Source organism: Neltuma alba, unplaced genomic scaffold (assembly GCF_004799145.2).
Source record: "Neltuma alba isolate B1F8T4 unplaced genomic scaffold, ASM479914v2 tig00011015_pilon, whole genome shotgun sequence".
Classification (NCBI taxonomy): Eukaryota; Viridiplantae; Streptophyta; class Magnoliopsida; order Fabales; family Fabaceae; genus Neltuma; species Neltuma alba.
This window is the reverse complement of record NW_021635768.1, coordinates 47314-191492: the sequence shown is the minus strand read 5'-3', so window position 1 is coordinate 191492 and position 144179 is coordinate 47314. Positions and strand designations below refer to the sequence as shown.

General features: G+C 32.9%; 7 protein-coding genes across 8 annotated transcripts; 2 read left to right on the top strand and 5 right to left on the bottom strand.

Moving 5' to 3' along the window:
* Positions 1-10080: 10080 nt before the first annotated feature.
* Positions 10081-14533, top strand: LOC114760745 (cytokinin hydroxylase-like). The gene is made up of 5 exons (XM_028950038.1): positions 10081-10416; positions 10501-10727; positions 10860-11101; positions 11198-11609; positions 13942-14533. The coding sequence occupies exons 1-5, from the start codon at positions 10128-10130 to the stop codon at positions 14359-14361; spliced, it is 1590 nt and encodes a 529-aa protein (XP_028805871.1). The 5' UTR covers positions 10081-10127; the 3' UTR covers positions 14362-14533.
* Positions 14534-36379: 21846 nt separating this feature from the next.
* Positions 36380-72211, bottom strand: LOC114760739 (LOB domain-containing protein 41). The gene is made up of 4 exons (XM_028950032.1): positions 72183-72211; positions 71525-71731; positions 37554-37711; positions 36380-37439 (listed from the first exon to the last, which is right to left on the bottom strand). The coding sequence occupies exons 1-4, from the start codon at positions 72209-72211 to the stop codon at positions 36706-36708; spliced, it is 1128 nt and encodes a 375-aa protein (XP_028805865.1). The 3' UTR covers positions 36380-36705.
* A 1800-nt stretch (positions 72212-74011) lies between these two features.
* Positions 74012-75399, top strand: LOC114760736 (uncharacterized). Its single transcript, XM_028950029.1, has 4 exons — positions 74012-74472; positions 74619-74722; positions 74819-74990; positions 75086-75399. The coding sequence occupies exons 1-4, from the start codon at positions 74305-74307 to the stop codon at positions 75314-75316; spliced, it is 675 nt and encodes a 224-aa protein (XP_028805862.1). The 5' UTR covers positions 74012-74304; the 3' UTR covers positions 75317-75399.
* A 177-nt stretch (positions 75400-75576) lies between these two features.
* LOC114760737 (30S ribosomal protein 3, chloroplastic) lies at positions 75577-78434 on the bottom strand. Its single transcript, XM_028950030.1, has 3 exons — positions 78108-78434; positions 77431-77720; positions 75577-75832 (listed from the first exon to the last, which is right to left on the bottom strand). Exons 1-2 carry the CDS (start codon positions 78363-78365, stop codon positions 77439-77441), a joined length of 540 nt encoding a protein of 179 aa, XP_028805863.1. The 5' UTR covers positions 78366-78434; the 3' UTR covers positions 75577-75832; positions 77431-77438.
* A 630-nt stretch (positions 78435-79064) lies between these two features.
* LOC114760735 (NADPH-dependent diflavin oxidoreductase 1) lies at positions 79065-86728 on the bottom strand. Of its 2 annotated transcripts, XM_028950028.1 has the most exons (13): positions 86300-86374; positions 85349-85427; positions 85017-85094; positions 84779-84883; positions 84458-84549; positions 84058-84242; positions 83172-83269; positions 82523-82597; positions 82198-82308; positions 81541-81663; positions 80860-80979; positions 79800-80016; positions 79065-79683 (listed from the first exon to the last, which is right to left on the bottom strand). In XM_028950028.1, exons 2-13 carry the CDS (start codon positions 85358-85360, stop codon positions 79154-79156), a joined length of 1746 nt encoding a protein of 581 aa, XP_028805861.1. In that variant the 5' UTR covers positions 85361-85427; positions 86300-86374; the 3' UTR covers positions 79065-79153. The 2 variants fall into 2 exon arrangements, with proteins under 2 accessions (XP_028805861.1, XP_028805860.1); XM_028950027.1 differs by lacking the exon at positions 85349-85427 and having other exon boundaries at positions 86300-86728.
* Positions 86729-88312: 1584 nt separating this feature from the next.
* Positions 88313-128488, bottom strand: LOC114760738 (protein SWEETIE). The gene is made up of 48 exons (XM_028950031.1): positions 128181-128488; positions 127348-127555; positions 125465-125571; positions 124100-124336; positions 123911-124000; positions 123730-123836; positions 122860-122914; positions 122171-122275; positions 120513-120602; positions 120323-120403; positions 120117-120185; positions 118117-118242; positions 117273-117376; positions 116637-116769; positions 114937-115043; positions 114171-114281; positions 113860-114027; positions 113366-113452; positions 112084-112177; positions 111430-111498; positions 111212-111334; positions 111062-111127; positions 110841-110945; positions 110487-110575; positions 109869-110025; positions 109371-109520; positions 107518-107567; positions 107288-107387; positions 107149-107205; positions 106997-107064; positions 101228-101321; positions 100808-101013; positions 95475-95616; positions 95231-95299; positions 94260-94316; positions 93952-94038; positions 93609-93737; positions 93275-93478; positions 92677-93138; positions 91913-91978; positions 91477-91574; positions 91234-91333; positions 90916-91060; positions 90305-90612; positions 90096-90230; positions 89798-89965; positions 89588-89713; positions 88313-89351 (listed from the first exon to the last, which is right to left on the bottom strand). The coding sequence occupies exons 1-48, from the start codon at positions 128355-128357 to the stop codon at positions 88554-88556; spliced, it is 6684 nt and encodes a 2227-aa protein (XP_028805864.1). The 5' UTR covers positions 128358-128488; the 3' UTR covers positions 88313-88553.
* A 6806-nt stretch (positions 128489-135294) lies between these two features.
* LOC114760747 (probable carboxylesterase 17) lies at positions 135295-136718 on the bottom strand. The gene has a single exon (XM_028950040.1). It carries the CDS (start codon positions 136522-136524, stop codon positions 135523-135525), a length of 1002 nt encoding a protein of 333 aa, XP_028805873.1. The 5' UTR covers positions 136525-136718; the 3' UTR covers positions 135295-135522.
* Between the last annotated feature and the right edge of the window lie 7461 nt (positions 136719-144179).

The window sequence follows — 144179 nt, the reverse complement described above, 5'->3', positions numbered from 1 at the left end:
ACAAGAAGCTCTCTTTATGCCAAGAATACTATGCATTTTAATCATCACCACAATTTTTTTCCCTATTCCCAAAACCCTTTCCGCCAATGATGACATTTTATAAAGCTTGACTTTGAACTCAGAATAAGTATATGTACACAACAACACAATGATCTTGCCTTTATTAATTTCCCACTACTTTTTCCAAAAAAAAATTAACAATCTTAAGTTAATATTAATTGAAACAGAACAGATTTCACAGTAATCACGGATGATAATTTTGGGGTACCGACATGCCAAATCATCGCAGTGAATTAGGGCATGCGTTTCGATCCATATAGAATAGAATTAAGCTAGCTTAGAACATATATATATTCCCAGCCTAATAGGTTAAAGTGGTTTGGATTAATTCTTGGATTGGATTCTAAATCACCTTTCTTTTCTTTTTATAGCATGACCATCAAATAGCGTGATTAGTTCTTAAGACAAAGGGATCTTAATTTTGTTATGCTTTCGGTTGGATTCCATGCGGTAAAGTTCTCATTAGTTAATCCACTTTGGAATATAAGCCTATTAAAATATATGACAATATAACTAATGTTCAACTATTTTGGCGCTTCTTTCCTTGAGTAAGATCTCGAGTTTGACTTAATATTGTGTACAACCAATGTTTAAAAGGTCGGATTAGATAGACCAACAAATTGACTCTGTAACCTAACAATCATTTTAATAAAAATAATTATACACATACATAATAATATATAATAAATAAATTCATAATAAATCTAATTGTCAACATATAATAACCACCAATTTTTTAAATAAATTTTTAATTTTTCAGCATTTTTTCATTAAGCCTAGAACCATTTTTGGCTTTTTAAGAATTGTTCTGGCTCTCAATCCAAATCCAGGTTTTATATCAATGACGGCTCAACTCCAATTCAATCCAACCCAAGTTACCCAACTCAACCATAAAAACAACTTTTTAATCTAAACTGAGCCGCTAGCAAATCTACTCAATACTCTGCCTAGTTAAACCATTTGGTGATTCACTTCGATTCTTTAAAATCTGACTCGATTTAAGCTAGTCGTCAGGGCTAAAATAGCTTCTGAAAAACTGATAGACGCTACAGTAGGGGAAAAAACCACAATTACGCACAAAGAATCTGCCCATTCAAAACTTGGCGTTTATATGTAATTACTTATATATAAAGGCCGTTTGGTGTGCATGTATGTGATGGTTGGAATGCTTTTTATGAGAGAATTCTTGAAGGTTGACTCTTCTCCATGCTCTACATTCTAATTCAATGAAAGGCCTTTCAAAAGTTTAAAGTTAATTCCTTTTTCTATATTTTTATATATTAAGAGTCAGCATTCTCTCTTCAAAGTTTGTACTCTGCGTCTTGTATTCTGCTATGTGGAAAATTAATTATCATAATATTAAAGAAGTCGTCTTTTACGGGACAAAAGTTTACTAATATCTATCGTAATCTTTCACTTTAACTGAAATATTCAGTCTTTGGCAGAAAAATCAGCACTTGAATTTCTTTTGTAATTTAATATTTAACAACTAATGATGCTTTCAATTGGAGATGTCCCTCGGTGCATTTTCTATGTTCAAAGAATCTTTAAGGGAATCGGAACATGAAAGAGAAAATAAATGAACCATAATGAAATTAATTTTTTTGGGTCCAAAACTAAATGTGAAATCCAGAGGGGGGGAGAGTTGTATGTTAAAATTTCTTCGATTATTCCTTAAACAAGTGATTACAGATTTAACGTCTAACATTTCTATGTGAACTAAGCATAGCGAGGAGGTTTACATATTTCAAAAGAAAAAAAAATATGTAAAAGAATATAAGTTCCTTGTGAAAGATGTTCATTGTTCATATATATATATATATATATATATATCAAAAGAAAAAAATATGCAAAAGAATATAAGTGGAACGACAAGAAGTATCACTTAAAATAAAAGCTATTGGAAAACTGAAGCCCAATGAGGGAGAGGAGAGAGGAGATAGAAGGGGGAGGGGGCAGTGGAAAGAGGAAGAAATTACAGCAGCAAAAAGAGTCATAGATGTAAAATGGTTAATAACTTTTTAAATGGGGGCAAAGTTGCCATTAAAAAGTTACATTGTCAATCATAAGCGGCACTCCTCATGATTCTCATTACAATAACCTCTATACTTTTTTTTTGGCCAAAACCTCTATTTTTTATTTAAAACATTAATCTTTTCATAGAGTATTCCCTTCTAATTATAAAACTTTTTAACTAATTAACCGAATTTTTCTAGTTAATAAATTTTAATTGAGAGTAATTTTAATATTTTATAAGAAATAATTAAATTCAAGTAATTTTATTAATTTATGTGAAATTCTTATTAGATGCTTATAATAAGTATAGAAGGAAATATAAATTATTTACCAAATTTCATATAGAAAAAAAATACATGAAGCCCATACTTAGTTATACGTATAAAGAACCAAAATTTCAATGGGTTGCTGGCCCAAAAAAAAAGGGGTTATTGTGTTAGTGGTGAGATCATGATTCCGTTAAATTGATATCACATTTTTTCAATCGCTATCATAATTTAACTTTCCGCCTCACCAAACACAAAGATTTGCTGATTTCTTTTTTCTTAACAAAAGGATTCTCTGGTACCTGCGGAGGCATATTTCTTAAGACAAAGGAAGAATAAAACAAATATAATTAATAATTTAATCATCATAATGCATGCACATCTGAAACTGATATGAAACAATGCACATATATATATATATATATAGAGAGAGAGAGAGAGAGAGAGAGATCAGAAAGCCAAAAAAAAAAAAAAGATCTCTCTTCTTCCTAGATAACTACCCACTTTGTGTACATATTGTTTGATTAATTAATGAGTCAATTTCACAATTAGGAATAATCAAAGGCATATGGAGTCCAAAGGGAATTCACCATTATCTAAATATGTGGTCCTTTGACGGAAAGATATGGCCAAAAGAATATCACAGTTTTACATACTATTCAGTCTTTGAATCCTATAATAATAATAACAATAGCTAGCTTTCAATCAAAATCCTAAGGCCTCTTTTACTTCTTGCGTCCCCTCCAGAATTTTAATTTCAAATTGACACTTGTGTTGTGCACAGTTACACAAAATGTGGCTGCATTATCTTCGATTTTAAATCGCAAACATATATTGAATAATTCAGCTTGAGTATTATTCCATTTGCTTGGCCAAACAAGAAATTCCATTTTGCTATCTATATAGTTGTAGTTTGTTCATATTATGTAGCTTTAGGGGCATATTTGTGTCCCTCTCAAAAGCATTCTCTTTTGAAAACCAATAAAGGGCTTTGATGCTTTGAGTGGTATGAATGTGTGTGTGTGTGTGTGTGTGGGAACTTCTGTAGGATTTCACATTTTAATCAATCAATTAATGTCAGTATTTTAAAAAAATGGAAAAATTAGTACCCAAAAAAAAAAAACAACTCGATCGAGAGACTTTCTCTAATCCAAGAGTTATAATGAAGTTTTACACTGTTTCTTTTATTTTACATCAGAATCCTATGACCCTCCTCATAAACTAGTACTATTTTCGAATTTTAATATAAGAGTTAGTTGACTAATTTGAGTAAAATAAACATATTAGTTAAGTTAGTTATTTATAATAAATAGGTGTTGTCTTTTCTAAAGCACCTTTATCAATCAAGTGTATTAGGTAGAACTATTATTCGATAAAACATTTAACATGTGTAACTACTGCAAGGATTACCTTAAAAAAATGGATAATTATGATAAACAAAATGAATTGCAGTTTTATATTTAGAATCAAATTAAATGTCAAATTAACTCTTATATTAAGAATTGAAGGCGGTAGTATATTATCTTAGCCGGCATGACATACATAGCTATTTACTCCTTCCCATCCTAAATGCGTATTAGTAGTTATGTTTAGATACCAATTTGAATTTGGTCATCATCCCATTAATGAAAACCCCCTCTTATATATATAAATATATATATATATATATATATAAGATATTTATGAAGTGGATAAATGGATTCAAATCTTATATTTATTATCAAACAATGCTACAACTAACTCTAATATTTAGAATCCGAGATGATAATATTATTTTTATTATATGTTCTTTAGTTTTATTAAAATTAGGGATTTTTTTTATCATTAATTTCATTGACATATCACATCCAGTATATTTATTAACAGCTTTTGCAAAGTTAAATATGTGAAATTCGCAATATTTTAAAAGAAAATACGACAACTTAAATTAAAACTACATGCCCCAAAAACGAAACTCATTAAATTTGTATTATTTCAGCCCTAGAATTAAATTTAGGTTTAGAAACGAAAAATGCAATATACATATATTCAAAATTATTAATGAAGTCCATATGAAAGGTAAGATTATTATTCAACAGCTGGAGATGTTCAATATACTCTTCTTTGTCACCATTTATCATTAATATTCTAATATCCTTGCAGTCATTTCCCATAATCGTAAGGCAATATGTGTGTGTATGTGTGTACATATAAATAAATAATAAAAGAAATAAATAAACAATAAACTTAATACATAATCTGTTGGCTAGAAAAAATTAATACGAAATCATTCCTTTTACATTCGATCTCATATTCTTCATCACAAATATTTCAACTTAAAATAATACTGCTCTGATTCTTAATATAAGACATATTTAACTAATTTGATTAGATTAAGAATGTCAGGTAAGTTAGTTAATTATAAAAAATATGATATGTTTTTCCTAAAACATCACAATTATCTTTCTTAATATCCTCTCTCCTTCTTCTATTTGATTATGGTTTAGAGAGATGCATAAGGGTAATTTTAAAAAAATTGATAAATATGAGAAGTAAGTCTTATATTTAGGATTAAAATCAACTCAATAATTAGGTCATATATTAAGAATGAGAGGAGTAAATATTAGAGTCTCCCTCGCTGCTTTTTTTGAGTCAACGTCGCTATTAGTCATATTAAGTGCTGCGCTAGTTCATAGCTAGCTAGACGGCTATAAAATATATATTCAATTCATTGGAGAATTTTGTTGTTCTTAGATGGAGTAGGCCGGCACAAAAATCCTCTTCCAATAAGACAAACAAACCGAAATATACACAGCAAATCGGTAATAATTTCTAAATATTTAATCATGTTAGTTAATACTCTTGGATAGGAAGAAAAGTTGGGGGAAAAGAAAATAAGGTGAGAGGAAATAGAGAGAAAGAAAAACTGGAGAGAAAATATTATCATTCATCTTGTTTGGATAGATGAGAAAAAATATGGAGAAAAGAAAATGAGCAAATATCTAAATAATTAAAATGTTCTTATCAAAATATATTATATTTAAAATTAAATTAAATTAAATATTGCAATAGGAAAATATATTAATATTAGCATCATCATATAATTTAAAATCAAGTTATCTGGTTTATATATTTTCAAATTATTATATTTTAAAACAAAATTATTTTAAAATTTTCTTAGGATTAAAAATAAAAAATGAATAATTTTTAAAATATAATAAAAAAATAAATATGGAGAGGAAGAACTCCAAAAAGTTGAGAAGATGAGTAGCCACAGAAATCTAGTTTTTCTTTCCAAATTTCTACATGTATGGAAAGAAAATAAAGTATGACACCCACCTTATTTTCTACCTTACTTTTTCTTCCACCCACATTTTTTTTATTATCCAAGTGTGGAAAAAAACTTATTTCTTCTCCTATTTTTTTCTTTAGTTTTCTCTCCTCCCTAATTTTCTCTCCATCCAAGCAAGGTGTGAAGACAGCCCCAGTACACCCAAAAAAAAAAAAAGACAGCGCCCCCATATATGCAGAAACTAGAGATTATATATACTCCTCCGATCCTTAACATAAGACCTATTTAATTAATTTGATTAGATTAAGAAAGTTAAGTAAGTTAGTTAATTATAAGAAAAGTGACATATTTTTCTTAAAACACCATGATCATCTTTCTTAATACTCCGTCTCTCTCTTCTACTTCGATTATGGTTAAAGAAGTATCCATAGGGGTAATTTAGACAAAATTGATAAATATGATAAATGGATCTTATATTTAGGATCAAAACCAACTCAAGAATTGAGTTTTATATTAAGGACCAGAGGAGTATATATACACACACACTATATTATCATAGAGGGAAAATTTCACCAAATGAACCTAAAAATTACTAAATTTCAAATGAAAAATTTCTACAAAATACATTGTCATTTACAAGTCAAGTGTAATCAAAACCTGTTAAAGTATAAGAAAAAAGCCTAATTTGAAATTTAGTGATTTTCAAATTTCTTTGGAGAGATTATGTTATATATATATATATATATATATATATATATGCGCATCACACTCCAGAAGAAAAACAACTAAACATACTTTTAATATATAATTACATGTAATATATTATATAAGATTAATTAGTTAATAATATGATTTTTTGTAGAGCTTCTAAATTTTACGTTTTATATTAATGCTTGCAATGGTTATATTATTGATGATATTAAAAGCATACATGCAAGTGATGAGTTGGAAAGGGATATAACGAAGTGTAGAAATTACTGTTCTTTACGTGATATGCACTAATTTATTTCTAGCCTATTAAGAGTAGCGTTACGTGCAATTAATTAAAATTATATATATATTTCCCACTCAACTGAAGTATAAATGTATGAAATTTGATGACGTATTTGCTGTTTAATTTAATTATTCGTCCTTTCCTCCCTTTTTTCAGTTCTTCTCTTTGGCTTTTATGCCTCTTCCTAGGTCAGAAACTATACGCGCTGTACAGCAAACACATACGCGTGTGTGTGTATTGTATTATTAATAGCTATTAACTTGTTAACGTCAATCTTGCATGTCTTGTTTTTATGTTAACAAATAATGAGGTACTAATTGAGGTTTGCTTCTGCTAATGATGCTAAGTTTCTTCGGTGTTGTCTTCCACTCGTCGGAGTTGCTGACCGGAGAAGATATTTTGTTATATGTATTCCTTTCCAGTCTGTTCTTACATAACTGATAACTGACAACCACACTGACTCACTTTTCGTGCCTAGAAAAAGTCAGAGCTTAATAAATAATCAATCTCATTACTGAGCTCCCTGACACTGAGAGCCTCTCTCTCTTCTCTCTCTCTAACAAAACCTGCAAGTTATGGTGGCGGGTGCTGGTGGTGGTGAGTGGCAAGTTTATGTGATTGGGTGCAAATGACGGCAGAACACACTCTTCTATATGGAGAACAGCAAGGCTCGCCTATAACTCCATCGAACAACTTTCATTGCTGCAAATCTAGATTTAATGGAAGACTGTGGTAAAGATTGTAGATGATCACCTATTAACCTATAAATCTCATGTACACTAGTTGAGTCATAAGTTTTTAAAAGAACGATAGTATTATTTTTAGTTTCTAAAATTTGGTGTTATTTTAGATTTAGTTCCTAAAGTTTGAAATCAGAATTTTGGTCCATGAAATTTGATCTTATATTGATTTTGATTCCTGAAATTTCAAGCTAATATTTTGCGTCCTCAAATCTGACTTCATTTTAGTCGAGTTTAAGATTTTTGGTCTCTAAAACAATGACCAAAACTAAGACGAGGTAATTAAATTTCAAGAATCAAAACCATTTGTTTAAGAACTAAAATTAAAAGGAGGAAGATGTATAAGTTATCACATACTATGTCATGTCCTTAATATAAAAGCTAATTGATTAATTTTGAGTACATTAAAATTTTTTTTTTAAGTTAGTTATTTGTAATAAATATGAATTATCTTTTCTAAAATACTTTTACTAATCATAAGTCTTAGCTAGAACTATATGTGATAGAACATTTAATATGTACAAGTACTACAAAGACTACTTTGAAAAAATGGATAAATATAAAAGACAAAGTGGATTGAAATTTTATATTGTACCAAATTGAATTTCAAACAAGCTCTTATTCTAATTTCTAAGGATTAGAGCTAGTATTAACTTATATTTCTAAAGGATTTGCAAATTTCAAAAGTTGGCTTGACTTGTAAATTTTGTGTAAAGATTTGTAAAGAACCGTGATATTAAGGATTAATATTTTGGTAAAAATATTACAAAAATAAAAATAACTTGTTTGTTTTGGTCAAAATGGTATTTTGATTTTTTTTTTTTACTGATGACTCGACATTTGTTTATAATTCGTTGAACTGGATTGGTAATAATTTCAATAGGATACTTATTTATAATTTTCAAGATATTTTCCGTAATTTTTTCTACCAACTAGTAGTGCCAAAATAATGGGTACATTCATTTTTAATTTCTTAGGGACACCATACTGTGCCAACCTTCACTTTAGGTTCAGTGCACCTCTCGAAAAAGAATTTATGAACAAAATTAGACTTTAACTTTTCATTTCATGAGAGTTGTTCCATGTTCAATGCATATTGAAATTTAAAAAACTTTTTTTTTTTTTTGGCAATTGGCTCGCTTCCAATGAATCTCAAATGCTAAAATGATGCAATACGTTCCCCTTAATTGTTTAGAAACGAAACATTACCTGAGGACTTCATGTTGGCAAAAAAGTCGTCTCTCATGTTTGGCGTGTTACATTAGATGTCAACGCATAAGTCAATCAAAGACTTGTGGTGGGTTATCCACGTTGATCATGGAAATCACTCTGGGTGCCCATCACTGCCATTAACTGTTTATATTTAAGATTTTCAATAAATAATTTTTACATAACAATCATTTAAAAAAAACTAACAATAAAAAACTAAATATGATATATTACATGTGACGATATATTAAATCTAGTTGGTCCAGATTTTAGTGCTCATCATCATTAGATGAACATTAACGAGTCATATCGTTATCAATGGGACCAATCCTTATGGTATGTGCTTTATGCTCTTGTTTACCATCCTAGTCACCCCTATTAATTCACAAGTGTTAACCTACAAAAAATTTTGAAAAGTTGTGATACATAAAAAGGACAAGAAGAACACCGAATGCTTAGATTGACTAGCTGTGGGGTCGTTCTAACTTAACCAAGATCAGGAGTTCAATCCCGTTTGGGAATGCAAAAGCGTGGAATGGTAGGCAAGCCATCTATTAGGGGATCCTTCATGGGTGCCACTCTAAATTAGTCTAAACCTGTTGAAAAGCCTGAAAAATGATATTGGCCTGGGATACCGGGAGAGATTAACTAAAAAAAAAAAGACAAGAAGATCTCGTGTACGGTCCCTACAAAAAATTTCTTTGAATACTTTTGTATGAATTTTAATGCTTTTGGGTATGAATACTGCACATTTAATGAGGATCTCAATTGCTGACTTCGCTATTAATATTGAATATTCATATTCATTGTCCTGCGCTCCCCGAAATTAAGATTTTGGGATTTGACTTTAATTTAGTTTCCTTTCTTAATTCCACAAGAAACAACCTCACTAATCCCGAAATTAATCCCTAATTCATGAAAACCACGCGGCTTTCCTTGCAGGTCATCATCCCCACTTGTCAATTGTAGATTTTTTTTTTTAACTGTTGGTTCGCTTCTATAGCTTAAAATTCATGATAATGTTTGAATGAAAACTAAACTATATAATTTTAAAAATAATTTTACGATACATAACATAAATGTGTAAAAAAAATATTATCAAACTCATGAAAATTTCAGCATTTCAATTTTTCCCATATTTGATGCTTTTTCAGTTCTTAATATAAAACCTATTTAGTTAATTTGATTAAACTGAAAAATTAGGTAAGTTAGTTAATTATAAGAAACATGATATGTTTTTCCTAAAACACTATAATTATTTTTTTTTAATATCCTTCCTCCCTCATTTACTTGATTATAGTTGAGAGAGTATTTATAGAAATAATTTTAAAAAATTAATAAATATAAAAAATATATCTTATATTTAGAATTAAAATTAATTTAATAATTATCTTCTATATTAAAGAGCCAGGTACGATTTTCGTTTCCGTTTCGAAGTCGGGGTCTTCCCCTCCCCGCCTATATATGTAAATATAAACCAAAGCCATCTCTCCGTGGTTCGATCAACTTCCTCCATAACCATAAAGCCGACAGGGAGTTACAGAGCTCAGAGGCTAAATTCAGATTCTGCCATGGTTATGGTGGTCGCCTTCGCCGTCGTGACGGTTATAGTGATCTTCGTGACTCTGTTTCTCAGAGTTGCGTATGATACTCTGTTATGCTACTTCGTCTCGCCGATACGTATCGAACGCATCATGGCAAAGCAAGGCGTGCGTGGTCCCAAACGCCGCCTTCTCACCGGCAACATCCCCGAAATGCACTCTCTTCACTCCTCCGCCACCTCTAAACCCATGAAATCAATCACGCACGACATTGTCGGCCGCCTCGTCCCGCATTTCGCCGCCTGGTACCCCCAATACGGTATCAAACCGAATCACCCTTTCTTCTTCTTCTGATACACATGTCTTCTTAAAGCTTAACACTTTGGACTGTTTGATTCATCAGGACAGAGGTTTCTGTACTGGAACGGGATAGAACCCAGGTTGTGTTTGACGGAGATGGAGCTGATCAAGGAGTTCTTGGCGAAATACAACTCTGTTTCGGGGAGGTCATGGCAACAAAGACAAGGTTCGAAGCATTTCATAGGGGAAGGATTGTTAATGGCGAATGGAGGAGAATGGTACCATCAACGTCACATCGTTGCCCCTGCATTTACAGGAGAAAGACTTAAGGTATAAATACTGATTCACTGTGCTCTGTTTCTTCTTTTTCTTTTTCTTTTTCTTTTTGTTTTGGAATTTGTGTGAAGACGGCGATGGTTCTCTCTGTGTGATCTGGTCACAAATGGTTGGTTGCTTAAACAGGAGTATGCCGGGCATATGGTAGAATGCACTAAAGAGATGCTCCAATCACTACGAAATGCATTCGAATCAGGGCACACTGAGATAGAGATAAGCGACTATATGACTCGACTCGCTGCCGATATAATCTCAAGAACTGAGTTCGGTACGAGTTACGAGAAGGGAAAGCAATTATTCCATCTTCTCACTAATCTCCAGACCCATTGCGCCCAAGCAAGTCGCCGTCTCTGGTTTCCCGGAAGCCGGTGAGCCGTTGATTCTCGGAAATTCCATACTTTTCCGGTACCCCCATGAAAGAATATAATCTTGAAATGAGATGATCCTGCGTTTTTTTTTCACAGGTATTTTCCGACCAGGTATAACAGAGAGACGAAGTCGATGAAGAAGAAGGTGGATAAGTTGTTGATGGAGATAATAGAGAGCAGGATGGACTGTGTGGAGATTGGAAGAACGAACTCGTATGGGAATGATTTGTTGGGGATACTGTTGAATGAGATGATGATGAAGGACAAGGAGAAGAAGAAGAAGAAGAATAGAGGGAATAGTAATGGGTTTAGCTTGAATCTGCAGCTGATTAAGGATGAATGTAAGACATTCTTCTTCGCCGGCCACGAGACGACGGCGTTGTTGCTGACTTGGACGGTGATGCTGCTCGCCAGCAACCCGTCGTGGCAAGACAAGGTTAGAGCGGAGGTTAAGGAAGTCTGTAATGGCGGAATTCCCTCTCATGAACATCTCTCCAAGCTCAATCTGGTAATTACTCCACATTGCTTTAGTCTTCAATATTTATTGATTCATGTTCCTTTGAAATTTTTCAAGTGTTACTTGCTTCTGTTGTGTTATGAATGAATTTTATTTTATTTTATTTTTTTAATGTTTAAGAAATAGATTAAAAAAACAAGATATTAGTAGTATTTTGTATAAACCTTCAGGGCGTTTAAAAGCTTCACAATACCGGTTGGATGAAATCAAAATTTTATAAAAGGCAAAATATACTTTTAAGCCTTTAATTTTAGATAAGGTTTGAATTTACTCTTTTAACTTTAAAATTTTTTTTTAATTTTTTAACCTAAAATTATTGACAAAAATTGATAATATTAAGTTCTTGAGTGTTGATAAAACATTCTCAAATATTAACATATTAAGTTTAAATATCAAAACAATTATGATTATTAAAAAAATCATCATTTAAGACTAATAATTCTAGGATAAAAAACTAGAAATATGTTTTTTAAAGTTAGGAAGCCAAAATGAAACATTGTATAAAGATAAAGAACTAGGTGTATACTTTAACTTTTTATAAATGATTATGGTATATTGCGTCATTTAAAATATTGGTGAAAAATACGTGTTTTTAGAAATTTTGTTGGCAAAAAAAAAAAAAAGCTTAAATTTAAGTACAGAATACCAGTTTCACTGATTTTCCCTTTAAATAATTTGTTTTGGCAGTCCACATAATAAATTGATTTATCATCAAATGTAATAAAAAGTTTTAAAATTTTATTTTTTGAACAAATGTACCATATATTTAGGTGTTTTTGGAGGGGACCAACTCTTTTTTTCTTTGTTTTTAATAAAAAGCCTGAGATTTGGTCTTTTGAATCGACTATTGGGACGGCGGCAGATTAGAAAAGAGAGGGGGGAAAAAAAAAGTAAGGAAGAAAGATCACTGAGGAAATTTAGGAGAGAATGGAACTTATTTTGGTGAGTGGGTCTTTATTTGCCTTTTTGCATTTTTTTAATGGAACTTTGGAATTTGACTCTTTTATTATGATAGAGAAAAATCAGGAAAAAAACAAAGATAAGAGAGGAGTTTAATTACGTACAGCCATTCTTCTCTGCCTCTATATTTTTGTTAATCTTCCCATTCAGGTAGTAATTCAAGGTGCACGAACTTTACATAAGTGGAAAAAAGCTACACAGTTAATTATTAGATCCAGCCAATTTTACATTAAAAAATTTTACAAAATTGTCTAAAAAAATTATAAATTTTAAAAATTCAAGTATAATTATCTGAAATTCACATGATTCACATAATATTTAAAAACGAAAAAAAAGTGTAAGGTTGAGGGCTTTGGGAATGGAATTTACCGTATTTTATGGTTTCGCGGGCAAAACATGATGAAATCTAGAGACGCCAGGCTCCTAGTTGAACAATTTAATTCAAAAGAAGATAACGTAGGCATAATGAAAGAGAAAAAAAAAAAAAAGGAAAAAGGAGAAAAAAAAAGATAGAATGATTTATAGATTATACATAATAAGCACCCGTGCGCCTGTGGATTGGGTGTGTTTGGTTTCAGGAATAATTTTTTTTGGTACAAGTTTCAGGAATAATTAAAAACGAGAATAGGGGATCTTTAAGGAGGAGCGGTCAAAAGTTGATCAACACTATTCACGTTTATTCTGTACACGAGGGCTTGTCTTCCTTTTTTTTTTTGGGAGATAAAATAGGGGGGGGGAACCCCAAAGGGAAGTTTCTGGGCCCTACATCCCCATGGTTCGTGGCCACCCACTTTCCAAGATTTAATTTTTATTTCTTTAATTTTTTATTTTATATTTTTGACAAAATATTTGTTAAGTACAAATTCATTGGTAGTTCAAATTTATTTGCCAAATTTGTCCAAAACTATTATACTACCCCTCCGGTCCTTAATATATGACCCAATTCTTGAATTGGTTTTGATCCTAAATATAAGATCTATTTCTTATATTTATCAATTTTTTCTAAATTACTCATATAGATACTCCCTCAATTATAATCAAGTAGAAGAGGGAGGGGAAGTATTAAGAAAGATGATTATGGTGTTTTAGGAAAAATGTGTCTATTTTCTTATAATTAATTAACTTACCTAACTTCCTTAATCTAATCAAATTAGTTAAATGGGTCTTATATTAAAGACCGGAGGAGTACTTAATAAGCTCTTTCGAATAAATTAAAATAAGTGTTTTAATGCTGTACAAAATAAAATTCTTTTCGATCACATGCATAAAATCACCTCTCTACAAATTTCTCTCAGTTTCTTTATTTAATAATTCTTTATTATTTATTTATTTATTTATTTATTTTTATTGGTGATTTTTGCAGTTACATATGGTAATAAATGAAACAATAAGGCTATATCCTCCGGCAATGGTACTTCCAAGAATGGCCTTTGAAGACATAAGGCTTGGTGACCTTCTAATTCCAAAGGGAGTATCTGTTTGGGTACCGGTTTTAGCTATCCATCATAGTAAAAAGCTATGGGGCGAGGATGCGGATGAGTTCAACCCGAACCGATTCGCTTCAAAGTCGTTCTCGTCGGGTCGGTTCCTGCCATTTGCCGTCGGACCCAGGAACTGTATCGGGCAAGCTTTTGCTCTAATGGAAGCTAAGATCATACTGGCAATGTTCATCTCGAAATTCAGATTCACTATTTCTGAGAAATATCGTCATGCTCCTGAGGTTGTTCTTACCATCAAGCCCAGATATGGAGTTCAAGTTTGTTTGGAGCCCCTGGATAACTAATCCCGCATAAGGACATATGCTTCGTTGTCCAAACCGGAATAGTGGAGGAGAGTGAGGAATTGGGAGAGTTCTCTTTTTATGCAAAGGGAAATATATAATATTATATTTTTATCTGGTTTTATTAGGAAAAAAAATAAGTTGACTCGCTCGGATCAAGTCAATTTTACCCTTTTTCTAATTATTGTACATGAGAGAGGATTTGTTTTGAACCGTGACAAGTATTTCTTAACTTTTTCAAATTAAAGGAGTGTTTGGGTGAAAATTTAAAAGTAATTTTACATAAATAAACATGTGAAAAGAGTTGTATTTTGATTTACATAAAAATATTTTTAAAAAATGCTTTTTGTATAAACCAAACACCCCTTAACCCTAAAGTCTATGTTTTGCTGAGTTAATAAAAATATTACTCATAAATATTCGAGAATTAATTGTTCAGTAATTCGTAAAATCTAAAAAAAGTACGAGGTCTTTTTTAGGTATCGGTGCTTTCTGAAAACATATAATATTGAATTCAGGAACTACTGAATAATTGATTCTTCAGACAGATATTTATGGGCAATCTTTTCTAAATAAAATCAAATATATATAACTTAAAAATAGAAGGAAAAATGACCCCAAAAAAAGATCATGAAAATCACAAAATTCCAAAAAACATATTCTTAGAAAAATATGTTGTAATCTGCAAGTTAAAAATTGTCAAGACCTGTCAAAGTGTTGTAACAAATTCTGATTTGAAATTTAGTAACTTTTAAGTTTTTATTTGTCATTTGTTCAAAATAGAATTTTCAAGGGCTGCACTATTTCTGCACAAATTTCTAGATTTTTTTTTTAAGGAATGTTGGTATTGGTAAACTTTTATTATTAATTTTTTGGTTGAAGTAGTGCAATGAAAATATGGGGATCAAATAATAATAATAATAATAATAATAATAATAATAATAATAATAAATGCAGAAGGATTAAAATGAACAAAACGAAGGAACCAAATCACATTTATGCTTGTGAGAATGCATAATGAATATGGCGTCTGTGGCAATTAGGTAAAATTGGAAGTCAATGGAACGCACAGATATAAAGTTTGTCACACACTGCTGCTGTTCTGATAAGTTTGATGCTAATCTATACACATCCACTTGGTTATGATTGATGATGCTTAAAGAGAGATTTTAAAAAAATATCTATAAATGACTCTCACGTGATGGGATTAATTGTTCTTATCTAATAATGATAAAAATGAATACTATATCCAGCATTTAGTATAGGAGTTGGTTTGACTTTTAATGTGGTCTTAAATATAAGATCTCAATATATTTTGTTTCTCATATTTATCTTTTTTTTTCAAAATAGTCCTTATAATAGTTGTACATGTTAAAAGTTTCATGATAGTTCTGATTAATACATATAATTAGTAATGGTATTCTTGGAAAGACAACACATATTTATTATAAATAACTAACTTAACAAACTTTGTTAATCTACTTAAATTAGTTAACTAACTCTTATATTAAAGAGCGGAGGTAGTATTATATATATTGTACTATCTTCTGTCAAGAGTATGAACACTGTGGATTTATTTCATATTACAAAAATTTTAAATTAATTTTAACAATGATTATTAAATAAAAATAATATTTAAATATTCATGTCATTTATTAAATTATATTTAATAATTATTATTATAAAATATGATTATGGAAATGTAAACATCTTTATAAAATTCATATTGCAAATAAATTTCTCAAAGTCACTTATATATAATATTAACAATTGATCAATTTTGTCACAGAAAAAAAAAATGATCCATTTCACCCGAATTTAACCCCCGCACTGATGCCCCCGCTTGCTGTAAAAAACTTCCACACGAGTTTGCAAATACTTCCATTAAAGTTTCCACCTTGGGGCCCTGGGCCTTAATTTCATAAATGGGGTTCTTAAATTACAGGTGATTTTGGTAATTGTCTCTAATAAACACTAATATTTTTTTTCATAATAAATAGTATTTCACTTTTTGTACAACACCACCCCTTTTCCCCATCTTTTTCATCTTTTCATCTTTTTCATTTTTCATCTACCACAAAATGCACTAATTATTATTTTATTCAAATATTTTGTAGTACCTTTTCTAGCTCTTGACAAGAATGTTGTGGGGTTGTTAATTATAGTTGAGTTTTATTAAGTGTCATTACTTCACATAATAAATTCGTTACTTTTTTTAACTTTTCAATTGAATTAGTGTTTATTTTTTAATTTATTTAAATCTTGTTGTGATTTACTATCTATGATTCTAATTATAAGACTTCATTTATAGTCTATAAACGAGGTCTTATAATTAGGACCGGAGATAGTAGTTGCTAAGAATTTCCACAAATAGGTTAAGAAAACATTAATTGGTAGAATAGAGGCATGTGTTTGCATATGTTCATTAAATTGCTTTAGGATATGTGATTAGATAAATCACATTAATATGTGGCTGTTAAAAATTTTCGCCAATACACTAGTATGCCATCCTTTGTACCAAAACTAATTTCACCAATAGGCTCATATTGAAATAAATCAAACTTTGAGTAGAATAGTAAAATATGTTTGCAAATTTTTAGAAAATGTGATCATTGTGACGTATAATTAAGTTTGTTTCGCATAAATGAATAGATCATTGATAGTTTGCTACAAGTTATATAATTTTTACATCTAGAATCATATTTTTCGATTTTGCTTAGCCCACAAAAATTCTTAGGGTGAAACTTCTATCCATATCCAAAATGGAATTTTGAAAAGTAGCATGTGAAGACAAAAGTGAAAGATTAATTAATAATTCAACTAGCTAGCGGAGGCATAAAATAGTCGAACACGACATGAATTCTAGGACTAGGTTTTGACATTTGTAAAAATGATCATATCAATTAGTGTTCATAGACATGACAATATTTTCAGACGCAAAAAAGTCTAGTGAGATCCCCCTTTTTCATTGATAGATAAATGACAAGGCTAGAGTTTTATAAGATGAAGCTACTGCAAAAGAAACATTTTATGATGATTATAATGAGCTTTTACGACGATTTTGAGTGTGATACCTGTGTTATCAACATAAAAAAGTAGAAGATTCCATGATGGTATATGAACCACCATGCTATGTGACTTTTTATAGTGGTTATATAAATAACCACTGTGAAAAGTTTATTTATGATTTACTGAATTCTTCTCCTCTTGCTTCGCTCGAGACCTAAAGCCCTTCACTACCAATAGAACACTAAAGCCTTCAATCACCAAATTGAAACCACTAAGATTTGATGAAGGTACAATCGAACACCAAAATCTGATAAAACTAGTAAATTTCAGGCTATCAAACTCATATCTACAAAATAAGGGGAACAAAAATTAGATCTATTCAAGATTTCATATATCAAAGTATGTTTAAGCAAGGAGACTAACAAAAAATAGATATATTCAAACTTAGAACAAACATTATGCTTTTAATCAAAGAAAACACTACCCACATCTTTTTAATGGAAAGAATGGAGGAAAAAAGGTAAAAAAAAAAACTCACAATTAAGGAGGAAGAAGATGACACGGCAGTGATGGACGAAAATGGCGGAGATGAAAAAAGCAATGGGAAAATGCCGGCAAAGGTAAAAAAGGGGAGAAAATTGAGTAGGGATATAGTGAGAGACCATGTGCTTTGACTATAAAAAGTGGAAAAACTATCATGTGATAGAAAGGATTTGAAAATTCTAATAAACTTTCTAAAGTGATTTTTTAAAACAAAAAACAAATGTAAAAAAGACTTTTCATGGTAGTTTTTTGAATAATACCAACAAAATATTTTTTACAGTGGTTTTCTGGATAACCATCGTGAAAAATAACATACTTTCATATAATTTCAAAAATGCCACTATCATTTTTTTAACAGTGTTTTGCTTGATAACTGCCATAAATTAGTGTCATGAAAACTCTTTTTAGTAGCAGCGTGATAAAGATGGACAAAAGCTTCATATTTGTGACTATATCACGTCTAACTAAGAAGATACATTTAAGGATTTTGCAGACAACTAATGATGTTCAAGATTTAAATTATTAACAAAGCAAGTACACTCAAAAACTTAAGAGAAGGAAATAAGCTTGATTGGTTCAAACAATCATAAGGAATGAAACGACAGAAAATGTAATCTAATAAAACTTGATTACAGAGCATTTGTTTGGTATACTATTAAGAAATCAAGAAACAAACTTCGTCTATTTTGTTTAGAAAAATTAACTAAATGTGAAATGGTACTTTTAACCCTGTGAAGGCAGAAAATAAAGGATATAAATCATGTTCAATTATTGATTTATCGAGGATATAGATGTCCAGAAATTGATTCATGGAGGCTTGAATTTGGATTACACATGCAACGCTTCAACCACAACATTTGTAAACTTGCCAAATAATATACCATGCAGCCAATAAAAGCTTGTGACATCCCAATCACGCACACATTGAGGCTTAGGAACTCTATCCCAAAGACAAATAGTCCTTGTAAGATAAAACAACATGTAATAACAATTTAGTGTTAAGAAAGTTCTCAAGAGGGGCCGGCCCATATCACTTGTAACATCATAGGCTTCTAAACCTTAGTAATTAGGGAATTAATTTGGGTTAATTGATATTTAGGATGATTTTTTTGGGCAGATTGAGGTTCATGGATGGATGAATATTGATTGAGGCACAGTACAAGAACAATTAGGAATAATTTTCGAATAAGATGCATAGGATTGAAATGAGAAGATGTTGGGGTTCTGTTTATATTCGTCCGCGGACATGACCAGGGAGGGAATTTGGTGCTTATAAGCTTAATTGATAATTAGAAGTGAGAATTGGGATTTGGGATTTTGGACCTGTTTAGAATGACTTACAAGTAATTTTTCAATCGTAATTTATAAAATACCAGATAAATCTGTGAGAAGAATTTTATCTCAGCTTACATGAAACATACTTATAAGTCATTTTAAATGCCATGCCAAACAAGCTTTTTACGTAATTGAGTCTTCTGCCCATTTTTGCTGATGAATATTGTGCATGAACTATATGCAGATTTATATAGATTGTAGCTTAAACACGGGGTTCCACAAATTGCTATTAATTGTATAAACTTTAAGGAAAGGTAACCTCGTTGGATTCATTTACGTACATTTGTATAGTGTTTGAATTGCTTCGTTATATAACAACAAGTCTTATTCTATTAGGTAGAGTCAGTTATATGGATTGCATGACGTTATTGTGCTCTATTAACAACTAAATCTTTAGATAGGCTGTTAACCAAAAAGTTTTGTTCAATGACCTTATTGAGTGTTCTCTTTAGTTTTCCTTCACTCCATTTAAAAAAACTCCAAATCGTCTAATCCACCCTCCTCATCGGCGTCTCCAATCGTATTATCTGCATATGCACAAACCACCTCAAATGATAGTCAACTATTTTCTTTTCGATTGGCACTACACCTACTCTTGCTTTGATATTATCATTTTAAATCTCATCTTTTTTTTTTTATGACCATGCATTCATCTTAACATCCTCATTTTTGCTACCTGAACTTTATACTCTTGTTTTTCCCTCAGAGCCCAACATTCTCTACCCGAATCTTGCGAAATTTACACTTTGTGTGATAGTTTAAAAAAGGGATAAATTAATACGTACAATCAAAATTTGATCCGAATACTGGTAAGCGCTTGAAGATTTCTGATATATTGTATATGGTTGATATATTAGCTTTCTGACTCTCGTGTTTAATTATTATGATCATGTCAAAAGAAAGCTTTCTTAAGCTCGCCTACGGCTAAGAATATTATTGATTATTATTGATTGTGTAAAGAAATGAATGATAATTAAGCTTATTTAAGTAAAGAATCAAATCAGTGCTCGTATATCAACTTTCCACGAAGACAAAACAAACCCAAGTTGTGCGTGTGATAAACTGAGGTAGGGTCAGTTATGTACCCATTTAGGAACTTTTAATTAAAGTGTGATTTCGATCTCAGCCACCACCTTATCATCTTCATCCACCAGTTTTCTATTCATCATTCTCCTGCTTCTCCCACTACTCTCATTTTTATCATTTTTTTTTTTGGTGGGGGGGGGGGGGAGAGCCATCATTGCTTTCATGTTTCCTTCTGCCGATTGAGACTGTTTACAATCACATCTAACGCAATTAATTAAATTGTGGAAGATAATGTAATGAAGCATGCGGGAAAATGGATCTTTACAAGCTAAGCTAAGTAGATGAGTTTTACTTTTTCTCTGTACTTTGATTATATATACTACTGGTCCTTAATATAAGAGCTAGATAACTACTATGAGGAGGTTAAAAAAATTAGTTAAGTTAGTTATCTGTAACAAATGTGGGTTGACTTCCATTACAATCAATATGGATATTTTAGAGAAAACACTATAACTTTAAGAGTCAGTAGATTGAGATCTTATATCTGGGACAAAATATAATTTCCAACTAACTCTTATATTAAAAACGAAGATAATATATATTAGCTCAAGATAGCTATGGAGTGAGAGGAAGATAGAGAACAGAACAATCCAGACTATTATAATTAAGTTGGCAAAAACACTCAAAGTGATTGGGTAAAAACAGAGTGCTAAAAGGCTTCTGAATATCTAAAAACGGCTAAACTTTTGCTGAAACGCTGCTGATAATTAAGTCTGATGATTAAAAATCAATAAGAAGACAATATTTATCTTTTTTAAAAATATAAATTTGATTGAAAGTTATTAAATTGACGACATGATAGGATCCATTTTGAAGATTGTAATATAAATGGAGGGGTTTGATTTCATTTGAGAACAATACAAAGTCATAAAAAATGACACAATAACAGAGTACTAAAAGTTGATTATCAGATGATTAAATTAAGAATTAAAATATCTTACGAGGTAGGCGGTTGCCCACCAAGGTCTATCACCACACAATTTTCTGTTTAAAATAGTTAATTTGGCCGCTCGCGGATATTATCATTTAAATAAGGAAGATTAGCATATCATAAAATGATTAGATTTGATTGATGTGAAACCTTTTGGACCACTTCCTTTTTAGTTTTTATTCTTCCACGCATGGCTTTTCAGTGACTCAAAACGAGACTTTCAAATCTTTATTTAATTTTTTCGATTGTCTCATGATTTGTAAGAATATTTTGAAATTTGAAATTTACAAATTTTTTTTCTTTGCACAAATCTTGAAGGGAGAATTACGGTGGTATCTCAAGAAAAAAAATTGTCAGTAAGTCCCAATAATAAATGAACAGTTGTTATTTTCTACCTTAAAACTTGTCAATGCAAGTTGCTCTATTATGATTAAGACTTTTTAGTAATTATATTTCTTTCTTGAGACTTTGTGGCAACTTTTCCAATCTTGAAATACTATGGTTTGAAAAAAAAAGTTATGATTTACTTCAAGCTCTATAAAATATATATGAACACTATATTGTAAAAATATGAAGATATATTTTGAAAGGCTTAGCCTAACTGAAATTTTAATTTGGATTTAATTTTAAATTAAAATAAGTCCATCTGCTCTATTAACTTAGTCTAAATATTTAGGTAATCAAAAAAATAATTATCTCCTGATTTTCCTCTCAAGAAGTTAGTTTTTTCCTTAATTTTTTGAGTAAATAAGCTGGAAACCAATCATCCACTTGATGAGCAATAGGTAGTAATTGACTAAGAATACAAAACAAATGTTGCTAACCGTGCTACGGGAGAACTTGGCTATATCTAAGTCCTCTCCATAAGAGTGCTTGAACAAAACCTGTTAATTTGTATTCACAACTAACCTAGTAGAGTCAATGACATCCTTAAAGCGATGATTGTTATCACACCCTTTAGTGAGAAAATTAATGGTCTCAATACAATTAGAGTGAAGCGTTATGTTCCTATTCTTCTCTTATAAACCATTTATTTGCTACCCGGAAAAAATGTTAATGCAATAAAAACCTAACTATTCTCTTTTGTTTTTCTACACATATTGGAAGTAATTATGTTTAAGACATTATGGAGCACTAAATGTGTATATCTCTTCCTATGAAGATTCGAATTTTAATTCACAAAGCTATAAGAGATTAGACCCAAACCCCCATTGTTTCACTCTCCTCTTTTTATTGACTTAGGCTATATAGTATTTTAATTTGTTGATTTCTGTATCCTATGTTTAGATACAAAATCTTATTTGCTACCCAGAAAAAATGTTAATACAATAAAAACCTAACTATTCTCTCTCTCTCTGTTTTTTTTTTTTTTGCTATACACATATTGAAAGCTATCATATTCGAATTATTATTAGACACTAAATTTGTACATCTCTCCAAGCAAAGATTCAAGCTTTAATTCACCACATTATGAAAAATTAGACCCCATCCTTGTTGGTTAACTCTTCTCTTCTTATTGACTTAGGCTATATAGTATTTTAATTTGCTGATTTCTGTATCCTACGTTTAGATACAAGATCTTATTGATTGGGTGTATGTCTATGGTAAGTTAAATATCCAAAAAGACAGTGAGAATTATCATATATACCTCATGGTAATAATTTTCTCCCCTTTTCCAATAGTAACGTATAATAATTTAGATTTATAATTATAATTGTATGTCAACATTGAAAGTGAAAATTATTCTCACATTTTAACAAATTTTGAGAATCATCAAAATTATTAGAATATATATGATAAAAATTTCAACGCCAAATTAAATTGTTAAGCTCTTTTTGAAAGAGCTAAAATGTATTATACTTTCACCTTAACATGCCCAATGTGAAAGAATCTCCTAATCTCCATATATTAAATTATTGGGAGGAGGTAAGACGATAAGCCTCTTGTTCATAAATATTGAGTGGGTTATTTAATTAATTAATGTGATATTTTTATGGTCAAATTGCTATGAAACGTCAAATCATGCTCCACCATTCATATATATCAAACCCTCCACCATGACCCATCTCTTCCCTACCACTCTCTCATCACCACAAAGCCTTACATGAAAATTACAAAATAATAATAATAATGAAACACTCTGAACTAACCATCAATTGCCTCACAGTTCAAAAGGGACTCACGAGGCCAATATATTATTTATTATTTATTGTACATCTTTTACATATATTTATATATATATATATATATCAAAGTCTTTAATTTGGTCCTTTTTCCCATGCCACGATCGACACTTGCTTGTGTGATTGATCAGTGGAAGGCCATTATTATTTAATGAATACCTTCTTTGCTACCACTTTGTCTCTTTCAACACAGTCCCTACCTTAAACATTCTTTTGGGGAATTATTGAGTGATTTAAATTATGATTTCACTTTGGTTTTAAGCTTCGAAATGGAAACAGGGAATAATATATTTACTAATGGTCATGTGCTGTCTGACTTCTATTTTGACCTCTTTCTCAAATATAATGGAGTGCTGAACTAGCAACAAATCAAACAATTTATTGCCATACATTGATCCATTAGAAAGAGTTGGATGAAAGTATGGGAGAAAATTTCAGTTAACGCCCACTAATGAGATCTTATTTCTAATAAGAACCTAAAGATTCTAAAATTGTATATATTGCAGTATTAAAGGACCAAAGTGAAAGTATGTTTTGGGAATTAAATGACCGAAATACCCTTCATTCATTCTTTTTTCACAAGGGAACATAAATACTTTAACAATTAATAATATTAAAATAACAAGTGCTCATATGAAAATTTACAAGTTCTAATTTACATTATAACAGCTAATGTAAAAAAAATTTACAAGTACTTATAGGTCAATTTATAAGTATGCACAAAGAAATTTAACAACTAATAGTAGTAACATAACCAGCGTCTATGCGAAATTTACAAGTCTTAATCTACAACATAGCTTATACGAAAACTTACAAGCGTTACGGTTGAATTTATAAATGCACGTAGATATGCATTTTAACAACTAACATCAACAAAATAACACTTGTTCATATGAAGGAGAGGCATTTTAGTCATTCACCATCAAAACATAATTTCACTTTAGTCATTTAGTACTGTAATGTAATTTCAAAACCTTGTAATCCCTATTAGAAATGAAATCACATCAGCGGGATTAACTAAAATTCTCCCTGAAAGTTTTGTTTTTAATCATCGTCACAGCATTGGATTAATATATCATATCTCTCTCTCTTGAAAAGACATTCAACCTCTGGTCCTGTGTTTGGTTTTACTCTCTCTCTCTCTCTCTCTCTCTCACTATGATCCATATATATATACACATGATGATGGGATTTGATAAGCTTGAACAGGAATCCAGATATCACATAATGATTGAGTAGAAGTGGTACTGTAAGTGTTATATGTGTCTTTGGACTTAATAATTATAAGGTGTACTGTGTCTCCCAACCACAGCGCATCCAACATAAAGCGTGGATATAGAGACTACACAATATGAACCACTTGTATATATGATTAGGTTTTTAAGTGCATATATATAATCTATTAAATTGTCAATTTATTATTGACAAGATGTACTATTATTTTAGCTTAAAAACTTATCGTCCATTCTTTCTCAAAGTTATCATTTTAATGCTGAATCTTAATTACTACTGCAAAAGAAAAAAGGTGTAAGTTTATATGCTTTTCCTTGCTGTTATGTAATCATTTTGCTTTCGTTTCTCTCTCTCAATATGATTTTTCTTCTTTTTAAGTGTATTCCTTTCCAACTTCGTTTGCTTGTAATTGTATCAGTGATCGTCATGTGAGCAGTTGGTTCTTTTTAATTCTGTTTATACTTGTAAAAATATTTGAATAAAGCAAGTCATGTGAAATCCTGAATAAATAATTTTTCATAGCCTCCATAAAATGATCAAATTAAACCAACAAACTTTTGTGACAGTGAAAGGAACTATGATGACTTAAATACGACATTTTAACTTTCAAAAAATGTTTTTAGGAGAACTATCCTCAAATGGCACCGACAAAATTTAAATATGACTCAATAGTATTGGATATTAATTAGTTGGATATACCTTTATACAATATTAGATTATGTTACTTCTTATTCTTAATATAAGAGCTAGATAACTAATTTGTGAATATTAAGGTAGTTATTTCTAATAAATAAGTGTTGCATTTCCTTAAATACCTTCATTAATTATGTGCATTAGAATAAAAACCTTTTAATATATGTAACTACTATATGGACTATTTTAGAAAAAAATAAATAAATATGATAGACAAAATAAATTGAAATCTTATAAATCTCCAGTTAGCTCTTATATTTAAACTAGAGGTAGTATATTAGTTTATAAGTTAAATAAATTAATTTGAGAAAAATTGATAAACATGAAAGATAAAGTCAAATTGAGGTCTTATATTTAGAATCAAATCTAACTTCCCAACTAGCTCAGATATTAGAGACAAGATGAATATATAATATAAAATATATTGCAAGTCGTATTACTCATAAACAGTTAATGGTGGCATGACTTGCTTTATTTATTAGGTTTCATGCATAATGCACTAAACTCATATTTGTCTATATATTAATTTATCATCAAGAGCATGAAGGTGTCCATCATTTCCCAATGATAAAATCTGCTGCTTCATTAATGTTTTTTTAATACACGAAAAGTTGATATAAGCCTGGTGGCGTGGTCTATATATTAGTCAGCATTAGAGGTCAAATATTGATGATAATGGAGGCAGAAAAATTAAATGCACTTAATTAAACAGGCCATTATTATAAAAATGGAAGCAGCAACAAGTTGACATCCAAGCAGGTCTAGAAAAGAGTTTCCAAAATAACTTCGAAAAGTCCAAAGAAAATGATAGGGATGCGATGCGATAGTAGTTGAGCAATTTATGTGTGTGTGTGTGTGTGTAATGAAGACTTGCAAATTAAATATAATCCAAAAGGTTTGATGTCTTGTTTGACTCATGCCAGAGACAATCCCAGCAAAATCTAGCCCACCAATCCTTCAGAGTTGAACAATTTTGATGTGAAATGTCTTTGATTTTGTGTTTGATCTTGGCATTTTAATGCATCTTGTGGATGTTGGCAAATCAATCAAAAGTGATTTACACATATTATTCTCAATGGGAGATCGATCAAAAGCATATATATTAAAGGATTTAATTATATTTTTAAAAGAATACATAATTATGTTTTTATTATTTGAACCTATTATCATATGCTGCTTTATTATACTAAAAGCTTATCAGAAATCTACGATTAAACTTTGAGAAAATTGTTTAATAATAACTTCATAGTCTTTAAAAATAATTAAAATTTATATGTTTTCTTTTGCATTCTAAAAATTTTAATGTTTGGTTGTGTGGTTTTTCCAACTGACCTTAGGAAATAATGGACACTAATGCAATATAACGTGCATCATATGATCCTTTTTTCACAAAGTTGGGTGCCACCGCATATATATGCTGCCCAACCTTTCGGCTTTTCCATTGGGTCATACAAGGACCCCAAAAAAGTGAATAATAGCCAAAAAAATTTCCCCAGATCTTAATAACCGATTTATGTTTTTTCCTAACAAAAAAGATGTATCCTGCAGGTCTTGTTTGTTTTATTAATAAACTCCATAATATTTCTTATGAGTTTGCATATAAAATCCAGACTACTTAAACTTGTATGTTCATATACATATCAATATATTATGACTTTTATATAAATTAAAGTAAATTGATCAAGAAAAAAAATTGGCTCGTCTAAGACATTTTAATCAACACCATCAAACTTTTATTTAATTTTATCTTTACCGGGCAAATCGATGAATGTACAGTTGCCGATTAATTATGTCTGTACTCTTTAAGACAGTGATCCTTACACCACGGGTATATAACCCCATGACTTTGAGCCCATGATGGGAAATATAACTCTCATTTCAACATCCTTCTCACCGGATTGAATTTTCCGTTTGGCTCTAACTAAAACAAATAAAAGATCTTATTTAATTAGAGAATTCACAGAAAGAAATTCTTATTCTTTTTTTCACCAACATAACAGGAATTAGGACCTAAAAGAGTATATATATACACGTGTATAAGTGAATTTAACATTACCTCTTTACCCAAAATCTTTTGTATTTCTCTTTTTCCACTCAAATTTATCCGATGTAAAACTTCTTTTCGAATGATGAAGTGGAGTTTTGATGTACTTGATGCTACCTCCAATCCTTGATATAAGAATTAGTTGACTAATTTGAGTAAATTAAAAAAAACTAGTTAAGTTAGTTATTTGTAATAAAAAAGTGTTGTTTTTTCTAAAATATCCTTGTTAATCAAATGTATTGGCTAGAACTACCATGATTAAAAAGATTATCTTGAAAAAAGAAGAAGATAAATATGATAGTAGATTGGAGTGTTATATGTAAAACTAAAGTAAAAGTCAAACGAGCTTTTATATTAAAGATCGGAGATAGTATTTTAACTAGAGATGATCTTAAATTGAAAAGGCGAGTTATAAGGCACTGAAGAGAGAATTTCGGAATGAACGGTTAGTGTAGTGTGAGCAAGTGGCGCAATTGGCACAGTTTCGAGGAATTGAACATGACAATGCACAGAGTTTTGCCGACAGAAGTAATCTTACGGAAATTAAACTACGAAATGTGTGTCTCTTCTCTTTTTCTTTTTCTTTTTTCCCCTCTCTTTTGTTTGGATCAAAAACGATATTACACAATATGTTCCAATTGTCTATCTGCTCCTACTTTATATAATACACGTTTTTAGATGAAGCACTTGTGAATATTTCCCATGCAATTTGTGGCCAATTTGTGCATGTTGTGTCCTCCATCATCGTCTCATATACTTACCTTTTGACTTCATCTCATTTTGCTTAATTTCGCCTTTCTCAGCTGTCCATTACCATCCATACTCTCCTTTTATTATATTCCTTGGATCCATAGATTTTTTTGACATTGAGTTTTATCCCATCTTAAATGAAGAATTTTATATTCCCTTTTACTCGAAGACTTTTGTTTCAATTGCTTAGATTTTATGTTTATTACAATAACAACAAACCTTATCCCATTATAAGTGGGGTCAATATTGTGGATCGTATGGTGCTATTATGCTCCATCGACAACTAGGTCTTTAGATGAATTGTTAAGGCTTCTTTCTCTCTCAATAGCTCTTATTAAATGTTCTCTTCGGTCTTTCTCTACCTCTTTTTAGATGACTCCATCAGCATGATCTATCCTTCTTTTTAGCTCATTTGCCTTCGCTGCATATGTCTGACTCACTTCAAACAATTTTATACAATTTTCCTTTTAATAGATGTCACTCAAACTCTTCCTTATATATATTCATTATGAATGATTTTATGTTTATTTTTTGGTGAAAATCTGATCCTTAGCCTTTCAAGACATGAGCTCCAAGTCCTGCTGCTAACGCAAAATACTGTTGTTAGTTAATATGCAAGTTAAGTAAGGATTATATAAACTACAACCTCCAGTCCTTAATTTAAGATTGAATTTGTATTTTAAATTGAGCTACAAACTAAATATTATATTAAGATCAACTAGAGATAAGATCTATGCTCTGAGGCATACGAGCTCATCAAATAAATTTATAGTGAATTGGCCAACAATTACGTGTGGCACAAGTTAGGTAGCTAAAGTATACATCAAAGTTCATGTAAGGGCCACCATATTACTCGCCATATTGATATCATTGGAGGCTTATTAAGGGATCGCTATCATCATCAATTCAGGTTATGAAAAACGAAACATGAAGCATGTGGCGTGATTTTGTTTGGTCATGGGATGAACTGTAGAAGAAATATTTGTATAATTTATTTTTTTTCAAATTCATTTTATCATTATGTTTATGGTTGATGCATCTTTTATCATTACTCTTTGAAATTGAAATACTTTATAGTTTTTCTTTATAGAGTTGTACATTAGTCTAATCGGTCAGGTAACTTAACCAAATTGAACTAAGTTAGGCCACTCCACAGACTAAACAGGTAACTTGGTTGGGTTGAATTGGTTAAAAGTAGTTGAGCATTTTTCTACTTATAGTCTTCCTTAATATAAATTTCACATTGAACTATTTCTCAAATTAATTGACAATGATTCAACTGAAATTAATATAAAATATAAAAAAATGAAATCAGCCACACTATCCGACAAATTTTGAGCTCTATGATAAAGCACAAGGTTGAATCAAATTGCAATCTTTACAAGTTAAGAACACTAGGCTCATTTGTCAAATTTTCATGCAGCATTTAAAGCCCATACTTTATAATAAACTCTAACATTTCATATTGTTGATGATTCATGTGAAGCTATTAAAAAAAAATTCAAACTTCCAAAAAGAAGAAGAAGAAGAAGAAAAATCTTTAAGTAATTAAAAGCAGCCATAACTTTATAAAGTTTGTAGTGGTGAAGAAGGCAAATTGGATTGCTTGAGAGAGTTGGAGCACTGGGATTCTGGAATTGACAGCTAAAGGGAATGAAATGATATCGTTCTGATAAGCATTGTGATGAGTGTGCATATGATAAAATGAAATGACAACCCAAAACCTAGTGAGCCCCCCAATATGGATCCTTCTTTGGATAAAAAGGCACTTGCCTTGAAAAATAAATACTCAGGAGAATTACAATCAAGTCTTAAGAAAGAAAAATAATTACTAAAAAGTCTTAATAATAATCTTAGCAGCATGTAATGACAAGTTCTAGAGTAGCGAATGATAACCTTTAGGACTTGTTTTGTAATTTTTTCCTTTCTCAGGACTTCATCATAATTCTTCCTAAATACTCTGCATTATTATTATTATTATTATTATTATTATTATTATTATTATTATTATTTGAAAAAAACCATCAGCCATATATTCCTAGACAACAAATTACTAGGAGTCAGCTTTACTTCAACAGTTCTAGGCACCATTTTCGCTTTTGAGTGGGCAAGTGGACACTACCACTTCTTGTTGCACAATGCCCAGTTGACCTTTTCTACAACATAATCCCATAATCTGGATTTTTCATTCACATATGTAATGACTCTTCGATTTGATAACTGAATAATAAAGTAATATTGCTGTCAAGTTGTTTTTTTTTTTGGGTTAAAGTGTGAATTTGATTTGGAAGTTTTTCACTCAGAAGTGCTCGGCACCCGGAAGTTTTTTTAGATATAAATTTGCCCCAAAAGTTTAAAATCATAACAATATTACCTCTTATTATTAAAAATATTAACATTCGATATTAGTTTTTTAAGATATGAGATAATGTTGTTATGATGTTAAGTTTTCGGAGCAAACTTGTGTCTTAATCCATTTTCTTCTTCTTTTTTTTTTGGGTGGGGGGGTGAAGAAATTATAAATCATGGCTGAGTTGACCCTCGCAATTGACAAGCACATTAAGAAGTGTTATTGTACTTTCGTAAGGTACAACAAGTGGTCGTCGAAGGTTGATGATATTCCAAGTCCACGTAATGTCACCAACTGTTAGATCTACCTTTAAGGGAGATTAGTGTTCCTTATGATTCGTATCTAAGATATTGTACTGAATTGTCCATGTAACTTTCTGTGTGTCACAAAATACGAACATTATTTGTGTATATATTATTTACCCGGGTATCTATATGCATCAAGTTTGAGAATAATTAGATTTTTTTAAATGATTTTGTACTGTAGGAAATAAATATGTTAAAAAGTTTTGTTTTGCTTTTGAAGAAGACACCAAACACCCACCACTGAGTACACTGCCTAAGTTCAAACTTTTTCATTTAGGAAAAATCATACTTCTCCGGTTGTTAATATAATACCTATTTAATTAATTTGATTAGATTAAGAAAGTTAAGTAAGTTAGTTAATTATAAGAAATATGATATATTTTTTTAAAACACTATAATCATCTATCTTAATATCCTCTCCCCTTCTTCTACTTGATTGTGCTTGAGGGAGTATCCATAAGAATAATTTAGAAAAGATTGATAAATATGAAAAATAGGTCTTATATTTAGGATCAAAATTAACTAAACAATTAGGTCATATATTAAGGACCGGAGGAGTATTAAAAAAAACTACTCTCTATTTATGGCTGATAATATTTGAATTTGATCAATTCTACCGAATACTAGCTAGTCACACGAAAATAAATTTCGAATAGCTCGCTTCAGTTAGGATCTTTCAGTTATACAATCATATAGTTGCATAACATTGAATGGTATAGATAAATTTGTAATACATTGGGTTAAAGTGCCAATTTGTCCTAAAATTTTTTATTTAGAAGCGCTAGACACTTGAAATTTTTTTAGGTATAAATTCATCTTGAAAGTTCAAAATCCTAGCAATATTATCCGTTACCATTAAAAATATTAACCGTCAATATCACTATTTTAATTGTGAATTTTAATTTTTTAATGCTAGAACAATATTGCTTTGATTTTAAATTTTTAAGATAAATTTGTAGCTTAACCTGTTATAATTAGCTCAAACAATGTGGTATTAGACTATTCGTTGTAGCTTAAACATGCTTACAAATGAATGGGCCGAGCTGTATCACTTCACTTCAGCCCAACCGGTTGAACAAGATATTGGATGATTCAATCCTCAACTCATTAATTGTATATGGTTTTAAAAAACTAGAAAAATCATAACTTGGATAACCCAATAAAAATCATAAATTGGATAAACCAAAACGAAAATGGATGCCAAGCAATGTTCCAGACGTCGCGTTTTGTTTGGATTTTTTTTTAAAAAAATAAAGACATCAAAATATAAAAAATACATAAAAATAATTTTATTGAATTTCTGTTATTTTTATCTTGATTTTGGAATTTCATTTATAATTTTAATTTTCCCACTATCGTCTTCTGTTTTTTTTTTTTTTGCTAAAGCATACGTATCCTCTTATTGGAAGCAATCCTATTCGAGACACTGTCGGGCACTAAATGTGAGCACCTCTCCCAATAAAGATTCGAACCTTGTTTCATCATATTGTGAAGAACTAGTTCTTTCCGTCAAACCCAACCCCAGTTGGTCTACTGTAGTCTTTCTTTTGAATGCTCATGGTTAGAGCTAGTGGACTTTTTGTTTGTTTCAGTCTATTAGACATTTCAATTTGGACTGGATTTATATTTTGGGCCACCTCTAGTTGGGTTCTTTTTCTGTTAACTGGCCCCGAGCTTCTGGAATTGTTTCCTCAACTGGGTGTATTTTTTTATTTTGGCCCTCTTTGTATTACCGTGGTTGCATCGATTTATTCACTTTATATTTTCGTTTATTGCATATTTTATTCAAAATGAGTGTGACAAGTGCTGTAATTCGCCTCAAATAAGAAAATATAATCATCTCAACTTGTGCTGTATCCTACCTAATTTTGTTTTCGTAATCAAATTTCACAATAACCTTAAGATCTCCTGAAATTATAGGGGAAGTGCAGCAAAGGGAGATCGCTCCATTATTTCACCTTTTTTTTTTTTTTTGGCTCTCTATTCCTATAAATTTTCCAGAGATTTTGTTCATCCATTAATAAAACATCTATTCTCCCTTTATCAAAAGGGGGATTCAGGATTAATTACTCTTCAATATAATAACCACACTTTAATGTGCATTTTCTAGGCATTTTGTTTGGCAGACAACATAATAAGGGGACAATTTGGAGGCTACTACACAAGAGAAAAAAGAGGCGCTGGAGAGGTTTGGAGGGACTTATAGATTCCATGGGAGATTGAAGTTTCTATTCTCTTTTTCTCTCCAGAATGATAGTTTTAACTTTGGATTTGGCTTTGTATTTTGTTGTGTGTGGTTAGTTTCCTCTTAATTTAGAGCTATTGTGAACCTATTTCTGGATTAAAACTTGTGTTCGCCATTTTTTTGTGCTTAATTGTAGTTTCAATTAATCTTGTTTACTATTTTCTACTAAAATATTACCGGCCACCATGGAGCATGAATTAAGGAAACCTTCTAATTTGTAACTAATGTAGATATATATATATATATATATATATCTAAGGGCTTCATATAATTGTTGTTAAGTAAGCTTAAATTGAAACGTTACTTGAGTAGTTCTATTGTACATAGTGTATTTACTAGAGACAGAGAGAGCCATAGAATCAAATCATCACTTACAACTGTTATAAATCAATATTAACAAAACTAACATTCATCAATGCATTTAATACGAGATTACATGCTCTAGGGGATTATTGTAATGCTAGGTTTTCCTTTACTACCTGCATGTAGTTTTGCAGTGTGACTTTCTACCAATTTGTTAATTAACTTCAGTTCATTTGATCTAAGCTTATGTCTTGCTTAGCCGAAGTGATTAAGTGATAGTGTAAAATTTTGGTGAAATCCCAGAAAGATACTTATTGAATTTTAAAATTTCAAAGCAGTCTTTTTTACTATACTTTAATAGTAATTGATTATACTTAAAAAGCAAATGACAATACATTTTGATAGTAATTTATAATTTGAGATTTTGAAATTTAAGTGATATATTTTTATAATTTTTCTTAAAATTTATTCTCAAAAGTTGTCATAAGAATAATACTTTACTTCTTCCTTTATTACCTCATACTCTCCTCTCAGGTTTTATATAAAAATAATTGGCACAAAATTCATTATTTGGGATTTATAGTATTAGGTTAGAGGATTAAAAAATAATTTTTAATTAAGGGAGCAAATTAAAATTTTGAATAAAGTTTTATACAAAAAGAGTATTATTTAGCCAAATAAAAAATCATAAAGGTTCATAAAAGAAAAATGCTTAGATCAAATTCTTTATATCTATTATGTTAGGTTATCCAATCACACATAGTTTTATATATATATATATATATATATATATCATATTTTATAAGGAACTCTACATAAGTATTCCCCTTCAGAAAAGCTGTCGCAGTGTAAAAATATATTTAAAAAATTGAATTTAAAGAAATATGAAAAAGGAAATAAACAGAGAAATAACACACAACGTTTTTCAAAATCCGTGTGCTGCCGGCATTGGTTTTGAGGGCTAACTTTCGGTTAGCTCTATAGACACGGAAGAATATACAAAACCTTAAACCATAATGATTGATATGATTTATCTAATTTCTGGCCTAAAACAAAAATTTTAGCCCACTATGCACCGAAAAATTAGTTGTATAAAATTGCTAATAATTCAACTTTATATTTATAAACACAAGAAGTCAACTTTTCTAGGCCAACAGTCCCTCTACTTAATTTTGAACAGCATGGTTTTATTGAGAAACATTGGCAGAGTTCAATGTACCCCATATATATACATATAGATATATAAATATATATATATATATATATCTTTTTCATTTCAGTTGAATAGAATTTGGACATCATGCTCACTGATTCCGTCCACAGTAATAATAAATCATGAATGTCCATATGACATAAAAAAAAAAGTAAAATATAATACCTTTTCCATATAACTTTGATCATACAGTTTTTTTTTTTTTTGCAAATTGTTTAATTTTTTATTTAAATACTTTTTAACTGAATAAGTTAAAAGCATGTCTTGTTGAGACACTATTTTTTTTTTAATTTAATAGAATTAACACATGCGCATATATAAGCATATCAATATTAGGCTCGAACTTGAGATTTCATCCAAACATAACAGGTGACATTAATAGTGGGACAACTAGTCCCTAACAACAGCTGTTGAGTAGAAGACAACAAATTAAAGGCCCTAAAATATGGAGAACATGATAAATAATCCGGGTGCTTAACAAGATACTACCTCCGGTCCTTAATATAAGATCCTGTTTGACTTTTATTTTATTTCTAAATATAAAACTCCAATCCATTTTGTCTCTCATATTTATATTTTTTTTCTAAAGTAACCCTTCTAATAATGATAGTTCTAATCAATACACGTGATTAGTAAAGATATTTTAGGAAAAACAATACCTATTTAGGATAAATAACTAACTCAACTTACTTCCTTAATCTCTTCAAATTAGTCAAATGACTCTTATAATTAGGACCGGAGGTAGTAAGTTATAAATGGAAAAAACAACATGCCTGGAATTTCGAACGAGGTTGAGTTTTAAGTTAATAAGATTAATTATGAAGTATCAGAAATAGTGGGAAATAAAATCAGTTTGAAGCCTATGAAAAATGTTTGGAAATATTTTGATTTTTAGGCTGTACATGATATATTTGAAAACCTTTCGAAATTCGAAAGTCAAGCTGCCCTATTAATATTTTATCATCCAACAATCCACTATTAACTTTTAGCAATGTACAACCAGTGGTGGGTAATACCCTGGTATTTCCATATACTTTTTAAAGTTTTGGAAAATTTAGCCAATTGATTTAAAATTTAGTATTATAAAAATTAACTCTTGGCTACTTAAAGTTGGATCCAACTTATACTTTCATATTGTTAACGCATGCCTATTAAGGACTCATAATTTGGATCTGCTTTTTTTAAGCGCTTGTCAATATTTTCATGTAAACGGTAAACCTACACAAAACTTCTTCTTCTTTTTTCACGTATTTTATTTTATAAATTATAATTAAAAAAATTATTTTTGAAAGCTCTTACGGCAATTCCAAACACCCCGTAAATAAAATTTTGGAAGTTTCACTACGTGTGTTGGTCATGAAGACCTTATCTTAAAGTTTAATTAAGCATTCCCTAAGAGGTAAACATTAATTAGCACTAGTAATGGGGGCATCAAAATGATAATCCGGTTTTGTTAATTGAATTTGAATCAACATCAATGATACTAACTATCTTCGATTCTAATTATAAAACTTTATTTATAAATTATAAATAATATCTTATAATTAGGATCGAAAGTATTAATTAGTTGACAAAAATAGATAACTACTTTGTTAAAAACATCTTATGATTGAGCTCGATTTTTTTAATTTAAAAAAATCAAATTTTTTATGTTTATTATATCAAGTTTCTGATCACACTTTATCATGTGTCATATTTTTTTAAATATTATCATTTAATAATATTTAATTATAAATTCATATAAACAAAAAATAAATACATGATATGTATAATTAAAAAATTTGACATAATAAATATAAGAAACTTGACCTAACTGGTTTTGCTTTATTTATATCACGTCCTTTCTTCCTAATTAAGAACCTTTTCCCCTCAGTAACACAGTAGAAAAACGACACCGCGTTACACCAGGCAAGAAAAAAGGATTTCATTTCCAATTCAGCCCCTCATTTTCCGCTGTCCTTCTCTTTTTCCTCCCCACATAACCACCATTTTTGTACAACACCGAGTTCAGAGGTCCAACCCAAAAAAAAAAAGAAAGCAAATTATTTGTTTCTGTTATCTAAAATAAACACACTGAGAAAAGCCGATTTAAGACAAAACTGGTGGACTAGCAGTTGGATCGGTTCAACCCGATAACTCAAGTCCCAGGTCCATTTTGCACGATGACCAGTTCCCACTATCCTTGAACTCGATCTTCCTCTTCTTCACCGGTACCACGCGGTTCGCAGGCGATGTCGGTTCGAATCCTAGTGTTAACTCTAGGCCTACATCGGTTGTTTCCTCGACGGTTCGTCCGCTGGCCTTGCCGGTGAATTCCGGCTCGTCTCGGAAGAGGATCGACGTCTCGGCGGTCTCCACGGAGATCATGCTCTCGCTTTCTTTGCTCTCGTTAACTGCCTCCGACTGGTGGCTCAGCGATGACTCGTGGCTTCCCGATCGGTTCACAGCCGGTTTAGCAGCACAACAACCGGTCCAGGAATTGATTGGAGCGTCGGGTGCTGGCGGAGCAGGCTTAACGGTTAACGAGCCGGTCTCTGCTTTGTCGTTGGCTTTCGGCTTGACGCCGCCGACGGAGCGCTTGAACCTCGTGCGACTCTTGACGACTCGTTGAGCATCGCTTGACGCGGCCAAGTTCGCCTCGTCTTTGGACACATGGCGTATGTCGTAAGCCTTGAGAGGTGGGCCCCTCCCGTTGGTGGCCGCCTCGGAGGTGATCGGCGTGATTGGAGCGCCCTTCAAGACAGCTTCCACGGCGGCCTGACACAGCTGCCAGCTCCCGGACCATAACAAACCGACGGACCCATAAATCGGATTAACTATCCGCCCGCATGCCTCGTAAAGCAAAGACCGAAAAATCGCTGCAACATACAAACAAACACAGATCAAAACTCCATACAGACAATCAAACTTTCCCGGATTTGGAAAGAAAATGCAAGAAAATAATGAACCAACTGGATTAGAAAGAAACTAACCAGGACGAAGGTGTTCAGGACCGGCGTTGATGAGGTTCATGAGCCCAGCTCGGCCGTAGAACTTGGCGAGAAACACAGTAGCATTCGCCTGAGACTCAGGGCTTTTAATCCACTGCAAACACGGCCTTATACTGCAATTCTCACTGCAACCTCTCAAACTAGAAGAAGCAGAAGAAGGTGCCAGAGAATTGAGGATTGTGGGATTGTGAATTGGGAAGGTGGGGCTGTGGGTAAGGTTATATATTTTCAGGTGCTGCGGACGCAGCTTTTTTTATTTTTTAAAATATTTTTTTTTTTTTTTTTTTGGGTATTAAATCAAACCACAAACAATGGGTTTCCAGATTTAAGGAGATTAGGGCAGCAAGAAAACAGGGGAAACAAAACCCACTCTCAACAACAGCGCGTGTTCTCAACTCCCAACCATGGGGACTCAGATACCCCCTCTTATTGGGGCGTTCCTGACGTGGAACACCTCACAGGACACTCTGCTCTGACCTCTACTGTGAAATCAGAAAACCGATACGATCGCCAGGGTGGCTTATTTCCCTTCCAGAACCACCCTCGGCTCTAATCCAAAATCACGGAATCTACCACAGGTAGGCTCACAAAGGAAGGGGCAGACGGTAATTTAGCATGATAAGGGGACAGTAGGGGTGCATGCAAATGGGTACAAAATTTAAGGAGGAAAGAAAGAGGCGCGTGGCAGGCACGTTAAGGTGTCAGAGTGCGGTCGAATCGCCACATATTGAGGAATAAGGCCCACTGGCAAATGCAAATTTTTTTATTTATTTAATTTTAAAAAATGTAGAGCGAGAGAGGAGAGAGAAAGCTCCTGGTTTTCGGGAAATGGTGGTGTGTGTGGGTGAGAGAGGAGGATAATTAAAAAGCGGCTTAGGGGATAAAACCGGCGACCGGTTTCCGGTTTTAGGTATGGGACTGTGGGCGGAATGAGAAGGAAGAAAACACTGTAAGCCAATGGTTTTTTCGTTTAGGGTGGTGGGGGGGAATGGTCAATTTAGGTATAAAATTTGTACTAATTAAGAATCTATCTGTGTTGCTTATCATATAAGGACAACAACGTTGCCCAGCTAGGAATTGTTTAAGTGCCTCAAGCAATGTTAATTATATATCAAGCTTTCATTTATTAATTTCATTTATTAAGATTAGAGCCATCTACAGGTGGATATACGTGTTCTCCCCCATTCATTTGGTATTTTTCCTTTTTTTTTATGCTCCCAAACCACTTTACTTTACTTCCCTCCTATTCTCACCACTACAAAAATTTCTTCAAGACGCTTATTCACTGCAGTTATAAGAAAAGTAAAACACCTCAAAAACAATCGTAAAAAGTTACTTACTTTGACAGTTTTGTAACCGCTGTTAAATTTTCTAATTTATTACTTTAACGGCATAAACAATGCCTCTAAAACCGTCATAAAAAGTCCATTTTAATTGTCGTAAAAGATCTTTTCTATGATATGTAGTGCCTAATAATTTGATCAAGAGGTTAATAATTAATAATCCTATCAATCTGTAACATGCACAAGCGAGAAAGTTGAGTTTGATCATAAATAGAAGACTTTAATTTATTGTCAGTTGTATTTATAATTTTTTAAACTAATTTATCTAAATTATAAACTAATATAGAATATAATATAATGTTATACATGAGTATTGATTTTTTTTTAATCTATCCAAGTGAATTAAGTAGCTCTAATTAAAAAAAGGCAAGAATTATATAATAAGCCAATAATTGATCGATCAATGTTGGTTTTACGGATTAACTTATAAAAAACTAATGTATCAGTAACGAGTTTCTTTTCTGTAATTTAATTTGAAACTTTACAATACAGATAACGCCAAAGAAACATGTCTTCTTGTGTAAAATAGGGTGAATAAAGATATCATTATAACTACATTAATTATTGACAATTTTATTGTTCTTTCTGGGGACCAGATTTTGACCCTGTGCATATTAGCTAGCTAGGCCGGGGGAATTATTATTATTATTAAGTAATGCAACAATTTAGACAAAAAATTAAAACTAGATTAAAGTATAATAATTAAGAATGCATGAACTTGGAGAGAGCCAAAAACGTGCAAGATTCATAAATAATGTAACTCGTTTCTTCATTTTGCCATCATTATTCTGGCTTTTAATTCACTTTTTAAACAAAAAAACAGAGAGAGTTTTTTTTTTTTTTTTACCGGCTTTAAAAACGGTTTTGATGTACGAGCCGCGCCGCTAATTTAATCAAAACTAAAATTAGGAATATCGATCTTGGCTAGAAGTAAACATTTAAAATGAAAATTTTTCCCGACAAAATAAAATATTTTTAACCACAGCTGGACTTAAATTATTGCAACTATATATAATCAAGTAGTTAATATTCGCAATTTAAATGATGGTTTTATTCATATATTAATGACAACAAAAAAGCAAACAAATTGAATCGTTTGAAACTAGCGTAGGATTTTCCCCACACGATGTATACAAATCAGCCACACATTCTCACATCAAGCCAATTAAGTTGACTGAGAAAAGTTTGAGATTGTGGTGGTGATGGAAGAAACTCTAGTGGCATGTGTACGTGCATTAAATGCTAATAATTAATAAATTAATAATATATATACAGGCACTCTATCGAGAACTAATTAAGAAGTTTAATTTGATCCTAAATATAAGAAGTAAATTTATTATGTCTTTATAATTTTTTTCTCTATAATACTCTTATTGATTGTAAGATATTCCTACCAAAGATATATTTTACTAATGCACATAACTAAAAAGGTTTTGAAGAAGTTATTACATTTAACTATTTTTTTAATATTTTAAAATTAATTAGTTAGCTATTATATTAAACGTTAGAAAAATATAAAAAGCACATGATACGATATTAGAGCATAATTGGAATGAAAAAGTAAAAGATATAATGATAATATAGTACAAGAAGGTGAGTGGTATGGAATATTGTGGGCTAGCGGCGGCCTAAGACTTTGGAGGAAAGACGGTGGCTTTTAATTTTTGTTGGGTAAGAAGGACAAGAACTGAATCAGCAGTTGACAAAAGGTTAACGTTTGAACCAAAAAACATGGTGAATTATGATCCATGATGTCGTCTTCCATCAAGCAGCTAGCTAGTTGCTTTCCATGAATTTGACTTTCTATGTTGCTGTTGTACATTTTTTTTCCCAAGATTTCTGCGTTCGACTAATTAATTCTCATAGTTGTAAAGTTGTATAACAAAACATCGTCCATGAATTAGGAACATTGAACGTGACCCTCAATTTATGCCTTGTCTTCACCACCAACTTCCTTAGACTCATCAGCATATTAAGGGACCACTTCGAGCAAATCGAATATATATATGCATGCATTCATATCATAGCAAGGTTTTTGGTTGTTCACGAACTCTGATAAAGCCTTAGTCCAAAGAACCTTTTAATAATGATTGACTAATTTAAGTAGATTAAAAATTAGTTAAGTTAATTATTTGTAATAAATAAGTGTTTGTCTTTCTTAAAATATCCTTACTAATCAAGTGTATTAGCTGGAAATATCATTATATAAGTATTACTTTGAGAAAATATATATAAATATGAAAACAAAGTTAATTGGAGTCTTATATTTATGATCAAAATAAAAGTTAAATGAGCTTTTATATTAAAGACTAAAGGTAGTATCATATTAATTAATAGATAATTTATAATATATCTATAAGCACCTTTTTAGATATTAATAAGAGGCATTGCGAAAGCTGATCTAATCCATAAAAATACAATCATATCTAATAAAAGTTAAATGAGCTTTTATATTAAAGACTAAAGGTAGTATCATATTAATTAATAGATAATTTATAAATATATCTATAAGCACCTTTTTAGATATTAATAAGAGGCATTGCGAAAGCTGATCTAATCCATAAAAATACAATCATATCTCATAAGGATGCCGGCTTGAATTCTATTGTCAATGTAAAAACCTTATTGATGGTGTCACGTATACTGCTTTGAGAGTATATTTGCGAGCTTGACAAATGAGAGAATTATAATGAGATCTTAAAAAAAGAAAATAATTACTGGTAAGTCTTAATAATAAATGAACAGTTTTCATTTCATATCATGAAACTAATCTTTGCAAGCTGCTCCGTTGTCAGTGAAACCTTTTAGTAATTATATTTTGAGAGGAGGATGATTAGCTGCCCCTTGGGTGCTGCCCCCTGCTGCCTCTTAATTTTGGGGTCGTCCCTTTTTTTTTTTTTTTGTGATTCTTTTTACCATTAGATTCTATATAAAATGAATGAAATTTTGATATCTTATTTGCCAAAAATAGTCTTTTTTTTTTTTTTTATTTTTCAAAGATTTAACACTCAGTTAAAAAGAATAGAACAATTTAAAGTGCTAAATCTTTAAAAATCATAAAAAATTGAAAACTAAAACATTTTTTGCAAAAAGATATAAAATATCACTAATTTTATTTAGAATCTAATAATAAAAAGAATCACAAAAAAAATATTGGGAAGAGCCCCAAAATTAAGGAGCAGCAGTGGGTAGCAGACCGACGCCCCCTCTTATATTTCTTTTTTCGGGACTTCGTAGCAATTTTTTCTTGAGAAATATCATGAACCAGATTGAAATCTAACTTATCTAAACTTTTACAAACATTGAATTGAAAAAGAAAAATGATTTCGATGAGTCTCAATATATGCATGTTTGAGTTTGTTTTATTTCTTTGTGCCAATTATAATAGTTTGAAAACTTTTGTTTTCATTGATTCGATCGATGTATTTTTGAAGCCCTTATTGATCGATCGGTGTTTCTGAATGGGTTTACGGTTGCTTACGTACGTATTTGAGTTTTTGTTTCCTATCTTATCAGATTTGCTAAAGAGATAGGCTGTTTGTTACATATTCGATGAGAATGAAGAAGCCTGCCTTAATTAAGGTTATGTCTTTTGATTTGATCATAATTATAATAAGACTGAGAAATTAACATGTTACCGAAGGAAAAAGGACTCAGAAAACTTTTGGGTTAATCATTAATTACCAATATTTTTTTTTTGCCAAACATTAATTAGTAATAATTACATCGTGGTTTTTCTTTTCTTTTGACCTGATTACTTCAAGGTTGATTCAACTTACTACATTTTCTTTTTATCAATTGAACTTATTGTTTTCTCTCTTATTCTTAACCAAATAAGTATAACCTTCTTATATTTACAATGAATGTAGATAGCTGGAAAATTGATGAATATGAAAACATGTCTTATATTTAGAATCAAAATCAACACAAAATTAGGTCATATATTAAGGACCGAAAGAGTGTGTATATATATATATATTAGAATAAGATAAAATTTTTGAATCAATTGTAATTCAATCCCCAAACTTTAATTCAAAGCAACTCAATCCTTAAACTCTAACATCTATAGAGCTCAGTCTCTATAATTCTAATAATTTAAAATTGTAGTCCCTAACTTTCATAAGGTATATAATTTTATTTTTTAAAACTATATTAGTAAAGTTATAAATGGTTAAAACTGTAAGATTGAATAATATTAAATCAAAATTTAGGGGCTGAGTTATGATGAGGTCAACATTAAAAAAATTAAGCTGCTGTAGTAAGTTCTCTTTGCAATTTCTTCATCATGAAATTGTTGACAGGTGGAGGAATGAAACGGAGAGGGAGAAGATTGTAATTTGAAAGCTGAGGCAAGTTGCAAAAGTGCATGCAGAGGCAACCAAACAAAAAGCATGCAAATTCAGTCACGTAACTGCGTGTACAGCCCTTCGATTGCCACGTGTTACTCAAAACGACACCTTCACATCCGAATACGACACCTTCTCTCTCCTCCATTGGAATCCATCCATATTAATCTGGCGATCCGAGTTCACTTCCCACGTAATTTAGAAAAATTGATGAATATGAAAAACATGTCTTATATTTAGAATCAAAATCAACACAAAAATTAAGTCATATATTAAGGACCGAAAGAGTGTGTATATATATATATTAGAATAAGATAAAATTTTTGAATCAATTGTAATTCAATCCCCAAACTTTAATTCAAAGCAACTCAATCCTTAAACTCTAACATCTATAGAGCTCAGTCTCTATAATTCTAATAATTTAAAATTGTAGTCCCTAACTTTCATAAGGTATATAATTTTATTTTTTAAAACTATATTAGTAAAGTTATAAATGGTTAAAACTGTAAGATTGAATAATATTAAATCAAAATTTAGGGGCTGAGTTATGATGAGGTCAACATTAAAAAAATTAAGCTGCTGTAGTAAGTTCTCTTTGCAATTTCTTCATCATGAAATTGTTGACAGGTGGAGGAATGAAACTGAGAGGGAGAAGATTGTAATTTGAAAGCTGAGGCAAGTTGCAAAAGTGCATGCAGAGGCAACCAAACAAAAAGCATGCAAATTCAGTCACGTAACTGCGTGTACAGCCCTTCGATTGCCACGTGTTACTCAAAACGACACCTTCACATCCGAATACGACACCTTTCTCTCTCCTCCATTGGAATCCATCCATATTAAGCTGGCGATCCGAGGTCACTTCCCACTATGGATATAGAGGACCACGGGTTTCCAGTATTTATTTCTTTTCAAGTTGTATCTTAAAAGAAAGAGATTTATGTCCTGTTTAAAAGTTTGATACTATCTTATGTTCTTGATACAAGAATTGGTCGAATAATTTGATAAAAAAATTAGTTAAGTTGATTATTTATCATAAATAAGTGTTGTCTTTTCTAAAATATTATTGCTAATAATATATAGTAACTAAAACTACCATTTGATGAAATATTTGATATGTGCAGTTACTACAAAGAACTGTTTTGAAAAAAAATGAATAAATACGAAAGACAAAGTGAATTGGTATATTTTATCCTATCTCCAGTCCTTAATATAAGATTTTGTTTAATTTTTATTTTGGTTTTAAATATAAAACCTGAATCTACTTTATCTCTCATATTTATTTATTTTTTAAAGATAGTCCCTATAATAAAGGTAGTTTTAACCAATACACTTGATTAGTAAGAATATTTTAAAAAAGATAATATATATTTATTACAAATAACTAACATAATTTATTTTCTTAATATATTCAAATTATTCAACCAGTTCTTATATTAAGGACTGGAAGTATTATTTAGGATCAAATTGATAGTTAAATTAGCTCTTATATTAAAAATAGGAGGTAGTAGAATTCGATGTTTAATTCTAAATCATTCATTTTGATGTCCATGTACATTTTGGACGGACTACAACGTTGTTATATACCACCCTTAAATAATGACTCGAAAATCTCTACCAGACCGACGTTAAAAGCTCTCCTTGTAATAGTGCTGTAAATGTGGAAAGTTGATTTGTAAGTGTAACTTCAAAAATTATCAAGACTCTTAGTAGTGGTTTGAGTGGATTGAGATAACTTGAACTTTAGTGCACCTTCTAATTCCCAATCCTAAAAAACGCCTAAGCCAAAACGGTTAATTTGGAAGTTCCATCCCGAATCTTCATCTTTCTCAGAAAGGAAAAGGGTAGTTCATGAGCGAATGATTTTGACACTACAACTGGAGAAAAAAAAAGAATAAAATTGTACGTAAATATAATAAACGTTTAGTTGTAATTCTAGGACATACTGGTATTCTAATTAAAGCTAGCTATAAACAAATAGAAATTTCACAATTCAAAGTAGTAGTGGAAGGCTTTAAAATACCTCTCGCCATTGTTAGATGATTCGAAGAAATGATGCTCTCACTTATCCTGATGTCACCGGCCTATTTAATATATAACTTTCCATTAAGATTATTTATTTAATCAAATAAGACTGATTAATTAAAATCCTAAATCTAGACTTAGGGTCTGTTTAGTATGAGAAAAATAAAATGGAAAACAGAAGAGAGAAAATTTTAATGAACTTAAAAAAGCAGCATTAAAAGTTTTTAATTAATTTTTAAGAAAAATTAGAGAGAGGGACCAGGTGAAAATGATATTTATTAAAAAGGATCTTTAAGACCTTAATTATTTAGAAGGACCAGATATTAAAATATAAACTTAAAAAGACTGAAATAATCCCATTCACACTATAATCCTTATATTCTCTCACCACCTCCTATAATTTTCATATCATTTAGTAGACCAATTACAGTTTATTTGAATTAATTCAAACTAATTTAAATTTCAAAGTCAAACACTGATTCTAATTAATTAAATTAATAGCCAACACTAGTTAATTTATTTTTTCATTATTTTTAATTAATAATTTTTGTAGGCTTCCTGAAACAGTAAAGTTCTACCATTTACCCAAAAAAAAAAAAGTTGTTCCATACTTTTATTCATCCATTTCATACTATTATTTTATTTGAATAAATTGAATCCTCTTACTTAGTAAAATTAAAAATTTAAAATAAAAAGTGACATAAGAAATTCATTATATCAATAAATATTTGTCATAATAAAAGTAGTTATAATAGTTTGAGTAAGAAAATTCAAGTTTAAACTTACATGATATTTTTTATTCTTATTAATTATAGATAAGTTATATATTATTTATTATTATATCACTTTTTTTAATTTTTAATTCAACTAATTTTGATTGGCTCATTATTCAGAAAGCCCCAAAAAATATATTTATTTATTTTAAATGATGGACGAATAAATTAGTTAGTGTTACTTATTAATTGAATTTAATTTAATTAGTTAGAATTGTTTTGTTACTTTATAATTCCAATTAGTTTGAATTAATTTGAATGAACTTTAATTATTTTGTTAAAAAAGAAAATTATAGGATGTGGTGAGAGAGAATATATGGGATTTTGTTAAAGGCAAATTGGTAATTTTAAGTTTATATTTTAGTACTTGGTCGTTCCAAATAAATACAATCTTTAAGATCTTTCTCCATAAATATTTTTGCCACTAGGTCCATCTCCCTAATTTTTCCTAATTTTTATTACTCTTTTATCTTACATATTTTCTTTATTAAAATTTTAAAACCCCACTTCTTCAAATTTTTAAATCAAGCTCATAAATTTTTTTCTCCCCTCTCCCTCCCATTTTCCTCATACCGAACACACAGTTAGTGATTTTTGTTTGCCGACAAGACTTGGTGAAATTCATTGGCCGCTTACACTTAGAATATTTTATTTAAATATTATAAATGAATATTTAGAATATTCTAATATAATGAAAATATTCAAATACAATATAATTAATAAACAAAATTATCTAATAATAATTTGCAGGTAAAACTTTAACAATGTTTTACTTTCAAATTACATGAAAGGAGATATGGAATGTTCATTTTTTCACACATTAAAAATTGCTAGAGTTATACATTTTTGTATGGTTGGATACAAAATCAAATTGCATTAAATTAAACATATGAGTTAATTTTCCTCTTGTTTTCTCTTCTGCGCGCTTTCGTGATAAATATTCCAAATATATTCCAGCACTAAACAACAAGTAATTTCATGAGACCTCTCAATTAAAATATAATACAGTATTTTCTCTACAAAAATAATATAGTATTTGCAAACAAATTATATTTTGCTAACTACAAATGGGTTGATTAAAGCAATATATTTTTTTAAAAAAATTAATACTACGATAATTTATTGGCTTAATTATTTAGGAGGGATTAACAACCAATAGTACCGAGTTCACTATTATATGCTCGCCACTATTCACTATTATAGTCATTCAAAACAATTATTTTTTATGAATCAATGAAGGACCTAATTTATTTTACCTCAAAATCTTAAATTATATAAATAAAATATGTTGTGAAGCGCCAATAGGCATAGATATATCGTCAAATTAAACTAAATTGAGTTTTCTTACATTCACGCATTTCATTTAAGCATTGTTATTATACTTGTTTCCAATGGCACGCCAGTAGGGTAGCATGTGAGCTTTGGGATGTAGGCCATTCAACCTAAAAAGAGAAAAAGCTAGCTATTTTGGTCAAACTGATCTCAAAAAGCAAAATATACATGGTTGTGAACTAATTGAACTCTTAATTAATTAATTGTATATAAACTAATTAAAATCACTTATTAAAAACATGCATATGCATAACCTAACTTGTCTCATTTTTTAAATCAAAGATTAATTTACTTTAACACGTCTAGGTGCATGCATGTAGCAGTTGTAAACCCTGATTTAATAGTTTGGTCTCATTCAACAAATGATAATAATCAAATTAAAAAGCAATAACATAATGTGATTCTTCTACTTGTGATAGTGGACTTCACATGCCTCCCCATCATCAAATTATTTTACTCTTAACTCAACTATCATATATATATATATAGAGAGAGAGAGAGAGACATAGAGGATATAAGATAAAGACAATATGTGCAACTTGGATTAACTTAAATGTCTTAGACAAGAGGAATAATTAGTGTGGTTACACGAATGATGATGACAATCCAAAACTAAGCTATTAAAGGAAAAAGGTGGAGCACACCACGAGCTTGTGTCTCCACTATTTTTTTTTTAGTAAGTGAAAATTGGGGTGTTAATTAATTTTCTAATGTCTTTATGATTGTGTGTGTGTGCGTTTCAAAAAAATTCATATGTCTCGTTATAATATATTGGAGAATTACGTGAACATTTTCCCCGTATTTTATTTTTGTTTGATATTAAAATTTCGATATGTAATGTTCACTTAGTCTAAATTATCGCATATATATGTAACGCTTTATGTTTCTGTGTCATTCATAAACTTTTTTCAAATTTTAAGACCTACATTTTTGACAGCCACATAAAATTTCAATTATGCTAGTAATTTATATATAATTTTTGTACTATTTTTTTAATTTTAAGAAATAAAATGTTACATTTTAATTAAATTTTGGATTTCATAGCTCTATATATAGTTGACTATATCCCTGGGAATTCTGCTTTTTTTCCTTAATATATTAAGGCAGAAAATAAATCAAGTCTCTGTTTAAGCATTGATTATTCCATTGGAAAAGAATCACGGAATCTTAAGAAACTTGAAGGAAGGGGATATGGTAGGGTAGTTAGAAAAAGAATTCCAAGTACGTTAGGTTCTCTTCACACTTAAGTGGTTGTGATAGTAAAGATTTTTCTTTAAGCAAACAAGTTATTTTTTGGGATAACATGCTTAAATACTCTGGAACCATTCATGAAGAAACACCCAACACCCAAAAGTTTTCTTGACTCTTATATATCTTGAAAGTTTTATTTTGTAGCATTTCTTCCATGAACCGTTATCCATCGTTAAGTTTGATTGTTAAAAACACCAGTCAAATTACGTAATTTAACTATCAAACTTAACGGCGGATGATAACCAAGGTATTTTTGCTATAAAAATAAACTTTCAGGACATACAAGATCTAAAAAAAACTTTTAGGTGCTGGGTGTTTCTTCGTGGACACTTTCAGGGTATTTAAGCACATTACCTCTTTTTTTTTTATCATTATTAAATTTATTGGAAAAAAATAAAATTGACATAAAATATAAACTTATAACATCTTTTATTTTCGAAATCTCTAAATAGCGTGACTAGCTAATTCCATGCGTAATTCTTTCAATTTAGTGTCCGTTTAGTTTCACTATTAATAATTACGTTTATATTTTATGAAACAAATTATATTATATATATATTGTGTAGTGCAAAATCAATTAAAATAAGTTAATCCGATTGAATAAACAATATTAACAAACTCAATTACGAACTCGATCTATGTATATCATAGCATCAGAGTTAGTTTGGTCTTTTTCATTTTACAACTTATTGTAAAGAAAAAAGAAAAAGAAAAAGTCTTTTCAAACGTATTCTCAAAGCTCAAATTGCTTCAATTATATAATGGTTGCTTTTAAATTATAAACAAGTTGCACTAAGGAATCGGCGAATCTAGCGTGTCTCGGATTCCCACGCTCTTTTTATACCTTAACTCTTTTGTTCCTTGGTTTTGTTCTATTTGTCTCCTAGATCGATGATTAATTAATTTAATTACTAAGACTGTATAAGAAATGAAGCATATCGAGAAAACTGTTGACCAATTAATTAATGAACTAATCAAGGATCTTATACATGTAAATAGAACTTATTAGCACCGTTTAACATGGGAAGTTTAACATGTGCAGACCTTGTACAAACTACTGACACCATATTCTATTAGAAAAACGCCACATGCATCTGACTACTGATTTTTCATCATTTAAATTTAAATATAATATTTAAAAAATGGAAAAAAAATTGCGTATTAGGAAAAACCATATTAAAAGTATTTATATTTTCTCTCAATTTTTAATTTGATATCTATGTGTTTTTTCTCTTAATTAAATCATTTAATTTAATTTTTTTTGGTTGCAATATTAGCTCTTATAATTTTGTTTTATTAGCATTTGTAGCATCTATACAAGGTTTAATGATATTAATTAAGAAATATTAAAGATTTAAAAAAAACACATAGATACTAACTTGAAAAAAAGTATAGCTATTTCCAAAATAGTTTTTCCTTGCGCATTAAATAAAAGTACTCAGAAAAAAAAATGTTTGATGTGATAAACAAAGTAGTGAATATATAATATCTTGCATTAGTGATCAAACTAAAATCCTAAAAACAGCTTAGAAATCACGCTAAACTATCCTTTTTGTTGATTAATCATTGTATTTTGGGGGAATTATTATCTGATTCAAGGAAGAGATTTAATCATCCAAATCTGTTAACATAATTGACGAGCGTGTAATATCAGGTTATAGTATAAAAAATGACAATAGTTTTTTTTACACTACTTACTGGGATTTAATTTCTTGATAATTAAGTCTTTTTTTTAGAACGTCATAGTAATTTTCTTCCTTGAACTTTCCTAATGAATGATAAATACAATTTTATTCAAAAAAGAAGGAGAGAAACGCAAAACGCAAGATCATGTAAAGTGTGCTTCTATTGATCTGTAATAGAAGTTGGGAAATGCGACAAGTCAAATCGATTCCATGTGAGTAGGTTAATACTTTATTAATCACGAGGATTACTTCAAGATAAAGATGAGAAGAATATCAAAATTAAAAAGTGTGATTAGGCTAATAAAATGAGCCCATTCTTCAAAAGCAAAATTATATGGCTGCTTTTGATTCCAAAGAGAGAGAGAATAACATATATAGCACAAAATATCAAATATATATAAATATATACATTGAGAAGTATAGTTTCAATGCTCATTATAATAGAAAGGCCGTAATACTTGATCATTGCGATAATATCTGAATTATTTAAATCTTTTACAAACTAGATCTTATATTAAAAACCAAATATAGTATGTTTGATTTTAAATTTTGACCGTCTCGTTTTAATCTATTTAGTTCAAATTCAATGTTTCTAATTGTTTGGTAACGAGTATTCAAACTCAAACTGTACTTGACAGCCATGCAAATGATAAAGTTACATTCGCGCCATAAGATTTATAATAAGTTGTCTCCTTCTAATTCTATATATAGGAACTAGTTCAGAAATTAATTTTAATTTTAAATATAAAATATTAATCTAATTTGTCTCTCATGCAAATTTATAGTTTTGCTATGGAATTATATGTCCTTGTTAATTGCAAGTATTAAAAAGAGATTTTATCAAGAAAAGTAGTTTTTGATACAAATAATTAAATAGAAAAATCTGTATTTCTCACACCTAATGTACTCATTATATATGTTAAAAGATAAGGTGGAGGCAGATAAACATGAGAAGAAAGTTGAGTTACGTTGTAAAGGAGACATTGACCTTTGAAATCGAAGTCCAAATTGGAAAATGCTATTTGTGTTTTTATTTCATTCGTTTGGAAGCTCCAGTTTTGCAGGAAATATTGGGTTCGTAAATACAACCTTCCTCAAACACAATGGGCGCACTCCGTTAATAAGCCTGCCGCAGAACTTAATTTTTCAATTAAAAATTTTGATTTCATAAAATTATTTTTAGAACCAAATTGAGCTACCTATATTGACTTTGGTCCATAAATTACCTTAATACACAAGTATTGATTAAGGTAGCAAGCGACCTTATACCCGTAAGAAGAAGAACACAAATTTAAATTCTGAAAAATACACTTACTGGAAAAAGCAAAAATCCTTTGCGCTCTAAGCTTCAAAAGTAGAAATCCTTGATTAAATAAAATAAATAAATAAATTACTTAAATGCAAACCAAAATATTTTTAAAATCAATTTTGTTAAAAATTGATATAATGAATATTTCAGGCTGTCCGAATCGAATAAAAACAACTTAATTTATCTTCAATAAAACTAGTTATTCAAATTTTCTTGTTGGAGGTTAGAAAAACCATTCTTTGTTACTTGAATTTCAATTATTCGATAGTATACATATCGGATAATCATATGAATCAAATAAAAACTGAACATATTTTAATATGAAAAATTAAAAAGGAATCATCAATGACTGGAGTAATATAGGGAAAATTATTTTTTAAAAAATACTCCATCGAAATGCACCTAAATGCAATTTGCAAGCTCTTCTTCATCAACTTTCTATAACCTATCTTTAATTATATATAAAACAAAATATATTAATTTGTTATACATGGTTAAAAAAAAAAACTACACCGGCTGCAAATGAATTGCACCCCCCCAATTCAAATTATTTTTAAGTGAAAACAAAATTAAAAAAAAACTTTTCAGCACTTTTCAAAAATATAAAAAGGATGGAAGAATAGAAAAAAGGAGAGTGGAGAAGGATAGAAGGCGAGAGGTGGGGAAGAAGTCAAGGGAGAGCGCGTGGATGGGGGAATGGCGTCCCCATCAGACTAAAAGATATTTAAACTTTAGTCGCATTAATATTATTAATAATAATAATATTAATTATATTTCCCAATTTCGTTGGAATCAACACGTCATCATTCCACTTCGGTAGCTCCTGGTTTTTGGGAATCTGTGTTTCCTTCTTTCCAATTTTTCATTTTTGATTATATTTTATTTGTTTCCTTCTTTTTCCTCGTTTCTGGTTTTGGAAAAACTAACGAACGGTTTCTGGTTTGGGCCTCCCACCATAACTTCTCATCTACGGTCCCTATTTTATTATTTTATTATATATTATTAATTATTCCAATCCTGTTTTTCATTTCCTCTATCTTACATAAATTATACATACTTCAACGTACACCTTTAAATTCATTAAATAGTCATCAGCTCCTATTTGATTTCCTGCGGTCTTGTGATTTTGCTGCTTCTCATGCTGTCCGCGTCACCTGCTGAAATATTACTTCCAATCTTTAATATATATAACAGTTGGTTTGATTTTTAATTTGATTCTAAATATAAGATTATAATCTATTTTATTTTTTATATTTATCTATTTTTTTAAAAGTAATTTTTATAGTAGTTGTATATGTTAAATATTGTATCAATTAGTAATTCTAGTTAATATACATGATTAGCAAGAGTAATATAGAAAATTTAACTCATGTTTGTTATAAATAACTAACTTAACAAACTTTCTTAATTTACTAAAATTAATCAACTAGCTTTTATATTAAGGACCAGAGGTAGTGTTTTTTGAGCAAAAATTCAATATAATAAAAAATTCAAATTAATTTATAATATTAAACATTAAATCATCTTCTTGTAAATAAACTTTGCTAGCTTCACCCTTTTGGCATTTTTTTTCTTTTTTAAAAAATTTACAAGTGATAGCACGCAGGTTATTAAAAGGAGCAAATACTATTGTTAGACCACAAGACCATTAGCCTACTTTGGCGTTTTATTTTTCGTTTCCTGGAAGAAATAATTTGTGTACTATGCTAAATTATAATTGGTGTGGGCGATTTCAGTTTCTGCCCCCTTAAGCATCGAACCAGAGAACTGAAACATAATTGTGAAAGATCCATCTTTTATTTTAATTAAGTACTGTGAGGAAGATTAGTTTTCAATGAAAAATATTCTCCCCCACCAATCTATAGAGGCTTAGTAATTTAAATTGGGCCCACAAGCGCAACCACACAAAAAAGAAAAATGATGGGTTCAAATTGGCTAAAAACTAACATGATTGAAGCACCAACAGGGTTGAATCTAGCATAAGGGTTTAGTACAACGTGGTGAATCAAGGTTTGAATCCTCGCTAGAAGAGGTGCTCACATTTAGTGCCTAACAGTGCCTCAAATAAGATTGCTTTTAATAGAAAGATACATATGTTTTAGTAACAAAAAAAAACATGATTGAAGGCGGGCTTTTTTTTAACTTGCATCGCCTAGCCCATAAACCGTGATAGGTTAGCTTGCCAATTTGTGAGCTAAACCTCATGGCTATATTTATTTTTTTAATTTCATTAATTACAATAATTATATTATAACGTATTATCCTATTTGAAAAATTAAAAAATATCTATATAATTTATTTGGTATTTTCAATTAAATATTGTAAAGAGAAACAAGAAATTTTATTATATTTTTCTCTGTGTTGTATAAAGAAGATATGAAAAAAAAATTTTAAAAAGGGCAAATAAATTAGGGGGTTGACCGGAACCACTTAGGTGGGCTAAGCCGACCTGCCTGGAGGCGGCTTAATTTAGGCTATAACCTTGATAGGACAAGAAACAAGAAACAATCAGCGAGAAATGAATTGTAATACTAGAGTATAATTCTTAGAAATAAATTATAGTGCAAGGAGGCTTCCTTCCTTGTTAATACCATATTATAGAACACACATACACATTTTAAAAAGGTATTTGAGTAGAAACCAAACCATGATTTTTATCTCGACTTACATAAAATTGTTTTTAAAAAGCACATTTGAAGAAAACTAAACACCTATTTGTGAAAGTGTTTGAAAACACTTATAAACACGTTTCACGTAAGTTGAGTTAAAATTTTTCTTTCATACCTCGTATTCTGTAAATTATGATTAAAAAACTACTTATAAATTATTCCAACATGCTCTAAATAGTGAAGAGTTTGGAATTCACAACTTCCTTCTGTTAGGCATAACATGAGAAGTTAAACCCAGAAGAAGCTCATTCTTATGCTTAAATGTGATGTGCAGCGTTTGGCTTTTATATATATATATATATAGACACATACGTGATGGAGGAGGCGAGGAGCCAAATTAATTTTTAATATATAGACATGTGGTGCAAATTTATACTAACTCCACTGCTTAATATAAGAACAGATAACTTATATAAATATATTAATAAAATTAGTTAAATTAATCTACTTTCCTAAACTATCTTCTATAATCATGTATATTGAAAGTTTGGAACTATCCTTTGATAAGAACCTCTTATAATAAATAAGGATATTTTTGAGAAAAATTCTAATTTGAGAAATAAAAGGTATTCAGATCTTATATTTAAGATTAAATTCAATTCTCTAACTAATTTTTATGTTAAGCATCAGAAGTAGTATTAATTTTGTGGTCCAATTTATTTAATGAAAGAGTACTGTTGGTTAACAAAAAATGAAACACAAGTTCTCTCTCTGAGGCACCCATGGAGGCTGCCTCGGAGCCCAAGTTTTCCATTAGTCAATTTACAGGTAATTAAAGGCTGGAGTTGGAGGCTGGATTTGGTCACATTGTGTTAATACTTTTAATCATTAGATTAACTCTGACATTTTTTCAAAAAAAAAGATAAGTGATAAAATTTCTTGATGTGAGAAAAAAATTTACACAAATAAATTAAAAGAAAAGAATATGTGAAAATCACATAAATTAAAAATGCTCAATATTTTGAATTAAGATGTATGGTTCAACCCAATGCATGCATGTTAATTTATGGTGGAAAAAATAAAATAAATTAGAGAAAAATTTTCATTAAAAATATTATTAGTGAGAAGGACTTGATTAATTATTATACACAGAAAAGACCGATATTTTGAAAACTTTATTCACATAGAATACCAGTATTTTCACGAGATTCTTTTAACCGCTAAAATTTTTAATGAGGTATTTTTTCCCAAATTTTCCGAAAATTTTATTGGTTATGTAAGACAAAATTCATTTCAATATAAAAATATATTTGATAATTGATATCTGTGATTGTTAGGAGGAGGCACATACTAGAAGCTCAAATTGTTAAATACTGTGGGCAAATTAGGGATTCAGCAATAAATAAGAGCCAACGGGTTTACGTGGGTCCAATGTACTCCTACCATCACTTATCAGTTTTGACAATACGCGGTATGTTAATTAAATATTTAATTAATTCGCAATCTAAGGAGGCTGTGTTGATACCACTAGTTTAATTATTAAGGGTATAATTAAATACTAATATTAATTAGATGGGCCACGTGGGTTCAAAACACCCCGCACCCAGCCTGTGGAATCTTCAGTTTGATCAAATTGTATATTCAAACTTGTTCCCTTCCAAGCTATAATCATCCTATTTGCCTAATTAACCTTATCGATAAGGTCAGAATCTTCAATCATCTAAAATGTCATTATAATTGCTGACTTGGAGTGGACTCATTCCAGCCCCAGAAAGATTATTTTCTGATCAAAGTAGGGTCTTGCCTGTTTCTGATTTTATATCAGTCATTTTTATCTTTTAGGTTAAAATACAAACTCCTTTAGTGTTATTTATAATAGAGAGAGAATAAATTTTTTTGTCTTATTTATAAGGTAGATAGAAAAGTTTTTCATATAATTGTACAATTTTACCCTTCATTTTTATTATTGTATTGACTTTATTCTCAAGTTGTATGTGTAATGTATATTAAATAGGGATAAAGTTAAAAAGTCTTTGAATTTTAAAGAAAAGTTGATGAATTTTAAGGTTTTTTTAGTTTGTGTAAAATATGTTGTAAGTGGCTTATTAATAGGATAAGAGAAGTATCCAGGCCTTTAATTTTATATAATATTTCAGTTTAGTCACTTTAGTTTAAAAAATATTATTTTAGTCATTTTAATCTTAGAACTGTTAGTTTTAAATGATGATTTTTTGTAGCAATCATGATTGTTTAAAAATTAAACTTTGTATATATATATATATATTAGTATTTAAGAATATTTCATCAATATTTAATATGTATTTATTTTAACCCTTAACTTTAATCATTGAGAGGACCAGAGGAGTTGTTGTCATTTGTTCTGTAAAGGGAATGAAGTATTTTCGATGTATTAAATTATCAATATAAAGTATAACGTTTATTTGAGAATTTAGTTCCTTTCAAACCCCAAACCATTTTTTTAGTTCTCTAAATTATCCCCCACAAATTCTACTAGGCTTTGTGAGTTTTTTTTATATATATTATTCAATATTTCTCCATGTATTTTAATAAGATTTAGATGTTAGGAACATAAGAAGTCTTTAGAAATTTTAATATGAGATTCTTTTTACTAAGAAGAGATAATCTTCCCATAAAAAACACTATTTTAAATTATTATTGTCTGGCCCTAAACATGAGCATATAAATTAGAATTTTGGTTCATGAAGAATTAGTTTGTTCTATTGGACTCAAATTCTGTTGGTTAATTTCAAAGATTTGTACATATGAAGAATTCATATATAGTATTAGATGCATGCAGGTATGAATAATTTGTCGAAATACTGATATTATTAATATTAATATCTATTATCAAAATATCCACTACTAATGTATATTGGGTATTATACTTTGTATGTGCATATTTATATTTACACAACTTAAGAGGGTAGATCTATTTTTCATTTTTTATTTTGGGAAAACACTGGTAGATTTTGAAGAGATAATCCAATATTGTAATATCGCCCCCACCAAAAAAAAAGGCCAAGTTCCATGGGCTCACTCGAAAGTTTATTGGACTGGGCTAATGGATCCTGAAATTAGAAATGGATAATAGTCAATATAATTATTACAGCAGCAACATATAATTCACTATTCACCACCATATTTTACGTATTATTCCAACAGCTTATATTTACTATACCAGAAAAAGGTCAACTTTTTCTTTTAATGGATAAAGACTGAGAAAAAGCACAAAATTCAATTTCTTATGTTAGAACTTTCTCACCGGTAAATATAATTAAAGCAACATTTTCCAATAGCCTTTGTTTATGATCCTATGTGCTTTGTATATATACTTAAGTCCATCCCCAGGAGGATTACAATATGCCCTCAGAAATTGTCTAACTTATAATAACTCCCACAACCACAAGTTCATCGCCAACAAGCTTAAGGGCTGTTACAAAATTGTGGACCAAAAACACTAGCCCTATGTTTGGTACCCGGGAAATGGAGGGAATGAGAGAAGAAGAAAAATTTTAATGAACTTGATTTAAAGAATTGGAGAACTGAAATTTCAAAATTTTAATAAATAGAAGGTATAAGATAAAAGAGTAATAAACATTAATTAAAAGCTTTTAACCTCACTTTTCTAATACCAAATGGAACTAAAGTAAAGTGATCCAAAATTTGATTTAGAAAATAACTACTTAAGATTCACAACCACGTTCAAAATCAATAATCCTTTGATACAATTTTACTTTGTTCATTAAATCTTTATGCTTTACCTAACTATACAACTATACTTGTGGACCTGAGTCTAATTAACTGTGAATTCTTCCTAAATGTTACAAAACAAACACACACACACACTGATCCATCTGTAACATCATCTTGTATATCAGCATGACTATGGAGGGTGATTTTCACGTCATACTAAACGATTTGAAATATCATGAGATACTCACACCAGTGGTAATAATTATTAATTAAAGATTTTGATCATATATATATATAGTCAGTCTGATTTAGTCTGAATCTTTTAATTAAGACAATGTGTTTATGAAGATAAGATAATGTTCCTAAACCAAAAATACTATATATTTGGGGTTTCTAAGTACTTTAATTTATCACTAGAACCAAAAGTATACTTTTAACACGTACATATATTCATCAGTAAGCTTCTGTCTATATTACAAGTATTACTTGGCATTAAAATATCAGGAAAGAAAGTTGAGAAGGAAAACGTAATTAACCATGCATATTGCTGCATAATATTATAATAAAAATGATGATACTAATAACAATACATTGGTATTTATATCATTACATAATATCAAGCTTGAATCATTCTACCTATCCGGCGGTGTTTATGCATGAAATGTTGAGCTGGCTTTGGCCCTGCTAATAAGTGCGAATAAAAAACAACATCAGGATCATAATTAACACCAGCTCTTTTTTCTAATAAATACAAGCTCTCTGTATGATAACTAATAAAAATCCTATCTTTTATAACTCCAAGGCCTTCAACTCCATGTACATTGTTCGTTCTTCTTGTTATTGGATCATAGCTGAGAATCTGTCCATCTTTCATCTCTACTATGATGTCCCCATTCTTCTTTATGGCTAAGACGTACTTTGGAATCAGAACTTGGTTTGGTTCGTTATTAAAATGCTCTTCTGATCTGACTATATTTATCCATGACTCATGGACTCCATATTCCTTCATAACCCAAACAGACCACTTGCGAAATATTTGTGAGTCTCCTATTACTAATTTTGACAGAGCAATCGAGTCGCCTACTGTGAATATAGAAACACGGCCATCAAATTCTGAAATCCTCTCGGGAAACAATATCTTTCCAAACACTTCATGTGTCAGATCAAAGGTAAGTACGAATTGGTAACATCTGTCTATGTTCCAGGCAATCCAATGAAGTACACCGTTCAATAACGTGGGAGATGACAACTTATAGACTCGACATCTACAAGGAAGAGGACAAGTGCTTCTAGTGAGGGCTTTCCATGACCATGTGGAGTATGAAAAGACAAAAGCCATATAAAGTTTAAGATTACAATGAATAAGCTTTACGACCTTAAAATCATTGCATCTACTGTCAAAACCAAACCCTGCGTTTGATCTTTTTATCCTCCAAGTAATCATGAGTCCGGGAAGCATCACATATTTTCCAATTGCTGGATTCCAAAGAACAAATGTTTCATTTAAATTATCAGCAAGACATACTAACCCATTGGTTGTTCCCACCACTGTACCGGTTTTGAAGCCATCAATCGTAGGAGTTTTCATCGTATGAAACAAATCTAATTGGTCGTTGTCCCCATGCAACGAATAACATTCGTGGAAACAAGTTTCCATGTATTGAACTGGTTCGCTCAATATGTATCTGCAAACTTTAACGATCATAACTTCATTTTGGGATTCAGAAGTTCGTTTTGAGCTCCGAGACATGAAATCAGGACTGGTAATAAAAGAATTCCAGTCTTTGCAAACAAAAGAGCAGTGAATTAGGGTTTGGGTGTCAAGTGTGAGTAGGATTTTTTCAAGAAGATGAAGAGGAAGAAAAAGAATATCGCCATTATTATTTGAGGCTGTTGAGGCCTGTTTGTGAGAGCATCTTGGTTTCCCGAAACAAGATAGGATCAAGGACCTCAAACGAACGCAATGGCTTTTGTGATCCATGCTTGAGGATTATTCTCGTTGGGCGGTTCAGAATTTAGGACCTAGGTAGGGCTTATTGAGGTTGATTTAAAGAACCAATGTATCAGGATAAAATTAAATTTATAATTTATGATATTGAATAAGTTTATATATATACTTTAATTTAATCTATATTACCGAATCCTTTGTTGGTATGACCTATTTGTTTACGATATATTGTGCTGTAACTACCTAAAGATTTGATAACTTTTAATTTAACTGTTACGCTAATTACAGTATATTCCGTTTCAAATATACCTAGTCTTTAGTGATAAGATTTACGGATTCAAAATATTTAGTCTTGATGCGACAAAATCTCAACTTTAGTTTTCAAATCATATACTAGTAATGGGTAAATTTATTAGTTTTTTTAATTCCCGTTGGTTACTTTTATTTGCAAAATATTTCAGAACTCATATCCATTGATTTATCTATTTACCAATTAATCTGAATCCGACCGGGTATAAAAATTGTAAGTGATTCAATAACAGCTGACTTAATTAATTATATTGATAGATCAATATTAAACTATTGGTTGTATAGTGATTAATTTTCATCTCAGCAAATACAATCATGATATATTTCTTCACAGAAATACTTGCATACTCTTGGAATGCCACATCTAATAAAAATGCTTCAAGTACTCCCTTTAGTGGATCTCACAAATTTCTATCATAATGGGTCACGGAGAGAGAAAAATAATCAAGAGAGATTTAAATAGGGCACTTGGAGCATTTTTATTGGGGAGAGTATGGATGACGTGACACTCCAAAAGTATGTAAGTATTTCTCTCTTCTTCATAGTTAATACCAAAAATTTTCAAATTCATCTTTCAAGTTAATCATAATGGGATTAATTTAATTAACTTATAATATTCAAAAAAAGCCACTAGATGAAATTTTTGATTTATTTGTCACACTAATTAATGTAAGTAAATAATTAATTTCATATAACGATTACAATTAATAGCCAATAGTCTTTAAATGTTAATATTAAAAATAAATAATGTTTTAATGAACAGATTTTGTTAATTCTAGAAAGACGGTGTGTATCCTGTATAGTGTATATATAGCATTATTCGCAGCGCTGCCAAGAGCGAACTGAAGTCAATTGATAACGTAGCTACTTTAAGTTTGTTTTATATTAGATATTATAATAAAACTAGTCATCAGGACGGGGTTTACTAAATATATAAATATAATTTAACTTTATTGGTTGAATTATCTCTTAATATGGCATAAGAGCTTTTATTGTTAGTCTTTAAATCAAGTTTTGATGCGGAGTTATAAGATGATGTATACATAAAGAGAGGCTTTTATGATATGCAGCTCATAAGATAATAATAAACTTTTTGATTGATATATCATATATGTATATTTTAAGGAAGGCATATTGAAATAGGGTTTGTGGATCTAGTCTCATAGATTTTCAGTATTACTTGGAATATAAATGGGATCTAGGGTTATGGACAACTAAAATGTTTCAAATTAATTTTATTGTGGTTGATTTAATTAATTTCACAAATTAATCAATGTCAAAATAAATTTATCATATATATCAAAAACTATAAATACGTGCGTCCTCAAATAATGACGAACCCTTTGTTAATTTGATTGATTTACAGTTACAATTGGGCCATAGATTTGATAATTTCTGATTTAATTATGTGACTAGTTATAATATATTCCAGTATTCCACTATAAAAACGCAAACCCTTTTATTTATAATATTTACTTATTCAAAATATTTATTGTTGATTTGAGAAAATCTCAACTTTAATTTTCATCATATCAAATGACGGATGAAATGATTACTTTTTTGATTGATGTGGATTATTGTTTAATTACGAAATATTTAAGAACTCACTTAATTGATTTAGTTTACCAATTGGGTATACAAAGTTTCGTTGATTCAATTTTTAAATTAACATAAAATATTACCAACAATGCGAATTTTATATAGATGACTTAATTAAATGGATTGATCAATCATTGTTAAATTATTAGTTGGGCAGGCAACAATCTTCATTTTATTAGTTTAAGTTAATTCCCTTCCAAAAAAAGATATCAAAGAATTTGCACATTAATTTTCAAATAATGTGCAGATGACGAGGCCCATCTTTATATTTCGTTTGATTTTAAGGGGTGGAAAAACTCGATTTCATTTAGTCAAGTATGTATTATCGTGGACTGGATTACAAGGAACATAACGATCGAATTAAACAAAGCAGATTATTCTATCCATTTTAGCTCTAAAAGCAATCTTTTTCGCAGGTATTTAAACTATATTTTGATTCTGAGCTATTTGTAAGATTGCATGATGGCATTTTGCAACTTGGGGATCTTCTGGCTCAAGGTTTGAGTGAAGAGGATATCGGTGAGAACTATCTAGGGATAAATTTTAAAACTCTGAAACGATAAAAAGATCAATTTTCATTTTTATTAGACCAATGGCTCATAGGATTCTGATCATAGTCAGATTTAATCTTTGACTCTTATGAGGAAATGGACTTATGAGTAAAAGATGTGTGCCAAAATCAGTCAATACAGTACATTGTATTTTCAAGCAATCTGGAATTTCTAGGCACTTATAAGGAAAATGCAAGAGAGATTTGGGATTAGACATAGAGAAGATAAGAGAGAATAGGAGGAGAAATAGGGAGTAACCTTTTATTCATTCCAAACTTACAATAATTTGGTACATGTCCACTATTTATAGGCCACAAGTCCTTAAATTCTTTTTCAAGCATTACAACAAGGAATAAATCTACATAATTGTAAGATTTATAATATTTGGAGGTTATGAGTATTAATCATGAAAAACTCCCAAGAAGCCATTCATGTTGTAGGTTATTGGTATGAATTGTGTGGAATGTCAAAGAACAACTCTTAAAAGGTTACGGACATCCATACTTAATATTGCAATATTTATAATGCTCCTCTTGGGATGTCCATAAATGAGTAATGTGCCTCATTAGAACAGTACTAAGAAAAACCCAATGGCACAAAAACCTTGTGAAGAAAAAAAAGTACTCAATACATATTGAAGCTGCCTCATCAAAAATCTTACTAGGAAAATCCTTGGGACAAAACGTTGGTTAAGGAAAAGATTATAGCATGATTTTTATTGCCCCTGTTGATAATGTTACTTTTACTCCCTTAATGACAACATCACTCTTGTCATTTCATCTTATTAGAATATTCTGATTTTCCAAGTAGAGTATTTCTAATGCTTTCTGAGCATATCTTTCTTTTAGTCGAACTATTCATGATGTATTGTTATCATATAATATTGTTTAAGTATATTTCTCCGACATATCTTTTAGATATATTGAATCATCAATATACTCTACACTTGCCTTATACACTATGAAAATAACAAATGAAAAATTATCTTGAAAATCACCATGACGTATCTTAAATCCACATAATCAATTTGTATTGAACAAAATGATCTTGTATAATAGTTTTATAGAAGTATCATATCAAATCTCCATTTAATTTAATATATTTTGTAGACAAAATCCTCACAACAAAAATCAATCATTGATGCATTTAATAACTTGATTTACAGGTTGAGTAGAATGCAAAATTATTTATTTTCTAATACATTTTTCTCAGCCAAATATATATAGTCATATTATCTTAATTTACATAAAATTTCAAATATTGAATGATTCTTTTCATCTTTTGTATATGCTTGTGACATTTTAAATCCTTCAAGAATTATAACTTAAACTTCTTTATTTAGTGGGCCACATGCATAGGCTATAACAATATCTAACAGGCTTATATTTCATTTTTTTATATCTTGCTAGACTAACAATATATGCAAAAATTATTTCATCCACCATAACATATGTCTCATCATAATCATAGCTAGACCTTTGTGAAATTCTTTATTTTCACACAAATATTCATATATCATATAATAACTTTTTATTTCATGTGTTTGGACTGTAGGTCCATAATTTTCACATATTAAAATAATATAATCATATTTATGTTGTGTCCTTTTTCTTATACTTTTCTTTTTGGCCAAATTTCTATCAGATCTATATGACAGATCTACATATAAGATCATCTTCTTATCACATGAAAATATTATTGAAATTGTTATCGACAACTTTCTCTTTTTGGTTCCATTTTTCCTCTTGTGACATAACTTATTGAGATCTTTTAATTACTTTTTCAGATACCTAAACCTCTTCTGGGGTTTTTACAATTTGTTGACATTCTTCTGGAGTACATGAATCCTCAGTATGACTTCTAAATTTTATGCTTCTTTTTATCCAAGATAATTATATTGGAACCGATTAATCTATCATGCTTCAGGTATGTCTCGTTTTTATATATACTAATTGAAGCATTATAAGCTGGAATATGAGATTTAGTAATTATGCTTCAGGTCAGTAATAACATCTCACAAGTATTTTGTTATGTCTTATGAATGCATTCTTTGATGAACTTCTGATTCATACTACCATATATTTGAGGATCTATATTTGATAATAATAATACATTCCACATATTCTTTTTTTTTTTTAGCTACTCAATTTTTTCCCCTCCTGTTGGGAAAACTTTGTCAAATGACAATCAACTGATCATGTGGCATAAGTTCCCTCAATTCATTTCTTTCTTTTAGAAACATCCCTTTTGTTTCCTTTAGATACAAAGAAGAAGAAGGAGGTTCTTATTCAACATTTATCCCATTTTTTTTTATATCTATCTGTATGTGTATTGTGGTAGATCAATAAATATAAACATTGCAAATTCAAACTTTTAAGATGGAAAGTATTTGGCTCTTGACCAAAAGCCAATTTTATTGGAAAAACTTTGTTGACTTGTTGTGTATAAGTGCTGCAATATATCAAACTAAATATGTCAACACAGAAATGAAGATCTTGTTCTCAAAAGTATTGATTTAGCCATTTATGGAGGCTTTAATAAATAATTCTGCTAGATCATTTTGTTAAGCAGGCTTTTCAATTATTTTTCTAACAAATGCATTGATCATTAAAAGTCTGGGGTATAAATTCACAATGAATTTCAATAGAAATTTTCTGGACCTCATAGTCTGGAAATTGTGCACTCAACAAAATGATTACTCAAATAATCTTGCAAACTTTAGGTTGTAAACTAATAATAATAGCACAAGTAACTAGCTTAAATATGTATCTATCAAAAATTACTGAATGCTTGTATAGTTTACATGCTATCTAAATGGGCTGATATATCTGAGTTTGATATATTTCCAGAAATGTAAAGATCTATTCCAAATCATAACTAATGATATTCTCCTAATAATTTTGTTTGAGAACAACAGCATAATATTAATTCTTGAATTATATAATATGTTGGCTATTCATGAAAAATCTTCTAGTTTTTCAAGGGATATCAATATATAATCTTTTGCATCACATATATGATCGAGGATATTCAAAAAAGTCATGCCAACGATACATCTAATTGGATCAGTAAACTTCTGATTTATTGTAACATGATTTTTATATATGTAAAGCTCTTTCCAACATAAGCTCACACTTATATTTTAACACTTTTCCCTTCAAGTGTAAGTTATACAAATATGATTTTCTTGTTCATGTATTTTTTAAAAAGTGACTAGTATATAATAGGCCAATAACTTATCTCTCACTTGGAAGTCGAAGCCTTTCTAATTCATATCTAATTATGAATTTTAATCGAATTGTGCTATCACTTTTAGAACTTTTGGAGAATCGAAGTTGTGATATAGATCAATAGGTCACATTTTTCACCATCAATTCTTTATGTGCCCATAAAGAAAAAATGTATATTAGTTCTTTAGGAACTACATTAATATTGCTGCATATAGTTCTTCAGGAACTATGTAATTTGAGAGAAATATGAAGACCAATTCATCTGAATAACATCATAGTACATAATAACGAATAGTTATGAGTATCATGGATTTAATTTGCAAATATATATAGTGTACATATATTGCAAATATATATAGTTCCCCTTGTGGGCACTAAATAAGCGTAGAGTTGGTAATACGGGCTGGGCCAACCTGTCAAAAAAGGCGGGCTCGGGTTGGCAATATGCCAGCCCGCCAAGGTGCGGGCTATTCCAACCCGCACCGTTTTGAACCCGCTCTGCCGCGGGCTAGCCCGCGGGTTGGCGGATTGGCCCGCTTTTTTTTTTTTTTAATAAATTTTTCATATAATTTCTAATATAATTAAAATATTTTGACTCTCAAATTCCACATGAACAATTAAACATTGCTTCTTTTATATCATTGCATAAGTAATTAAACACTTTATATATTTGTGATTCTGTGTGTAGTTATACGAAGATCATTGTCCATCTTTTATTTTTCATTTATTTGTTGTGTCACTATAAAAACCTTTATAAAATTAAATAAACATGTCATACTTATACATTTATACATAAAATATCTACTTAATTAATTTGGATAAGAAAACTAAATTACTTTGAATAAAAAAACTAGTTAAATTAATTATTTATAAAAATATATTAGTTTTTAAAAATATATTCTTAAATTGTAAATTAATCTTCACTTTATTTTATCATAACTCACTACTCAAATTCAATATTTGAAGCCTAATTTTAACATTTCAAATTAAGTTCAACTTATATTAATAATAATAGTTTTTGTTTTAAAAAAAAAAAGAATATGTAGGCGGGCTCGGGCTGCCATTTGGCTACTTCAGCCCGCACCGCTTTGGGCCTGCATCGCCGCGGGCTGGCCCGTATCCGCACCGCCAGCCCGCATTACCACCTCTAAATATAAGCGTAATGAAACTTTGAGAAACTCTCAGGAAGCAACATTTCTCCGAATACTTCATTTGCCACAGCAAATGTTAGTATGAATTTATATCTTTCTTTGTGCCATGCAATCCAATGAAGCACACTATTCATGAACAGACGTTTTTCACAATCATAGTTATCATGGTTATCGATGAGCTCACCCAGAGATGGAGGTGCGAGACGTTTCCATGACCATGTGACATATGAGAAAACCCAAACCATAACAAGTTAACAACTTTGCCTGTTTGAAAAAGGTATATAATCTTGAAATCATTGCTCCTACTATCAAAACCAAACCCCACGCGTTTGTCCATCTAAACATGGCTCCATGACTGTGGGAAGTGTTACATATTTTCGACTAGTCGGGTTCCATAGAGCAAAATCTCTATATAAAACATCAGAAAAACATACTAAACCGCCACTTGTACCAATCAATAATCTTTCTGTGAAGTCATCAAAAGGAGAAGGACATTCCACCGTGCGAATGAAATCGAATTGGTCATTATTCCAATGAAGCGAATATCTTTGTTTTTGGTCTTCATAGCTCATCTCACCAATGAGAAGGACCTGGTTTTCGGAATCAAAAGTTCGTCGTGAGCTGCGAGATATGAAATCTGAACGGGTGATGAGAGAATTCCAGTCTCTACAAACAAAGAAGCATTGAATTAGGGTTTGGACGTCGAGATTGAGTAGAATTTGTTCAACAAGGTTGAGAGGAATGAAAGGAATAACATTGCTATTTGTGTTTGTGGCGTTGTGGTGAGAGCTTTTTCGTTTGTCGGGTGACATTGCCGATTCGGGTTTGACGACAGCGGGCTGGGAAGGAGGGGACACTGACTTGCGCCCATAAATATCTATATATATAGCAATTTTTATTTAATATATTTGGATTGATATTCTAATTTTGTTTAAAATTAGGATAAACATGGAAAAGATAAATTAGGAATTCTTCATCATATGATAATAAATAGAAGTATCAAAATTTATAATTTAAAATCTTCACTATCTTGGATGAGATATATCACTATCAGCATCAAATTTGTTTTCGATGAACAAATTATTACAAAAATCTTGGATCAAAATTAAATACACCAAGAAAACCCAAATAAGAAACAACATTATTTCTTTCGAAATACACATTATAATGAGAAACAACAATAAATAAGAAAACCAATTACTTCCCCCCCACCTTCTCCTTTAGGCCACGGAACACAAAATCCCATACCACCTTTACTTGCTTCACCAGCATTTATTTTCTTTTGAATATTCACTAAATAGGAAAATTGCTGTCTCTCATTACAGGATTTATCACCCAAAATATCGAAGAACCAAGTCTTTAAGCAGATGCAACTCATCTTCATATATGTGCCATATATCCTCTAGTATGTACGCATAAATGCCTTTCATTCTGCACATAGATGAAGATAGGTTACGTAGAAACGGGTTATATCCGCTAAAGATAAGTTTGTACCAAAATCCTATGCTCATTTTGATTAACTATGCTCGTTTTGATTGGCATGTCTCTCAAATCTTCTGTTTAATGAGATTTTTCTTGAAGCCTCGTGTAACATCCCGAACACTAAACCTGGAGAAAATAGGCTATTAAAGAATTATGAGGTTCAAAGGAATTATTTTAAGGATTAGAGCCGCAAAATTACTTTATTGGTCAAGAATCCTATTTTTGGTAAAATTTTAAGGAGATTAAGAAGAAAAAAATAATTATTAAAAATTATTTAGTGCCTAAGAAAATTTGGGGAGACATTATGGAATATTTTTTTGAGTATTTAGAAAATTTAAGAAGAGGTTGAATTCTGGAGATAAGGGCCTATTTTCCTTAAAATTCAAAGAAAAATAGTTAAGAAGTCAATTTTGAGCCAAGATTTTTAGGATAAGTATTTTGTAAGGTGAAGAAGTTAATTAGGCAGAAAATCCTTACAAAGTATTAAGAATTAATTTATGGAATTAAGGGCTTTTTTTTAGAAAATTCAAGAAAAATAGTTAGGAATTGATGTTTGACCCGAAATGCTTCGAGAAATTATTTTATGGATTAAAGAAGTTAATGGAGAAGGAAAATTCACCCAGGACGTTGTGGAAAATTTTTTGAATTTATTCTATGATTTCAGAAATTTAGTGAAAGATGAAATTGAAAATAAGAAAGGTTAGAGCTATTCATCTGAAGCTCCATTCTCTCATTCATTTGGACTGGGACTGGAGAAATTAGAGAGACCGAGGGAGGCAAGAGGGAGCAAGGAAGAAGAAAAATTTAATCGGAGACCATTTTCTTTGCATACAACTGGCGATCTTGATCTAGGTAAGCGCTCCTAAGCACCATTCCACCCTTATTTTCTTCTGTGGATGCGTTTTTGGGTGAGATTTTAGAGGATGGAAATCTGTTTTAGAAAGAGAAGTTAAGGAACAAGGAAGTAATCGAACTAAGCTTGCTTTGCTCTGATTATTGTCGCTGGGTTCACTGATAAAAGGCTAGAAGAAGCATGTTTTCTTGGTTGCATGTCCCTCTCTGTGTCTCTATCTTGTGCGTCTGAAACAGGGGTTATTAACCCATCAAAGTTCTGTGAATGTAAATATATATATGTGTGTGTGTGTGTGACCGAAACTTGGGGTGTAGTACAGTGTGAGGATGGTGTTGCATGCGGAATATTGCCGTAAGAATGATGGGTTCGAATCTGTAGCTTCTCTTGCAGCAGTGCTCTGTTTGGTTTTCTCATGGAGATAATATAAAAGTACTTAAATGCTTAAGTATATAATGTATTTGTGTGCTGTGCGGATGTACGACTTTAAAAACTCTAAAGGATCATACTGTGAAAGCAGAAACGAATTTAGATTTTGTTGGCTGTCTATAAACACTGCATAATCGTTAAATGTTTAAATCATGCCTAAAGACTTCAAGATGAAGGTCTAAAGCGTGTTCTTGAAGCTAAAATTTTCTGTTGTTAGTATGGGATGCCATTTGAAATTTTGGAGCCACGTCTCAGAGAAGTTGTTGCTTTTAAAATAACCATAATGTACCCAAGTTATAAGGAATTGAAATAAAGTATATATGTGGCATCCAGAAGATACATAAAACGTGGTTGAAAGTTGAGTTCTTGAAGAGAATACTTTCTGGAAAATCTGGAAAAATAACTTTCAGATTTAACATGAAAGACTACCCGAATTTTGAAGGGAGCACAATGGTACCAAAAGCAAATGGACTTGCATTGTATACCATTGGTATGATGTATGGGGGGAAAAAATGCTTGCTAAAGTTGGATTTGGACTCCTGATTTTAAATCAGCTGGAAAAATTCACATTGAAATTGCAAAGCTATTAAAGTTTAGAGGAGGATTAACTGTTCAAATGAGACAATAGTTGAGTTGCTTAGGTGCTATGTAAATGGTTAATGATGGATGTCTAATAATTGGGAATTTTCATGACTTTAAGAAAGTTGATAGTCAAAACATAAAATATCAGGTCTTTCATTTAAACTCTAAAAATTATGGAAGTGATGTGCAAATAGAGGATTATGCGTATTTTAGCCTTCTTTTTATCCCTCTAAATTAGGAGCATTGGCATTAAAATATCAGCATACAATCAAAGTTGAGTTAGAAAACCAAGTATCTATTGCTACAAATGATGCACCAACTACTATTGCTATATATTGTAGTTTAGAATTTGAACCAATCTTTGAATTTAGGCTTCTTGCAATCCTATCTACTGGTGCTAACGAATACCAAAAACCCTTAAAAATTCATAAAAGAGAGGAAAAAACATTTATTAACAAAAGAAGGACCGCATTTTCATTATTATTAACAGGAGCTAACATTGTCTCGTTTCTCCAATAAACACAATAATAAGCAAAAACCAGGCCACTATGTCGAACTGTAGCTTCTCCTAAGAGTTTCGTTGTTCTTGGATGATACCTAACAACTTGTCGATTTTTGAGTTCTAGTATCATGTGTTGGTTCTTTTTGATGGCCAACACATCCCTTGGAACAGACTTTAGCGCCCAAGACAATATTCTTTGTAAATATTTGTCCATGAACCATGGACACCATATTGTTTCATAATCCACACCGACCAACAGACAATCCGACATGTATCTCTCGTTTCATGTACCACAACAAGCGAGTCCCCTGTTGGTACTATGTAAATACTCCTCTGATGATCTCGCAATACTCTCACAAAGAGATATTTCTCCGAACATCCCATTTGGCACATCAAATGTAAGTATGAATTCATCACATCCTTCTCTGTGCATGGCAAACCAATGAAATACACCATCCGTGAACATATATCTTCTTTTATAGAGGAAGATTTGGCAAGGAGCTCTGATATATTTCCACGACCATGTGACGTGTGAAAAAACCCAAATCATAGCAAGTTCAAGGATTTCATTTTGGACAGTGCATATAACCTGAAGATCATTGCTCCTACTGTCAAAACCACACCCTACACATGACTCTTCATAAAATCATTCCTTCGTGATTGTGGGAAGCTTTACATGTTTTGGAATAGTTGGATTCCATAGAGCAAAATTTTCATGTGAAATATCAGAAAAACATACTAACACATCGCTTGTACCTACCACTATTTTGTTATTGAAGCCATTAAAAGGAGGAGGACATTCCAATGTGTGAATCAAATCGAATTGATCATTATCCCAACGAAACGAATATCTTTTATGTAGGTCTCTGTAGTCTTCTCACCAATGAGAAGGACTAGATTTTTGGAATCAAAAGTTCGTTGTGAGTTGCGAGATACGAAATCTGGACCGGAGATGATGGAATTAGGGTTTGGGCGTCCAGGTTGAGCGGAAGTTGTTCAACAAGGTTGCGAGGAATAAAAGGAATAACTTTGCCATTTGTGGTTGTGGCGTTCTGGTGAGAGCTTTCTCGTTTCTTGGGGGACATGGCGGCCTGGGGTTTGACGACGGACTCGGAATGAGTGTACACTGACTTGCGTCTGTAACTATGGATACAAATTAATTTTGTTTAAAATTAGGATAAACATTAAAAAAAAAATAGGAATTTTTAATCATATCATATCACATGGTAATAGAGAGAAGTAGCGAAATTTATAATTTAGATTGAAAAAAATGAGACACTTGTTATAAATATGTAATTTTAAAAATTTATAATAACCAATGTGATCTTCAAAGTTTTCAATGAAACAGCTATTCAAATCCTAGTCACTATGTAGAGCAATTTTATTGCAGAATCTACATATCCATTGTCTTCAGTATATTGGAAGATATATCAGTATCAGCATCAAATTTGATTTCGGTGAACAAATTATTTAAAAAAAAAAAAGAAGAAGAAGAAGCTCGGATCAAAATTAAATACGCCAAGATTCTTTTTATTATTGAAGGCCACAGCCAAAATACACATTATAGTCAATCTAAACGGAAGTGTCACCAAACTCAATACCGACGGAGCCTTTGGTGGACATGCCGGCATATGGTGTGGAGGACTATTGAGGGACACAAAGGGAGAGTTCCTATCAGCTTTCATGCACCACGATCATCACGGAGACGACGTTACAGCAGAGCTGTGGGCGGTACTAATTGGACTGAAAATGGCTTGGGAACAACGCACACGCCGACTCGTGGTGGAATCAGATGCGGCTGAAGTGGTCATGCTAGTCTCGTCCGTGATCGACCAGCGTCATAGGGACTTCAACCTTGTTACAGAGATCAAGGCTCTGCTTGCTCGTGACTGGGTGGTGAGGATAGAGCACATAGCTAGAACAGCGAACTGTGCAGCTGATCTCTTGGCAAAACAAGCTCTGAACGTACCTGATGGACTTCATTACTTCTCCGTCGCAAGGCTTGCGGGAAGTCATGGCGAAGGATAGGCAATATATGTATTTGGACACTGGATAGATCCTAACCAGAGTTGGTTACTCGACTTTTATCAACCCAAAAAAAAAGAAAAAAAAAAGAAGAAGAATTACCCCCCTTCTCCATCACAAATTACCTTGCTTTCTCTGCATTTATTTTCTTCTGAATATTCAATAAATAGGAAAAATTGCTGTGTCTTATTACAAAATTTATTTTCCAAAGTCCAAGCCATCAAATGACTCAAACATTTAAGCGGGTACAACTCATCTTCATATATGTATAATATATTTTCTACTATGTACGAATGTTTTTCTTTTAATTAATTAGATGACCAACTCCTTCTTAACCTTAACCATTCAAACAATTTGATTTTATGTTATAAACTTCAATTATTATGAAAATATCTTGAACGAGTCATGAAGGTGGCGGTTTGCGCATCTTATTCGTTAAGAGGCTTGAACATCGCATTCAGTACTCTGCGTCATGAAATTAATTAATTTTATTTTCTATACTATCTCCATTCACATTTTTAATTAAAACATATTAACCCAGAAAAATAGTTACCTATGTAGTTAAAATTTCAACTTTTTCACCCTAATTTTGTCCCCTTTTTAATAATACTACTAATAATTAATTACTTGTTAGATAGGAGGGACGTGATTTTAATATATTTTTAGGAAGAATTTAGGTAAAAAGTCATGAATTGCTTCGGTAAAATGCCTTACATATTGAAACGTGAGATTTTACAAAATATGCCCATTCTTAAAATAAAAGCAGTGTCTTTTGCCCAAAGAATATATTTCCATTATTAAACCTTCAAAAGGAAGCATAAGTACAAGTCACAAGCCAATTTAAACAAACCACAAAAAGAAAAATATTGATATATTTATTTATCAATAGTTTTTAAAATTGTCAATAAATTTATTTTTACAACACTAACATCTCAAATTCCAAAGTGTACAATCTTATATATTAATATCATGAAGTATCGTCCTTTTCTCATAAAACAGTATCATGAATTATTATTATTATTTTGAATTTTTGTCTTACCTTATTATGTGAGCACAACTTTACTCACACATAAGGGTTCATAAGGACTAGTACTTCCTTGGATCAACTTATTTTAAGTGATTTTATATTATATGAAGTAAATATATAAAAAAGAGTTGCTTTTCATAAAGCATGAGAATACTTATTTTAAGTGTTGACCGGGTTAACTATTAATTTGATGTTGAATTTTTGTACATTCAGGCCAAGATCAAACCAAGCTGACATATAAGACCAAGTTAACTATTGAAAAAAGAAATAGCAAGTAGAATAACAGAATGAATTAACAAGATGGGGTCATCTAGAATTCCATTTTAATGACCTGCTTGACCTCTTCATACATTCATCGCCATCAAGAAACCCGAGACTCTAGAGTGTTTAATATAATTGACTTTTCAAAAGAAGTTACTATTAATTAACCTGGAATCAACTTGTATGAGAAAGAAGAAGGAATCAACCCATAAAAATGGAACACAAGCCGATTCAATACCAACAACACGTCAATCTTGAACTCCATTTAGGTGCTTCTATAAGATGTCTCTCTTTCATGGCAAAATTCTTCACCTCTGGTTCTCTTTCATGTGTATTGCTGTACAGCTTACAATATCACTGATAGAGCCAAATTTACAGAGTCTATATTGTGAAGTGAGAAAACATGGGTCTTCTGCGGAAAAGCTTGGATGCCAAGTTTAATGACATTAGTAAACAAGCTGTTTCAAGGAATGCCATCTTAAAGAACAAGTGTCAAGTACGAGGATCCTTTGCTCGCTCTGATGTCGTTCAATTCTTGAACCTGGGTTGCCATGCCAGGGCTCTCCTTCGAGTGAGCTTTCATAGTCCCTTCTCTTATTTACTCTTTTATAATATACAGACTCAATCTAATTCACTATGTATTTTTTGAACGGGTTAAGGTCCAATTTCGCCTTAGAATGTCTTCTTACATAACTGAATTTGAATTGTAATAAACAGGTGGAGCAATTAATAAGAGAGCAAAACATGGTGGATGTGTTTGTTATGATAGAAAACTACTGCAACTTTCTGAGAGGAAAAGCCAATCTTGTTGAAAAGAACAGGTTAGCTAGCTCTTTCATGTCCTTTCCTGTCTATATCTTTATTCTTGAACTATATTATTGAATTATATGCATTCCCAAATCAAATGTTTGAAATAGCGAGTGCCCTGAGGAGATCAAAGAAGCAATATCAAGCCTCATCTTTGCATCATCTAGATGTGGAGAATTTCCAGAGCTTCAAAAGATTCGAGAGATTTTCACTTTCAGATGTGGGAAAGAATTTGCTGCTCGTGCTGTGGAATTGCACCAAAATAACAGAGTGAACTTCAAGGTACTGATTATATCAAAGCAGATCATGCATCGCAAAATCTTCATTACATCCACAACAATAGTATTATGTTAACTTCCGTTATGCTTTTATTTCAGATGATACAGAAGCTTTCAGCTAGACGGCCAGCCTTGGAAATCAGGCTGAAAGTGCTGAAGGATATTGCTGCAGAAATTGGAGTTACTTTGCAATTGGACCAAGACTCTAGATTGCCATATGAGCACGAGGAAGAAGAGCAGGAAAGAAACAAGTCAAGCACGGGCAAATATCTTACGCCTACAGAAAACACCCAACAGTTTTCTGCATATGTAGCTCAGCATGAACATTAAACAGACGAGATTTTGCAGAGTATAAACGGTGGTTTTAGTATTGAAGAATTAGGAAAATCAAATTCGACTTGTTGAACCAAAACCCATGCCGGAATTGGTACATGCCATAGTGAAATTTAAACTAAAATTAAAACAATAAATTTCATTAGAATTAGGTGGAAAAGCAGCTGTTTCGATTAGTTTTAACTTGGCTTTAACGCTTTCGATGAGGTATAACAGTTGAGTTTCCCTCGTAGAGATGAAAGAGAGAAATCACATCATAATTTTCAACTGCTGAATCTCATTTAAAGCCAACCAAATAATCAGAGCTCAGAAAATACATGGTAGAACATAGGAAAGGGCAAAATAAGCGATGAGTTGGGCTCTACAGTAAGGTTCTGGATGAATAAGAAACAAAAGTCTGATGCAGCTGCAGAGAATCAACACTTCAGTGCCGAACTCATCTTACTTACCAATGTGACAATCCCCAAGATAGAATCTACAGAAGCCTCAATCTGACTGACAGCATTATGTGCCCTACAGAAGTGATGAGAAGACATATGAGAAGTACATATGAACTAAAAGATAAGGTCAGAATGTATCACACAAGCACAAAGACAAGCCAAAAAAATGTTGTAGTTCATTCAGATTAAATAATTTTCTTTTCCTTCTACTGGCCTCAATTACTTCTTTACTAGTATTTTTTGTTAGTGCAATCAGCTATCCTCTCTCCAGTTATCTTAGAAGCCATATTTCCTTTATATTGGCCTCGTGCATTTAAAATCCACCCATGAGAAGAATCAAATCCAAGTTAATAAAATAAGATATTTAACCCCTTTGGGTTCTCTACTTATTTTTTGTTGATCCACTTGCAACGTGAAACTTATAAATTGTGCTCGACACCAAAAGAACACATAAAAGTGAAAACCAACCGAGCCAGTTTTAAGCCAAGAACTGCTAATTTGCTTGATTATAGTTTGTGGAATGCTCAAAAGTCAAAACTCAAAACCATGATGAATTATGCAAAATGGAAAAATTTTCATGTATCCCTCAGAATGCCGATACAAGAAGTAATGTTACTGGGGGAAAAAAAAGGATATGACGAAGGCAGTCCTACTATCATATATGGTTCCACTTCAAGAATACCAGCGAAACAATTTATCTTCCCTTAGATTTCAGTCTTTGCTTCCTTTTTTTTTTTTTTTTAATAAGCGAATGTCACCCTTATACACTATAACCTTTTCCTTGCTAGGAAACAAGAAATGTTACACGTAGATCCAGCAGTTACTATAAGTTAAAAGAGAATTATCTAATAAACAAGTCACTACTCATTTGTGAACTCTAAGAAGACAGTCCACAGAGATCAGTAGGTTTTAAGTCAATCCTTACCCAACAGTGAGACCAAACAAAATGCTAAATCAAATGTAACAACAATTTTAATTTAGCCTAACAAATCTGTCTAACCCTCAGAAACCTTTATATTAGGCCCTTCATCTCCTTAATCCAAACTCTGTTTTGTCTTGCTAACTACCTATTTAAGAATATGTTATTGTGCTTTGCAGATGGTACACATTATTTTAAAACATATATACAAACGAACAACCACATAAATTCACCAATGGCCCTCAAAACTTGTGATCTCTATATGTACGTTATTTTTAGAGGACTTATCAGTCAGTGCCAAAGGGGAATACAGGACTAAACTCTCAATTAGAGTCAGTAAAATCTAATAGATTAAGAGGTGAAGTGACTACAAGACTATCCTAAAGCAATGACAAGTCTACCCTAATAAACCATCCAACAGTAACAATCCACAAAAGATAGTGCTGGATCTTCTAAATGAATTAGGAACTTGTCTTCTATACATGCGCGCACACACAGAGGACAGAGCCCTACAGCAATGCAATACAGCAACCATAACATTAAGGACAAGACTTTGATATAGTTTTTTGATAAGAGATTCTCCCATAACATATGGTTCGATTGTTTTTTAAAAAGTTCGTACACATATTTTCATCAAAGAACCTAGTAGTAAATAGATGTAAGAAACTAATGTTTTCTTTTCTTTTGTTCTTTTTATGCTGACAAGGAAACATACTTTTAAAGCAACATCAAATGCATTTGAAATATCGTACATTTAAGATTACACTAAGTTTCCACCACTCTGCTGCCACAAATTGATAATATCAGTAGCTTGGTTGAGAAGAATAATCATTTGCTTTTGAGATATCCAGGGCTTGCTCTCCAGTAACTCCTTGAGCTCTTCCCAAGCATCTTTCCTTGGCCAAAAGTAGTAAGGGCTCAGAGGAATAGTGCCATGCCCCGGAATCATTTGGTCGAGTGCAATGCCAATGTTTTTCTCCATCCAAATGAATTTCAAGACAAGCCTTGGACTGTCAATTGGCTTCACCACCACTCCAAGCTTCTAAAACATTAGCAACAGATAGCAGAATATGAGACACCACACTGTGATATGACAGAAGATCCAGTGCTTAATTAAAAGGTAAATCATGCTGTCCCTGGTTTTGAAATTTCAACGGCTCTTTCAATTTGTTTAATTTTAGAAGAATTGCCAGAAAGGAATGGAAGTCGATATTAAAAAAGTAGTACATTTTGGTACAATATCTCCAGCTATTTCTTGTTTGACAAAAAAAAGTCTTTTACACAAGTACATAGATAGGTATAATTTATAATGGTAGAGTAAAGTTAGTTATCCGTCAATCTATTCTTTAACACAAGGATAACAACATCAAACAAATACTTCGCAATTCCCTCAAATAAAAGAAAAATCCTTGGAACTCCCCAAACATACCTGAGTCGCAGGAGGGTTTTGAGCAGAGACACTATCCAACTCCGTGTTCTCATCCACAGACTCTTCAGCTGTAGCTGCAGCGGCAGAAAGCCTAAATTTTTGGGGTGCTGCATTAAGAACTGGATGTGAAGAGAATGACCTCGGCTTTGTGAAAACGCAAGGTTTGATGGATGTAACAGAGGGATTCGAAGATGAAAATGCAAGAGGCTTGAGAGAAGAAGAAGCATGAAGGTTCGGTTGGACCGCCATGGATAACATCTTCCAAGTTAACTGCTTGTGCTGTGGAACTGCGAGAGGCGAACTGAAGAAGATAAGGCAAAAGAAAGAATCGAGTTATATTTGCGCCAGCAGACAATACATAATTAAGATTTAAACGATTTTGATGAGTCTCCATTCTAATTTTATTTGACTATTTCAGTCCAAAAAATAATTTTATTTGACTATTTGACTAATCTCTCGTTAATTGCATTTATTTGTTTTGATAAAAATATTTTTAAATGTTAATTCAAATAACAAAATGTAATTTATCTTATACTTAATTTTATTTTTTTTAAAAGAAAAAAAAGACTTGACATGGGGCATAAGTCAATTGAAAAAAAGAACTAAACTTGATCTATTGTTTTTTCCCTTAATCAGATGTCTAAGCAAAAGCATAATGTTGAATTGTTGTTTTGAAAGATTTAATAGTAAATTTTAAAATTTAGCTGCAAGTATGACACTAGGGATAGTTTGGCTCTTTTAGGAGAATTAAAATTTAATTATCAAAATCTCTTCATGTCATTTTGATCAAGTTTAAAAGCTCAAGTGAAATTTCTCTTAACTATGATCTAACTTGGAAGTATGGACACACATATCCAAAGAATGGAGTGTGTAAACATTTGTCATCAATGCACAAACCAAGGTTCAATTGTCACCATTTAAAGGAAACGTATCTAATTAATTTCTGATTAAGAATCATCATATAAATTACCAAAAATTTATTATAAATGAATTACACAAAATTCAATCTGATAGAACCAGAAAGTGAAACAGATTTGGGTCTTCTTCTATGACCATGCCTCAATATGATATTTACCACTCTTTTCTAAAGCCCTAAACCACCTCAAAGCAACATCCTTTGAGACCCCACTTTCTTTAATTACAATTTCCTCCAAAGTTGATGATACATCTGCTGGCATTTTGGTTGAAGAACCTGCTATGTAAATAGCAGCTCCCTCAGCTAATAGATTCCAGATCCTTTGGCTCTGTTCTCGCATTTTATGCTGAACATAGACCTTTTGAGGTTGGTCCCTTGAAAAGGCGACATAGAAACCACCACCATTCGTTTCTGAAAGCACGCCATGGTTTTGTGAATGAGACAACCAGAAGTCTCGGTACAGGAAGTCGCCATCTTCGTTTCGACAACCAAAGAAGAAAATAATCGGTGCAGTTGAACTCTTTCTGCTTTGTAATGCTCTTTCCTCCACAAATCCACGAAATGGTGCGCAACCAGTTCCAGGTCCAATGAGTACCAGGGGAAGTGAAGGTGAGGGAGGAGGAAGAGAACCTTTATGAATCCAACCTGGTATATAGACGACTGCACAAAAGGAAAATAGTTAAGAACACAAGTAAACAGATGGCATCTTCACAAGAATAATCTGTATAGTGTGTTTTTTTTTTTCATTTTTTCTTTCCCCTTTTTTGTGCTTTTACCATCTGTAGGATCCAGTGAAGCTAGCCATGTGGAGCATAGGCCTTTCCTCTTCCTTTGGTAAGGTGTTGTCCAAGACACTACATTTACAGTCAAGTGCACTTGATTGGGATGAGCTGATTGGGAAGAAGATATAGAAAATGCTCTTGTTTTCAGTGGAGGAACTAATTGCACCAGCCACTCAAATGGCATTTGTACTGAAGGAAAATCCTCCAACACCTGCTTAGTTTCAAAGAAATACGAATATCAATTAAAACAAGATGATTCCATATAAAGGCAAAAAAACAAAAAAGAAAGAAAGATACTCAGAGACTGCTTAAAAGTGCTTATAAAAGGACTCCAACTTATCAAAATAAACAATTCAAGGCAATGAACCAAAAACATCCAATAAGTGGATGGTTCTAATTTCAGCTTTGAAATGTCAGCTTTTATCCTAGTAATAACCTCCTAAAATTATGAAACTTTTTAAGACATATATAAAACATAATTCAGACATTCAAATTGTTCATTCTTTTTTTTTTTTCCCCACAAAATTATTCTAGCAACAACAAGAATAACACTACCACAGGGTTGTTACGTGGTTGCACAACAAATTACAAGCACGTGGAACGAGACACTTCAGACTACATAGGGGGGGGGGGGAACTAAATTCGGGCTAAACCCCAGGAGGATAATAATATTTTTCAACACCACCCCCCCCCCCAACCCAAAAAATAAAAGGCACTGGAAAAATCGTAATCTTTTTTAAGATAATCATACAGCGACAGCCAAAGTAACACATGCCCCTATCATATGTGGTTACCAAGCACGACCAAAGTTTAAGAACCACCCAAGTCTTAATTATTCATTCAACAATTCTTCTACGTCCATCTGTAATTTTTGCTCCATTTAATATCAAAAGACAGCTCTTTAACATACCTTTATACCAAAAAAATATGGAGCAATGCAAAGATTTTTTTTGGGGGGGGGGGATCACATGAAATTTATAATTTAAAAAAGAAAAAACTGACACATAACGAAGACTCAATAGGAAAATCATGTGTCATGAGTTGTTCATTTTACCTCAAGGACAGTTCTCCGCTCCTTCTGGTTGTACTGATAGAGGTCTTCTCTTCCTTCAGGTGAAACAAAATACTGGAGTCGTTCCCTCTCATGTTCTGCCGTAGCAAAGAAACTCATGACCTTGAAATAACAAATGATTGATATGTAAGTACTTACTGCGGAAAGTTACGTACGTGTGCATGTAGAAAGCTTGATTTCACTAGGTTTATGAAGAAACAACAATGTAATCAAGAAAGCACCTGCTACTGTCATGCATCCTTTCCTACAAGTTCTTTAAATTTAAGAAAGCCTTATGCATCAGACTAAATTCCATGATGAATATACAATCATAAAGGTAAAACAGAAGTACCATGTCGCCGGAGGGAAAAAAGACATTCAACAACAGGGTATAATGGCTTCTTTGCAATATTAATACTAACATTTTAACAAAAATGTGAAGGCTTCTTTGTCAATCTAGATAGAAAAGTAAAGGCTACCAAGGGCATTCCATATCTCTTTCCTTTGCTTAAACATATTACTCTTTGTACATAACCCTGAATCCCGAAGCTACAATAAAGTAAAAATAATAATAAAATAGAGTCACAACTAGGCGAAGCGCAAAATGTTGAACTATATAGCATGGTGGGCAATGCTATCTAAATTGCCATTATAACGATGGTTAAAAAGCATAGTGGTTCTTGCCTCAAAGAAATATCGTCGAGGGGAAGCTGAAGATACGTCCATTGTCAATTCCACAAAAGTCTTCAACTTTATCGGGATCATAGAGGCATGTGCACCACAATTATTCATTTCTCTCGGACTGACCTGAAATTGATGAAATTGCTTATAAGAAAATAACAGAACAACGCATATTCACATAATTGTCACCAGACGTATGCAAAGAATTGAATTGTGTAGATATATCATAGAAAGAATGATTCAGGCCCCCTCTCCCCCCCCCCCCAAAAAAAAAAAAATAAAATAAAGAATGATGATTTTGTTGGAAAATGCCAATAAGCTGGAACTGGAAGCCAGTACAAAATTCAACACACTAAATTATTTTAACATTCCTGAAAAGAACAAATTTAAGATTAATTTTCAACTTTTACAAGGAGCTAAAAAAAATACTGATTTTTTCAGTTCATAAAACAGAATCATCAAATCAGTCACAGAAAAACCTAATAGCATTTTTTTAAAAAAGAAAAATCTATAGTGCAGCCATGAAAGTTCATTGTAGTTGAAGGATGCATGCATGGAAATGCTAGTACTAGTAGACAAGGGGCAACTTAGTGTGATATGTCCAAAAATATCATGTACAGAAGAATTACAATATTCTCAAAAATAACATAAAGCACTCACAGTAATAAATGAATCAGGATTTAATTTACAGCAACGTAGAAAAGCATCAACTGCAGCTGGATCTTGACTGGGGAGAATTTCAAGGACATCACCAATGTCATATTCAATAACCTAAGGAAAATCATAAAGACATCCTTTACTTCGAAAGAGGAAGCTGAATAACCTTGGAGGTATTATCATATGAAGTAAAATCAATTTGAAGTAGAAATAAACAAAAGATAGATAGATAAATAAATAAATAAATCATACATAAACGAGTTAAGAGAATCTGACTTACATGTTATACAAATATATACAACAAGTTTATAGAAAACAAAGAGCTTACATGTGAAAAAAATTCAAACTCAAAGTGACGGACATCTTTTCCACTGCTTGATTTGGTCAAAGGAAGATTCTTTACCTACACGATCAGAACTAGATATATGAAATAATGAAATAACAAACGAGATAAAGGATACATTGGCAAGCAATTTGAATATATATAGCAACTGAAAGACCCCAATGACATATATCTATCAGTATTAATATCTATCACTAAAGCTGAACCGCTTCACACAGGATTGGAAATCTTTCAGCAAATATTATTTCTTTCCATCAACAAATGACTTTTCCCTAAAACTAAAAGGTCAGATTCCTCTATTTTCCAAACAATAAAATGCACAACAGTGTCTTTAAAATGCACATAATTAGATTGCTTAGTATTCTAGGCATGGCCTTTCCAAAACCTTCGCTGCACTACTTACATTCCTCGCACTATTCTCTGGATACAGACAATTGTATATCAAACGTCTTGAACTTTAAAAGATCTCACGAACTAATCAATTTATAACATAAGTAGGATCATGCACTATATATGAAACAGATTGGACAATGCACAGTCACACAGCAACCTATATACTGATCACATCATTTTCCTTTAAGTAGAATACACAGCAACAATTCCAGCAAATCTATAATATTTTTTAATTCAATACCATCTTAAGAAAGCAGCCAGGCCTGTTTCTGTCAGGATGGGATGTGCCAGGATGCATTGAACGAGCACCTCCAATTTGAATCTCATTATACTTTAAATCTGGGGAAAAACCACAAGTATACGTTGGCAAATTTAATAAGTTCTACCAAAGTTCCATTACAAAGGGAACAAGAAAGGCATGGCTCGAAATAAACTCATCACAAGTGCATATCTGTTAACTAGGAGAGAAAGAAAAAGATAAAATGCTGCTACAAATCATATCACTCTAACAACCCAAGAGAAGTATCTCTGGTACAAGTAATTTACAAGAACTAATTACCTAATACTTCTGCATACAAGTATTTATAATATAGACCTGGATAACTAAAGAGCTAAATAACTCATAACAAAGACATGAACGCCACAGACAAACATGAGCAGAACTGAAACTACAACTGACGCAGATTTGGAAAAACTGAAGCATTAGTGGCTTTGAACACTACTTCATAACTTCCCCATTAAAATGGTTATGCTGAGGCCCAAGTAATTTTGGCCATTTGTTTCTCCTAGTGTAAGTTAGGAGAGGTTGCTGTACACATGATCTCTTATCAATCTCAAGCACACATAACCAGCTATTTAAACTAAAGAAAGGCACTTCAAGATAGCATCACTTTTCCTATAAAAGATGAAAATGCATCAGCAACAAATATACAAATGTGGATGGTAATGTATTGTCCAAAACAAAAACAGAAAACACATGATAGTGTAAAAGCTCATATGATAAGAGTTTATAAAATACTAACCAATGTTTCTTAGACTATCATGCCTTATCTTAAATGGTGCATCAAGGCAAAGCTTAATTATTAAGGGAACATTGCAAGTCAGCAAAAAATTTAATAACTTGTTACCTGAGGCAGTAGAAAATTGTGACTCCACAATGTCAGTGTTGTGATAAGTGATTTGGACTTTTGGCTGATCAATTAATGTTTCATTTGGAACAATGACATCAGCGCCGTTGGGGAAGAATTCAGGTTTTATTAAGCTTAGCACTTGCCATAGAGATAACATCCAAGGATCCAAAGCACCTTCGTAGCTGCAAATGAGTATACAGCTAGAAAAATAAATAATTCACTCATTTTTAAACTTTTTTTTTAAAAAAAAAAAAATAGAAATGATGACTAACATTCAAAAAGAATCATACAAGATCCAACTGGGGGTCAAGCTCCCTTTAGTCACAAGCACAAAGGTAATTGTTTCAACCAAATCATACAAAATATTCTGAATTGATGGCATATTAGAAAATCTTACCCTGAAGGGTGTTGATCATCTCCTAGACCTCTTTCCAAAATAGTTCTTCCACCAAGGTCCATTAATCTTTTGTCAAGCTTCTTTGCGACAAACTGAAATTTTGTGCACACATTTTTTCAGAAGATGAAAATTAAATATCAAAACATATCTACCAAGATTAATAACCATATTTTCATCAAATTCCAGTATGGAATTACTCAATTGAAGTGATTTTCACAGTCAAAAGATTTCTATTAAATATTATGTTTATATTTATCTGAGGGAAGGAACGCAATACTGTCCCAACAAAAACGTGGAGTATACTACAAACAATGTCCTTACATTGTATTTCAGATATCCTGAATCACCCAAACCAAATACAGCATAAGGAACGCCATTCAGCCAATGCTTGCTCAGGTTTTTCTGCAAAAGATACCTCCAAAAGACCTGCATATTAAGAAAAATAAACAAATAAACAAACAAGGAAAATAACCAACTGGGCAAATGAAAATTAATTCTCTCCTCCTTATCACTTCCATGCCACCAAACCACAAACAAATAAAAAATACTTTTAACTAACCTTCATGGAATCTGGTGTGTCCCCCTGGCCTGTCGTTGAAACCACAAAAATCACAGCCCCCTCCATCGGTAACAAGTTCTACAAACAAATATTTTTGGATAAAATATAATGTATTAAAAAGAGATAACCATATGAAAGAGAAAGAAGCTGCTCTCCTAAAGAAAATGAAATTAATGATAGAGAAATAGAGTCTTCAACATATAACATGCCATCCAATCCTTTTGGATAAACAAAAGGCAAGCCCTTAAAGATAATATAAGCTGAACACTAGTGAGAAGTCACAAACATAATCTGATCATATAAGATATCTTAAGGCAACAGAGCAGCCTTACAGATGCAGGCATTCCGCTCCAGCCAAATGCATCAAAGCATTGCTAAGAGAATAAAAGGCCTCGTGATCCTTTTTCCATCCTAAAAACAGGTCAAGGGAAACAGCTCTAATTGGTGCCAAACAGTTTATTCCATGAGAAAACGGTTACCCAAGAATCAAAATCAAAATAAATGAGCAAAATTTAGAGAACTATACATGCACATAGCGCAATATAAATATTTAGGGGATATGGAAGTATTAGGTGAGTGAATGTTAAATGTATGTCATTAGTATTAATTCTATTGAGTACCATGCAAGAAAACTGGCAGTCCCTAATCAGACCAAACAAAGGGGGAAAAAAAGATACACTATTCCCTCAAAATACATGAGCAAAGAACCAATGAGACAATAAACACAAGCTTGTGCCATGGTTCTCTATGAAAGGAGCCAAAGAAACCATTCGTTATGGTGGCTATTCCATTCCCATGATGCAATGAGAATAGCATAAACCCCACATTGCCACAAAATTTTGGCCTCCTCATAAATCAGACCAATATTGTTGATATTAATTTCATCGTGCACGATATGCATCGAATATAAAGGACCTGACAATCACAAAGAAAACCATTGAAGACGCTGAAATTTCAAAAGCTTGCGGTAATTAAGTTCAAGCCTTAACAACTAAGAATTTACACTTGAAGACGACAGTAGAAGCATTTTCTCCACCCCCACACCCAGACATTTTGACCTCACCCTGCCAAAGTTTTAACATCTATAGCATCTCGATCAACCATCATAACACATTTTCTCGGGCTATCACAGGAAAAAGGCCATATTGTATCCTCAGGCAGGCAAAGCTTTCGAATTTAGTGTTTCTTCACTACGTTGAGGCCTTGAGAGAAATTAAGAACAACAAAGCCACAACCGAAACTGCAATTTCGTCTATGGGATACAAATAGAGAAAGCAACTCACAGGATCATAGTCGTCCAAAGAATGAATCTTGACAGGGCAGCCTCTTCGTTCAGCTTCGCGACCAAGCCGCTCCGCTGCATCCAATGCATTTCCAGTCTGAGTAGCATACAGAATCAGCAGCTCCGACCTGTCTTCCATGACAAAGAAGCCTCCACACCCCAAAATAAACAAATAGAAAAGAAAAATGTATGTCTTGAACTATTGCAAACTTATTCAGAAGAGTCCAAAAAGTTTAGAATTCTATAGAAATGGCAAGGAACTGATATAGGAGCTGTATCTGAATAAATAAACCGGGATTGGAGGCAAAATGATATTCAAAGTGTGACTTGTGGAGACTGCCAAACGAGGAAATGAATAGCAGGGATTCGAAAGAGGTCAATCTGCAGGCTCCAGTGCGTGAGCCGCGAGAACGATGGACATCGAGGCCGCCCTCGCGGAATGAAAATAAATGGCGGCATCACCGAACTTTCCAAAGGAGATTTTAGATTTTTTCGATTTTTCAATTTTTCAAATCGGTCCCCAAACTTTTTATTTTTGTGATTATCACATCATAAAATGGTTCAATTAGCAACTTACTTCTTATTGTTCAATTCCGTTATAATTAGCTCCCGACGGTATCCAAATCAGCAGCAAACAGAATCAAGGCAAAAACGATGGGGCAAACTATTAAAACACAGCAGACACAGAATGAAACAAACAAAATTTTGCAGATTCATGAGAAATTGGAGTTTTTTGCGTTACAGTCTTATACAACGAGAGAGGGAGGGCCAGAAGAAGATTAGGAGGATATTTGTCTATTTGAATGATTATGATTATTGTGTATTCAAATAATTTTTTTTCCATCCCTATGTTTTTGACTTAATTGTTTCTCGTTCTTTAAATTTTAATTCACTGCAACTCAAATTTTATAGTTTTAATAATTTAAAATTTTAGCCCTCAAACTTCATGAAATATATAATTTTATTTTTTTAAAATGCAAGGACTGAATTTTTAAATGGTTAAACTATAAGAACAAAGTTGTATTATTTGAAAAATGTTTTAAAAAGTTATATTTTTTTAAAAAAACAAACATTATTTGAAAAAAAAAATAATTTGATATCATCTGTATATAATATACAAGATTTAACACATATCTATATTAATAAAAAATAATTATTCATGAATCATGAATAATATACCTGATTTGCCTTCAAAGCGTGCGTATTATTCTGGTAAAAAAAAAAAGTGCGTATTATGAGATTTATAATTTAGTTTCAATTATTTTTGTAAAATCATATCTACAAATGGGTGTGCCTTTTAAATTTTGGATTATCTAAAAAATAGGACCTTAGTTCGTCCCATCTAACGATGCAAAGATTATTGTCAACAGGGGCCAATTCGTTCTTAGAGCTGCGACAGTGTATGTATGGTCCGTAAAGTGATCGTTTAAGCTACTGTAAAGAGGAATTTTTTTTATAGAATAATATTATAATCGTATAAATTAAATTCACTTAATAAAAACTTTTTACATTTTAAGAAACAAAATTTCTCTCGTATTCCTAAGCTAATCCAAACACCTTCAGCCGACTTCAACCCACAAAGAAGATACGTGTGTCCTTGTCAACACATACATGTATGTATTTATATGCACGCACATGTTTTTTTTCCATCTAATACTCTCCCGATCTTTAATATAAGACTTATTTAACTAATTTGATTAGATTAAAAAGGTTGTGTGAGTTAGTTAATTATAAAAAATATAACATATTTTTTCCAGAACACTATAATCATCTTTCTTGTCATCTTCCCTTCATTTTCTGCTTGATTATGATTGAAAGAGTATTTATAGAGGTAATTTAGAAAAAAATTAATAAATATGAGAAATATGTCTTATATTTAGGATCAAAATCAACTCAACAGTTAGATCCTATATTAAGGATAATAGGAGTAATATATATAATTAAAAAAAACAATTGGCATTTGAGTTTGTGTTGCGTGGTATTGTTACAGAATTAAAAGGAAAAGTTAATTTGGTAATGAAAGGAAATAAATAAAGCTATGATTGAACTAGTTAATAAAGCAGGGAACACATCAATGAATTTCAAACACTGCCAATTTACATAATTGAAATGCTAATGGTAGCACCGACACATACGATGTTACATTAAAAAAAAAAAAAATTACCATACACAAGAGATAATAGCTACAAAATCTCATGAACCTGAATTGACGTGTACTACACGCTCTGTGTTGTCTAGTAATTAGCAAGTCATTCTTATTTCGAACTATTTTCACTTTCTACAGGACTATCATCCTTGTTCTGTTGCTGCTCACAGCCCTTGTTTTCATTTATATCGTCTTCCTTGGCATCCTCGCATTTCCTGATCTGTTCATTGTTATCAGATTCACTTGAACTTTGTTTGAGTACTGCAGAATCTGATGCTTCTTGCTCAAGTAAATGTTCTTTGTGCAGAATATCAGCTTCTGACTCCCCTTCAACTAATTCTTTGGTTTCTTTGTCAGACAAATGATCGTCAGAGACCAGTTCAGTATCTGGGATTGATGTTTCCTTATCATGAACATCATGAATTACCAGTTGTTCTCCTTCCCCAGGCTCAATATCCTGTAGCTTGTTAGAGCAGTCATTGGATGGCATATCACATTGCTCTGTCGTTAATTCCTGTGATGTCGCTTCCTCTTTGACTTCCTGTGGATTTTCAGCATCGTTCACAGATTTGGATTTGCAATGTTCTCGAATCCCATCATCATCAGAAGTGCCTTCTGTATGAGATGCTTCAACCAGGTTAGGGTCCTCAGTAGCATTCTCAGTTTTTGATTCATCTCCAGCATCATTTGCAGATACAGGAAAAGACTGAAAAGCATCCCAATCGTCTTCACTAACTTCTTCTTCCTCCTCCTCCTCCACACTACTGTCTTCTGTTTTCACTGTGGCAGGTGGTTCAGAAGGTTTCTCTTCACTCTCTGCTGCCGGCTTTGGTATTTTTACATCCAAAACTGGTACCTTTAGTTCTGTTGCATTTTTGTCAGGTGTTACAGAAGCTCGGATTATTTCCTGAACGTAGATACCATGTACACACATCATCAATAAGCTGCTACCATTTATATTAATTGGAAGCTTATTACATAAGCAGAGGAAATAGAAGGAGTTTTCCATTTTCGTCATTATAATCTTCATCATTGTTCTGGACAGCTAACTGGTGATTGTTCAAGGCGCACAAGGATATGCTAACAGAACAAGATAAGTTCAATAGCCAATCCACAGAAGATATATCTTTACGAAAAAGGTACCTGAAGTTGCTGGCGGTGTAGTGGAGGCATTGATAGCATAGCATCCTTGAAATGTACTGCCGAAGAAGGAATTTGAGCGAGGCGAGAAACAAGCTTAATGGCTGTGCTTCTTAAATCATTGACTTCCTGCATTTGTTTGCATGATCAAAATACTAAATAAATAACCATGAAAGAGCTAATTCAATGTTTAGTTTTTTCAGTTTATATTACCTGAGAGAATCCATCTCCAGTTGACAAGAAAACCATAACAATGGCCTCCAGAAGTATTTTCGTATAACCTCTCTGGCAATCCTTCCCTCTGGACATTGTTTGTAATAGCACCATGAGACTCAAGCACTCACTGACAATGGTTACTGATTCTTTAGTTATAGGATTCTGCTGGCATCAGAAATGGAAGAATCTTTGAGAACGGTACTTGAAATATGGTACGACCAAATGTGATGAAGAAATGAAAATATAAATTGTGGCTGATATCAAGAATCAAGACAGATGCATATGCTGCTAGTACCTTCAACATTTTTTGAATCAAGGTGAAAATATCAGTCATGAGTTCCCCAACAAAAAACATCAAGAAGCTGGAATCTTCTGTATTTGCACCTTTTTGAACCCTAACTTTTAGAACTTGCAAGCCTATCACTTGAACCTAGCAAGAAGAAATTTCTATCAGATCGTTTTTCTGTCAGGGTATCAATTAGATTCTACCATATATTGATATACCTGCGTATTAGAATCAGTAAGTATGGTTTGAAGACATCTAACACAATATCTTAGTGTGCTATCGAAGGTGGAGTTGCTTTCTTTGCAATCTTCAAAGCATTCAACTTCGAGAACCAGTTTAGCAATATATATAATTTGTTCAAGACAAAATGTTAACTTCATTTGCAATAGTTTGCCCTTGTTGACTTGTTTGACGTCCAGCAAATGAAACCCTTCAATATAATCCTTAGCCAGGGTAGCCACCACACTTAAACAAGTTCTAAGTATCTCTCTTAGAGATAAGATGCTTTCGTTAATCTTAGACTCATCTGCAATCAAAAATGGAGTAGACATCTATCAACTATCATAGATTAATAAATCAAAGTTGAGCCTGCACTTGCATTTGCAAAGTTAGCTTCAACTCAATTCAAGCATCTGGAATCTCGCAGGACAAAATTTGTTGCAAGCATAAAAATGCCCCCAAATTACACGCATAAAACAAACACTAGTAACTACCACGGGGAGAAAATCAAGAAGCAACTGAAAATATTTGCACCTTACAAACAAGTCTTATCAGGAAAGGAAACATACGTAGGCCAAATCAATTTCAACTAAAAAATTAAAAACCTCACCAACAATGACTTTTTCTAACAAAGGGTATGCACAATTGACCACATCAATTGCTTCAGAGAAGCAGAATTCAGTGGAAGCCTCCTTAATGCACCTGTAGCCACTCAAAATAAATCCCAGAACAACTGATTTTGATTGCTTTTGCATCTGAAGTAAACATGATACAAGATCAAATCAGCACTAAAGATACAGTATATCAATAAATGCAGATGAGATTAATTTAAGACGAATCATATTATGCAAAAAAATTCATTGTGTATGACGACTGAAAAATAATAAGGCTTAGATAGAAGTTATCCAGTAACCAATAACTGACAAACCTTGGTTTCAACATGGTGCATAACCACTTTAGCTGTGCTACCTAGTGTACGTATCACATTTTCCTCCCACAATGGATGACCCACAGAATGTAAGTCAGTACTGTGGAACAGAAAAATAGGGATAACTAAGCTGAGTATCTTTGACCCAAAAAAAAAAAAAAAGAAATTAAAAAAATTAAAAATAAAAGTCCAAGAAACAATTGAAACGACGTCAAATTCATAAGTCACCATAGATTATGTTACCTCTGAAATACTTTAAAAAGGTAATCAAAGCAAAGCTCCACAGCTAAATGAGAAAAATTTTCACTATCAAAAAATTCTCGTGGACAGTTCTGCACAACCTGTGGGAAAAAATATGTTAACCTGAAATATCATGTCTTCAAAAAACTGGACTAACCAGCAAATAGGTCACTAGATTAATATGCTAGTAAAGATTTTTTTTTTTTTTTGGCCACTGTATATGCCAGTAAAGAACAAATCATGTTTTCCCATGAATTTTGTTATTTAAATGCACTATGGATTGATTAAAATCATTCATGGACTTCTGCTTAAATGCTTAAGCTTTTGAGATGAAGTGATCCTTGACAGGCTTTTATTCAACAGCAAGACAAAAGAGGAGATACTATAAAATGAAGAAAGATATATAATTGAGGTTCAACAAAAACAGTCAAATGTCTACCTGTGACAAAACAGATATTGCAAGACTATTCCATGAACTATCCAAATAGGTGGAATATGAAAGAATCTGCACGAATTAAACATAACAAAGAAAGTGAGAATATGGATTTATCCAAAAGGTAGAGAATTATCAAGAGTGCACAAGCAGTTGACTTGCAGTGATTTATTGATGTAGAGCATAGATAAGACATAAGACATGATTTTTCCCTTTTACAGGTAAATATTTAGCATTGAACCCTAAAAAAAAGGGAAAAATAATTTTATGCAAGAGAATTTATAAGATTCAGGTTGCCCAAATTTCTATGATACCCATATGGCTCCATAACAAGATAACTGTTTCAAATGCATATTAAAAGCACATATGGAAGGGGAACTAAAGAAGTGATATCAACTTGCTCTACCGTACCAAGAATCTATATGTTGCATTCAACAGACAACATACTTGTCAACCATCTCGCAGTTTTTTAAGTTCAAGAATATATAAAGTTAACCTAGGCTCAAGCATTCCCCAAGCCTAAAGAGTTGATGAATTCAATAGACGAAGAACAATCTATTTATATGTCCAAACAAAATTATTAAACAAGCAAATAAAAATATCATATAAGGTAACGATATAACATCTTCAAGGGGTTCAATAGCAAGGACCTTAACTCTCAGACATCACAGAACCCAGTATGAAATAAAATGTGGCAGCGGGACAATGAGATTCCTTCACACCCATGATTTTATTTAAGTTAGAACGAAAAGACTTGAAAGGATAACCACCTGCAACAGTTCTCTGCAGATATCCATGGTAAGGAATCCCCCTCTAGAAAATCTCTCAGCTAAGAGAAACTGAAAAACCAGCAAAACAATTTCATATAACTTCATCCCAGAAGGATTCTCTTCATGAGTTGGTAAGTCTGGCCCATGGTTAAATTTAACAGAAGCCAGCCGTATAATTGGCCTGGAAAGGGAAGTATCTTTTGACTGGAACAGACTTAGAAGAGAAAACCCCCACAGGAACTGGAAATCTTCCCTGGTCAATTCAACCATACTATATTCAGATGCAGATATACTTTTTTGGGTGGTTTCATGTGAGGCTTCGGTGCACTCAGTCCCTTCAAAGCCCACAGGAACTGCATCAAGTGCGAGTGCTTGCAATATTACAGGCCAAGATTCTTCCAAGCATGGCTGCAACTTTGAAGAAGCAACAGGTGATTGGAGTCCTTCAAGGAACAGATTCCACTGGGGAAAAAACAAAAGCCCAGCTAGAATGAGAATGCAACCATGTAGAAATTAGCAGTTCCACAGTATTCTAGGCTTCATCTCCACAATAAAAAGTGGAATAAAGGAAATCTATCAAGTTCATATTCAGTCTCACCTTTCTTTTCGGACTCAAGCACAAGCATATATAACTATAGTCCTTCAACGTACGAATCCAATACTTCCCCAGAATACTTGAGCTGTTCTGGAATAACGGTAATAATGCCAGGTATTCTTCCGGAATTACATCTCCATGCTTCCTCATTGATGCATATATATAACATTTGAGTGAAGCATGCGCAGCCAGAAGTCTTACTTTAATCTAAAACAAGATTTTTGTTCCAAAAAGGGGTAAGATATCAAACTATCTAAAACAAAACAAATTGGAAAAAGATATACTGTATGGCCTTGATACAGTTTAAAAAGTGCACAAGAGATAGGAGTCAACATACCTTGCTTGTAACCCATTCTGCAAATGAAGGATAATAAATGTTCTCAAAGTCATGCAGTGGGCGAGAAATTAATGAAAATAAGCGCTTGACCACTGCTTGATCTCCACTAATTATTCCACTTGTCAATATCTGAAGTTTTTGCATATTGTAATGTTAATCGTATGAGTTTAACTTAAAGTGCATGTTTGTGAATCTCCCAAAAGTACTTTTGGATCCGACAAAAGTAACTCAAGCTACTCTTGAGAGGTCTAAAGTTACTTTTAGGATGTCAAAAGTACATGTATTTGAGAGTGGATGCCCAGGGTTACAAAATTAATGAAAAATGAACCATGAAAATTTAGACCTTCGTAGCCAAGTGCAAGCCTGCCTCCAGCAAACTAGGACTAGAGAATGTGTCCAAGGTAGTACGAACTGCAGAAACTAGTTGGGCCTATATACAGCACAGCTTCATTTAATTTAAGTGATGCAAGAAGTTAAAAATCATCAAGATCATAAACACTAATCATAAGTCCCTATGAAGTCTTCTCAGGAATACAAGCATGCAGGAATTAAAGCATACTTAGTTAAACACGGAAGAAAGGAGAGATCTTTAGTTCTACCATGGAACTGGGCTAGAGAGGGGCGGGGATTCAAAGGCTTATGATCATATACCTGATACTGTTCCAGCAGAAGATGTCCAGGAAGCTCAGGGTCTGCAACTTTTTCAAACTGTTGTTCAAAATTCACAAATGGCACATTAACAAGAAGACTTTGGCCAGTTGGGATATTATAATGATAGAAAAAAGCTTATCAGAAAAAAATAATAACAATAATTATGTTCCAGCATGATCTTCATACAACTAACTGCTTGAACATTTTTATTTATTTATTTATTTTTGAAATAAAGCTAGCCAAGCTTGTTAGCACATGGCCAACCAGATAGTTTGTTTTTCCACTTATGCATTGATCACACTTGTTCCAATTACACTCATTAGGCTACACGCAAGCACACCCTCATCGTCAAAGATCCCATTTTTAATTTTAGTTTTATTGTATCTCTGTTTTCTGTTGTCTCAGCATATTTTGACCACGTGCTTAGGATTGAATAATTATACTTTTATATGTATGTTTCTTAAGTCATGAGAATTCCTATTATAGTAGCATTAATGATGCAAGTCTAGATTTCTTCGTTGTGGTATAAGGGATAATTAAAGAATAACAGCATATTAATCCTTGAAAGAAACTACTCCAGTTATCTGAAATCATAGACAAGTATCTGTTAATTGTGGTCCTCAAATTGGTATACCTCAATGCATATCGGTGATCATGTTCAGTGTTCACAAGTTTTGAAGCGAAATCACGAAATTTTAGAGATTGGCATGTGATACTCTTAAGTCCAAAAGCTCCAACTCGACAAAAGCAAACTCACTTTAATACAAACCGCAAACATCCGATACAGGCAACTTTGTACGTGGGGAAAAAAAAAAGCCAGTAAATTTAAAGGGTCTCAAAGTGAGACTTTGACATCAAAAGAGGGACAAGGGGAGCAGGAAAGTGATGAAAAAAGGCACATATAGACAAACTGGACAACCAACAGGAGGGAAAAGAGTTAAACAAAATCAAGTTTCAGACAGAAATGTTACCTTGTCCACGATGGTTCCAAGGAGACCCACACCAACAGGTTGCATGTTCTCAAACTGGATGGTGCTTATCTGATAACGGACAAATCAGAGAGGTTGCAAGAATTATTTATATTCATCTGGACCTCATCAAAATACACTAAAATTTGTGGCTTATTGAATCATCAGATTTTCTAAAATGGTTTAACTGTCAGCAAAAAAAAAAAAAAAATCATTTAATATATTTTAATAACTTTAAAAGAAGCACCTGATAAGCCAGTGATATTAACTCTTGTAAGTGTAGAACTAGCCAATCACTGGAGGCCTGAACATTCACACGTTTCCTTGCCAAGAAGAGGTCAAAATGTGCAGGATTTCTTCCTACAGCATCAGGTAGATGGCTCAAACACCTACAAGATTATTAAGGACTTAAATATGCACACAAAGCTCAGAATTTAACTCTGATTCAAAATGTAAATCCTCTAGTAACTTTGAGAACAGAACTCCTGATCCAATTTACAATATATTTACAACTACAGAATATCAAAGTATAAGAAAAGAAAGTGTGGATATTTACCGATATTATAGGAAAGAATATTTAGATATGTAAATATTATGATTTCATTGTTTGAATTCTGATTTGATTGTAATCTATCCCATGATCATCAGCCCTGTATAATCGGCCAAGATAGCTCCTCTGCTTGTATATATTTGTATACCGAGATGAATAAAACACACAACAGAATCAGAACTCTCTGTATCCTTCATGGTATCAGAGCATTCGGAGGATACATCCAATTCCTCTGTCAACACATTAGCGTCACACCCTCGGCGAAGACAACCAGACCCGATGATGTCGTCTAGCTCCGAGGACTCCTCAAACCCAAATGGGTCATCTCGACCCGGTGCAGAACTGTCGACTGTGATGATAATTCCAGAGAGACTGAACGGCAACAATTACAGGGAGTGGGCACAGTCAATGACATTGGCTCTTGACAGCAGAGACAAATTAAGCTATATCTACGGCGAGTCCAAGGCACCTCAAACTACTGACGCAAAGGCGTTGAAGGTGTGCAAGTCGGAGAATGCGTTGGTCTCCTCATGGCTTGTGAATACGATGACTCCTACGATGAAGAAGGCGTTCATGATTCTCCCCTCTGCCCGTGACATTTGGGAGGCCGTGCGAGAAGCTTATGATGGCGCCAGAAGTGCTACAGAAATATTCGATATCAAAGCAAAGCTTTGGCAGGTCAAACAAGAATCTCATTCCTTAAATAAGTACTATCTTGAAAAAACGACTCTATGGCAGGAATTGGATTCATTAACCAATAAAGTCCACCATTGTTCCGCTGACGCTGCTGAAGATCAAAAGGAAAAAGAAACAAAACGACTATTCAAATTGTTGGTGGGCCTCAACCCAATCTATGATGATATGCGAGCTCGGATTTTTAGCCAAGACCTACTGCCTTCTGTTCGTGAGGTAGTTTCCATTCTTTGAAAGGAAGAATCTAGGCCGACGACCATGCTGAAAGAAGAATCTCATGCCCCAGAATCCTCTGCGCTTGCTGTGCATTCAAGTGAAAATCGTAATAGCAAAGGTCATCCAACATGTGATCATTGCAAAAAGCAGGGGCATACTAAAGATACTTGCTAGGATCTCCATGAGAAGCCAGCAAATTGGAAACCAAGAAAGGGGCGAGGCCGTGGCTATGTTGCTGGAAAATATGAAGAAACTGTTGCTTCAAGCAGTTCAGTACCTCAGGACGATCGCTTGGGACAAATAATGGAGATGCTTACTGAACTAAAGAATGACCAGCCACCATGTAAGCAACCCATTGCCACCGTTGTCAAACGAGGTAACTTTAAACAGGCCTTAGCATCTATTAAAAGTAAGTGTTCTGGCAACTGTTAGATCATTGATTCAAGGGCATCTGATCATATGACTGACGATCGAGCTTTATTCACATCCTATAAGCCTATAATTGAAAAACTTACAGTTAAAATAGCTGATGATTCTGATTCTACTGTAATTGGAATTAGTACTATTAAAGTTTCCGCTACAATGACTCTCCACTCTACTTTACACGTACCAAACCTTAAATGTAACCTGCTCTCTGTAAGTCAACTAGCTAAAGAGGAACGATGCCATGTTGATTTTTTCTCTGATCATTGTGTATTTCAGGATTTGCTGACAGGGACGACAATTGGTAGTGCGAATGAGTTTGATGGTCTCTATTACCTAGAAGACAGCAAAGAAAGTCGTGTTCAGTCTTGTAATAAAGTGTCTCTCCCTAGGACTAGTGATTTGGAGTTATGGCACAAACGGTTAGGTCATCCCAATTTTAATTACATGTCTCAAATGTTTCCTTCCATTTGTTCAAATAAAAGTACTTCTGAATTCTATTGTGATTCTTGTGAAAAAGCCAAACATCACCGGACTTCTTTCCCTCACGTCCCTTAGAAGGAATCAAAACCCTTTGCGACCATTCACAGTGACGTATGGGGTCCTTCACGAAATTCAAACAGAACAAAATCAAAATGGTTTATCACATTCATAGACGATCACACGAGTTAGTTGGGTTTACCTAATGAAAGAAAAAACTGAAGTTCCAAAGCTTTTTATCAATTTTTACAACATGATCCAAATTCAGTTCCACAAAAAAATCCAAATCCTTCATACAGATAATGGAACCGAATATTTCAATAATACCTTATCCAACTTTCTCAATACTCATGGTATTCTCCACAAAAGCATCTGTCCCAGCACTCCTCAACAAAATGGCATTGCTGAGAGGAAAAACCGTCATATTCTTGAAACTGCACGAGCTATCATGTTTAGCAGCCATGTTCCAAAATTTTACTGGGATGATGCTGTTCTTACTGCTACCTTTCTTATAAACCACATGCCCAGCAAACCATTGTCCTATAAAACCCCTCGCCAAGTCCTACACCAATACTATAACCTTCCATACCTTGAGAACACTTTGCCTCTCAAAATCTTTGATTGCACCTCCTATGTTCACCTACCTCACACTGATAAACTTGATCCTAAAGCCATTCGATGTGTCTTCCTTGGGTACTCAGCCACTCAAAAAAGGTATAAATGCTATGATCCCACCACAAAACGGCTGTATATCACCTGTGATGTCATCTTCCATGAAAACCAACCGTATTACTCAAAGGCTGAAATTCAAGGGGAGAATGAGCTAGAATTCCAGACCTATGACCCTCTTGATAATGACAAAATTATCCTACCCGAACCTGAAAGCCTACCTGAGAACACCCTTCCTATACCTGAAACCATTGTTCACGAATCTGAAACTGTTCCACCTGACCCAGAACTAACTGAACCTAATCCACTATCTGAACCTATACCTGAAACTATCGGTGACACAAAACAGGTGCCTAGTGGAAAAGAGAAGTCTATCCCGGGGGAGACACAAATCAGCAAGTAAAGGTCTATACACGAGTCCACCAAGGATAGGTAATGAACCGCAGACTCCAAGTATCTGCCTAGAGTCAAACCCGGTGGCAAATCCAGAGGAGCAACAAGGTGTAACAGAAGAGAATCTTGATCTTGATCTTCCAATTGCAGTAAGAAAGAAGCCCAGAACTTGCTCTCAACATCCTATAGAGAAGTTTGTGTTATATAAAGCTCTCTCATCGAGATACCATGCCTTTATATCCCACCTTGACAATATAAAAGTACCACATGACATTGATGAAGCCTTAGCCATACCTGAGTGGAGACAGGCCGTTATGGATGAAATGGAAGCGCTTAGAAGAAATGGTACCTGGGAAATTGTTGATCTTCCTAAAGGAAAGAAACCAGTTAGCTATAAGTGGGTGTTTACCCCAAAGTATAAAGCTGATGGTAGTCTAGAGAAATATAAAGTTAGGTTAGTTGCAAAGGGATTCTCTCATATCTATGGCATGGATTATACAAAAACTTTTGCCCCAATTGCAAAACTCAATATAATCAAGGTGATACTTTCTTTGGCAGCCAACTTGGATTGGCCCTTACATCAGCTAGATGTGAAGAATGTTTTTCTTAACGGGGAACTCAAGAAAAAGGTGTACATGAAACTGCCTCCAGGGTTTCCAGGAACAAACTCAAGACAAGTTTGTAAGTTGAAACGATCATTGTACGACCTCAAACAGTCACCGCAAGCATGGTTTGACAGATTCACTCGAGTCCTACAGAAGCAAGGCTATACTCAAGGGCAGAGTGATCATACTATGTTCTTTAAGCATCAAGGGGACAAGATAACAGTCCTTATAGTGTATGTTGATGACATAGTTCTCACAGGAGATGATGTTGCAGAAATAGAATGTATCAAAGCAAACTTGGCTCGTGAATTTCATATAAAAGATCTTGGTGAGATGAAATACTTCCTTGGTATAGAGGTGGCACGATCAAGGAGAGGAATCTATATTTCACAGCGAAAATACATTCTGGATCTCCTAAAAGATACAGGTATGTTGGGATGTAGACCAAGTGACACCTCGATACGAGCAGACAAAATTGATGACGAAGGAGATCTTGGTAAGAGTGTAGATATGGGGCGCTATCAACGTATAGTGGGAAAACTTATCTATCTTTCCCATACTCGACTTGACATTGCCTTTGCAGTGAGTGTGCTGAGCCAACACTCCCATAATCATAAACAGAAACACCTTAACGAGGTCTATAGGATCCTCAGGTATCTAAAGGGGTCTCCAGGGCATGGACTGCTATTTAAAAATTGTGATAGGCAAACTGTGGAGATATTCACAGATGCGGATTGGGCTGGGGACCAAGATGACAAAAAATCCACTTTAGGGTATTGCATCTATGTTTGGGGCAATCGCGTAACTTGGGGAAGCAAGAAACAGAGTGTAGTTGCCAGAAGCAGTGCAAAAGCAGAATTCAGAGCTATAGCTCTTGGTATATGTGAAGGTATATGGCTGAAAAGGGTTCTTGAAGAATTGAAGAAGAACCTGGGTTTACCAATCAAGCTTTACTCAGATAAGGTGGCTGCCATTAATATATCACATAACCCAGTTCAACATGATCGAACTAAACATGTGGAAGTAGACAGGCACTTCATAAGGGAAAAGATTGATACTGGCATTATTTGCCTGAACTACATTCCTTCAAAGGAACAGACAATAGACATTCTCACTAAGGGATTGCCGAGAGATCAATTTGAGCATTTAATTGGCAAGTTGGACATGACAAATATTTATGGTCCAACTTAAGGGGGAGTGTGGGTATTTACCGATATTATAGGAAAGAATATTTAGATATGTAAATATTATGATTTCATTGTTTGAATTCTGATTTGATTATAATCTATCCCATGATCTTCGGCCTTGTATAATCAGCCAAGATAGCTCCTCTGCTTGTATATATTTGTATACCGAGATGAATAAAACACACAACAAAATCGGAACTCTCCGTGTCCTTCAGAAAGGATCACCAAAAGGGGTTAAAAAAAAAAAAAAGGTTGATGTAAGATTTTGAAAATGAGATAAGTTCATGTAATTTCACAATAAGTTTATGTAATTTCACTATACATACATATACACACACACACACATATATTAAGCAATGCATACTCTGCCGCAAAAAGTCTGGTCCGATATCTGAGGTGCCTCTCTCTATTAGCAGTGCCAATGGAAGCTTCAAATTTGTAACCCTGGTTACCACTGGAGCTAGAAACCATATTTTCATCATCCCCAAAGTTCAACCTTGTATCAGCATCTGAGTTGTCATTTCCTGCCTTATTGCTATTTTCAGTGTTTCTAATTGATGTTGCAAGGACCTGTGAAACGCCATTAAATCAACATAAATTTCAAAAGCTAAATATTGTTTTCCGCATCCTTCCATTTCAAAACATTTCATCTGCACTTTTATTCTTTAAAGGAGCTATAAAAGTTCCTTATGACAGTCATCATAGGAAGTTAGGAACGGCCTAGAATAAACATAGAACACCCATGGTTTTGCACACTAAAACATATTTTTGAGACAGAGCTTACCACTTTGCGAAATATTGATATCCAATGAGACGGAGACGAAGGGCAGGATACATAGAGTAATCGCATAATTGTTGTCTGTACCAGGTTACCGATTCTGTGTAGACAGAGGAGGAAAAATGTTATGTAAAAACCACATATCAACTATTGTTCGCCAAAGCCACGCCAAAGCCAACTTTTAATGATTGCTTAAAGAGTATTGAAAATTCACTCTACCATATTATTTCATATGATGTGGGTACAATATATAGAGTCTCATACTACCGGTTACAATCAATCAGTAATAAATGAAAGATATTGCAATATCACAAGTAATCAGGAATTCATTGTCTAGCTAGAATCATGGGTAAATCATGGAGAGAATAAAGGGAGAGAATCAGGGAGAGAATCAAGGGCTTCTAACACTCCCCCTCAAGCTGGAGAGTAGATGTCAACCATTCCCAGCTTGTTTCGAAGCCCTTCAAACTTGACTCTGGCTAACGGTTTGGTCATGATCAGCAATCTGATCAGTTGAACGCACATAGTTCAAGTTAATGATGCCATTCTCGACCTTTTCTTTGATGAAGTGCCGATCAATGTCAACATGCTTTGTTCGGTCGTGATACACAGGATTTTTGGTCATTTCAATGCTGGCTTGATTGTCACACCAGAGATTCATAGGTCCTTCATAGGAGATTCTCAATTCCTTCAGAAGTCTAATCACCCACATTCCTTCACATACCCCCAGGGCTACAGCTCTTAGCTCAGCCTCAGCACTGCTTCTTGAGACTACTGTCTGTTTCTTGCTTCGCCAAGTGACTAAGTTTCCCAAACATAAGTACAGTATCCTGTGACAGATCTTCTGTTATCCACAGCTCTCCCATGATCTGCATCAGTGTAGACCTCGATGCTCCTTGTACTCCCCTTTTTAAAGAATAGTCCTCTTCCAGGGTTGAGTTTGAGGTAGGTGAGGATTCTGTATACTGCTTCCATGTGTTCTTCCTGGGGTTGATGCATAAATTGGCTTACCACTCCAACTGCATAACTAATGTCAGGCCTTGTATGAGTCAAGTAGATTAGTTTGCCCACAAGTCTTCTGTACCTTTCTGAGTTAACTGGTGTCCCTTTTGGTTTCACTTCCAGATTGCATGACTCTTCCATAGGAGTCTCACTAGGTTTAGCCCCAAGTATTCCTGTTTCGTGGAGTAAGTCCAGTGTGTACTTTCGTTGAGACACACTTATACCCTTTTTGGATCTAGCAACCTCCATTCCAAGAAAGTACTTCATTTGGCCTAGATCCTTCACTTGGAATTCCCTAGCCAGGGCCTTCTTGAGGTGGGAGATAGAAACCTCATCACTGCCAGTTATGACTATATCATCCACATACACAATTAGGATCGTTACCTTTCCATCACTGTGTTTGACGAAAAGAGTGTGATCAGCTTGTCCTTGAATGTAGCCAAACCTTTTGATCGCTTTGGCAAACCTGTCGAACCATGCTCGTGGAGATTGTTTCAGGCCATATAATGATTTCTTCAATTTGCAAACTGAGTTGGGCGGAGCTATTACTCCATCTGGAATTTCCATGTACACTTCCTCCTCCAAATCTCCATTTAGGAAAGCATTCTTCACATCTAGTTGATGTAGGGGCCAATCAAGGTTGGCAGCTAGGGACAGGAGTACCTGGATGGTGTTGAATTTTGCCACAGGAGCAAACGTTTCTTGATAATCAATCCCATAGGTTTGGGTGTACCCTTTGGCAACTAATCTTCCTTTGTACTTGTTGATGCTGCCATCAGGATTGAATTTAGGGGTGAAGATCCACCTGCAACCCACTGCTTTCTTGCCTTTAGGAAGTGTGGTGATATCCCACGTGTTATTCTCCTTCAAGGCTCTCAACTCCTCATATGCAGCATGTTTCCAATTAGGATCTGTTACAGCCTGTTGAAATGTTTCTGGAATTTTCACCTGTGAGCTATTCACTACAAAAGTTTGCATTCTCGCAGATAAATTGCCATAGGAGACAAATTTTTGAATAGGATGTTGAGTACACGATCTTACCCCCTTTCTAAGTGCAATAGGCCATCCCAGTTCTTCAGGATCCAACTCCGGATTGGAATCATGTTGCTGCCTTGGAATGGAAGGAACCCTACTACTACTGTCCTGTTCACCTGATTGAGGACTTGAGTGCTCTGTCACCCCTGCATCAATTTCAGCATTGGTTTCCATTGGGTGAGGGATGTTTGTGGAGTTTTGGTGTTCTGGAGAAGGTGTAGTAGTAGGGGTTTTTGGTTCCGTTTCCGGTTCAGGGATGTTGTCTTGAGGCGGTATGGTTATAGGTTCGGATGTAATTAGCCATTCTACTCCATAGTGCTCCCCCTGAATGGGTAATTTGGGATAGTAAGCATCATCCTCATAAAAGACTGTGTCTTTGGAGATTATAAGTTTTCTGGTGGTGGGACAATAACACTTGTACCCCTTTTTGGTGGAGGAATACCCGAGGAAAATGCATTTTTCTGCTCTAGCACCTAGTTTGCCTCCATCATGTTTATGGACAAAGACGACACACCCAAAGACCTTTTGAGGGATGGTATTGATGATAGGTGAAGTGGGGTAAGTCTCGAGGAGCTTTTGAATAGGGGTACTAAAGTGGAGAATTTTAGAGGCCATGCGGTTGATAAGATAGGCTGCGGTTAGTACAGCATCTCCCCAAAACAGATTTGGAACATTTCTTTCCATCATAATAGCTCGGGTCACTTCCAAAAGGTGTCTATTCTTTCGCTCAGCAACTCCATTTTGTTGAGGAGTATAAACACATGAGGTTTGGTGATGGATTCCCTCCTGCTCAAGAAATTCCCTAAAGGCTCCACTCACATACTCTTTGGCATTGTCACTTCTCAGGACTTTGATGGTAGTTTGGAATTGGGTTCTCACAAACGAGTAAAAGTTTTTGAAAATTTGTAGGGCTTCGGATTTCTCTTTCATAAGGTAAACCCATGTGACCCGGGTGTGATCATCTATGAATGTGATAAACCACTTTGTGCCTGTTCGGGTGTTGGTTTTGGCTGGTCCCCAAATGTCGGTATGGATCATTGTGAACGGGGTAGAAGGTTTGTAAGTATGTTTGGGATAAGAGGCGCGAGTTTGTTTAGCAATTTGACACGTTTCACATTGGAAAGGAGAAGAATTTTTATTGAATAAAGTTGGAAACACATGCTTCATATAATCAAAGCTGGGGTGGCCTAATCTTTGATGCCACAACATTACATTTTTATTCTGAGAGTTGGAGCTAACCATAGCTTTCTTTGCTCCTGCTGTCTTCATATCCTTTCCTTCAAAGTAGTAGAGTCCATCCCATTCTTTAGCAGTCAAAATCTTCCTCCCCGAGGTCGAATCCTGAAAAACACATTTAACATCATCAAATATCACCCGACATGCTTTCCCTTTAGTTAATTTGCTCACAGAAATAAGATTGCAAGTAAGAGCAGGGACAAACAAAACATTATGGATTTCCAGATCTTCAGATAGAGCCACACTGCCAACACCCTCAACTTTAGTATACAGTCCAGTTGCCACTTTTACTCTAAGGTTCTCATGGCAATATTTGAGGGTTTTGAAGAAGGACTTATTACCAGTCATGTGATCTGTAGCACCGGAGTCAACAATCCAAGTCTCATCACTAGTTATCATTGCATTGAGGGCTATAATGGAATTACCTGACTGTATCAAGTTCACGTTGGGAACAGATTTTGATTTGTTTTGTTTTTCAAGTATCTTACGAAGCATTTGAAGCTCTTCTCTGGTCAATTGGTCTCCATCATCACCTTTTTCTTCAGAGGAGGTGTGGTGGCTCCTTCTATCTTCCCGTTGTTTCTGTTTCCCTTGAGTTGGTTTCCCATGTAGTTTCCAGCATTCATCTCTGGTGTGGCCTCTCTTGTTACAGTGGTTGCACCACTTGTTCCCTTTCTTCTCAGGGCCCTCTGATGTCTGGAACCCCCTCGTCACCAATGCCGAGCCCTCTGCTGCGGTCAGGCTACCTTGAGTGAGGTGTCTTCGGCTTTCTTCGAACTTAACCATACTGAAGACTTCAAATAGGGATGGCAGCGGCTTCAGTCCCATAATTCTCCCTCTCACTTCTTCAAAAACATCATTCAGGCCCAACAGAAAGTCATATGTTCGTCCTCTTTCCACCAATTGTCTGTAGTAATTAGCATCATCCATATCCTTCCAAGGATGTACTTCAAAGAGGTCCAATTGCTGCCATATCTTTGTCAACGTACTGTAGTATTGAGTCACAGTTAAGTTGCCTTGTTTCAGATCTTTGAGCTGCCTCTTTAGATCTAATAAGGCTGCAGTGTTATCGAGGGTAGAGTAGGTCCGCTTAGCAGCATCCCAGATTTCCTTGGCTGTACTTGCAAGAAGGTATCCTTCACTGATTTCGAGAGTCATTGAATTGCACAACCAAGACATCACCTGATTATTTTCAGCGAACCAGGTATCAAATTTGGGATCATTATGCGAAGGTTGTGTTGCTTCTCCATTGATATACTTCTCCTTACGCTTCCCACGCAGATACATTAATACACTTTGAGACCATTGGAGATAATTGCTTCCATTAACTTTGTGGGCTACCCCCATAGCTTGAGGTTCAGCGGCTACTGTCAGATCTGAAGAAGGAGTAACCATCGGTGAAGAAGGAGTAGCTTGAGTATTTGAAGATGTACCGGACATGAGAACCCTTGGAATATTGCGAACAGACCCAAAAAGTGGTGGGAATTCTGGGTTATCCATCTTCTGGGTCTCTGGGAGGTACTGGAGGTCTCTGGCGGCGGCGCGTGGGCGGCACGCGCTGGTACAGTGGCGGGGCGTGGCGGCGCGTGGGATTCACGCGCGGAGCTTGTAACGGCGCGTGAGGGTCACGCGCAGTTCCGTTGGACGTCGGCTTCTAGGGACGCCGGTGAGGCCTGGAGGGGTGGTGTCGTCCACGGACCACTTCTGGTTCCAGTTTTGAGGACGCCTCACTCACTCTCTCTCTCTCTCCTCGCCGTCTCTCTCTCTCTGGCTCACGGCAGACTCTCCAGGACCCTTTCCAAGCTCACACGCTTTGATACCATGCTTAAAGAGTATTGAAAATTCACTCTACCATATTATTTCATATGATGTGGGTACAATATATAGAGTCTCATACTACCGGTTACAATCAATCAGTAATAAATGAAAGATATTGCAATATCACAAGTAATCAGGAATTCATTGTCTAGCTAGAATCATGGGTAAATCATGGAGAGAATAAAGGGAGAGAATCAGGGAGAGAATCAAGGGCTTCTAACAATGATAATGAACAATTAGGCCCTAGATGGAAAGTGCAATGCCAAAATATTACTCGGGCCCAACATTAATTAAAATCAACAAACCAAAATAAGAAACTATATTACAGATAAATTACAATGATTCCATACTGCAAGGTTTTTGTCCACACAATTACCTTTTATAGCCTCTCCTATTAATTAAAGGAGTTATATCTTTTAATTCAAATGATAGGCTGCTCTCCCTTTTATGATCAGAAACCCATTAACCCTAAATTTTTACAACTTTTGAGAATATCTTATATTCCTTTCCATAGTATTCCTTTATATTTCTTTATTAAAACGTTTTATTGCAAGGAAAGGGACAAAAATTAAATCAAAGCCATTAACCAAAAAAAAAAAAGTGAAAATATTAGAATAAAAACGTGGTTCAAATATACACAAGAGCAAGTAAAAAGTGAAAGGCGAACAATTTTTCTCTACGTACTCAGAGTCAGTTTCTTCATCCAGCATAATGAACAAGTTATCCTCAATATGCTCAACGATAACGGAATCCTGTAAAAATTAACAACTTGAAGGATGAAGATTTTATATGGTAATCTTTCTAAATCAGAAATATTTATAAGATGGGCAACATACTGGATCTTTCTCAATAAGATGTCTTAGAGTGGAGATAGCAAGATGCCGTAATGTTGGCTGCATCAAGAAAGCACAAGTAAGGAAATCTATACATATATTATAAAGGAACATGAATATGGCATTTTTTTGGGGGGAAAACCTGTCTTGATGACAAGGTAGAGAGAAGAGTTTGCACATGGGAGTGCACAGAAACAGCCTGTGGGGCAAAAAGAACAAGTTGCTGTGTAAAGCGTGCACTCCTGAAAGAGAGAAAACAAACCTCCTATAATCATCAATAAATATTTAACAAAAGAAAACAGCACTCTAAAAGCAGAACACTAGATCATGTGAAAAGAATAGGAGTGTGGGAATAGATGGAATTGAACATACTCAAGCATAGTTGCAGTTTCTTGCCGGCAGCTTATCTCTGCGACAGCAGACTGAAAAGAGAAACATGGAGGGAAGCATATGTAAAATTTAAATCAAATAACAGGACAAAGTTTGCACGACTAATACTATTTGTAGATTTGAGTCAAAAAATGCCACACAGTGTAACACCCAATTTTTACTGCCCTTGCGTTAATCATGGGCAATTTAAGTTAAGTTGTGATTATTGCGGGTGGTATGAGGTTTAGGAATGAGTTTGTGACTTGCTTGAGAGAGTGAAATTGGAAGGATTTAAGGAATGCCCACTGATTTTCTGATGCCATTGTGTTAAGTGTGACAACACTAGAGAAGGAGGAAAAATGACTCTAGTGATATAACACCAGTATCATCCCCAGAACTCAACTATGTGTAATGTTGTAATGTACTTAGAAACTTTCAAGCATGCGTGGCATTAGAACTCGTTTGTATCTTGGTTTGGAACTTTTCAAGGATGCTTGTGAATATGAAAAATTGTTTGTACTTTGAAGCTTTTTGAGCATACTTGTGAACGAAATTTTATTGGGACTGTACTAGACACATTGTTAAAGTTCTTTGATCTTTCAAGTATGCTTGCATGTGATTCTTGCATCATATTGTGATACACTCGAAGTTGAGGTTAGATGGATGGAGTTGATGGTTAGAATATCATTATACCTACATATCTCTTGTACTTCACCGCCACGTGGTACGCCATGATTCTGCACATAGTGAATGGCACCTAGAGGGCCCCATTCCCTCTGCTTTCTTTTGGCTAGGATTATAATGCAACGTGGGACATCTGGACACCTCTTAGGTTTGTCCTTTAAAGAGGGGAGCCATAGCCCAATCTTGAGCTCTATACCCTTGGCTAGATATATTCCTTGAACTAGGGAAGCTCTGGCCCAAGCCAATGAATAGGGTGATTCCCTATTGGTTTATGTGTATGCTTGTGGCTCCATTTGGTTGTATAAGGTTGGAGAGGAGTCATAAGGGATGTCAGGACTTAGCCTCACATTTGCATGCCTCTATGTATGCATTGTGATTTGTGGAATACTTTGTAAACTAGGTTTTGGAACAGGCCTCTTAAATTCTAGTGAAATGATTGCAAAATGTCATGTATGTTTTGAGAAACTGATTTGAGAAATGATGTGCTATCAACAATTTGGAATGGTTTTCGAAAGAATTTGCAAATGTATGATTGAATGTGTAATTGTTACTGAAACATTAGATCTCACATGTAACCTTTTACTATTTTCAAGTGAGAGCTTGAGTAGGAAATGGGGGAAGGCACAAAAGGACCAAGCTTGCTGGCTCTAGCTTCTCTCTTGTTGGTGTTACCCATGCCTGATTATGTTGTCTTTTAGTTGCCATGGCCTAGGATTTCTACTTCAAACTTGTACTTTTGGGAAATTGATTTAACTTAAGATGTCTTTTGACTATTCTGAGACTTAAAGGATATATTAGTAACGAAGCTGACTACTGAGATATTTATTGGGCTAAGCCCTTATTACGGAGTTTCTTGATGTGATGGATGAATGAAAGGATATTTTAGCAATGTGATTATTACTGAAATGTTGGGGTGAGCCCATTTCTATCCGATTTCCTATCCGGTGGAATGTATGCAATCTGCTAAATTATTTTGTAAATGTATGCCTGGGCTTGTGGATTGTCTATGTATGACTTGGGCCTCAAAGCGCCCTAAACCCAATTGTATATGTTTGGGATCCCAATGGTTATCCCCATGTTTTTGCAAAATGTTTTTAGCATAGAGGTTGAATGGAAACAGGGGTGACACACGGCAGACTTCCACAAGTGTGTTCTATCACAAAAGAAAGTACCTTGCAGCGTGAAAAAAAGATGCTGCCTGGTGCAAGTTCCGGACCAAGTACAGCAACAATAGCATTTATAAGGCGGGCAACTCCTTGCCGAATGTCAACTAATCCACTTTCATCAGATAGAAGAATGTCCATAGCAAGGCCAAGGGTTGCCTGTGAAAACAATCAGAAAGAACCGCCTAAGGATATGCACGTTTTAGCAGAATAATCAGAATATGTTCTTTAATTTGAATTCTTTTTACTAACGTAAAAGGGAACAAGAGATTGGAGAAACAGGATCACGAAACTAATAAAAAAGCGAAAACAATAGTAAAGAACTAAACGGAACACATGAATCAATAGAGTGAGGCCTCAGTGCAAGAGTAACATTGGTTAATTAATGATTTTTTGAAAGAACCACTCTTCACGTTTCAACTAGTCAATCAAACATTATCAGTTTTATTTGTAACATTAAATGATAAATATACTGATCACAAGATTCTGGCATCTAAATTTGAATACCTGGACATGAGAAACATAGGACAAGCCAGCAGCTTCAATAGTCAAAAGAAGCCCATGCATAGACCAGATTTGTAGATTAGCAACTGAACTTTTAGCCAGTGAAGAGATAGAGCTCACTGTAGCAGGCACTAAAGTTGACAGTGCAATCCCTCCTGCACTGCAGTCAAGATATATAAGATGAAAATTGTTATGAAATATATGGGGATATGAGATAGAGATCAACTTAAGAGTTAGGATTGTGTACTTGTTTTAGAAATATAGAGATGGACACCAATATATAAGCTTAAAGTTGATAAAGATGAGAATATGCTTCAGAATAAGGAACATTTCCACACCAAAATCTTCATAAAGTCCTATTTTTCAGCCGTTGGAAATTTTCCAGCTATTTATAGCTAGTTTGTAAAACTTCCAGATTTCAACCATTGACTTTATGATTAAGACCTATGCTCAAGATTACAAACAAGTTTTTTATTGATTAAATTCTACCAGTGATTCGAAAGAAAAGGAAGATAACTAAGGGGATAGAATTTCATGTGTGTTTAAAGAAATAAAAAAAACTGCTCAAATAAACTTTTTGTATAGACATCAAAATCATCAACTGGTACTGCAATAAAGAACCTGTGATGAATGCAGCCAAGTGCAAAAGCAATTGATCCAGCATAGTTGGAATCAGTGGCTACATTCAGGTCTCCAAGTAGTGATCGAGTCTGCTTGCCACCATGAAAAAGGAGGGGAAAAAAAAACACAATTACAACAGTTTTCAGCCATGAAAAAAATATCACCATCCAAGTTTGTTCGATAAATCAAGTTAGAAGGAATTAATACATTAAGAGAAACTATCATAATGAGAGTTACTTCGTTAGGAAAAGTTAGTTTAGAAAGAATCAGTTAAGTTTGTACAAAATACCACAAGGAAGCATGACTTTGCAAAAATGGAGCTTGAACAAAAAGACTGAAAAGTGAAAACCTTACCATTCTTGCAGTGAAAACATCATTTCCAAGTCGAGCTAAATAACCAAGGCCTTCTGCCGATGCTCTACGCTGGGATGCACAGATGTCTCCCTCCACCAATATACCCTTAAATTGAAATTGGACAGAGATAAAAGTTAAATGCAACAAAAGGCAAAAACAAAGAAAATCATCTTAACAAATATTTTAACCAGCTGAAGATAAATTTATCAATAAATTGTTACCTCAAGAATAGATTGTGCCAATCCCAGAATCTCCTGTCCTAACGTTTGTGGCCTTGAAAGTAAGGACTAGGAAAACAAAATCATTGTATCAGGTCATGTTTTAAGTTCAACAACCTACTAAGATAATGCCAAAAGAGCAATCAATAGCACCTTGAAGCCTGCAAGTAACCCCACGCAGACATTGGTGACACTTGCAGCATGCCAGTGCTGTTTTTTTCCAGCTTTCAAACACTGATCAATAATTTCAAGAAGCGAGAGCATGCCACCACTATTCTGACATAGGAAGTACCAAATAATGTAAACAACAATAACACTGTTTGCTCAATTCCTCTACAACATGCCAAGGCTGACTCATTCACTGTATGTACCTGAGAAGCAAACATAGTACCAAAGAAGAGAAGCATTTGATTCACCAAAGTCTTGCTTATTGTCTCCGGCTTCAAGGTTAAAAGTCAAGTCAGTAATGAATAACCACATGCCAAAAAAGGTACCAAAACAGCAAAGAAAAAGCTACCTGAAACAAACAGGATAAAATAAATCTCCGATCATTTTCAGCACTAAAGATATGTTTTAACTAACTGGTTATGATTATATAAATATTTGCAAAAAGACCCAAATCAACTTCTCAGGATATTAAATGTAATTCTAATTGAGCCTAAACATTTATGCATTATTGGGCTTATAATCATTTTCAGGTCAACGTGCTCAGATCTGCAGGTGAATGGTGAGTTTGTAGCCCTCTGATTTGGAGCCGCTACTCATGGCATGTTTTGAAGGTATTAGGCTGGACCAAGAGCTTGAAGATTTTATGAAAGTGTAGTTTAAGCAGTAATCTAGTACAATTTGTTTGGTTGGAGAGGAACACATACTTTCAGTGACATCTTTGTCCTTATCTCTGTCTTTAATAGAAGGGAAGAGAAGGGAAATTCAAACAGACATGGTCAAGCAGTCCTCTCAAAAGAAAGAATAAAATGAAGAGGAAGATACAACAACGAATTGTCAAGGACATAAAAGAGTAATACCTGAGGAAAGCCAGAAAGTTCATTCTCCCAAACACAGGGCATAAGGCCATCTTTCCCACCTTGAAAAGCACGAAGCTCATCCTCAAACCAATCCCTAATATATGATTAAAGAACAAGATAACTCAGTGATACTAAGACAGCCACCTGCTAATAACAATTGTATTATTGAGGCACCTCTACTGAGGTTTAGAGAAATCAAATCTTGTCTTACATAAAACAATTACACCAATTAATTTAGCTTTTTCTACAATGTTAGTCTTCCCTCTTTTGATTGTCGTCATGGAGAGGAAATCAATAATATCATTGCATTTTATTCTTGTAGTTACACCCTAATACATGAACATTGACGGTCCTTGCACAAAAATGATAGATCATTCACATTGGTGCCTTGATGGTGGCCAAGGAGTTGCCCCTAGCCATTGGTGGTCGCAGTGAACTGATGACCAACTCTGATGCTCCAGGATGCAGTGAGAAAAAGGAGGAAATAAACAAGACATATAGTGTACAGCAAATATAAGTTGAAGTTCTTATCCTCAGTTGAATCAAACAAACAAGAGAGCGAAAGGTTTTACAGATTTAAGCAGTGCCTTTTAATGTGCTCTTCTTGTTACTTCAGAAACATAAGAGGTATTACTAGTTTGAGTAGGTTAAAAATTAGAGGCATAAGTTCAAAAGTATTCTAAATGGCTTGAAAGGATACATTAATAAGGACTGAAATAATATAATTTGAATGAAAATAGAAGGCATGAAAAGGTCATCTCATTTGATAGAAGGTTATAATTAAGTAATAAACTATTTAACAGAGAAGCAATAGCAGCAGTCAGATACAGAACTGAGCTGCAAAAAATCTGGTCCCTTTGTTGGACAGCAGCAGGGCACAAGGCCTCTAAAACTTTAACATTATAAATCCAGAACCAAACCACTATCATGGGTTGCTAAACTGCTTGCTTGGCTTTTTTTCAATTCCCAAAAAGCCAAGCCCAACAAATTTCTTTGTAAAACAAAGCACACCAAGTTATCATCTCAATTCCAGAAAATCAAGTTAACCTCAGTAGAAAGCCATTGAAATTGATGCTAAGACATTTTTATAAAGAGATCCAACGGTGATGAAATGAGGAGACTGCAGCGTAGCTCATTTACTTATAAAAAGGAATTTCTCATTTTGTGAACAAGATAGGAGGTCCCTTCATGTTTTAGCTAACCTCAAAGGCAGTTCTTTTAAATTAACAAAGTAAACACAAAGTACGTAGAATGTACAATCATAGAACAGCCAGTTAGAGACCTTCCAGGAATCCATGGGCCCAACCAAGCATCTCTCTTGTCCAACAGCAACCTCAAGCAAGAACTCTCTTCACATCCTGAGGCATACCTTATTTAAAGAAGCAATAGCAAACATTCAAGTCAGCGCATGGTAGTTTTGTTTTTGTTTCTTTCTTTCTTTTTTTTTGGGGGGGGGGGTGTTGAAGAAAGTATAGAACACTGTAGTTATTGTTTTTTGTTCAAATATGAATAGGAATACAAGAAAGTATAGAACTGTAATGAAAAAAATCTTAAAAGAAAACAAATAATTTGACATAAAACTACATAAGAAAAGCCAAATAATGTAACTGATTTATGAAGGAGAGTTGTGCTATCTATTTGCGGTCAGAAATATAGTAAGAAGACAACAACAAACTTATCTCACTAAGCGAAGTCAGCTATAGCCAATCCCTCAAAAAGAATATTCAACCCCAGAAAACAAAATCAAATGTAAGATAAATGCAAAGAAAATACTACCTGAATGGAGTTGTGCATAGTTGAATAATTTGTGGGTGGTCATTTTTATATGACCCAGGATCAGGAAGAGATTGGTAGGCTATTAATATCCTGATGGTAAAAATGTCCAATGCTGGCTTTACATTAGGCAGTTCCTTGGCTCTTAAAAATATTACAAATGATAATGCCCTGTGTATAACATGTTCCAAAAATTATAACCTAAGGTCAACAAGAAGTTACAATTTAAAAAAAGAAAGGAAAAAGAACAAGATGTTGCACAATGATAGATTTTAACATCAAAAGCAGGAGACAATAATCTTAAACAAACATACCTACTGAGGTATACAAGAATTGGTTGGAGTAATACTCCGCCGTTTGCAAAATTACCAGACAAAAAGCATCTTATAAATGCTGTGAGAGCATCAACAGCTGCAGACCAGACACTGCAAAATGCAAAAAGAGAAAAACGAAGGTCCATGAAAGTTATTTAAGAAATATCCATTTTGAAAAAATAGAATTCTTATTATCAACTTTGATTTTCCTTCGAAAACCCTGATGATAAAGAAACTCAGAAGACTGAGTGTCTTTTTGTTTTCTTGGTTATATTGTTATCCTTGAAGCTAGAATGATTTAAAGTTAATAGTACAGGTGCAGTTTGGTAAAGGTAGAAATTAAGCGAAGAAAAAACGTATGAGAATTCTTGGCATCCTCTGACATAGTGTGATTCTTAATGAATTGGAGTTCATCAGAATGGTAGAGAATTGGTCCATTAAATTATAAAGTCCACTGGCAAAGTATATTGCTTCGTAACATTAAGGGGTGTCCCATATCAATATAAAGGGGAAATGAAAGGCTCTACATTCAAAAAACTAAAATAAAATTTATGGTCCTAAACATTAAATTTGTCTGTGTGGCCCCGATCAGAATGTTCTGACATCCATTAGCAAAGAATATTACCTCAACATTAAAATACCAGGAGACTAATTGTTTCAAATACAAACTGGGCCCTAAAAACTATCAAATGAAGGGGCAACACAGAAGATCACAATGAGGATTTTATGACCTATAAAAATAAATCATACTTACAGAAATACTTACTTTATTCTTGACATTAAATCCCCAGTTTGCCGAACTTCATTTTCTGGATTCCCAGTAAAAAGGGTAGCCCATAAGGAAAGAATATCAAAGACTTCCTCTTCAAGCTCCTGCAAGGAGCAAGGGTTGAAAGACCCCATAATATGCAACTTATCAGGAAAGTTCGAGTCACTTACACAGATTCACATGCTAAGTAGCTGCCATGTTTCATTTTCACAAATCTTGTGATTTTATATGCACAACGATTTGCTCTTTTATTAGAGAAACCATAAATCTGAAACATGCATTGGAAAAACTTCACAGCCATTTTAGCTTGCTTTTTATTGCATAATATGTGATTTAGTTTGGGACATTATCAATTGAACTTTCTTGTTCTCTGAGATTGCTCAAAACTGTTTACAACATATCTTATAGTTATGGAGCTTAGAAACATTGTTTGTTTTTCACCCATAAAAAACAAACAGGAAATTATCACAATTTCTATTCAGCAGGCACTCGTTCATACAGCATCATGCACTGAAATGCTAAACTGGGTAATACTATAAAGTCTTCTCGTCGAGCCACAATCCATATAAACATTGAGTTTTTGGAGTAACTGATAATAACTCAGGTTCGTCTAGTCCAGTTTTTTAATGTTCAATCTTCAAAATCCCCTAGACATGTGACACTAGCAGATGGATCTACTGCCACTCTCAGTTGCGATAGAACAGCACAACCCACTCCAGAATAAAGAATTAGTTTCTTAAGTGAAAAAAAGACAAATTTGCATATGTACCCTGATTTTTTACTTATCCCTGTTCCGATGCCCTTCTAACAGGATACGGACTATGGGCTCCTCTAGTATGTACCCTTGCGAATCTCAATTCATTTCCTTACCTCAACAAAAACTAAAGATGATCTCCTTTTATGTCAGTCCCATTCAAAAGCTCAAAAATTGAGTCTCTTAGTTGGACAATATTCAACAGATTTAATATTATGATTTGTTGCCAATTTGAAGATCTAAGAACACCTCCCCATATATTTGCACCATCAAAATTTGAAAATGCAACATACTTGTTCATATCTTTCATTGCAGCCAGCTTTAGGGCCCATATAAGAAGAAGAACAAAAAAAAGGAAGGACAAGAGAGGAAAAGATTCTTTCCCCAACTTTTCCTCTCCTCCCGGACAGACCCTTGGGGTCTGGACTTATATTCTCTCAAGGCAGACCTGTAGGCCCCACATATTAGGCAGGACTAACCAAAACCTCTTTTTCAAACGAGTACAACTCTCTCTTTGCCATTGCCATGGATCTGTTGCTCAGTTCATGGATTTTTACTTGGAACTTCCTTATTAGACATGCAGAGGGATTGAATGGCGATGTGTTTTTCCTCTATTAGTGTTGAGGAAGATGGACAATAAACGTAAAACTCAACCTACGTTTTATAGCCAAACCTAAGCCTAGATAAAGGAGGAAAATTGTGTTAGACCCTTAACAGTCAACCTTTGACGAATCTCATATGGACATGGACAATAGTGTTGAGGAAGAGGCCTTCAACTCATTATACATGCCAGTAAGGTTCCATTGATAAATTTATTTTTCATCATAATAGAACTTTTATTTGATTTTGAAGTAGATATTTTAAAAAGCTCTAAACCCGATAAGTCCTCTTTCCATTCAAAATAAATTATTGTTCGACAACAAATAGTACAGATACCATATACCTCCTTCGTTAAAGAAGACAATAAAGATGATAAAAGCAACCACCCAGCTTCTTTTTCAACCATGGCTGCCACAGGATTTCGACTGTGTTCAGTCAACATTCTCTTTGAAACACCAAGCACTGATCTAGGCAACCTGCTTAAAACAAGGGGATGCTTATTAATACAGCATAACAAGGACAATCATTCTGTCACTAACTAGTATGCTGACCATAGTGAAAGTCAGACTGCAAAAAAGTAGGAATGGCACCACAATGCTAAAAATCCACAGAGCAATTGGTTCAGTCAACAAAGTTTAGACAAAAGAGATCTCAAGTAACCTAAGTTGAAACATCCATTACGTCCTTCCACGAAGAGAACATTGTGTGGCAGTACTAATAAAATATAAAGCATGCAAAAATGCTAGAAACTATGCTATTAAATAGAAAACACCACCGCCACAAGGTGATCAAGTCCCTAGATCTGTTATGAGAGTGCTGCTTTTTAAGCTGTTCAGCATCTTGAAATCTGAATGAATGATACTAATAGGAAAAAGGATACAAGCAGAAGGACAGATCATTTTGAAATCACTTCGAAATCTCAGCTTATCTAGCTTCAAATAAAACAGAAAAGACAGTACAGGAGAGCAGAACAAGTTACCTAGCAGGGTAACCTAGAGGTAATTTTGGTGAAATAGTTACCAAAGCTGCCAAGACAGAAGCCTGCCCATGCAAAGAATCCAGCTCAAACTGCAAACTGCCTCCCTGCAGACAATGTATCAAAACTAATTGATATGGTCAAGCTGCATGCCATGCTGAAGGTCTCTCTCTCTCTATCTGACTTCCAATAAAGTCAAAATTCAACTAAAGTATTTGCAGATAAATACAGATTGCTGATTAGATGGACTACAGTGATTAGCTGACAAGTTTATGAGCATGTAGCAACAGCTTGTATTTGCCTCAACAGCTATGGCATTCAAAAACTAAGACAACATTTGGCATATTTTATATCATTCGGCACAAATGGCCAACTACCAGCTGACAGGATAACTGTTGATAACATCCACTTAATAACCTTTTTATGGGAAAAGAAAGTTTTATTGAAGAGGAAGGTGTGAAATGTAAAACAGAGGACAAAACATCCTTCTCAAACAAAAGGACCACCTGATAAGCTAATACATTATGAAAGTAATCACACTATTAATCAAAATCGTTCACACATTATCACATGCATTCAATCCTTATTAAGACTAATAGGGATACAACTAAACTCCTACACAGAGTTAACAGCCTAAAAGATTGCTAATTTTTTTTTTTTTGGGTAACAGAATGCTAATTCTAATTAACAACATAATAAACTACATGATCAAATCAAATGAATGCAAAATAAAATATATTATTAAAATAATTTACTTTTACCTTTTCAAAAGATAAAGAGTTCTAATTTAAACTACGTAATGAAATCACGTGCATGCAAAATAAAATATATTATAAATTACTTTTACCTTTTCAAAAGATAAACTTTCCCTTGAAGCAGTGAGAGTGGTAACCCCGTATGAAGTTAGCCCACCAACACAAGTTGGATCAACTTCAGCCAATGCACGTAGTGTCAAAGCAGCCTCTACCCGAACCTAACCATATATTTCAAACATATATTACAACAAACACGGAACAAAAGCTTAAACACAAGAATACTGCAATGACACCACCTTGAGGGAAATTAAAGGTAAATAGAGTGTAACAATTTCAACTATAACTTTCTTGATAGAAGAAAACTTATTGAAATCAGAAGGACACAGAGAAATAGCCAGGATTCCTACAGAAACTGATTACTCATGAATATAGAAAAGCCTTAGTGCCAAAACCCCATGGAGTTGAAGTTATCTATCAAGTAACAGGTCATGCCAAAAGCTTCCACCAAAAAAATCCATTAGACTAATAACATCAACAAAGCGGAGGCCCATCACTACCATGTGCTTATTTTATATAAAAGAAAACGAGGCAATGAGTATCAAAACTCTTGCCTTCTTGATCACAATGTGTCTAATACCATGTAAACGAGAGAGTCATCATTAAAGCTTCAGCTGTACTAATGGGCCAAAAACTATATATCTCAGTAGACCATCTTAGTGTGCTTGTGTATTTCCCATGATTTTCACCTTTACTCCCTCAACTTGTGAACAACTTAAGGACTTTTAGGTCCCTCCTACAATACCAAATGATTATTAAAAGCCACTAATTACTCTATAATAGGGGAAACCAACCCTCAAAATGGCATACAAAATATGTCAAATTTCAAACACCTCAAAATTGGTAACAGATCCACCAGCAACTGTAGGGTATGCAGTCATACAAGTGTGACAACTAACAAGTGTCCCCTTTTCGTTAGGAGAATAAATAAATAATTTTGTCAGACAAAATTTTTTGTATGAAAAAAATTTCAACAGAAATAAAAGCCTGAAACTTCATTCTAAAAGCAAAAAACAAAAACGAAAACGAAAAACAAAAAACGAAAGTGTGCCATTGGTCATCTAACTTTATCGAAGGTTTCAGTTTGGTCCCTTAATTTTAAAAAGTATCTTTTTAGTCCTCTAAACCTAACATTGTTAGTCTCAAAAGATGTTTTTTTTTTTTGCATCAATCATTGTTATTTAGAAAAACAAACTTAACATGTAAATATTTGAAAAATGTTTTGTCAACATTTACAATTTTAATATCAATATTTTTTTGTTAATGAAAATAATAGTATTAGGGTTACCAGACTGAAAAGACACTTTACAGAATTAAGGAACTAAAAAGAAACCTTGTATGAAGTTAGAGGACTAAAGATGCACTATTGCCAACAAAAATAACATAACATTTTTAAAAATGAAAACATAAGTTTGAGGACCACTGGCACTGAACCACAAAAATGATTTCAAAATTTCGGGATTCTTTACAATAAATCAGACATTGGACTCAATTAAAATTTTTGTCCTCACACAAACATGGAACAGCACTCCCTGCAAGGGATCCATTCCCCGCCAAATCAGTGTAAACATACATTTTCCTTGAAGTATTTGATGAACTTATGGCCTGCTTCTCTGTCACAGCCCCCCTCCCTCCCCACAACAAGTAACATGAAAGATTATGTTTAAAAACATAACAAATACATAATACACAAGAAACAAGCATAGGAATATTTAAAAACTTATTATTTATTACTCTCTCCAGTCCTAAATATAAGAGCTATTTATGGGACTTTGGTCCTAAATATAATATATCAGTCCACTTTATCACTCAAATTTATAATTTTTTCCCTAAATTATCAATATTAATTGCAAATATTAAAGGAATTTTCATCAAAGGAAAGTTCCAACACAAATGATTAAATAGGGTATTTTAGGGAAGCCAACGCATATTTTTTAACAAACTTAAGTAATTTTCTTAATATCTGCAAATTAGTTATTTGGCTTTTATATTAGGGAATAGAGCTAGTACTATATAAAAGAAATAAAAGGCTCACTAGCTTCGATGAATCAGACACTGCTGCAACTACAGTGTTGTCAAGAACTTCCTTAAATTCCAGTGGGACCTGCAAATTAACAAGAATTAAGTTACAGTCCACCTCACACAAAACTAGAAATATCCATCGCATACGCCCCTGCTTTATAGTAATAGGAACATCCCATTTAAAATACTTTTCTCATACAAACATATAGTTATGCATACCTCTCCCAGTGTTTTTAGAGTATATGACAGAGTACGTAATGCAGCCACCTTCACAGAAGCACCCGCCTCTAGGGATTGAAGCTGCGAGTTGCCAGAAAGCGAAGTAGAACATTTTATACACATATCTTTAAGAAGGCATCAAAACTGAAATACAGTGACTAATGATTTAAATTAAGTAACTTCAGCGCACCTTCATCCCTAGAAAAACCAAAAAGTTCCGTTGAGTAGGTTCTGTCATTTGATCTGTTAAACCAACACGAAGGATATAAAGAACACAAGCCTGCAGTTGCAACAAGTGATGCATGATCAGAACTAAAACCTGCCAAAGCCTCTGATAAAAGTGACAGATATGACAGGTTTTGACAAGACCCTTCCTGTTAAACTCTATCTGGAATTTTAACAAGAGGGCATTGCTCCTGACGAGATATATGTGACAGATGTGACAGATTTTGTATAAGCATATGATGCCAAAGTGAGTCTATTCATGTTTGTCTAGCACTCATGATACGAACATTACACAGAAAGTTAAGGTTTAGAATCGAGTTCAATTTAGTGCATGACGAATGGAAAACCAAACACACTCATAATCTCACAAGTAAAGGAACCAACCATTCCACATGCCAAAACAAACTAGCACTAAAGCTATGCCTACAGTTAACAGATCAACTTCAGGAAGTAAAAAATAATCTATCCATCTGCAGGAAAGAAAAAGATAAGTACTTGGCTGGATAAAGTGGAATTTTTAAGAAAAAATAATAATAGGCAAAATGGCTCTAAATTCGTTGACAGTGAAGGGTTAAAACAAACCTAAATAATAAAACATGGTACGTATACATGTATATATGCTGAATTTTCCTGAGGAGGCGAAAGGATCATTCTCTCCAATAAAACAATAAATGAAAAGATGCAAAAGTTAAATAAAAAGAACAGTGAAAATATCAACAAAGCAGGATGTAACGTCTTTTTTTTTTTGGCCTCTATCCTTTATCTTTAATATATTTTCGTGGAACATAAATATTTGCCCAAGAAAAGTTGGCTCTGATACCACTTGATGATGAAAGGGAAATGAAATAGGAAATATAGGAGAATATGGAGAGAATGAAGAATTAACAACTGTATGAACCATCATGAATCTGTTTCATCTCTCAGTGCAGCTATATAAGAATTATTTAACCACTAACTAACTCCCCTGACAGCAAGTCATCAAGAAGCCTGTTATTTACAATCTAACACTTTTTTTTGGGCTACCTGCAATCTAACAGACTTAACTAATTCAGTTACCAACTATTTCTACCCAACATAATCTAGCATCCACTGGATGCCATTGGAAAAAAGGTAACATCAAAAATATTATTGAGAATCATCCATCACATGAATAGAGTATCCCATCCATAAAAGACCACAGGCCACCTATAACAAGGGTGAGCCATCAATTCAGGCCCTCAACGAAACACCAAGAGCTGATGTCTGAATAAATGGGTAATATCTTGTACCCTGCCTATTTTTTCTCCCCTCTCCTCTAATAGAACAATCTTCTTACATCTGTGTATACACAGAGGTAAAGCAAATCCAATCAAGCCCTCAATGAAAGGCCTATAATTAATCTGCTCTGGCTAAACCAGCAAAGCATGAACTTTACTCTATCTCAGTGTTTCAGTACACTTCTTTATTACTAAAATCATCCCCCTTTATCGACTTGTAAAATAGGGTAAAACACTGCCAATCCAGGACTAAATTTTCACTTTACTTGCATATGCTAAAGAAAGCCAAAGAGCAAAGTATAACTTGCATGGAGATTTGACTAGGGGTTTTAAGAAAAAGAGGGAGAAATATATTTCGAGCAACTACCAGTGCATTAGCATCAACTGAGGCATCAGCATCAAGCATTTCCATAACTTGTGATGCAAAGTTTTGAAGCTCACTATCTGGATATAGGTATTTTATACGTATGGCCTGCAAAAGAGAATTAACTAAGAATGAAAATCAAAAGCAAAGCAAACACATCTATCACAGATTCCTCGGCTTAAAAACTGATCGCAAAGTCAAAAGAGTGATGGAAAAATCACAAATACGCAAGCACACATGTTCAATCTCCACCCCAAAGAACATTTTGCTAAACAAAAAATGAATACAATACCAATAACAATAAGTCATGGTGTTTTCACCGGAAAGGGGGAAAAAAGTTAAGTTGTGGTGCAAAGATAAATATAAAACAGCAGCTTGCATACACTATAGGACCCTCTAGTTTTTTGAGTCCATACTGTCCTTCAATGTATAAAAATGCACGCAATTAAATCTTTCAATCTTAGTTCTGTTCAAGTGAAGACCAAGATGATGTTTTGGTTCAAGTAGTATCTCCCTTGGCCTTAGTCAAAATTTCACTCTGTTCCCTCCCTCACAGAGATATCTTTCTTTTATTATAAGTAAAGCAGCAAACAACTAATATTCATCTGCAACAGATAGCCCCATCAACAAGAGGAGGGAGTTCAAAAGAAAGAGAGAACAAGAGAAGATTCAATAGAAGTCTCAAAATTCACCTGTAAAAAGAATACCCAAGATAGTGTGAGTCCAACCCGAACATTTCTGCATGTACTCCACTTGCTGCAACACAACTAGTGAATGTCAGAACTAACAAAGACTAAAAGGAAATGAGATGGCTGTATTATTATAACGAATCCCAATCAAAAATGGAGGGGAAAAGAAGGTATTTCATCCTGAGAAATGCACATCTTTTATCGCATATGAACATTGTAATGACATGCATAACCATCAACAGAAGCAATTAAACGAATAAGAAAACAACCATAAAAATTCATTAGCCCTCACATCACGAGAAGCAAAAGCTTGAGTTTATCATGGATACAAGGTGCCATTGCATGGCATAGTCCCATCTTGTACTCCCTAGACGTAAAGATAGAAATCCCAGCGGTTATGCCATAGTAAAACACTTGCAACCAGAACGTTCTGTGTGATCACCAGTGCTTCAGTAGAAAGACCCGGCATTAAAGTGGTTTCCCTTTATGTGCACTCACAAAAAGCAGCAATACAAGAAGTCGGCACATATTAAAGGCGGAACTGTTGAAGATATTATTAAACCAATCCTGAGGAATCACCAACTAACACAAGCTTTCGGAATAAATTGGTCCATGACATGGTATGAGGGCTTCTAGGACCAAATAGTCAAGAGTTCAATCCTTTCTACCCTCATTCTCTTAATTGAATTATTAATGTCAGCACAAAGTACAGTGGGCCAATACTTCATCCATGCTTCTAGACCAAAGTGCTCTCATATGAAGGGGAAGAAGTGTTAAAGATATTAATAATATTAATAATCTTGAGTCTTTTGGGATCAATTGGTCCTTGACGAGTAACCAGAAAAAAGAAATATTATCAAGCAAAATTGTGGCGACCCAGTCAAGAATATACCTTTTCTGAAAGCTAAAATTAAATGCTTCTGCAGTCCACCTTCTAATTTTTTTGCTGGAGGGGAAGGACCCTTTCCTCTTGGCTGGACCTACTCAGATGCAGACAGAAGTAAAGAAAGTTGTTTGATCAAGGAAAAAACAGAGAGAACTAGTGTGTTCAAACCTGTGCCTCAGGATTCATTCCAAGAGCAAGCAAGGAACCTAAAGCCTCAGAAAACGCATCCCGGACAGATGACACAGGATCCTCAAGGGCCTATTAGAAGCAGCGCCACAAAGATATAAAAATAGAGATTTAGACTCAAAGAGGCCACATTACACTTATGAAAATGAAATTGAGAACAGGAACACATGCCTTGACACAATAAGAGGCTGAATTGTCAAGCTCAGCCACCCCTAATCCTGGACCTCCAATGTTCGCAAACGCATTCAAACATCTGGCAGCAGCTATTCTCACAGCAAATGACTTATCTCCCATTGCAGATCGCGCAATGATACGGTATGCCTCTGCATATGCTGATGAAGCAGCATTACCACCAGAGCCTTCCAAAGCATTCTGAAGCATATGTAAAGCTTCAAGTCTCACAAACTCCTGAAATTTAAGGGACAAAGGAGATTCATACAAGTGGAAGGATGGCCAAAACTATGATAGAGGTGTTTACATCAGAGCACAAATTTTAAATCAAGCCTAATATAACAATTTGAACAGCATCTCCACACACAAAGCCAATTTGAGCTTCAAATAATTGTGTTCCCCAATAAAAGAAAGCGGCAAAAAGCTATTAGGTTGTTTGCCTCCTTTTCATATAAAATAAAGCCACATTAATTAACCACATATGCATAAATCAGTACATAAACTGTAAAAGCAGAAATACCAATCTAGAATTGAAAATAAATTATTACAAGAGAGAGACTAAAATCTTCTCAAGTCTAGAAACTAAAGAAAATATGTTCCAAAGGCCACAGCATGAAGTTACACAACTTTTTTTTCCAAATACTAGTAGGGTTTGAATTGTTGACCACTACACATACCCCACCTTTATCGCCTATGCCAGCCCAAGTAGTCACAGTTGTATATTTTAATAAAGGTATTTTTACCACTGCTGGAGGAAAAAACCTATATGTCCCACCTAAAAAGATACAACCTACTAGAAATGTTCCAAATCTCAAGGCAGTATAGATGACTAACTATCAAAATGCCGCATGAAGCAAACATCAAGTGAATGAGCCCTATAAATCTTCAGTCTTAAGTCATGATCATTAGCCAGCTAAAGCTTAACTCAATAGAAACCTTATGGAAAAAGAAGATAGATGGGATTAAGAACTTGAGCTCAAATGTTAGAAATATGGACAGAATCAAGCACCTAAACAAGGAAAAATATATCATCAGTCTTAGACCATTTGAAACCCTCCCCACTGAAAAGCATATTTTTTTACTGAGGTTTTCGTCTACAGGTATCATGATGATGGAAGGGAATTAAAGAATGAAGTTATGACCATTTGAAGTTATATGGAGAAGGAAAATGGATTCAAAGAAACTGAAGAATACTTATTTAACTGTAGAATCAATTTTCTTGGACAGAAGAAAACAAAATTCATAAATCAAGAACAAGATTGAAAAGGGGCCATTTTTTCTCTTCCTTATGCTTATATGCCCTTTCATTTTCTGCAGTATAAGATTTCAAGTTGAACAGCAGAGATGCCAGCTAAAAGGAAATACCTCATTAAATTTTAAAAGTTTGGATGCTATGATTGTGGTTTCTAGTAAACCTGAAGTTATCCGTCTGCCAAAATGCTTATACAATTCTCCCAAGCATTGTGCAGCACCTACAGAATCATATTCAGAAAAATTGTAAGGAACAGACACAGACATAATTTAAATGCAAACGACAACAAGAGGATTAATAAACTATAAAAGTATGTAGCATGAGATGTACGTAAGAGAATCATAGCAAGTAATGTTAAAAGTGGAAATTTGAGGTTTTGACCAATTCCATGGATTACTTTTAGGAAATGATAGCTTAAATATGGCATATTAAATAAGCCTAACTTGTTTGTACTCTCAGTTTATCTCTCTTCTTGTTGATAGAGACCAGAAGTCTACCCAAGCTCTAATTTCAAAAAGTGTAACATCTAACTTCGTTTAATGTTTTTCTTCAAATTTTTAGTCATAAGTGAATTAGGAACTTTCTCCTAGTCGTAAAATGTGGAATAATTAGTACTTTTCTTTCTGCTAGTGTTTCATATTTGCCTCACTCTGCAGGCAACTTTGAAAAATTAAGTAAATCTTTAAAAAAAAAATAATAATAATAATAATAAGCCAAGTTAAGGCTTGGTTTAAAGCTCTAGATATCCTCTACTAATTTATAACCTATACTTTCTAATATATCAATAGATATTAATAAATTAATTGATTAGCATCACCCTAATTTCCTTAAGTAAATTGATTAGTATCACCCTAATTTCCTTATGTAAATGCAGACTGACAGTGAACGGAAACATACATCTATGAGTCAAACTGGAAAGAAAAAATAATACTAAACAAGCAATACATAAAACGAAAAAAGTAAGAAATGTAGAATCCTAGAGTCAAAGCGAAAGCCTCTAGAAATCCAACCTGAGTAAATCAGCAGGCACCTATTACGGTTTTCCTCTAGTTTGACCTTTTTTTAAAAAAAATGTAAAGCACCATCTGAACTTAACCATTTAAACTAATGAATCCTGAACCTCAAGAATTAAGTTAAATGTGTGAAAATTGTCATTCACGCTAGACAATCACCGTAAACGGATGCCAAGATTGGAAGTTAAAAAGACAACTGCCAGCTTTCTCATCAGAATTAAACAAATATCCATATGAATAGATAATTACCGGAAAATATCCAAAAGTCATATTTAAATTTTAGACCATAAAACTTTATTTGGAAATGAAAGTATTCCTAGTAAATGAATGATAATACAGAGTTGAAAGCATACAGAAGCACCACATACATGTCAAAAACTCTACAGCACCCTTCTTGCCCCAATTAGAAAGATTAGCTAGCTCTTGTATGATCACAACAAAAACTGACAAGAACACCTAGCCAACTCAATGAAAAGTAAGCTTGACATTATGCATGGGCACCCCCACTTACTCAGTAGAGAAATTGAGGGTCCTTTTGGTATAAAGGAAGGAATTTCCCAACAATATGTATCATATCTTATAATCATTAGTCATCAGCTTCTACCCCTTTAGCATGAAGATCAGTTTTCGCCTTCAAAGTCATTTTTCCACTGAATTTTTCGTTTTATTCCAATATGTGCCAAACAAACCCTAAGGGGGCAAAATAGAACAAATGGGTGATAATAATCACGTAACTTAGAATATGAACAACTTGTACAATTCATAGAAATATGATGCAGCTGCAAGCTTTATCGTATAATCGCCGATAATAATGTTCCTTTGCAATCAGAAATGCAGTGAGACATTATGGAGGAGAATCACATTGGGGGGGAAACTTGTTAGCTTTTATATAGTCATTTATATATGTCAAATGAGTCAATCATGAATAATTCAGCACTTCAGTAGCTATCTAAAAGCTCTGGAATTCTTTGGCTTTGACAAACCAGCAACTCTCTGAGGTTCACTTCTTTTCCCATCAGAAAGAAACCCCTGAAGACTACTTGCTCTAGAGTAAATTGATATCCCATCTCCCTTTGATATAATCTTTGCCATTGCTACTGATGCCAAATGACGCACTGGCCGACGTGCACCTATAACAAGAAGGGAATATAGCGCATCCTCGCATCTCCTTTGCCACAACAAAATGGAGTCCTGAAAATAAGTTGTTTCAGCATCAGAAGTCAACAAGACCACTAGACTGTCGACTTTGGATTTTAAATATATAAGAATAAGAGGTTAGATATGAAATTCTAGTAAGATCGTGAATACTCAGAATTCTAGTAACTGCAAAATCAAACGATCAAGAATGAACCGCCCTCTCCCGGGGCTAATATAAGTACTTCACGAATGCGCATATTCTCATCAACTAAGGAGAGCTTTATCAACGTTACATAGTCCTTCAGATTTTTTCCGTTCTATACCATAAAAAACAATCAGGCAAGGTGCAAACTGTCTATCCGATATGACGCGGCTAAAGGTAAGACTTCCTCACAGGTAACAAAAAAGCAAATGGTAGAAAAGGAAAAGAAAAATGTATCAAGGTAAGTCGCCTGATTAATGGATAGTCAAAAAAATTCGAAATATATCTTCCAAGACCAGCACATTACTGCTTTGAAAGTAATAGTAAGAACTGAGCAAAATCACAATACAGTAACTGATTTTAAGGACTCAAAGTGATCCTAGTTTGAGACAGAGGAAGCAGAGTAACGGAATATATAGTATGAGAGATCTGAGAAAGTGTCCCGGGCAGTGGTAAGTGAGGAGATAGCCGAATCACCTTGGTGCCTTCGTCAATGGCGGAGATGAGATCGGATAGCAGATCGAAGCAAAGGAGCGGGTCTGGAGATTGCTGAGCTGCAGAGGCCACAATGGATTCCAGTTGAGCTGCCAGAACGCCGAAGCGCGAGAGTGGCACGTTGTCTCTAATTAAATTCTTCGCCATTGAAGAAGCCATGGCTGGGAATAACCCAGCAGAACAAGAAGAAGAAGAAGAATTAACGAGGATGACAGTGATCAAGTTAACTTCGTTGCAGAGAAGACATGGCCCGAAAACGGGAACTGAATATTGTAAACACTATTGCGATTCGCAGCAAAGAGGCTATTTATATTTCAATACTCCCTCACAAAAAATTCGAACTTTTGCTAGAAGATGGGGTGAAACCGTGAAAACGGTAAGTAGAAACTGGAAACTGGAAACAAGCGCGTTTCGATGCTGTGCTGATTTTCATTTCATCCTTGTTTAACAAATTACCGGAGTTGTCCTGAACAGGTTTTCGACCAAGGCGGAACCCAGACTTACTGGGTGATTCAATGCTAATTTTTAATTATTTTTAAATTTTAATGGGTGATTATTTAAAATGTTTAATTTTTAAAATAATACCAATATCTATATTTTCTGAAATAAACAAAAGTGCACTTTGGTCCTGTAAATTTATATAAGTTTCTTTTTAGTCTTTTAATTTAATAAAATAGGTTTTTACTTCTCTAAATTAGTCTCAAATAATGTTTTCATGGTAATCATTGTTATTTTAAAATATTAAAGGCAATATGTTAATATTTTGTGAATGTTGGCAAAAAAAATATTTTGTGAATATTCCGTAAGCATTTAAAATTTTGATTTTCATATTTTTTGTTAATAAAACAAATAATATTAAGATTAAAAAATGGGTTAAGGCGCGCCCAATACCCCGAACTATTTACCCATGTGCGTCCAGTGGCCTAAAGTAATTTTGGATGCATCCAGTGTCCTAAACTAATTAAAATGGTGCGTCCATATCCCAAGCTAACAGAAATGTTATATTCAACTGTTATTTTCCTGACTCAGCTTAAAGTTGACCCCAGATATTCTACATGGTAGACACATAGGCACCCGATATGTATTATTCTTACTCAAAAGTCAATAAGGAAGGAAATAAATTCAATTTTGAGTAAGAATAATACATATCAAATTCCATATGTCTACCATTTAGAATATTTAGGGTCAACTTTAAGCTGAGTCAAGAAAGTAACAGTTAAACATAACATTTCTGTTAGCTTGGGATATAGACGCACCATTTTAATTAGTTTAGGACACTGGATGCACCCAAAATTACTTTAGGCCACTGGACGCACCTGGATAAATAGTTCAGGATGCTGGGCGCACATTAGCCCTTAAAAAATTAAAGAGATAATTTATAAAATTAAAAAATTAAATTGAAATTTGTACAAAGTTAAAAATTAAAAATATATTTTCTTTACCTTAAAATATGATAATATTTAGAAAATTATAAAAATTAAATTAAATGATGGACTTTCCGGTTTTAACATAGACAAGTAAAACAGGCACTTCAGATTCAGGGTTCAGACTAGTGATTTTAATTTTGTGAGGCTCATTAACTTTGTTAAATAATTAATGTCATACAACTTTCAGCATTTGCTTATTTAGTTTGAGCTTGAAATCTCTTTTTTTTTTTTTTTGAGCAAGTTTGAGCTTGGAATCTTTGAAGTGCCTTTCTTTAATGCTATCCAATGGCAAATCAATTTTAGTAATGATGAACATCATGATATTTATCACTACAGTAAAATCTAAACTATTTAGATAAAGTTTTAATGATCTAAATTTAAAATTTTTAACTAGTGATTTTTAAATAAAAAATTTATTTTAAAAAAAACCTTACAGTTAAGATATTACATTTATTTTAAACTATATATACATGTTGAAGGGAAATATTTTAAAAAAAACAAAAATGTTAAATATTAAATCTCGACCATCTATTTTAAGTTTGAGTGATTGAGATTTTATAGGTATCAATGCTCATCATTGCGATGAGCATTGAAACTAGTTCCATCCAATACCTTTTAAAATGCCACAACTTTCAAGATGTTTTTCTTGTTTCATTTGATAGTTAAATTCTCCACGAAATGAAGCTTTTGAATTTTCTACAATTTTTCAAAGAAAAATACTCTAGAATTGTGTAGTTTTTTTTATTTAAAAAAGTCTTAAAAAATTGAAAACTATACCATTTTATTACTGTAAAACATCAAAATATCACCTTTTTTTTTATGTAAACTCTAATAATCAAAAGAAACAAGAAAAAAATTCTAAAAAGTTGGTACTCCTCTAATCCTTAATATAAGACTTATTTAACTAATTTGATTAAATTAAGAAATTTAGGTAAGTTAGTTAATTATAAGAAATATGACATATTTTTCCTGAAATACCATAATCATCTTTCTTAATGTCCCCTCCTCTCCCTCATCTACTTAATTATAGTTGAGGGAGTATCCATAGGAGTAATTTAGAAAAAACTGATAAATATGATAAATAGGTCTTATATTTAAGATCAAAATCAACTCAAAAATTAAGTTTTATATTAAAGACCGAGAAGTACATTACAAAAGGAAATATTAAAGAGAGGCACATCAAAGGCCCATGCCCATTTATTTTTGAATAGGACCACTCAGCAGGACATAAATTCTAGGGAAAATTTCAATTGAGGACTGCAGATGGGAATTAATTTCAAACAGTCCCCAAAAAATTATGAAATATCACTACAAGACCAAAGGATCAAATTGAAATTAAAATTAGGAGCAAAATTACAATAATACCCCTCATTTTTATTTTTTTAAAAAAATAAATATTAATGGTCGCAGGAGTTCCAGCCACCAACGCTCAGATGGCCGCCACCGGAGGGAGGTTGAAGCTCTAGTGGCCGGAAGATTTTTTTTTTTTAAAATAAAATGGCCAAGGAAAAATTTGAACCCATGACCTCTTAACACACAAAAAATAATGTGACAACTAAGCCAAGTAAACCATTTAGTCATGTGATACAAATAAAAATATATATAACAAAGCAAACACAAGTGTCCAAGTATAAGTGAACACGTGAAATTCGGCAATTTACAATAAAAATTTGGTAATTTACAAATAACATAATGAAATTCATAACCCCAAATACAAGTATTTAAGTGTAAATGAGCAAGTGAAATTTGAAGATTTACAAAAGTTTATGGAGTTACAATCCAAATTCGGCTATTCACAAGAAACACAAAAAAATTCACAATTCAAAATGTAAGTGTTTAAGTGTAAATGAACAAGTGAAATTTAGCGATTTACAAAATTAAAAGCTCTTAATCTCACTTTTTCAATTTTTAAAATTGAGTTTGTTGAAATTTTTCTTCCCCTCATTTTTCCTCTATTTTGCTCGTACCAAACAAACCCTTAAGTTCCAAATAAAACGTATCAATCTCTTTCACCCATATATTCTCCAGTAAATTCACAAGATGAATGTAGAGGGTGAATTTGAAAAGAGATAGACTTGGGAAAAAAAGGAGACGCAGACTCCACACCTTTATTATGGAATGTCAACTCCATGCACAAATCATATCGTCTTGTGTCACTCTCTTTCCGATTGCAGTATCTATATGCATATCTGATTTCTTTTATAAGAAAGACAATAAGGTTAATGTGCAAAATTATTCATAAAGTATTCTCTCATGTGTATTTGACACCGTAAAATTTTTATGGATATAGGGATACTTCGAAATAGAGCAAAATGTCATTTTCATCTGGCCATATTGATCACTGAATTCATCTAGAAGCCAGTATGGGGTCCCAACATGCTGAAGTTATTTGTTGATTGAAATACTCCTCCGATCCTAATTATAAGACCCAATTGACTTATTTGAGGAGATTAAGGAAGTAAATTAAGTTGGTTATTTATAATAAATAAGTATTGTCATTCCTAAAATATCCTTGCTAATTAAGTATATTGGTTAAAACTATCATTATTAGAAGGATTATCTTAGAAAAAAATGCATAAATATAAGAGACAAAATGGATTGGGGTCTTATAATTAGGACCAAATAAAAAGTCAAATGGGGTCTTATAATAAGGACCGAAGGAGTAGTACTTTTACTTCACTTTAGGAGGTGTTTGGATTTTTTCACAAATCGAGACAAATTTCTTTACATATTTATTTGGGGACTGTTTGGATGAAACCAAGCTATAGTTTGGAAAATAGCTTCTAGAAAATAGATTTTGGGGAGAATAGATTCTGTGAAGAATAGATTTTGTGAAAAAGTGATTCTGATAAAGTGAGAGTGTTTAGATAATTGTTATCAGAAACATTTTTTATATGTACAAATTACTAAAAAGGACATAAGTTAATATGATAATTACATAAAAGATAGATTTTATAATATATTTTAATTTGAAGGAATAAAATTGTTAATAATATATTTTTTACTAACATAATTAATAATATATAAGATAATGTAATTAATAAATAATTAATATGTGTATATATATTTATAAAATATAAGATTAAATATGTTTAGAGAAAAATGATTTTTTTCCGCGAACAGAAAAATAATGATTTTCTTTAAAGATTTTAAACATGAAATCCAATAACATTTTTTTCACAACTAGTTTTTGTAACAACATACTACCTTGATCTTTAATATAATTAATTAATTAATTGTTACTACATGTATATATATTTATAAAATACAAGAGTAAAAATATTTTTGGAGAAGATGAATTATTTTGTTGTGAACAGAAAATTATTAATTTGGGTGTTTTTGGTCAAAATATCCCGTTGTTCCCATTTGACTCCTAATTATCACTCCAATGACTCAGCTTTTACTCCCCAGAAGTAATAATTTTTTACTTCTCACCAAACTATGGTTTCAGCCTTCAAAATTATGGTTTTAGCTGTAACTAAGGTTTTAAAATAATTGAAGCTGTTTGGATGTCATCTTATCCAAATCATGGTTTTGGATGTCATCCAAACAAGCTCTCAGTATACAGTAAAAGTACTTTTAAAACTATGATTTTTTCTCTCTCTAAATACTCCCTATTAGTAACACTGGCGCGTAATGTTACACTCACAGAAGTTATGTGGTATGCATAAATTTGGCCCCAAAAAAAATATGCATGAAAGAATACTTTGTGAGTAGATTTGTATCTTAACTTTGAATGATGCTTTTCTGCATATCAAACATCGCATCACTTTGTGAGCTGTGACTGGAAATGATTCAAAGGCCAACAACCTCTTGGGAAATTTTTTTTATCTTTGAAGGAGGTTTCAAAGCATTGAAAGCTATTGTAGTCTGAATCTGTACACTAATTTTCTCTAAGGAATTGGATCTATTGTAACTCCAAAGGGAATTTCTATGGCAGACAAATGGGCCAACCTCACTAAAACGACTGATCTTAGCCCCTCATCACTTCCATGCAGTTTTCAGTTTTGGCTCTCCCAAATGTCAGCCATCCCAGAAGGGAAAGAATCAAATCAAAGAATAAGATGACATCATAATGCACTATGAATTATTGTGACTTGTGGACGCTAGCAAGCACAAGGGATAGATGAAGAAGATATGCTTGTTTCTAGTAAACTCAACCCTGCTTTTCCCAAAGAAACGTAACCCTCCTAACCGTGCATGCGCACTACTTCCTACCTAATTGGTCCCACACAGCTTCTTTAATTTCTCCCCTTTATTTTTTTCTCGCTCTCAGCTCAGTGCTAAAGTTGGTCAAGGATTGGGCAAAGATGCCATTGCTTCCAAACCAGGACCACTTCATCTACATCTCCATCTCTATCATCCAAGAGACTTTTCACGTGGATCTAATAATTAACTTGCCATCACTTCTATCTGTCCTCTCAACCACACAAACTAGTATAAGTATACTGATAATTAATTACGTTTATATTCATTAATATATATAAGTGTATATATATTACTCTGTACTACGTGCAGTAATAAGTATGTATATATATAAGTACTTCTAACATGTTTCACACAGACTAAGAAAAATCTTAAATTTCATTTACTCTCATTTAAAATTCAACAACTTTCTAACTTTATCCCTATTTAATATACATTATACCTCATATAAACAAAGTCAATACAATAATAAATGAAAAGTAAAATTGTCTATCTATACAAAAATTTCTCTCAGTACCCCATAAATAGAACCAAAAAAATGTATTCTCTCCCCACCTTATAAATAGGACTAGAAAAGTTTATTACATGCACGCTTTATTTTTTAATTTACTACTCCTCTACTTCTATTTATAAGTCATTTTCAACATATTTTACACAGAGAAAAAATATTAAACTTCACTAACTCTCATTTAAAATTTAACAACTTTTCAATTTTATCTCTGTTTAATATACATTATACTGTATTAGAACAACGTCAACACAATATTAAATAGAAAATAAAATTGTACATTCATATGAAAATTTTCTCTCTGCGTTCTATAAATATGACCCAAAAATTGCTTTCTCTCTGTTCTATAAATAGGACTAGAGAAGTATTAACTTACAATTTGAAATTTAAAATTTTTCACTTAAAATTTCATTCAGATCAATGTATCTTTCAATGAATAGATTTAGAAAAATTCCACTATTGAATCATTTAATTGTATGTATAGTAGAAGCATGTGATAACTTCATGCAAATCCACACAACAATATGTGACATGCTATAAATTTTGAAATTTTAACACATTCCAAAATTAATGTTAATCTTCATTTGATTCAAATTAATAAGATTTTAATTTCTTTAATATATTAGAAAAACCAATGAAACATATGCTAAAATACAATTATTAACCATGCCAGTAGCCTTGTAACCCAATTGCAAGTAAACTCCTTTACAAATAAGAGGTCGCGGTCCAAACTTATTTTGTAATCTCAGGATATTAGTATCTGCTTCTTTAATTAAAAAAACATATTTTATCAAATACTCCTATATTTAATATGGGCATATCTCATTCACTGGCCACAGGTGTTTCATATTTAATCATTTTCATTATGCTTTTAATAAAAAGTTTATAGCACTTGTAAGGAAGAGATTTGATTGACTAAACTAATATGATACTCTTGTACGGCAGGAAAACATCATTTTTTTGTGAAACTCAGGAACTCTCACCAATAATTAACCAAAGAGTTGGTCTCAGAAAACTTGAAACTCAAATCATAAGTTATACTTAATATTTTGCTTTTGTGCCTAAATTAAAGTTAAAATCACCTATTACACACGACAGTTACCAACTCCTACAACAAACACGCTAAACTCTTGTAACTAAATCTATGTGCACAAATTTTAAAGATTATTCAGAGCTATCTTCACTATTGGCTGATGAAGCTCTTGATATGATTGATCATTTCCTGGGTACGAGACTGTGAAAGATGAGAGTTAGTCAGAATCTGAAACGCATGGCCTACACCTTTGAACATCACAGTCTCCACCTTCTTCCCTGATCTAGCCAAAGCGTCAGAAAACCCCAAGTTTCTGTCTCTCATAATATCCAATTCTGATACACACACCAGAACACCAGAAACCCTCAAGTCTCTCAGCTTGGAGAAGCCATTAACAAGAGGGTTACAATAATGGTGGTCACGGTTTGCCCCGAGAGGAAGTGATAATCGCCAGTAAGTATCTGAAGCTGATAGAGAAAGAAACTGGTTTGAATATTGCTTCTCTGATATGGTTCTTTCTTCTCCTCCAAAGAAAGGCTGGATCAAGATTATACCTCTGAGAGATAAAGAGGTGTTTGATGAAATGCGTGAGGCAACATTGAAGGCTATGTTGGCTCCTGCGCTGTCACCTGCAAGATAAAGGGAAGATAGGTTGGTCTGACTAAGCCACCATTTTTGCCCACTAGAAGTGTTCAGAGATTCTTGTTTCAACCACATGACAGTGTTGAAACCGTCTTCATATGCAGAAGGAAGACGACTTTCTGGGGCTAAATGGTATTCCACAGAGAGAATGACACAGTTTGCTTTGGAAGCAACATTGGTTAAGAACTCATGGTAGCAGCTCCAAGAAGCAGAGCCAACACAGAACCCACCACCATGGAAGTAAATCAACAAAGGAATAAGCTTGGTGTTAGAGCTTGCTGGGACATATAAACGTGCCCATAGGTTGGTCTCTTTGTTGATGGAGATGTCTCTGGAAGTCACAGAACGACATGGTTGTGATGAGCAGGAGACACAAGGAACAATTGGAGGCCTTTCTACATGACCATCTCTGTGAACTCTAATGAGTCCCTGAATTTCCTCAGTGATGACTCCTTTCTGCTGGTAAGTGTTGTTAACATGTGAGTTTTGTCTGTAGGATATGGCTGCCATTGTTAGGACACTGAAAACTTGAGAAGAACTAAAATATTTAGAATTTTGGAACTCTCTTTGTGATCCCAATTTGCCAAACTAGTGCTCTGGTTTTTCCGGTTTTATAGAGAGCTCAGCAGATACTGGTAGAGTGTCAAAAGCTTCTTCAAGTTGGAAGATGCTCAGTCATGAAGAATCTTGCATGAGGTTAGAAAATCTCAGTGTACTTTTGACATTTTGAGAGTTGTACATCTTTTCTACGTGCTATAAACCATAGATATACACACTTAGTGTTTTAATCCACAGAAACTGAAGTATGAACCAATAATGGGAATCTGATGGTGATGGGGAATGAGGATAAGCTTTATTCCAATCTGATGGAGGTGAGTGTATCATACTATCATTTCGTGAAGACTTTTCTGGATTGAGCATGCGTGACAACTTAGAACTGTTACTATATGAACTCATTAAAATTGTGATGAGTTTTTTGTGACCCTTCTCTGTGATAGGCTTATCTTCATGAACCCGTACATTGACGTGATGGGCTTCATTGGCGGTGGCTTCATATTATCCTCTCACAACACTCTTTTTCCCCCTTTTGTTCTTTATCTTTTGGCGTATGCTCAATTATGTTCTCCACCTCCTACTAGATAAGGGCTTATGCACATATCATTGGTGATTTATAAATATAGTACGATTTTATGTAGATTTAATCATCAATAAATCTCTACAATAACCTAGTATGTGTTTCGTAATTTGTTGGTTTTGATCAAAACATGATTTTGACTAAAAGCTGATTTCACATATAGTATTATTTTGGTGGCTTTGATCAAAATCAACACAATACCAAACATATGCTTAGTTATTAAAATTTCTCTAACAAGGTCAATTCCAACTATCCATAAAAAAAAAAAAAGGAGACTTTTGTTATTAAAGGGAGAATTACTCTGCAAGTTCCCATAATTTGACTTGATTTTTAATTAGGTCCTTATAATTTTGTTTGTTTTTAATTAGGTTCCTATAGTTTTTGTTATCAATCTATTAAGAATTTCATTTGATTTTTAAATCAGATTCTTGTAGTCCCCCCCCCCCAATTAGCCTCCTGAAATTACAGAGACATTATTAAAATCCAATGAAAAAAATTACACAATATCGATTAAAAGCAAGTGAAATTATAAAGATTTGATAAAAAAAGAAAAAAAATTACAAGAATATGATTAAAAATCGGGTGCAATTTTACGGATTAATTTTCTCAAATGTTTAACTACTATAAGACTACCTATTGAATAGACGATGGGATAAGGTATTTAAATACCTTAAAATTATATACAAAGGATCACTTAGTACTTGAAACTTTTTTTTACTTTTAAATACCCTTGAAGTTTATTTTCACAGTAAAAGTACCCAGTTTGTTATCCGTTATTAAATCTGATCGTTAAATTATGTAGTTTGACTGATATCTTTAACAGTCAGATTTAACAACGGATAACGGTTCAGGGTAACAATACTAGGAAATAAAACTTCCAAGGCATATGAGTGTTTTAAAAAAAAATCCAAATACTAAGTACTCCTTCATGTATACTTTCAGAATATTCAATTACCTTATCCCCATAGACGATTCATAACTTATAAATAGCATAACTTCTTTTGTAAGTTTTCACATGTAGACACATGCAGCATTTGAGCCAAGATCTTCTAGATGTTAGATCTATATCATTTGTGTGAGACTTTTACTCACAGTTAAATTCTCCACTATCTAGCATACGTAGCAGCTGGCGTATACAGCAGATGTCAGAATCTATGGTGTTTAATCTCTTTTAGTGAAGATCACTACACAGAGATTTTGTGGTTCACCTGCGAATAGACCAAATCAAAATTGGAGAAAAGAAAGAACATTCCTAGCTTAATTCCAAGTACATGCATGCAACTTGAACAGTACAACTTTATTCCCTATATATCCCCTAATATCTCTCTTGACAAATAATATATGCTTTCTGATTCTATATGCAAAAAGCTGGTTTTTCAAAATTGTCTCTTTCTTTGGGATATGGAAAATCAACTAACTAGCTTCTGGGTTTGACAAGGAACAGAATTCAAACGCAAATTATAAAGGTGCATGAATTGGATTGGATTTTATTCCCTTTATGTATTTGCATTTTCGAATCTCTCTCCTCTTAATTTCCTTCTTCGATCAGTTTTCTTTGATTTTCTCTACACGTCTCCATTTTCTGTTCTCAACTTTCTGTGCTTCCAAACAGTCGGTGGTTATATAACTAACATTTGATGAGCCAACCATATATTGTAGTGATGATTCAAAGAGTGTGATTTTGAAAATTGAAGCTCGATTGGATTCTCTCATGGTGGCTTCTTTTTTCTTTTCTTTTCTTTTTTGTTTTTATCTCATAGCAGCACGTTCGGTTTCACATTGTAAAATGTAAACTATAAACTGTATGCTATAGTACTTTTGGTATATAAAAACTTATCAGATACCATTGGGCAATTAATTAATTTACCAAACCGGTATTTATGAGTAATTTTTGATAACTAATTTCTTTACTAATCATAAATTAGTTATATGTCTCCTATATTTAAGAACATAATGAGTATTTTGTTGCAGTTATATAGTCCTGAGCTCATGCATATTTCCCCCCCTTTAAATGTGTGTTAAATATCATAACTCGAAAGGAATTAAAATTAATTAATGTTGATTATTACGCTAAAATGTTATAGTGAATTTGTCACCAGTATGTATTAAAAAAACAATTTTAGCATTTAAAAAAGGTAGGAAAATGACAAAAAAGGAAGTTAGAAATTTGTAAATATTAAATAAAAATTTGTTATTATTTATAAATTTAGTGTTGTCAACACCAAATAATCATCAAACTTGATTTGGAATTTATTGATTTTCAATTTCGTTTTTTGTCATTCGTCCAAAAAGGTATCATCCCACTAAGAAAAACATATCCCTAGCTAATTGTACTTATATGTGTACTTAATATTATATTATTATTTGACAAAAGTCTAAAACTTTTTGTGACTTATCATGTTTTTCTTTTTTGGCCAAAACACTTGTCGTGTTGTAAGAATATTTTTCCTAATAAGTTAAAAATCACAATGAAATGTAATTTTCTTTTTTTGAAATGCGACAAAGGAATAAAAAGCAAAAAAAGAGAATATTGAAAAAAGATAAGTCTCCCATCTAGTACAATTTGTTTGATATGGAGCTCAGGAGAAGCATCATCTATCATCCATACCTATACAATCAAATATATGAACATTGATGCCTCAATTAGTCACTATTACGTGTCTGTGTTTTGTCTTCTACTCCTCCCCGGTCATGACACTATAACTCATGTCATTAGTTTAGTGAGAAAGACTGAGAATAACGTTTAATAAGATCATTGCACAAGACATTCTAGTCAACAATATATCTAAGGAGTTGATTGTTGATAAAGTATAATGGCGTTGTGCGATTCATGTAACTGACCCCATCTAGTAAGATAAAGCTTCTTGTTATTATCTGGTTAGTCTAGTGAGATGAGACGCTATGTTCTTTAAGCAACTTTCAAAACTAGAGTTGTAAATGGAGCTACTAGCTTGAGGTGTCACCTCCTGTATGAACGTCTATAATACTCTAAAATAGGTTAGTTGGCCGTCAATTATTTATTTATATGAACTCATTTAGTTATAAATATAAAACTAAATATTTAATTTACAGATATTAAAAAAATTATTTGGGTTAATTAGTTGTAAAAAAAAAATACTCATTTTACTAATATATTTCTTTTAATAATTCATAATGAAAATTACCACATGTGGAAAATCTGTTTTTAATTAGTATGTGTAATCAAATTAAAAGGAATAGTTTGAGAATAATTTGAGTACTTAGGATTGGAGGAATATCATATGTACTAATACTAACGATCTCAAATTACAAACAAGATCAAATCTATGAACCACACCTGAATTCACTTTTTATTTATCCGCAGTAGTGACTTTACATCCAACTCAAAATTAAGATTCTAGATAATTGCCACGCGGAATCGACCCCGCTGTACAGTTTCAACCAAAAGCAATTAATTCCTGCATTTCCTTCAAGCACATCGGCAGGAAGATATTCTCATCCGTGCGGTAATACCATTATGTATGGGATATACTCCTGCTGTACTTAATATAGAATTTAATTATTGAGTTAATTTTAGTCTTAAATATAAGACATCTTTGTAATATTTATTAGTTTTTCTTAAATTACTCCTATTGATACTCTTTCAAGTATAATCAAGTAAAATAGGAAGGAAAGATATTAAGAAAGATGATTATGATATTTTAGAAAAAATATGTCATATTTCTTATAATTGACTAACTTGCCTAATTTTTTAATCTAGTCAAATTAGTTAAATAGATATTATATTAAGGATCATAGGAGTATATTATTATTTCAACTGGTTATATATTTACATTTTGTTCCCAATTGCGATGTGTTGTTTATTAATAGAAAATAAATACCTCGTCGGCCATAAAAGTATAGGCGGCAACAGAAGTAAGGGTTTAGAATATAATGTGATTTGGCCATTACTTATGGAATCAATATTATATGCAAGTAGCCAACTTACCAAATTTGTGTGCAAACTAATCAAATCGTAAACTCTTGGCAATATTCAGTAGGTCCCAAGGAGAAGATTTGATTCCAAGAATCAAAATGTGATGACATATATAGTTAGGGATAAAATGCAAATTTGTCACGAAAATTTTTACTTTAGGAGTGTTGGGTACGGAAAATTTTTTTGAAGCAAATTTGCTTTGGAAGTGCAGCAATATTATCCCATATCATTAAAAAAAAAAACTAACATTAATGGTAAAAATAGTGACGTCGACTGTTAAAATTTTTAATTGTAGGCAGACATATCGTTATGATTTTACACTTTCAGGATAAATTTGGTATGAAAAACTTCCAAATTCCTAACGCTCCTGGGTGAAAACTTCGGAGACAAATTTGTACATCATCTTCTATAGTCACTGTATATATGGCTTCTCTACAGCACCAGTAATTTACAGATCTGAATTTGTACCATTTATTGTTATCATTTTACATCTTTGCATGTAATGTATTCACATTAATTTAGGATTCTGTTTTATTATTACTACCTCCGGTCCTTAATATAAGACCCCATTTGACTTTTAGTTTGGTCCTAATTATAAGACCCCAATCCATTTTGTCTCTCATATTTATGCATTTTTTCCCAAGATAGTCCTTCTAATAATGATAGTTCTAACCAACACACTTAATTAGCAAGGATATTTTAGGAATGATAACACTTATTTGTTACAAATAACTAACTTAACTTACTTCCTTAATCTCCTCAAATTAGTCAACTGGGTCTTATAATTAGGACCGGAGGTAGTACTAGGACTAGGTTTAAGCTTTCTCTATTCTCTCTCTGTCTCTAGCTCTCTCTGCTCCTCTCTTTTCTCCTCCTCGTCTTCTTTCTCCTCCCTCTTCCCCTTCCCCATTATGTGTCAATGATTTATTGAAGATTTGGAGATTTGAAGTTATGACTTCCTAGGTACCGCAACAATTAGATAAAGGAGATGATACCCCATGAGCAAATGAAGGAATAAGCCCTATATATTGACATTCCCGTTTTCACACCTGAAATATGAGGCTGTCCAGTTTTTGAGAGGGCAGATTAATATGCAAAAGGCAAAGGATCTCGCCCTATCTTTTATTATTCTCCTCCCCTTTTCTGACCAGTATAGCCAATGGAAAAAAGATAGCCAGAGAAAGGGATCCATCTTTTTATTTGACTAACATGAAAATGAATGGCACCTGCCTACCCCTTTTCTGACCAGTATAGCCAATGGAAAAAAGATAGCCAGAGAAAGGGATCCATCCTTTTTATTTGACTAACATGAAATAATGGCACCTGCCTATCTTCATCCTAAGAACTTCCATTAATCCCCAGTGTCCTTAAGTGGGCTGTATTTTTAATCCTTTCAGCTCTTGGATTCCCTTAGAGTGTTCCATTTTTATTGAACTAGATCTTAGCCTAAGAAGATGTTTGGGTGAAAACAAAACTATAGTTTCAAAGTTGCTTTTAAACGGTATACAAAATAAATATATAGAAGAATTGTCTCGATTTGTAAAAAAGTGCTTCTGAAAAGTATTTTTAGGATTATCCAAACACCCATAAACCGTATATGCCAGACTATGAAGAATAAGAGCATGCTTGTTTTTATATCGAAAGCCTCGAAATATTTTCTTGCTTTTTATTGAAAGCCTCAAAATATTTTCTAACATTCCGAGGCATTTTTCTACCGATCTCCAATAAAATATTTTGTGATACATTTAGTATTGTGAAATATTTGTGTGTTTAGTATTTAAAGTATCTTGTTATTCAATTTTACCTTTAAAGTATTTAAGTTTCCAGCAAGCAACCGACCGAACCCCAATAACAGTGACTAAAAATTTTGGGAAATAATGGCTTCATGGCCTATTGGCTTATGCTCTCTTATAAGTGGAAGACTGTGAATTCGATATTCCATGCAATCTATGCTATTAGTATTTTCCCCTAAATTAAAAAAGAGAGGATTTTTGGGTAAATTGATGGTTAAGGTGGAATTTAATTCCAAAGTGTTTTAATTTCTCAAGTGTCACCTGATCCTTTGACAAGATTATGCAAAATGCTATCAAGTTTCGAAATATAAAATAACTAATAACTAATCCAATTTAATTATACAGTATGATGACGATAAAATCTTCAGTCACAAACTACCATCTTAAAATGTTAGGTTTCCCGCTAGTTGGTTTTAAGAAAGTAATAGCTTTAATTATATGAAATAATAATACAAAACACTCGTACTTTTTTTTTTTTGCCATATAAGAAAAAAAACACTCCCACCAGAGGTTGGGGGCTGTGACTTGTGATTGTGAGAGATTGTGAAGAGAAGTAACTCAGTAGAGCATTAAATTTTGTGGTAGGCACACTACTAAAGAGATATTCTTATTTATTATCTGATAATTTTTAAATAGAACTGTCTCTAATAAAAAAAATAACTACCTCAGTCTTTAATATAAGACTTCGTTTGACTTTTATTTTGTTCTAAATATAATCATCAATCTATTTTGTTTGTCATATTTATGCATTTTTTCTAATGTAGTCTTTATAATAATGGTAATTCTAGCTAATACACTTGATTAGTAAGGATATTTTAAGAAAGGTATTATTGGATACCTATGGGTAGCTAACAGAATTTCGGTTTAAAAATTATAATAAAAAAAATTGTTTAGCCCACCCATTTTGCATGTGTGTGTTAAATTAGCCCGTTCAATAAGCTAATTTTGCCTGTCTCACACGTGGGATTGGCCTGGCTCTAATGGCACGTAGGCTATTGGCCTTTTTTTTCCCGATAAAACCACATGCAATAATTTTTTTTTCCTTCCTTTATTGACAATAATTATGGTCAAATTCTTTATATTCATGACGTGAAATTTTTAATTATATATAAATTATGTGTTTTATTTTTAAAATATTAATATTTAATTATAAATTCATATAAAACTGAAAAAAGACATATAATAATGTGTAATTAGAATTTGACATAATAAATATAAATAATTTTATGTAAATTTGTTTCTTTTTCTTTTTGACATTAAATAATTTAATAATCTAATTTTT

Coding starts and splice junctions, on each gene's coding strand:
- LOC114760745 (XM_028950038.1), top strand. CDS start 10,128: ATGGTTATGGTGGTCGCCTTCGCCGTCGTGACGGTTATAGTGATCTTC. Junction 10,417..10,500: donor CGCCTGGTACCCCCAATACG/GTATCAAACCGA, acceptor TTGATTCATCAG/GACAGAGGTTTCTGTACTGG. Junction 11,102..11,197: donor CTCTGGTTTCCCGGAAGCCG/GTGAGCCGTTGA, acceptor TTTTTTTCACAG/GTATTTTCCGACCAGGTATA.
- LOC114760739 (XM_028950032.1), bottom strand. CDS start 72,211: ATGTCCACCAAAGGCTCCGTCGGTATTGA. Junction 71,732..72,182: donor AAAGGCTCCGTCGGTATTGA/GTTTGGTGACAC, acceptor TTGTATCCATAG/TTACAGACGCAAGTCAGTGT. Junction 37,712..71,524: donor TCATCTCCGGTCCAGATTTC/GTATCTCGCAAC, acceptor TGCTTCTTCTAG/TTTGAGAGGTTGCAGTGAGA.
- LOC114760736 (XM_028950029.1), top strand. CDS start 74,305: ATGGGTCTTCTGCGGAAAAGCTTGGATGCCAAGTTTAATGACATTAGT. Junction 74,473..74,618: donor ATGCCAGGGCTCTCCTTCGA/GTGAGCTTTCAT, acceptor TGTAATAAACAG/GTGGAGCAATTAATAAGAGA. Junction 74,991..75,085: donor ATAACAGAGTGAACTTCAAG/GTACTGATTATA, acceptor CTTTTATTTCAG/ATGATACAGAAGCTTTCAGC.
- LOC114760737 (XM_028950030.1), bottom strand. CDS start 78,365: ATGTTATCCATGGCGGTCCAACCGAACCTTCATGCTTCTTCTTCTCTC. Junction 77,721..78,107: donor AAAACCCTCCTGCGACTCAG/GTATGTTTGGGG, acceptor CTAATGTTTTAG/AAGCTTGGAGTGGTGGTGAA.
- LOC114760735 (XM_028950027.1), bottom strand. CDS start 86,437: ATGGAAGACAGGTCGGAGCTGCTGATTCTGTATGCTACTCAGACTGGA. Junction 85,095..86,299: donor CTTTGGACGACTATGATCCT/GTGAGTTGCTTT, acceptor ATTTGTTTGTAG/AACTTGTTACCGATGGAGGG. Junction 79,684..79,799: donor TTCACTGGATCCTACAGATG/GTAAAAGCACAA, acceptor CCTTTTGTGCAG/TCGTCTATATACCAGGTTGG.
- LOC114760738 (XM_028950031.1), bottom strand. CDS start 128,357: ATGGCTTCTTCAATGGCGAAGAATTTAATTAGAGACAACGTGCCACTC. Junction 109,521..109,868: donor CCTATGTTTCTCATGTCCAG/GTATTCAAATTT, acceptor TTGTTTTCACAG/GCAACCCTTGGCCTTGCTAT. Junction 90,231..90,304: donor TTACTGATTCTAATACGCAG/GTATATCAATAT, acceptor TCTTCTTGCTAG/GTTCAAGTGATAGGCTTGCA.
- LOC114760747 (XM_028950040.1), bottom strand. CDS start 136,524: ATGGCAGCCATATCCTACAGACAAAACTCACATGTTAACAACACTTAC.